A 134476-nucleotide genomic window follows, 5' to 3' on the forward strand; every position below is an offset into this window, starting at 1 on the left:
TAGAAAATAGGCCAGCACACAGAACCAGGTCTACACACGCTTGACATTTACATTGGGGTCATGGTGCAACAAACCATTGGTGGCGTTCTGTGTCAGGGTAGGAGTTGCAGAGGTCTTCCATCACCTGCCATTTCACTCTTAGCCCACTGGCCATGGTTGCCAAGCCAAGAGGTCAAATGTGATATTTTATAGATAATTTCCTCCCCTACCATAAACACTGAATTTACTTCTCTTGTCCCCTTCAAGTTTATTACATTTCACAAGGCCCAGCATCGACGTCAGTCACCCTTCCCCAGTCCCTACGGGATGGGGTGCATTGAATTCGGGGAGAGCGTTCGTGCACTGGTGCTCCAGCGCGCGACCTGCTACCCTGCACGAAACAGCTCCCCGCTTGCATAACTTTTTGACACATCGCATCCGCCAAGCACTGAAGTTCTACGAAAGTAACACAATGGGTAGGTGCAATTATTCCCAAATACTTTCCTTTTCTTCAACTGGAAAAGACATGCCTACACAAGTTGTCTTTTTTTTTTTACTTCTTCATGCTTGGGTACGTTTTTAATGTCATAGCAATAGTGTTCAACAGGTTAGAGTGCTTGATTTAGTGGGCACGTAGACGTAGCCTACAAGCACGATTAATTGACAAGATTAAGGCGATGTTAAATGGATTTTCTTTATGGTGTCAAGTATAAATTATATCTGAACTGCGCTCTCATAGTTCATTTGCCTAATCCAGTCTACAGGCTAATGCATGGATGCTGAGCACGTTCTGTGATTTGACTGATTTTACGCACAACAATAAAAAATAATAATCCAATAAACTAATAGGTTTACAGAATGTAGTGGCCTACAGTTACTAAATAGTTTTTTTTATAGTTTTGTATTCTGTATTATATTTGATATTATATCAGCTTTTTCTGTTTACACTAATAAATGAAGTGCATGCGGTGACAGATCGTGTCTGTGTGAATCTGGGTGCACGTCCTCTGGAGTGTCCTGGCCTCTGTTGTAGCCCAAATGGATGGGACAGAATTCAAGTGATCTGTCTCAGCTGTGGCCTTGGAATAATTAATTGAATACTGTACATTCTCCACCGTGTATCCATGGAGTCTGATGGCAGACTACTCTCTGCCCCAACAGAGCCTGGGGATATTCTCGTTGCTGTGTGAGCGCTGAGTTATAAATGCAATGAATGAGTTTGACTTGTGACACGGGACTGAATAATCAAAAGGGAACTATCGCGCTCTACACTGACTGACCACCCATGAGGATCTCACTTATTTGTCTCTCTGTTGAATGGAACCCAGATAGCTTTGTTTCTAACCATGTCGTGTCATTGTTTCAGCCTTGGTCTGTTGTTATGGCTGACCGTGACAGATTTGCATGACACTGGCTGTGCTCTCTAGCAACAGCAGCCTTTAACACTCTGACCCAGGGAGGCTGTGACGTCAGCCAACCTCTCCAACAAGACACCATCTCCCTCTCCTCTCTCTTTGCTCTCCTCTCTGGTTGGTTAGGAAGCTGTTGAGTTACTGCTTCATGAAGCGCTTCACAGGCAGAGATGGCCCCAATTGGCTCATTTCTCTCCCCTGAAACTATTCCACAGGTACTGTGGAAATGAGAATGTGTTCTCAGTCAACTTACCTGGTAAAATAAATGGCCATTGTTTATTTAACTAGGCAAGTAATTTAAGAACAAATTCTTATTTACAATGACAGCCTAAGAACAGTGGGTTAACTGCCTTGTTCAGGGGCAGAACGACAGATATGTACCTTGTCACCTCAGGGATTCGATCTAGCAACCGTTACTGGCCCAACGCTCTAACCACTAGGCTGCCTGCTGTTGATTGTGAGTTGAGCAGCGAAGAGCCTCTTAAACACACACATTGACGAACAAAAGCAGATACACACACACCCTAGGTGAACTAACGTAGGATATTTGGGTAATCAGAGGACTGGAGCGGAGGTCTTACTCCTCTCTCTTTCCTCTTTTACTCCACTTCTCACTGTAAAGAAATCTCCATGACTGCCATAGGCTGTCTGGCTACTGTAGTCAATCCCGTGGTAGGAGTCATTTCTGAGACTTTTATGCAACCATTGCTTTCTCTCGTCTCTGAGATGGAAGATGGAGGGATCGTTGAGATGACTTGTTGCCATAGCGACACCTATGTATGCTGGGAGTTTAAAGGCACCATCTCAATCCTGTTACGTGTGATCTGGGAACACTCATGTGCGCGAACATACACAGGCCGAGCATGCCCATTTGTAGCCCTGTCAATCTTTCTTTCCATCTACATGGGAACCATAATGATGACAATACTAACCTCCGAGGCCTGTACGTTCTCTCTCCTGCAACATTACTTATTATTGGCCTCTGAGTGATCGCTGTAAAGGATTCCATTGGAGCGACAGGCTAGGTGCAACATTTTAACATTTTCCTGGGTGGTGGGGGGGCGGGTTGTTTTGAAGCAGAGGCCCTGGTCATGTGACCCTGGCTTCCTGGCGGATATATGAAATGGGGAAGGGGGGGGTACCTGCTGTGGGGATGTGATGTGACATCATGTTGAGCTGCCTGCAGTATCTGGGCCAGAGGGATTACGGGGCTAGTCAGATAAAACAGTGGGGTGCGGGGTAGGAGGGCTGGGTTAAGCATGTCAGCAAAGACAGTGGTGAGATATTGTGAGTTGTTACGGGAGACCCCACGGTCCCGCCTCAATTTCCATCCTCAGCTCCTTGGCTTTTGAGCTCTCTGACTAGAAGATGTTGTAAGAGATAGACGGAAAGCAAAATGCATTAATGATCTGTTTTATCAAACAAATCAAATTTATTTATATAGCCCTTCGTACATCAGCTGATATCTCAAAGTGCTGTACAGAAACCCAGCCTAAAACCCCAAACAGCAAGCAATGCAGGTGTAGAAGCACGGTGGCTAGGAAAAACTCCCTAGAAAGGCCAAAACCTAGGAAGAAACCTAGAGAGGAACCAGGCTATGTGGGGTGGCCAGTCCTCTTCTGGCTGTTCCGGGTGGAGATTATAACAGAACATGGCCAAGATGTTCAAATGTTCATAAATGACCAGCATGGTCGAAATAATAATAAGGCAGAACAGTTGAAACTGGAGCAGCAGCACGGCCAGGTGGACTGGGGACAGCAAGGAGTCATCATGTCAGGTAGTCCTGGGGCATGGTCCTAGGGCTCAGGTCCTCCGAGAGAGAGAAAGAAAGAGAGAAGGAGAGAATTAGAGAACGCACACTTCGATTCACACAGGACACCGAATAGGACAGGAGAAGTACTCCAGATATAACAAACTGACCCTAGCCCCCAGACACAAACTACTGCAGCATAAATACTGGAGGCTCAGACAGGAGGGGTCAGGAGACCTGTGGCCCCATCCGAGGACACCCCTGGACAGGGCCAAACAGGAAGGATATAACCCCACCCACTTTGCCAAAGCACAGCCCCCACACCACTAGAGGGATATCTTCAACCACCAACTTACCATCCTGAGACAAGGCTGAGTATAGCCCACAAAGATCTCCGCCATGGCACAACCCAAGGGGGGGGCGCCAACCCAGACAGGATGACCACATCAGTGAATCAACCCACTCAGGTGACGCACCCCCTCCAGGGACGGCATGAGAGAGCCCCAGCAAGCCAGTGACTCAGCCCCTGTAATAGGGTTAGAGGCAGAGAATCCCAGTGGAAAGAGGGGAACCGGCCAGGCAGAGACAGCAAGGGCGGTTCGTTGCTCCAGAGCCTTTCCGTTCACCTTCCCACTCCTGGGCCAGACTACACTCAATCATATGACCCACTGAAGAGATAAGTCTTCAGTAAAGACTTAAAGGTTGAGACCGAGTTTGCGTCTCTGACATGGGTAGGCAGACCGTTCCATAAAAATTGAGCTCTATAGGAGAAAGCCCTGCCTCCAGCTGTTTGCTTAGAAATTCTAGGGACAATTAGGAGGCCTGAGTCTTGTGACCGTAGCGTACGTGTAGGTATGTACGGCAGGACCAAATCAGAGAGATAGGTAGGAGCAAGCCCATGTAATGCTTTGTAGGTTAGCAGTAAAACCTTGAAATCAGCCCTTGCTTTGACAGGAAGCCAGTGTAGAGAGGCTAGCACTCGAGTAATATGATCACATTTTTTGGTTCTAGTCAGGATTCTAGCAGCCGTATTTAGCACTAACTGAAGTTTATTTAGTGCTTTATCCGGGTAGCCGGAAAGTAGAGCATTGCAGTAGTCTAACCTAGAAGTGACAAAAGCATGAATTAATTTTTCTGCATCATTTTTGGACAGAAAGTTTCTGATTTTTGCAATGTTACGTAAATGGAAAAAAGCTGTCCTTGAAATGGTCTTGATATGTTCTTCAAAAGAGAGATCAGGGTCCAGAGTAAGGCCGAGGTCCTTCACAGTTTTATTTGTGACGACTGTACAACCATTAAGATTAATTGTCAGATTCAACAGAAGATCTCTTTGTTTCTTGGGACCTAGAACAAGCATCTCTGTTTTGTCCGAGTTTAAAAGTAGAAAGTTTGCAGCCATCCACTTCCTTATGTCTGAAACACATGCTTCTAGCAAGGGCAATTTTGGGGCTTCACCATGTTTCATTGAAATGTACAGCTGTGTGTCATCCGCATAGCAGTGAAAGTTAACATTAGGTTTTCGAATAACATCCCCAAGAGGTAAAATATATAGTGAAAACAATAGTGGTCCTAAAACGGAACCTTGAGGAACACCGAAATTTACAGTTGATTTGTCAGAGGACAAACCATTCACAGAGACAAACTGATATCTTTCCGACAGATAAGAAAGATCTAAACCAGGCCAGAACTTGTCCGTGTAGACCAATTTGGGTTTCCAATCTCTCCAAAAGAATGTGGTGATCGATGGTATCAAAAGCAGCACTAAGGTCTAGGAGCACGAGGACAGATGCAGAGCCTCGGTCCGATGCCAGTAAAATGTCATTTACCACCTTCACAAGTGCCGTCTCAGTGCTATGATGGGGTCTAAAACCAGACTGAAGCATTTCGTATACGTTGTTTGTCTTCAGGAAGGCAGTGAGTTGCTGCGCAACAGCCTTTTCTAAAATGTTTGAGAGGAATGGAAGATTCGATATAGGCCGATAGTTTTTTATATTTTCTGGGTCAAGGTTTGGCTTTTTCAAGAGAGGCTTTATTACTGCCACTTTTAGTGAGTTTGGTACACATCCGGTGGATAGAGAGCCGTTTATTATGTTCAACATAGGAGGGCCAAGCACAGGAAGCAGCTCTTTCAGTAGTTTAGTTGGAATAGGGTCCAGTATGCAGCTTGAAGGTTTAGAGGCCATGATTATTTTCATCATTGTGTCAAGAGATATAGTACTAAAACACTTGAGCGTCTCTCTTGATCCTAGGTCCTGGGAGAGTTGTGCAGACTCAGGACAACTGAGCTTTGAATGAATACGCAGATTTAAAGAGGAGTCCGTAATTTGCTTTCTAATAATCATAATCTTTTCCTCAAAGAAGTTCATGAATTTATCACTGCTAAAGTGAAAGTCATCCTCTCTTGGGGAATGCTGCTTTTTAGTTAGCTTTGCGACAGTATCAAAAAGGAATTTCGGATTGTTCTTATTTTCCTCAATTAGGTTAGAAAAATAGGATGATCGAGCAGCAGTAAGGGCTCTTTGGTACTGCACGGTACTGTCTTTCCAAGCTAGTCGGAAGACTTCCAGTTTGGTGTGGCGCCATTTCCGTTCCAATTTTCTGGAAGCTTGCTTCAGATCTCGGGTATTTTCTGTGTACCAGGGAGCTAGTTTCTTATGAGAAATGTTTTTAGTTTTTAGGGGTGCAACTGCATCTAGGGTATTGCGCAAGGTTAAAATGAGTTCCTCAGTTAGGTGGTTAACTGATTTTTGTCCTCTGGCGTTCTTGGGTAGACAGAGCGAATCTGGAAGGCCATCAAGGAATCTTTGTGTTGTCTGTGAATTTATAGCACGACTTTTGATGTTCCTTGGTTGGGGTCTGAGCAGATTATTTGTTGCAATTGCAAACGTAATAAAATGGTGGTCCGATAGTCCAGGATTATGAGGAAAAACATTAAGATCCACAACATTTATTCCATGGGACAAAACTAGGTCCAGAGTATGACTGTGACAGTGAGTAGGTCCAGAGACATGTTGGACAAAACCCACTGAGTCGATGATGGCTCCGAAAGCCTTTTGGAGTGGGTCTGTGGACTTTTCCATGTAAATATTAAAGTCACCAAAGATTATAATATTATCTGCTATGACTACAAGGTCCAATAGGAATTCAGGGAACTCAGTGAGGAACGCTGTATATGGCCCAGGAGGCCTGTAAACAGTAGCTATAAAAAGTGATTGAGTAGGCTGCATAGATTTTATGACTAGAAGCTCAAAAGACGAAAACGTCATTTTTTTGTCCCAGTGGTTGCTTCTCGAGAGGAGAGTTGTCCCCTGAGTTATTCAGACACTTTTATCCCAATGTGTATGTAACTCCCCTCCCCTCCCTATATGACTCCCCTACGTATGTACCTCCCCTCCCTATATGACTCCCCTTCCCTATGTAACTCCCCTCACCTCCCTATATGACTCCCTTCCCTATGTAACTCCCCTCCCCTCCCTATATGACTCCCCTACGTATGTACCTCTGATAGAGGAAAATATGGTTGAAATGACTAATTATGTATACATTCCAATCAGAAACTGATTAGTCCAAATGTTATAATGTACGGTACATGTGAGTTATCCCTCTTGCTCCCTTTCCCAATTGTATATAATGTAGTCAGGAGTTAGTAACAATAATAGGTCTGTTCCTTAGTTCATTCAGTTGTACAAATCTCCAGGTGGTGGGATGGGCCATCTCCAAATGGTCGGGAATGTTGATTTATGCTGACTGGCCTTGACTTCGTGCTGATAACGCGGAGGCTTGAAAGTTAGAGGGGCCCTCTGTTTGTGAAACGGAACGTTTGGAAAACGCTGACGTCATTTTCAGTTTATAATCTGTGGAAATGTGTGTAAGCATTCAGTACTCTCTGGAATTAAACGCTCTTTACCTGGCTTTTAAGACTGGTCTCGATCTACTTCATGCATAATTAATGAACTTACACCTCATTAATGAATAGAAACGAGTGTGAAATTGGTTTTGGCAATTAAAGCATAGAGTAATTTAGAATTTCTCTATCAATTTGGTCCTTCGAGACGGATCTAAAATATCCCTCTCTGTGCCTGTAGGTAGTACGCTGGAAAATCGTGCACGGACACGTTTTGACTCGTTTTACTAAAGACCTGACCTCTGAATTGAGGTAAAAATTGAAACAGGCCTGCGTATTATCACAGAGGACAGAGAGGGTGACTAGATTCAAACGAACAATGTTTTCCCAGCCGGCAGCAGGTAAAATAGCCTTATTCTCGATTCTGGGGGGATTTGAGCTCTTTAATTGATGTTCTGAAATTTTCAGAAATCATCAATAATGGGGGCCTTGCTATTCCCACAGGGTATGTATGACCATCATACACTGGGTTTTGTATAACAGATATACACTGAAGCAGGTTCGAAAATAACCTGTGGTAATGTGCACTACCGAAAATAAACTAAAACTTAGTCATGAGTGGCACACCAGCCCAAGATTAAGACGGGATATTAAATAGGTACTGGGAGATAGGAAGGTGAGTTTGTACAAATACTGGGCGTAGAGAGACGGCAAGCGCAAGATAACTGGATTGGTCATGTGAATAGTGGCAGTATTGATCACCGTCCCGATTCAACTAATACTACGGAAAATATCCAAATGAGGAGGAGAGGGAAACTTAAATCTAAAGAAATGAGATAAAAACCATTCTTTAGACATGACAGTTCCAGGCGAGAGGGAAGTTTAACAAATAGTGGCGTGAGATAATGATTATTAGCGTTCTTTAAAAGCCCTCTGACGCAACCGGAAAATACTAGGGCTTTACAAACCCTGGGCTTATGGTTGTAAGGTTAGACCTAATGTTTGTTTCAAAAGTCAAAGCTATTGGTAAGATTTCCATAAAAGAGCTAAACTTAATCATGAGAGATTACGACAAAAAAGGATTGTTTAGCCGAATAAGGGGGAGAGGGTAACTTAAATCTAATGCGAGAGGGAAATATAACAATTAGTGGCGTGAGATAACGATTATTAGCGTTCTTTAAAAGCCCTCTGACACAACCGGAAAATACTAGGACTTTACAAACCCTGGGCTTATGGTTGTAAGGTTAGACCTAATGTTTGTTTCAAAAGTCAAAGCTATTGGTAAGATTTCCATAAAAGAGATATGGGCGTTTAAATTTGGGCTATTTTCTGTTGTCTAGATGTCGGAGTAACAACTTCAGATAACTGTAAAAATGGGTATATTTGCGGAGAGTCTCGGTCAAATTCAGAGCGCTGGTAGTATAGTGGCGAGAGCAACAGTCTCGCCAACGGGAATCCACGGTTCGGTTCCCGGCCGAGGGTTTAACTAAAATTGATTTTAGATCGTAATCGACCTACTTGCATGTTTTGCCTGAAAAATACGGTCGCCAGTGTTTGCAAAAGATATAACTGAACGGATATTATGTGTTCCAGATAGAATTGATAAAAGAAGTCATTAAAAATAACGACGAAACAATTTCGATGTAAAACGCTATTTAAGCCCAAAATGATCTGGTGGAATAATGTATTGAGATAGGAGTCGTAATTAAATAGATGTATCATAGAAGAGAGAGTTACCTAAAGTTAAATGGGGGGAACTCAATCTGAATAGGGAATATATATTTTACAAAGGCAGGCAGATTTGTGGCTATGGCCAGCAACGGAATTGCTAGACACTCAATGGGGCTATATAGTGCAACGCTTTGGACTATAAATTAGGTAAGAATAGTTGAATCGTAAGAAGTTGTGATTGTTTTTCTGATTATTGATTTTTGGTTAAGGTAACACCAGTGAATTTGAACAAAAAGTAACGTATTCTAAAAATGATCTGATTTCCGTTCTCGTTAAACAAATGAAAAGTCTTATCTTAAAGGGACAGTGCACGGTAATCACAGTGGTTTGAGTGTATGACAGTGGAAAAAAATATTGTGGGACGACAATTCGAAGAGAGAAAAATAAGTTACATGATACATCAAGAGATTTAAAACGAACGACGTGAAGGGATCATAAGAATTATTGGGTGTCATTGTAGGAGTAAATGTTTGGGTTAAGGTGATTTCCCTGTTCCCAGAGACAAGGCATTTAACCCTTTCACACGTACCATCACACGGGTGTGATCGTTCTACAGTGGTCCCTGAAGCGTACGATCACACCCGTGTGTTTAGAACACTCGTTTAGAATGTTCCTTTAGAACGGCAGTTTCGAATGACGCAACAATCAGCGTTTGAGCTGGCCACACTTTTTTCAGAAACTATTTACACAAACACAGTCCTTACAAAGTTATGTCCAGAATGTCAGCAGTTTATTTTTGGATGCATTGTTCAGATATTCACAGAAGTAAATATAGCATAAAACAATCATCCTAACCGGAAAAATGTAGGCTACATTTGTCCTAGCGCTGACGAAAGATTGACCCAACACAAGCAGTCATATTTTCTAACTCTCGGCTGACGTAAACTACAATATGAATGAGCTAATAGCAATTACTATATATAATTAATCACATCACGGGTGAGCTCACCATTGATCGAAATAACTAGGTAAAACACTTCATAGAAATCGAAAGTAATCCGACGATTAGTTTCAGCGTGCAGCCATGCATTTTTTCCTCACAGAAACCGAAGATAATAAGAGAAGACGAGATGAGTTTGGTCTGTTTGTAGTATGCATGTTGAAGGGGTGTGTCATCTACCGTCGTTCACATCCCACCATTAACTTCCGGAAGTCCTCAAAAAATTTGTGAACTCTTACTCACCTCATTTTGTTGTAACATCTTTGGTCAAACAGACGTGAATCCCAGAATGCATTGTATGTCAACAAACATGGCTACACAGCTGGAATTAGCTTAGCTCATCATAATCAGTACAACCTTCAAAAAGTATTTTACACACAATATGTGCCCATTACAATCTGTGCAAGAATCGGAATGCATGAGTTGTCACCTAGAATTGAAAACACGTGAATAAAATCGTAAATACACAAATAATTACCACACAAAACATTTTCTGATAGTGATTTATTGATACAAGTGGCGCGTGCCGGCAGTCAACCACGTAACCTCCCACTCTGCGCCATTCAGTGTTGTTGTTTATGTATGTAGCTAGTGAGCTAAACTGTAGCATTTAACAATGTCTTTCAAAAGGAGACAACTCACAAATGTGGAAATTCTGGAGATTTTTTAAATTCTGACAATGAGTCTGAGTATGAAAGTCAGGAATCAGATTCTGACAGTGACAGTGAGGAGCTGCCCCTCAACCTTGTAGCCATTGAGAACCCTGAATCTAAATTTCCCTTGTCAACTGAGGAAGTACCAGGTCCCTTTGAAGATGCTGGTGGTGATGGAGGCAGGCCGACAGTGGATGAAGTACAGGAGTTCTGTGGTAGCTGGAAGGCCACCAGTCATTTCACCCCACCTGGCCCTGCTGTCTGCTTTGACGAGTCCCAGTCTGGAGTGCAACGCCCCTTGCCATTTCCAACTGAGGCAGAGTGCTTCAAGTTGTTTCTCACAGAGGAGCTGGTGGGAGAGATAGTTGAGGAGACCAATCGCTATGCCTTAGAGCTACAGGAGAAGAGAGAGCCAGGAGTGAGGGGAAACTTGGGTGACAACCACAATTAGTGAAATGTATACCTTCCTGGTGACAGTCCTTCTCATGGGAATAGTAAAGAAGAACTCCCTAAGAGAATACTGGAGCACAGATCCTATGTTTGCAACTCCCTTCTTTGCCTCCCTCTTTTCCCAAGATCGCTTCCTAGTTCTTCTGCGATGCCTGCATTTTGTCAACAATGCTACTGCCATCCTAAGTGACCCGTTATACAAAATAAGAAATGTTCTTATCAGCCTGACATCAGCATTTGGTCGGGTCTTTGTGCCATACAAGGACCTATGCATTGATGAGTCCCTGATGTTATGGAAAGGTAGGCTGGCGTTCCGTCAATATATTCCCTCCAAAAGGCACAGGTTTGGAGTCAAGTTCTTTGTCATGTGCGACGTGAAGACAGGATTTGTCCAGGATATTATAGTTTACACAGGGTCCACCACTGACATCAAACATTATGATGGGCTTGGGGTGTCAGGGTCCGTGGTGATGACCATGCTGGCTCCTCATCTCGGCAAGGGACACACTTTGTACGTGGACAATTGGTACAGCAGTCCCACACTCTTCCAGCATCTGCTCTCCAACAGCACAGGGGCATGTGGCACAGTCAGGTCGAACAGGAAGGGGATGCCGGCATTCGGATGCAGGAAGATGCAGAGAGGGGAGGTGGAGTTCAAGAGAACGGTCAACAGCTGGCAGTAAAGTGGCATGACAAGCGAGACGTCCATGTCCTCTCCACTGTCCATACAGCAACCATGTCGGCCACAGGGAAGGTGGACCACCTGACCGGAGAGAGAAAGATCAAACCAGATTGTGTGCTTGATTATAACCTCAAAATGGGGGCCGTGGATAAGGCAGACATGATAAACAGCTTTGTGGAATGCACACGGAAAACGAACAAGTGGTATAAGAAGATATTTTTCCATCTGATCGACACTGCTGTCCTCAACGGCAGCATAGTTCACCGCCAACTAACAGGTGAGATGATTACTGAACAAGGTATTTTTGTAATTGGATGTACAGTTCACATACAAATCCATTATGCAATTATAGTGACAATATCTCACCCACCTCCCCACTGCCTCATCATCCTCTAACTTTCCTCATCCTCCCCACTCCCTCATAGGTAAAGTAATTACCTACCAAAAATACAGAGAGAACCTCATGAGAGAGCTGCTGGAGGAGCACCACACCCCTCGGCGCCCATCCACTGGGGGTCGTCCTGCTGTAGACAATCCCCCTACGCCTCACTGCACGACATTTTCCCTGCAAAGTCCCTCAAACTGCTTCTCAAGGTAGTCGCACACGGAGGCATTGCAAAGTCTGCCTGTCTGGCGCCAGGAGAAGTAAGCAGAGGAAGATGACAAAATACATGTGTCTAGCTTGTGATACACCTCTATGTATTTCACCATGCTTTGAGGAGTATCACATACTCAAGCATTATTGAGCACATCTGCAGCAATAGGTGACTGACTGACCTGACATGTGACTTGACAGGTGACCAGCCATGATACTATGCCTTAGAGATGGGGGTGGAAATGCAGTTGTTGTTCAGTCACTGCATGGATATTAAATATGGGTTACGCATATTCAGTTTTTTGTCCTCTAGTAAAACAAGTTGTTGAAATAACTACCAGTACTGCAATAAAATAGATGAATATTACATATTGGCATGCGTTTTCTTGCTGTGTTTTCATCCAGTACAACTGTTAAGGAGTGTACGTTAGCATACAAAAGCTGTCCTCATTCTTATGCTCCAAAGATGTCCAGCTTCAGTTATGATATTGGCAAATAATGTTTCTGAAAGTACAGAATAAAGAGGAATTATTCATTAGAATACAATATAAGGATATAGCAATAAAACAATACTACAAAGAAGTAACATAATAAACACTGCTATAAAAAAAATAGTTTATTGCATTGACAAAATCACAGATTTGAGTTATAACAGTAAGAAACTAACTTTTGAGCTCCACAAGGGGGCAAGGCAGGGCAGAACAGAGCTATGCTGAATAGACCAAATAAACAAACCATGGTCATATTTTTTATTTATTTAACTAGGCAAGTAATGTAAGAACAAATTATTATTTACAATGATGGCCTACACCGGCCAAACTCGGACAACGCTGGGCCAATTGTGCGCTGCACTATGGGACTCCCAATCACAGCCAGGTGTGATACAGCCTGGATTTGAACCAGGGTGTCTGTAGTGCCATAGACCGCTGCGCCACTTGGGAGTCATAAGGCCAGGGTAGCTTCAAAATACAACACAAGCTAATAGTTTTCTGACGCAACTAGCATTGTTTTACAGAGCTAATAGAATAATGTAGCTAGGTAAGCATGATTGACAATAACACCATAAAGGTTATAAAATGTGTAACGTTACCTCACGTGTCCGCAGTTATAAGGAATATATTATGATCTACAGCTACAGCAGAAACGGCATACGGAAACTATTATTATAACTATTATAACGTAATAAGGCACTTACTTTGATGGAAACGCAGCCTGGATTTGAACCAGGGAGTCTGTAGTGACACCTCTAGTACTGATGTGCTGTGCCTTTGACCGCTGCACCACTTGAGAGTCATAAGGCCATGGTAGCTTCAAAAATGCAACACAAGATAATACTTCTCTGACGCATTTAGCATTGTTTTACAGAGCTAATAGAAGAATGTGGCTACATAAGCACGATTGACTATAACATCATAAAGGTTATAAAATGAGTAACGTTACCTCACGTTTCCGGGTGATAAAGAATATACACAAATATATTATGCTCTATACATACAGTACGCTACAATAGAAATGTGGAATAGAAAATGTGAACACGTGTGCAGATCCTGTTCTGACGGGAGATGAGCAAATGTCTGCAGACGTGAACTGCACAAACAATTGGGAAGTGCTTGGGGAATTTTGTCCCTGTCAGAAATGTCCCAAAAATGTAATTATCCGCAAAAGTAAAAATGACTATTTTTATGTGAATGAATGAGGAGGCGGAACACACCTAAATTCAAACTGTTTTTAGAAAATAAAAACTTGTTTGAAAATCATTTTAAATTGAAGTTAAAACAACTTATAAATATAAACAGGCTGCGTGCTTTAGTTTGAGGGCAGCGCGGATAAAATGTACTGTTACGTATCAATCACATTCTGGAATGGAGAGAACATTCTAACATCACGTGCATAAAAAAACTCACGCTGGGGCGACCGTTAGAGATATTTGGAACTCACGCATGAAAGGGTTAAGTAAATTAAAAGAGCCATGAGGGAATGCAAATGCATATTTATTAAATATCGGGGATTAAATTACGGATTCCTTACACTGCGAAATGTACGACATTTGCGGCAGAGAGAAAAAGTAATGCATTGGATAATAATGTTATCGGGTTAATTGTATCTAAAGGTAGCATGGTCATTTAAGTAAACATATCCGTAGACGATGTTTAAAATGTACGATTATTGATTTGAGTCAAAGGGGAATTATCATTAGGTTTTAGTTATAGTTCACTTATTGAGTTTCTGATTCGAGGTAGCATTAGTGAATGATAGTTAGGGATGTGGTGGCTCACTTTTAGAGGCCTCCTGGGATTATAATTTTGGGGGAGAGTGCAGCTTTAAACGACCAAATTGAAAAAGGTCTGCAAATTATATATATATATAAAACAACTGTTAGAACGATTTGTTTTAGTGCAAGGAGATTTTAAAGAGGCACGCTCACATATGGAACCTTATGAGATGTTTTTTTATGGGTTTGAATCATACAGGTGACTATTTCTATTGTAAGGATAAAGGGATCTTTATGTCTAATATGGTATGGCCTTTTGACCTTGTCATGACTGGCTTCTGAGGTCTGATCAGCCTCAGGGGAGAGTCATTTGTATAATGAATGGAGTCATATTGAGTTACTAGTTTTAAGGTAAATTCATTAGAAATGAAGCAGTTTTGGTTGAGGGTTTAGAATTACTGTTTGAACCGCAAATGAGAAAGTGGTTCAGGATTCTGTCTTATAACATTAGCTGTGAAGTTTTTTTTTTGGATGGGCTATTAGGGAATTGGTATTGTAACAGAGAGAAAGTCATATTCATCATTGAGAATAAATAGGGGAAGATAACATATTTTGAGCCAACAGGGCAGGGAAGGAATTGAGGTATTTTTGTTTGATTTTAACACCCGTGTACAGGAGTGTCAAAAGACGGGGGACATTACCTGTGTAATGGGGGAGGGTGTCCGTATGGGGATTACATGATAACCAACTTGGGACAGTTCTGGGACTGGAGAAGAGGATATCCTTATGGCATAGGGAATCCCACAAAGGTGGATAGGTTTTCCATGAGATGGGGGAAACCTGGGAGTACTGTTGAACTTTGTAAAGGTGATGAAATCCTACTAACCATCAAAACTATTAAGCTCTCTGATGCAGGCACTTACACCCCCGGACTACAAAGGACCGGGACAGACACGGTGGGTGTGTTTTCTATTAAGGTACTGCCAAAAACACAGGTCTCAGACGAGCCAGGGGGCCAGACACACTCCTCTATCACCCCTGGACCGAACCTGCCACCACTGTGCTAAAAATCCCATTCAGGTAATTAATGTTAGACTATTCAGCTATTGATCAATTAGACACGGAGACTGGTTTTGATGGTAGGGACAATTTGTGGCTGTCTTATACAGAATAGACTTGCTTAGAATATGCTTCTTGCTAGTCAGGGGGGAGTCTGCAAGATGTTCGGTGAACAATGTTGTACGTATATCCCTAATAACACCAGTCCAGATGGTAGTATATCTAAGGGCCTTAAATGGGCTCGATGCACTATCTGCTGAGATGAGGACCATGGCGGGGGTAGAGGAGTCTGACTGTCCACCTGGTTGGGAGACTGGTTTGGTAAGTATACTGGTATGGTGGTTACTGGATTTCTGACCCTAATTCTTGTATTATTTGTTATTGATGTGATGTGCTGCGCTGCTTGCATCATACCGTGTTTTAAGAAGTCTGTTACAGATGTGGTGAAGGCTTCAGGCATGATGCCTTTGCTTGATGCTCCAGTTGGAGAGGCTGAGGTGAAGCATGCTTTGAGGGGAGGATAAGACTGACTGAGGATGACCTCAGTCGTGAAGGGTGGCATGGTGCCCACCTGGTGCTGGATAAGAATAGCTGAGAGGACCAGATGGGTTATAAGAATGCTTTGTTCTGCTTTACTCTGTTTTACAGGACCAAAGTTTTATTCCACACTTTGCAACACATTAAATCCATGTTATTGTCAGATAGAATACTGAGGGTCCCCAAGGAGAGGGCTTGTTAGTGTAGGAAGGATTTTTAATATGGTTAGCATTTATTAGATTATAAGTTTTTAAATAGTATTATATTTAACAGGAATATAGGACATCTATGAGGAGTTAGGATTATTGTTAGGATTAAGATAGATTGATTAAGGAATTTGGAGAAAAGCCGCTCATAGATATGTTTTTTTTTTCTAAAAGAGGGTCCATGGGTTTGGATGGAGCCAAACAGTGAGACATATAGTTCAAATTTGGAAAACATGAGAAACATAGCTTTAGGCAGACAGAGGAGCCCCCCCCGCACTGCAGAGACCTTGAAGGTTGGAGAACAGAGAAGCTTTAGAAGGGGGGCCAGGACGAGCAAAGATAACATAGTGGGTAGATAAGTTACTGAGTGGAGACAAAAGTGAGAATTGGACATGTGGAAAATGAAAGGGACACTCCTAAGTCATTGTATAAGAATAAGGCAAGGTTGTTACCTGGGCAGAGCCAGGTAACAAAAGGGGGATGGGTAAATAGTGTTCTAGAATAGGATGTGACCTACGGGATAATTAACTAATAATTTTTTTTTTTTTGTTAATTGGTTTGACGAATAAGAAACTGTTTTATTAACCAAACCTGAATGTCCAAGAGTTTATGCACTACAGGTCCCGTGGGCCACCCGGATTCATATCGCACTGCGGGGGGGTAAGATACATATCACTGTCGAACAAATAAACAGTGTTCGGGAGGAGAACTGGAATTAACAGAATTCCGGGGGCCATCTCTCGAATGAAGTAACCCTCCCTGTCCTGTCACCCCTGTTTTTGTTCATAGAAGTGAAGATGTATCTGGCTCTTGCTAAGTTATGTGTTTTCGGGGAAAGGGTGGGGTTTCACATGGAAGCTGTTCGTCTGAGCTGTCTTATCGTGGGTGACATATTCCTGATACAGCACGTCCTACTAGATATGCGGAGAGTGGTAATTTGACCCATGGTTTAGACGGTGAGGATTTTGTTCCAAAATAGAAGAGATATCAGTGCAGGTTCCCATATTGATCGTGGACAGGTCATAGCTCACACTGAAAGGGATGGCTACGTAAACCCATACACTCAATTTGGGACCAGGTGGAGTATAGTAAGGGTTGGCGTTTTGGACTGTGTTCCTGAACAGAGGAAGTATTGTATAAAGGTACGAATAGTTCAGACCAAAGACCTCAAAGAAGTTATAGAAGTGGAGACTGGGTTTGGGGAGTCCAACTTATGGTTGGAATGGATTCAATATACGGCCAGATCAGTGGCTAAAGAAGAATGTTATGCCTGTGCGAACGCTAAACCCCAGTTAACAACTATCCCTTTTCCACTGAACGGAATTAATTCCCCTAAGGGAATGGCATGTATGGTAAAGCTGTTCATGAAAGCAGGAATGCCAAATAATGACAGTTGTATTGAATTGCACTATTTATATCCCCAGGAACCAAGTTGGCACAGAGAATATGACCACTGACGAGACCATGTCTGAATTGACAGGCTGGTTGAACTCTGGGGACTTCAATAAAATAAAATGGGCCAGTGTCGACATCTGGTGGTTGTGCGGGGGAATGAGTTTGTGCGGTATTGCCGACTGATTGGACTGGACTATGTGCTTTAGTACATTTAGGAATGCCTTTTACACTCATACAACACCAAGACATGAAGTTAGCCAAAACGAGAGAGAAGAGATGCTCCATCTAGGTCTTTTGGCGAAAGAGTATATATTGATAACATTGGGGTTCCACGAGGTGTGCCGGATGAGTTCAAGGCAAGAAATCCGATACTGGCAGGATTAGAGTGGTCTACTCTCAATAAGAATGTAGACTGGATTAATTATAGTTACCAGAAGGGTTATTAAAGGGTTTGTAGAACAGACTGAAGCAATCAGCTGGAAGACCTGACAGAATAGAATTGCATTAGATAAAAGGAGGAAGTGGGCGTGGTAATCAGGACCGTGTCTTACATCCCAGGTAGCACAGCTCCGGACGAATCAGTGCCCGAAGCCTCAGCTGGTTTGACCACCCTGGCTCACGGGTTGACAGAAACTCTGGGGTGGATAATTCTCTGAACTAAATTGGGTAGACAGTATTTATGGAAAAATGTGGTGTTATGGGCCACCTTAACCGGTGTGACTGTGTTAGTCTTGTACGTACGTGGTTGATTGCGTGTATGTATGAAAGTTATTGTTTCCAGGACTCTGGAAAGATCAATGACACTACAGATGGTGCGTTATGGGCCGATTCCAGGTTCTGACCCATGGAGGACTGAAGGCATGTCTACAGAGGAAGTGGACGAATCCGGATCTGTCATTTGTGGGGAATTTATGTTTGATGAGAATAGTGTTGAGATGAAGGGGAATTAGATTGTAATTTGTTTCAATGATTAAACTGTTTTTTAATAAAGATTGTAAAAAGAAAAAAAAAAAATCCTGAAAGAGGAGTTATGATTCTGATGTAGGTTTAAAAACAGTTGGAGTTAAGGTTAGAATTGATTAATGATGGGTGAAAAGTCGGGTAAATATTTATAATAATATTTTTATTTTGTAGATTTGAATGTATAATATTTGATCAAAGGGAGGATTGATAGAGGAAAATATGGTTGAAATGACTAATTATGTATACATTCCAATCAGAAACTGACTAGTCCAAATGCTATAATGTACGGTACATGTGAGTTATCCCTCTTGCTCCCTTTCCCAATTGTATATAATGTAGTCAGGAGTTAGTAACAATAATAGGTCTGTTCCTTAGTTCATTCAGTTGTACAAATCTCCAGGTGGTGGGAACGGGCCATCTCCAAATGGTCGGGAATGTTGATTTATGCTGACTGGCCTTGACTTCGTGCTGATAACGCGGAGGCTTGAAAGTTAGAGGGGCCCTCTGTTTGTGAAACGGAACGTTTGGAAAACGCTGACGTCATTTTCAGTTTATAACCTGTGGAAATGTGTGTAAGCATTCAGTACTCTCTGGAATTAAATGCTCTTTACCTGGCTTTTAACACTGGTCTTGATCTACTTCATGCATAATTAATGAACTTACACCTCATTAATCATCTCATCTCCCGCTATCTCTCTCAGAATGACCTTCTTGATCCAAATCAGTCAGGTTTCAAGACTAGTCATTCAACTGAGTCTGCTCTTCTCTGTATCACGGAGGCCCTCCGCACTGCTAAAGCTAACTCTCTCTCCTCTGCTCTCATCCTTCTAGACCTATCGGCTGCCTTCGATACTGTGAACCATCAGATCCTCCTCTCCACCCTCTCCGAGTTGGGCATCTCCGGCGCGGCCCACGCTTGGATTGCGTCCTACCTGACAGGTCGCTCCTACCAGGTGGCGTGGCGAGAATCTGTCTCCTCACCACGCGCTCTCACCACTGGCGTCCCCCAGGGCTCTGTTCTAGGCCCTCTCCTATTCTCGCTATACACCAAGTCACTTGGCTCTGTCATAACCTCACATGGTCTCTCCTATCATTGCTATGCAGACGACACACAATTAATCTTCTCCTTTCCCCCTTCTGATGACCAGGTGGCGAATCGCATCTCTGCATGTCTGGCAGACATATCAGTGTGGATGACGGATCACCACCTCAAGCTGAACCTCGGCAAGACGGAGCTGCTCTTCCTCCCGGGGAAGGACTGCCCGTTCCATGATCTCGCCATCACGGTTACTCACCCCTACAACTCATCCAGAACGCCGCAGCCCGTCTGGTGTTCAACCTTCCCAAGTTCTCTCACGTCACCCCGCTCCTCCGCTCTCTCCACTGGCTTCCAGTTGAAGCTCGCATCCACTACAAGACCATGGTGCTTGCCTACGGAGCTGTGAGGGGAACGGCACCTCAGTACCTCCAGGCTCTGATCAGGCCCTACACCCAAACAAGGGCACTGCGTTCATCCACCTCTGGCCTGCTCGCCTCCCTACCACTGAGGAAGTACAGTTCCCGCGCAGCCCAGTCAAAACTGTTCGCTGCTCTGGCCCCCCAATGGTGGAACAAACTCCCTCACGACGCCAGGACAGCGGAGTCAATCACCACCTTCCGGAGACACCTGAAACCCCACCTCTTTCAGGAATACCTAGGATAGGATAAAGTAATCCTTCTCACCCCCTCAAAAGATTTAGATGCACTATTGTAAAGTGGCTGTTCCACTGGATGTCTTAAGGTGAACGCACCAATTTGTAAGTCGCTCTGGATAAGAGCGTCTGCTAAATGACTTAAATGTAAATGTAAAATTAATGAATAGAAACGAGTGTGAAATTGGTTTTGGCAATTAAAGCATAGAGTAATTTAGAATTTCTCTATCAACCTCCCCTCCCTATATGACTCCCCTTCCCTATGTAACTCCCCTCCCTATATGACTCCCTTCCCTATGTAACTCCCCTCACATCCCTATATGACTCCCCTTCCCTATGTAACTCCCCTCCCCTCCCTATATGACTCCCCTTCCCTATGTAACTCCCCTCCCTATATGACTCCCCTACGTATGTAACTCCCCTCCCTATATGACTCCCCTTCCCTATGTAACTCCCCTCCCCTCCCTATATGACTCCCCTTCCCTATGTAACTCCCCTCACATCCCTATATGACTCCCCTACGTATGTAACTCCCCTCCCCTCCCTATGACTCCCTTCCCTATGTAACTCCCCTCCCCTTCCCTATGTAACTCCCCTCCTCTCCTTATATGAATCGCCTTCCCTATGTAACTCCCCTCCCCTCCCTATATGTCTAGGGATGGCCCACACAGTATAGTTTAGCCAGAGTTAAGGTTAGGAAACTAGAGTTGCAGGAGTTTTCAGTTAGGCAGCGTCTGAGAGCCAAGTCAGACGCGACCGGCAGAGTTTGCATGGATGTACATGTGTGAGTGGATCTGTATGTGTGTGAGTGGATCTGTATGTGTGTGCTCTAGTTAATCTGTGTGGGGGAGTGAGTATGAGCAGGTAAGGTTGTCAGCAGGATTGGGAAAGGTGCCGCCAGAACCTACAATATTTAGTTACTAAGGATGAACTCTCTCCAGCATCCATGTTCAGAGTCCCTGATGAGAGGGAGCTAGGCGTCTCCTTAGCGATCGCCAGCGTAGGGGCGGGGCGAGAGCGTGCAGAGAATGGCCTGGTGGGAAAGTGGGTCATCCTGCCAGATTACGTCCCGTGTGCCCGGCCCTGTCCTCTCTGCCCCGTCTAACCAGGGGAGCAGAATTAGGAGTCGCTGCTGTGTTACAGCCCTCCATGTCCCCCTAGTCCCAGCTGTGGTTGACTTAATCAGAACACCCACAGGCACTCTCCCAGCCAACGTTTCCCTTTTACAGGGAGCAAAGTCAATTAAAACGGCCAGGATTAGATGAAGCTTCAGCAGGAGGCTTCTAATGCCCACTCCCAGATAATGTGCATTGTGTATGTGTGTTTATATGTGTGTGTGTGTGTGTGTGTCTGTGTGTGTCTGTATTAGTTAGTTTTTTTGGTTGCTGGTGTTTGTGATCAGTCGTATGTGTATCGATGAAACTCCGTCCCCACCCGATAGGCAGTAGACACGCATATCATCACTGGACAGGTTGCTGCTATCCCAGGTGAGTAGGATACGAGACTCAGACGACGGTTCAGAGAGGGTTCAGGGGTCAGACAAGGGCAGCCCATTGGTGGAAACGCAGTAGGCTGGAGTAGGGTGACCTAATGGGGGTCATGAGAATCATGGGAACTTGTTCAAGAACATGGGTGTGTCTCAAATTGCACCCTATTCCCAATATACAGTAGTTCACTACTTTTAGAGAACCATTAAATAGGGAATAGGGTGCCATTTGGGATGATGCAGATGCATGCAGACTGCCTCTAGGGGTGGTATGCTTGGTGTTCTTGGTGCATTGAGAAAATCCTGTTTTCTCTCCTTCTTTTCTCTAATGGATGGAGAGCCCCGCAAGCAGTGGAGGGGAGCAGGTCCCCGGGGGCTTTAAATAACTCTGAAGAGGGAAGGAGACGGAGACAGCTTGAGGCGTAAACAAAAAAACATGACCGTGCGTTCCAAAGCCTCTGTCAGGGTGGCCATCCACTAACTCTGGGGAGAAGGTCTGTAGATGATGCCATAAGTTGACCTGCTGATGACCAAGACAGAACATCCACCCACAGGGCTGATTATATCTGCTGCTGTTTCTTTTCCAAACTTGACCAGGCGCTCTTTACAGCCATCCGTATTTAGCTCGGGATTTCAAAGATTTGCATTTCATTGACTTCAGCTGTCGGAGAGAACACCGAAGACGTGTCCTAGGAACCGATCGCATCATTAGATTAATAGATTTCAACCAGCTATGACTGTCGTCATGTTGACATGTCACCATAGCAACAGCGATTGACATCCCCCTTGGGCTGACATAATCTCTCTGTTGAGTCGATATTTGAATCGACTCACATGTTGACTTGTAGAAGATCGGACCGATCCATTTTGCCAAGTCAGACACACATACATATCCTTTAACGGAATTCGTTAAGTTTTGTAAACCGATTTCCAAAATGGAGGTGCTTTGGGAGTGGGACAGAATTAGAGGACATAACTGCAGTGTTGTTTCCAGGGACATCAAAGGGAGGCCAGGCTGTTCCTTTCTCCCCATTAACTCCACATCGGAGGGCATAATGGAGCCGTAATGGCCTCATTACTGGGAGAGTGACGACCCCATTGTGGCTCCAGCGGCTCTAGGTCCTCTTTGTTCCACAGTAATGAGGAAGGAGAGGCGTCCCGGTCCCGCTCCTTAATTCATATTCAGAGTTTTTTTTAAACTATTATTTTGTGGTCATAAGAAAGTAAGTAGTCATTTCCTCTGAGGAATTAAAGGCACGGTTCCATTGTTGAGCTCTTTTATAAAGGGAAGCCATGTGGCTGACATCTTTGGTTCAGTGCATTTTCTGGGACATAGAATGAGTCAGCAAAGACTAGTGATCAGGGTGGCCTGATCTAAAGAAGAGCGACAGAGAGAGTTAGTTATTGGCCTGTCTAGACCGCATTTGTTAGTCCTTAGTGGATAATTCAGTCAGTATACAGGATGCAGTCATATGGCTACAGAGGATTAATATACAGGGATATTAAATCCCTACATTCCCCAATGACCCTCCCAACCACAGACTAACCATAGAAATATAATAACTAGAACAGCTGTTTTTGTTGTGACACTATGGTCAAGGATTCTATGATTGGGGCTGATATCTACTCTACTTGACCAAAGCCCAATGTCTAACTCTTCAGGAGATTTCCAGAGAGGATATACAGTATTGGCTTGACCTGTTATATCTCCTAAATTGGAACAGATTGGATCCGAACCTCAGAGTGTGTGTTGTGTGTGTGTGTGTGTATTATGTGTGCGGAAGGAGAGAGTGCCAGGGCCCACTGTATCTCATCTTCTGGACAAGTGCTTAATCTGTGACCCAGCATAAGGGATTATTGGATGTGGGGGGAAATGGACCCTGAGGTTCACCCAGGAGGTTTGCTGTTTGCTCCCCCTCTATGACCATTGGATTGGATGGTGTGTGTGTGTGGGGGGGGGGGGGGGGTCTATGTGTGCATGTGTGTGTGACGATATTCAACCTTCAGGAGCTATAGTGTTGAACTGCACTGCCCAGTGCTCAGCTCAGCCTGAGCCTCCATGTGAAGATTTTTCCACCACATATTGGACCCTCAGAGTCTGACTCCTGATGACATTCTGTAAAACACCTGTTTGTGCTCTGAAAGCCCCTTTCCTGGACAGTTGTGTGGCTCTGCTACAACAGACAGAGCACGAGGCTTTGTCCAGCTAGACAGCAAGCGTTTGAGCTGCATTAGGCCACGTGCATCAAAATTAATACCTTATTTAAGAGGATTCGGGGCAGATGGTGTCCCTTTGTTTGAGGATGTGTGTGTATTAGAAAACGAGCTGAACAATAGTACACAGAGAAAATGAATTCAAATTAAATATGAATATGTAGTTTTCTTTGTAATTTTATTGTCCAGCATGAATTATCTTATATTTTGTTAGGATGGGGAAGTCTGTAACCATCCCCCAAACTGTAGGCCTATACACCAGAACTACAGACCAAATAAAGCCTAGACTATTCTGTATTATATTCTCTCTCTCTCTCTCTCTCTCAGTATCTCCCTCTCTCCTCATCTCCCTCTTCTCACTCTCTCTTCTTCTCCCACATCTCCCTTTCTCCTCTTCTCCAGCATCTCCCTCTCTCCTCATCTCCCTCTTCACCCTCTCCTCATCTCCCTCTTCACCCTCTCTCCTCATCTCCCTCTTCTCCCTCTCTCCTCATCTCCCTCTCTCCTCTTCTCCCTCTCTCCTCATCTCATCTTTTCCCACAACTCCCTCTTCTCACTCTCCCCTCTCCTCTTCTCCCTCTCCTCCCGCATCTCCCTCATCGCCCTCTCTCCTCTTTTCCCACAACTACCTCTTCTCACTCTCTTCTCTTCTCCCTCTCTCCTCATCTCCCTCTCTCCTCTTCTCCCTCTTCTCCCACATCTCCCTTTCTCCTCTTCTCCAGCATCTCCCTCTTCTCCCTCTCTCCTCTTTTCTCTCTTCTCCCACAACTACCTTTCTCCTCTTCTCCCTCTTCTCCCACATCTCCCTTTCTCCTCTTCTCCAGCATCTCCTCTTCTCCTCTCTCCTCTCTCCCTCTTCTTTTCCCTCACCCTCTCTCCTCATCTTTCCCTCTCTCCCTCTTCTCCCTCTCTCCTCATCTCCCTCTTCTCACTCTCTCCTCTTTTCCCACTCTCCTCTTCTCACTCTCTCCTCATCTCCCTCTTCTCCCTCTCTCATATTCTCTACTCTCTGTAGATCACCCACTCTCTCTTTCTAGCCCTCTAGTCACCAGATGGAGTGGGCTCTTCTCTCCCTCTTCTCACTCTCTTCTCCCGCATCTCCTCATCTCCCTCTTCTCCCTCTTTTCCCACATCTCCCTCTTCTCACTCTCTCCTCTCCTCCCACATCTCCCTTTCTCCTCTTCTCCCACATCTCCCTTTCTCCTCATCTCCCTCTTTCCTCATCTCCCTCTCTCCTCATCTCCCACATCTCCCCATCTCTCCACATCTCCCTCTCTCCTCATCTCCCTCTTCTCCCTCTCTCCTCATCTCCCTCTTCTCCCTCTCTCCTCTTCTCATCTCCCACATCTCCCTCTCTCCTCATCTCCCTCTCTCCTCATCTCCCTCTTCTCCCTCTCTCCTCTTTTCCCTCTCTCCTCTTTTCCCTCTCTCCTCTTCTCCCTCTCTCCTATTCTATACTCTCTGTAGATCACCCACTCTCTCTTTCTAGCCCTCTAGTCACCAGATGGAGAGTGGGCGGTGTGTGTGCGTGTGTTTTTGTGTGATAGCTTTTGTGCGTTAGTGCAAGTGCATATGTGAGCGTTGACGTGTGTGTATTTTTGTGTGTCAGTACTGTGAGTTTGCACATTGGTGCATGTGTGTGCTAACATATACAGCCTGCGGTGCAGTAACCTATAACCCCGATTTAAGGGGGGTGACCACCTCACTATCTGTATATCTCTCCTTTTTTCTCTCTCTTTCTCTTGTTTTCTTTCTCTCACCTGTGTGATATAGCTGTACACTCTTAGAAACAAATGTGCTATATAGAACCTTGAAGGGTTCTTCGGCTGTCCGGAAAACCCTTTGAATAACCCTTTTTGGTTGCAGGTAGAACCCTTTTGGATTCCATTTACAGAGGGGTCTACATGGAACCCAAAGGTTTATACCTGGAACCAAAGAGGGTTCTACCTGGAATAAAAAAACGATTTATCATATGGGGACAGCTAAAGAACCCTGTTGGAACCGTTTTTTCCACAAGTGTAGGGATGCTATGTGCCTGGAGGCAGGGATGGGTCATGTGGTTGAGTTCATTCTATACTATAAAATAGGGTGGGCGCTCAAAAATCTACCGTGATCAACGTTTTTATCCATCGCCGAATTGGGATTGCAAGTGACATACAGCCAAAGCGTTCGCTGGCATCGTTTAGGGACCACTAATCTGTGCAAAATCGGACAAGACCTTTGAATCTTGAAATGGGATTGTAGCCTAGTATATACAGAGGAGCTAAGCTTGCAAGGGAGAGAGGGAGGGAGGGAGGGAGAGAGAAAGAGAGAGCAAAGTCAGAATCCAAAAGACAGGGAGAAAAAGTATTCAAAGGAAAACATTCCAAAATGGATGGGACGAAGCCAGTCATGGAGTCTACCACAGAGGAAAACCAAGAGGAGAGGGAAGAAAGCAAAGGTACGGAATGGTCGTAGTTGTAATACGTAGCATTTTTTGCGCGTTTCTACCGCACTGTTAGACTACTGTGCGATTTAACCTACTTGCAATGGCTTCGCTTCACGTGACCCAAAAGCGCTGTTTTCTCCTCCGGCACCGTGGGACATCTGTTTTGTTAATTAAGAGCCTTTTGCAAATAACAAAGAATATTAAATAACATTCATGTTTTTTGTGTCCCATCGACGTTGGTTTTTATTTGGACATGTTTTGCGCGACCAAGATAGAGGGGAGGGCGGAAGGCGCGCGCTCGGTTTTATGGAGCAGAGTTAATGCCAATTTGCTTTGCTTTGCTGCAGCCATGTAGAATCACCATTACCCTGCTTTTCAATAATGTGAAAATTATAAATGAGTCGGGTGGCCCATCAAAGGCGGGGTTGTCTCCTTTGTATTTTTTTTTGTCTCAGGTGAGCGTATTGGTGTGGGCTAATGGGCAGGTGCATGGACCACTGCTGTCATCATTGCGAAATAACCGTTTCACAAAGGGATTTTGCCATAGACGTGGTCCTCAATGTGACTGTCATTGTTATCTTTGGTTTATGGAATAGAGAAATTAGGATTTGGGTCTTTTGTTCGAGTATAAGAGGATGGATGCAGCGCAGGGCGCCCGTGTGTTGACGACCCGTGTGTGATGTTGATAAAAAATACAAATAAAACACATCCCTCTGTGAACAAGGGATCAGCGACACATAAACTGGGGTCCCGATCCACTTGACACATGCCGAGCTCGGTCCTCTCGTTTCACATGATAACACTCGTAAAAACAGCAGCTTTTGCCCACCATTGTTCATGGAATGACAAATTATAAATGGTAGCCTTTAGGCAAGACATAATATTGTTTCCGATATATGTTGGGTTGTCGTTGCCTTTGTCCAGCTACAAAGCAGGGGGTGGGGCCGACTCAATTTGCCCAATGTATAGGAATGTACATAGGGATTACATTTGTTTTTGATATAGGCTACTGGGGCAAAATAACACCCCTGCCCAGTCATTACCTCTCGGTAATCAGATAACAGGCTGAATTGTCCATCACCTCAATTAGGCTACACTATTTTACAATCACTATTTCAATCAATGTGTTTTATACAGGCTATCCCTTGGTGCTACAGCCTACTAAATCTAATAGCAGCTGGTTATATTACCTCCCTGTGGCTGAGGTCAGGAGTTGAATGCACAAATCTGATCCTAAATCAGTTCTTAGGGGGCAGTGTTATGTAGCAGCTAAAGCTGTGTCCTCAGGGCTGCTCCTTTACCCCGCCACCCCATCCATCCACCCTTCTGTCCCTACACTCTTCGGGGGGAAACGTGTTCCAAAAGCGTTCTTAGGGTGTCCCCATAGGAGAACCCTTTTAGGTTCCAGGTAAAAACCATTTTTGGTTCCAGGTAGAAATGGACTTATTTGGAACCAATTAACCAGAAGGGTTATACCTGGAACCAACAAGGGTTCTTCAAAGGGTTATCTTATGGGGACAGCCGAAGAACACGTTTAGGTTCTAGATGGCACCTTTTTTTTTCTAAGAGTGTACAACATACACCAAGGCTTTCACTCCATCCCCCATCCATTCAATGCATTGTTCAGATGTGGTTACGTTTGAATATGTTTTACATAGAGATTTACATTCAGTAGGCATAAATACTACATACTGTATGTCATAGGGCTTTCCATAGCCAACAAAAAGCCTACATGGACCTAACCATAATTACTAACACTAACAAAATCTGTGTTTGGGAGTAATGAACTATACATATAGATTTTGCAGCAGCTTGGTGGTAGTTGAACTAAATTCAGATCTTGACAGTGTTTTCAGTAGTTAATTACTGTTTTGCCATGTATATAGCAGTGTAGCTAACTACTGGAACTACACACTACTGTTTTTGCTAAATGAAAATATGGGTGAAGTAGGCTATAGCATCCTTGCTTTTTCAGCATCAGACCTGCCTAATTCTCACTTAAAAGGGTTTTTGTGTGTAATAGGCCACATCACACATGATGTTAACATCTGACTCCACAGTGGTCTGTTTTTGCATCTTCTAGTCTATGACATTTCAGATTTAGATATTATAATTGATCAAAAAGTAGTTTGGAGGTAGTGAACTACAATTTCAACGTAACTTTAGTTAAGTCAACTGTTTTTCTTAAAGGGTAGCTTTAGTGTCATTTAACTTCAGTTTGAAGTAGTTGGTAGCTTGGTAAATTGTATTTTCAGAGTAGCTTCCCCAACATTGTATAACATCTCCTTATGAAGTTCTCCTGTGGTGAATCATCTTGCATGACACTTGCAGAACTAACGTTCTACAGGATATGTAGCTAATCTCTACAAAAGTCATGTAACATGATATCCTATGGTTTGGTTTGGGGTATGGCTGTGGATGTCATTCACAGTGAGGGAAGGGGCTGTGTGTCTGGCAATCTTTTCACGATCTACAACTGGAGTATATTCTACAACTGTTGACATTCCACCATAATCCTCAGCATCTCTAAAATGGAAGAGATTTATAAGGACAAGGGCAAGCAGTTGAAGCTCTGCCATGTCTTGTAGGTTTCAAGTGCCTCGCCTCCATTGGGGATCCAACAACATCAGTTGCACAGTAACAGCTGTAGATTCAGGCAACCAGACAGCCTCGAGGTATCCAACCAAAGCGTTCTTGTAGGCCTAACACCTCAGTTGAGGTATCCGTCACAATTTCTAATGTAATCCGATCAAAGATGTGACCTGACATCCCAGCCCCTTGCAATGGAGTCTATAAATCATATCTGCTGACATCTGTCACGCCCACCTTTCAGGCTGAAGACAAACTCAACCACACACATTGGCTGTGATTTCGAACACCCATTTGGCATCCCTCCCTGTGTTTCTGCCAAACCCCTTGGAGTTTCAGTTGGGCTTCATTGTACTCCAATATAGTAGAGGCTGTGAGAGAGAGTTTAAATTATTATAGGCTATATCCCTACTATCTGGACCTGTGGTGCCTCAGTACAGGGACTCCTCTCTGACCCTTTTGTAAAATACAGGATAGTTAGTTATTCTCTCTCTCTCTCTCTCTCTCGCTCTCTCTCTCTCTCTCTCTCTTTGGCCTTTCCTATTCCCTCCTCTTCCACTCACTCTCTGCCACCATTTGCCGCTCGGTCAGTTCACCTCCGTCTCTCCCTCCCCCTCTTCTTCTCTTTCTCTCTATGATGTCACACTGACTTAGCCAGGCATACACCTCCTATTCTCCCTGTAACGCACAGGAAAGTAGGGAGGGGGCAGGGGGTAGTATGTTCTCTCTTACGTAACGCTTCGCTGCGTTGCCATCCACATCTTCAGATCACAACCGTGAGGGATTACATCATCATCACCACGGCGAAAGGGCGTAACAGTGGAGAGCTGATGGGTTCTGTATAATATATGAGTCGTAGAGCATTTTTCTCACTACCGTTCAAGCTTAACGCAGGCAGAACACACGCAGCGCTATGCTCCCTTGTACTAGTCCCTCTACTGTACTGAACCTCTGTGTAAAGATTCTCAATGCAATGTATCCAATTGCAGGATAAGTGGATGCCATCAAATCAAATTATATTGGTCACATACACATGGTTAGCAGATGTTAATGTGAGTGTACGGAATGCCATTGGAATGTAGCACTGTAGGTGTGTGTTTGTGAAATTCCCTGGTTACATTTGAGTGCTCTTACATGCACACAATAATGCAATTTTTGTGGAAAGTCAGATTAATATAATAGTTTGATTTAAATGTTTACAGGCTTTGGAAGAAGAATGATTTCCCTAATAATCCTGTTTACATGGATACATCTGAAACCAGACTACCTGATGGGACTGATGGGATAAATGCAGAACATCGCCAATCAAAATAAACGTTCTACCACAGCGACCATTTCTTTTTTTTATTTGGACATATAAAGTTTGTATGTGAAAACTAAACTGAACAAAAATATAAATGCAACATGTAAAGTGTTGGTCCCATGTTTAATGAATAAAAGAGAGGGGGGGGTGTTGATGCTGAGAAGTATTTCTGTCTGTAATAAAGCCTTTTTGTGGGGAAAAACTAATTCTGACTGGCTGGGCCTAGCTCTCCAGTGGGTGAGCCTGGCTCCCAAGTGGGTGGGCCTATGCCCCCCCCCTGGCTGCACACCTGCCCAGTCATGTGATATCCATAGATGAGGGCCTAATTAATTTATTTCATTTAACTGTTACTCAGTAAAATCTTTGAAATTGTTGAACGTTCCGATTTATATTTTTGTTCAGTATACTTTAAGACGCATACATTCAGTTGTCCTGAATTCACTTCACTCGAGTTAAAGAGAGAGGCTCGCTCGGCTGATTCTAGCACATGCACAGATCAAATACACAGCTGGAACGCCGATTTTTAAGTTGTTTACATATCCTAATAATTAGCAAAATTGCTCAGAAAACCATCGCCGTATGCTTACTTCGATTTTGACCTTACCCCAATTAAGATAAGCAGAGGAAGGTGTTTGAATGACTATTGCCTAATCTGCCTACTGCCATAATCAGTTTAATATACAATTATTACTATGCATGTAAAAGTACTGATTGAGACACTTCAATGGTGATGACAGTGTTGAGAGTGGGCCTATGTGAAATATTGTGACCAATGTTGATAATGAGTCTCATTAAGATTATCAATGGAGAACTTCTTAGGTGTCTTTGTTTTCTTGATGAGACTCTGCCTCTATCGGCGTGAGCGGGGCGCGATGTCACAGTGTCTAGGGTGGTGTTCTGCTATCTCCATGACAACATACTGTATGTAGCCAAGGAGGTGCTATAAGGGCATGTTCAAGACAAACACTCACCCACACAGTCATTCAGCTCACAGAAGGGTCCGGAAAGGTCCAGCTGAGGCCCTGTGTATATAAAGGTCCCTAACCCTTCAGGCCTGTTTGATGAATGTGGGGGAGGTGGGAGTGAGAAGGGGTGAGGAAGGTGTGAGCAGGCTTCCAAGTTCTTCGTGTGTTGGCTTGGTATCTCTCTCATGTCACGGTTGTCATCAGCAGGTCTCTCAGGAAAAAAAGGTGCTATCTAGAAGGGTTCTATCTGGAACCAAAAAGGGTTCTCCTATGAGTGATGCTTTCACTTGGTAGGATTTTCATGCTGCTGGCCAAATGTTTTTTCTCTCTCTCTCTCTCTCTCTCTCTCTCTCTCTCTCTCTCTCTCTCCCCATCTTTCCCTTTCTATCTTTTTCTCTGTTCATTTATTCTACCCAGTCTCTTCTAATTTCTCTCTCTGTCGCTCTCTCTTTCGTCTCCTATTGCTCTTTCATTCAGCTTGCTACATCCCTCCGTCACCCCCACACTGTCATCTCTCTCTCATCTCCACTATCTTAATTAATCTCCAAGCCCTTCAGCCGTTTCTCTCTTGCTCTCTCTGACACACACACACACGCTGTCAGCCTCCACCTGGGGAGTGTGTGTGTGTGTTTGCGTTTGCGTGTGTGTGTGTGTGTGTGTGTGTTCATGCATGCATAATATGTGTATTTTAGTGGGAGTGTATCCACATGCAGCTCCTTAGTCTGTGTGAATTAAATGATGTATGTTTTAGTCCTTTGTATGTGTCTGTGTGGATGTTAGTATGTTTATGCTGTGTGTTCATTTTGTCTACAGTATGCTCTATGTGGGTATATGAATAGCATTGGGTGACAGGTTGGCGCAGCATGCATTGTTCTTATGCAATGCCAGTCTCCCTGGCCCTCTTCCATCGCCTACTGATGCCCAATCTGCTCGCTCTACTCACATCCCATAAACCTCAGTGTGCCCGATTTAACTCTCGTCATCGTTAACGATGACATCAATACATCCAGGATCATAAAGAGAGACAGCTAATGTGATTTTGCCCAGCGACTACAAAGATTTGGGAAATGGAGCGAAAGACAAAGAGGACTATGGTGTATTAATGGAAACATTGAATGGAAATCTATTCTATGGAAATGGGCTGCATGATACTATGTGTTATTCCCAAATTGTTAGTAAAACCATTCTCTTTAGACTCTGGTTCACTTGTATCTGTATAGTAGGGAGATAAGGCAATAAATAGACCATAGAGGCGATGATCTGTGAGCTGCTCTGACAGCTGATGCTTAAAGTTGGTGAGGGAGATATGAGTCTCCAGCTTCAGTGATTTAAAACTTTTTAAATTTAATTGTTTTAAATTTTTGCAATTCGTTCCGTCATTGGCAGCAGAGAACTGTAAGGAAAGGCGGCCAAAGGAACAATTGGCTTTGGGGATGACCAGTGAAATATACCTGCTGTGAGCTGAGATAAGGCGGGGCTTTACCTAGCAAAGACTTAAAGATGACCTAGAGCCAGTGGGTTTGGTGACAAATATGAAGCGAGGGCCAGCCAACGAGAGCATAGAGGTCGCAGTGGTGGGTAGTATATGGGGATTTGCTCATAAAACGGATGGCACTGTGATAGACTACATCCAGTTTGCTGAGTAGAGTGTTGGGGGCTATTTTGTAAATGACATCGCCTAAGTCAAGGATCGGTAGGATAGTCCGTTTTACGAGGGTATGTTTGGCAGCATGAGTGAAGGAGGCTTTGTTGCGAAATAGGAAGCCAATTCTAGATTTAATTTTGGTTTGGAGATGCTTAATGTGAGTCTGGAAGGAGAGTTTACAGTCTAACCAGACACATAGGTATTTGTAGTTGTCCTCATACTCTAGATTAGAACCATCCAGAGTAGTGATGCTAGTCGGGCGGGAGGGTGCGGGCAGCAATTGGTTGAAGAGCATGCATTTAGTTTTACTAGCATTTTAAAAGGAGTTGGAGGTTACGGAAGGAGTGTTGTATTGCATTGAAGCTCGTTTGGAGGTTTGTTAGCACAGTGAAAGAAGGCCCAGATGTATACAGAATGGTGTCGTCTGCGTAGAGGTGGATCAGAGAATCACCAGCAGCAAGAGCGACATTGATATATACAGAGAAAAGAGTCGGCCCAAGAATTGAACCCTGTGGCACCCCCATAGAGACTGCCAGAGGTCCGGACAACAGGCCCTCCGATTTGACACACTGAACTCTATCTGAGAAGTAGTTGGTGAACCAGGCAAGGCAGTTATTTGAGAAGCCAAGGCTATTGAGTCTGCCGATAAGTATGCGGTGATTGACAGAGTTGAAAGCCTTAGCCAGGTTGATGAAGACGGCTGCACAGTACTGTCTTTCTTCGATGTCGTTATGATATCGTTTAGGACCTTGAGCGTGGCTGATGTTCACCCATGACCAGCTCGGTAACCAGATTGCATAGTGGAGAAGGTTCAGTGAGATTCGAAATGGTCGGTGATCTGTTTATTAACTTGCCTTTCGAAAGAGAGGTTGAATAGGCTAGTAATAGGGGTTGCAACAATTTTGCCGGATAATTTTAGAAAGAGAGGGTCCAGATTGTCTAGCCCAGCTGATTTGTAGGGATCCAGATTTTGTAGTTCTTTCAGAACATCAGTTGTCTGGTTTTGGGCGAAGGAGAAGTGGGGGGGGGTGTTGGAGAAGTTGCAGCAGGGGGTGCTGAGATGTTGGCCAGGGTAGGGGTAGCCAGGTGGAAGCGTGGCCAGCCGTGGAAAGATGCTTATTGGAATGATCGATTATTGTAGATTTATTGGTGGTGACAGTGTTTCCTAGCCTCAGTGCAGTGGGCTGCTGGGAGGAGGTAATCTTATTCTCCATGGACTTTACAGTGTCCCTAATTTTTGGGGAATTAGTGCTACAGGAAGCAAATTTCTGTTTGAAAAAGCTAGCCTTAGCTTTCCTAACTGACTGTGTACATTGGTTCCTGACTTCTCTGAAAAGTTGCATGCCGCTGGGGCTATTCGATGCTAATGCAGAACGCCACAGGATGTTTTTGTGCTGGTCAAGGGCAGTCAAGTCAAATCAAATCAAATTTTATTTGTCACATACACATGGTTAGCAGATGTTAATGCGAGTGTAGCGAAGTTCCAATTCTAGTTCCGACAATGCAGTAATAACCAACAAGTAATCTAGCTAACAATTCCAAAACTACTACCTTATAGACACAAGTGTAAGGGAATAAGAATATGTACATAAAGATATATGAATGAGTGATGGTACAGAACGGCATAGGCAAGATACAGTAGATGGTATTGAGTGCAGTATATACATATGAGATGAGTATGTAAACAAAGTGGCATAGTTAAAGTGGCTAGTGATACATGTATTACATAAAGATGCAGTAGATGATATAGAGTACAGTATATACATATGAGATGAATAATGTAGGGTATGTAAACATTATATTAGGTAGCATTGTTTAAAGTGGCTAGTGATATATTTTACATAATTTCCCATCAATTCCCATTATTAAAGTGGCTGGAGTTGAGTCAGTGTGTTGGCAGCAGCCACTCAATGTTAGTGGTGGCTGTTTAACAGTCTGATGGCCTTGAGATAGAAGCTGTTTTTCAGTCTCTCGGTCCCAGCTGTGATGCACCTGTACTGACCTCGCCTTCTGGATGATAGCGGGGTGAACAGACAGAGGCTCGGATGGTTGTTGTCCTTGATGATCTTTATGGCCTTCCTGTGACATCGGGTGGTGTAGGTGTCCTGGAGGGCAGGTAGTTTGCCCCCGGTGATGCGTTGTGCAGACCTCACTACCCTCTGGAGAGCCTTACGGTTGTGGGCGGAGCAGTTGCCGTACCAGGCGGTGATACAGCCCGACAGGATGCTCTCGATTGTGCATCTGTAGAAGTTTGTGAGTGCTTTTGGTGACAAGCCAAATTTCTTCAGCCTCCTGAGGTTGAAGAGGCGCTGCTGCGCCTTCTTCACGATGCTGTCTGTGTGGGTGGACCAATTCAGTTTGTCTGTGATGTGTACGCCGAGGAACTTAAAACTTACTACCCTCTCCACTACTGTTCCATCAATGTGGATAGGGGGGTGTTCCCTCTGCTGTTTCCTGAAGTCCACAATCATCTCCTTAGTTTTGTTGACGTTGAGTGTGAGGTTATTTTCCTGACACCACACTCCTCCCTGTAGGCCGTCTCGTCGTTGTTGGTAATCAAGCCTACCACTGTTGTGTCGTCCGCAAACTTGATGATTGAGTTGGAGGCGTGCGTGGCCACGCAGTCGTGGGTGAACAGGGAGTACAGGAGAGGGCTCAGAACGCACCCTTGTGGGGCCCCAGTGTTGAGGATCAGCGGGGTGGAAATGTTGTTGCCTACCCTCACCACCTGGGGGCGGCCCGTCAGGAAGTCCAGTACCCAGTTGCACAGGGCGGGGTCGAGACCCAGGGTCTCGAGCTTGATGACGAGCTTGGAGGGCACTATGGTGTTAAATGCCGAGCTGTAGTCGATGAACAGCATTCTCACATAGGTATTCCTCTTGTCCAGATGGGTTAGGGCAGTGTGCAGTGTGGTTGAGATTGCATCGTCTGTGGACCTATTTGGGTGGTAAGCAAATTGGAGTGGGTCTAGGGTGTCAGGTAGGGTGGAGGTGATATGGTCCTTGACTAGTCTCTCAAAGCACTTCATGATGACGGAAGTGAGTGCTACGGGGCGGTAGTCGTTTAGCTCAGTTACCTTAGCTTTCTTGGGAACAGGAACCATGGTGGCCCTCTTGAAGCATGTGGGAACAACAGACTGGGATAGGGATTGATTGAATATGTCCGTAAACACACCAGCCAACTGGTCTGCGCATGCTCTGAGGGCGCGGCTGGGGATGCCATCTGGGCCTGCAGCATTGCGAGGGTTGACATGTTTAAATGTTTTCCTCACGTCGGTTGCAGTGAAGGAGAGTCCGCATGTTTTAGTTGCGGGCCGTGTCAGTGGCACTGTATTGTCCTCAAAGCGGGCAAAAAAGTTATTTAGTCTGCCTGGGAGCAAGACATCCTGGTCCGTGACTGGGCTGGTTTTCTTTTTGTAATCCGTGATTGACTGTAGACCCTGCCACATACATCTTGTGTCTGAGCCGTTGAATTGAGATTCTACTTTGTCTCTATACTGACGCTTAGCTTGTTTGATTGCCTTGCGGAGGGAATAGTTACACTGTTTGTATTCAGTCATGTTTCCGGTCACCTTGCCCTGATTAAAAGCAGTGGTTCAGGCTTTCAGTTTCACGCGAATGCTGCCATCAATCCACGGTTTCTGGTTTGGGAATGTTTTAATCGTTGCTATGGGAACGACATCTTCAACGCACGTTCTAATGAACTCGCTCACCGAATCAGCGTATTCGTCAATGTTGTTGTCTGACGCAATACGAAACATATCCCAGTCCACGTGATGGAAGCAGTCTTGGAGTGTGGAATCAGATTGGTCGGACCAGCGTTGAACAGACCTCAGCGCGGGAGCTTCTTGTTTTAGTTTCTGTCTGTAGGCAGGGATCAACAAAATGGAGTCGTCGTCAGCTTTTCCGAAAGGAGGGCGGGGCAGGGCCTTATATGCGTTGCGGAAGTTAGAATAGCAGTGATCCAAGGTTTTTCCAGCCCTGGTTGCGCAATCGATATGCTGATAAAATTTAGGGAGTTGTTTTCAGATTAGCCTTGTTAAAATCCCCAGCTACAATGAATGCAGCCTCTGGATAAATGGATTCCAGTTTGCAAAGAGTCAAATAAAGTTTGTTCAGAGCCATTGATGTGTCTGCTTGGGGGGGAATATATACGGCTGTGATTATAATCGAAGAGTCTGGGGTGAAACAAGGGCTATATCTGTTCTTAGTTCTACATTTTTTGATTGAGGCGTGCTTTTTTAAGATGGAGAGGAAAGCACTTTTGAAGAGCAACCAGGCATCCTCTACTGATGGGATGAGGTCAATATACTTCCAGGATACCCGGACCAGGTTGATTAGAAAGGTCTGCTCACTGAAGTGTTTTAGGGAACGTTTGACAGTGATGACGGGTGGTCGTTTGACCCCGGACCCATTACGCACGCAGGCAATGAGGCAGTGAAGCTGAGATCCTGGTTGAAGACAGCAGAGGTGTATTTAGAGGGCAAGTTGGTCAAGATGGTATCAAAGAGGGTGCCCGTGGTTACGGATTTAGGGTTGTACCTGGTAGGTTCCTTGATCATTTGTGTGAGATTGAGGGCATCTAGCTTAGATTGTAGGATGACGGGGTGTTAAGCATGTCCCAGTTTAGGTCACCTAATACTGAAGATAGATGGGGAGCGATCAATTCACATATGGTGTCCAGGGCACAAGTGGGGGCTGAGGGGGGTCTATAACAAGCGGCAACGTTGAGATACTTGTTTCTGGAAAGGTGGATTTTTAAAAGTAGAAGCTCAAATTGTTTGGGCACAGCCTGCATAGTTCTGCCATACTATCCAGGTCTATCTCTGCAGTAGATTGCAACTCTGCCCCCTTTGGCAGTTCTATCTTGTCAGAAAATGTTATAGTTAGGAATAGAAATTTCAGGACTTTTTGGCTGCCTTCCTAAGCCAGGATTCAGACATGACTAGGACATCCGGGTTGGTGGAGTGTGCTAAAGCAGTGACTAAAATAAACTTAGGGAGGAGGCTTCTAATGTTAACATGCATGAAACCAATGCTTTTACGGTTGCAGAAGTCAACAAATGAGAGCGCCTGGGGAATGGGAGTGATGCTGGGTGCTGCAGGGCCTGGGTTAACCTCTACATCACCAGAGGAACAGAGGCGGAGTAGGATAAGAGTACGGCTAAAGGCTATAAGAACTGGCCGTCTAGCATGTTCAGAACAGAGAGTAAAAGGAGCAGGTTTCTGGGTGCGGAAGAATAGATTCAAGGCATAATATACAGACAAGGGTATAGTAGGATGTGAGTACAATGGAGGTAAGCCTAGGCATTGAGTGACGATGAGAGAGGTTTTGTCTCTAGAGACACCATTTATACCAGGTGTGGTCACAGCATGTGTGTGGGGGGGTGGAATATAAGGGCGAGCTAAGGCATATTGAGCAGGGCTGGAGGCTCTACAGTGAAATAAGACAAGAATTACTAGGCATATTGACATTAGGGAGAGGCATGTGTAACTTGGCGTTCTTGAGCACAGGGACGATGGTGGTTTGCTTGAAACATGTGGGTATAACAGACTGGGACAGGCAAAGTTGGTAATATCAGAGAAGACACTTGCTCCAATACGTCTGGCCCTGCGATCTTGTGAATGTTAACCTGTTTAAAATACATACTCACATCAGCTACGGAGAGTGTGATCATACAGTTGTCCGGAACTGCTTGTGCTCTCATGCATGGTTCAGTGTTGCTTGTGTGTGTGTTTACGTGATTCCCCAGCTATCACATAACATTCTGAGAACCATATGTTTCTTAGAGCTTGGCGAGAGCATGGTTGTCCTATGGTTATTTTGCATACAACCTTTCCATAATGTTCTGGGAATGGTGCAGGATACCCAGCTAGCACATAATGTTCTAAGAACCATGTGTTTCTTAGGTGAGAATATCAGTCTAACGTTTCCTGCAGGTTTCCTCAGGGTTCTATTTAAAGTAACGTTCTCAAATTGTTCCAAGAACGCTAAGAAACAAGACTTTTTGTACTTTAGCATAACATTTTCTGCAGGTTTCCTCATGGTTCTACTTAAAGCTATGTTCTCAGAACATTAGGAAAACGTTCCATAAAAACCGCAAGAAAATGCTAGTAACGTTCAAAGAATATTATAAAACAAATATGAACATTCTATTCTCAGCCTCTACAAAACTCTCTCTATCCTCTGTCTTATTAAGTATTTTCAGGTGTGTTGGCCGCACCCACTAATTGGCCACATCTGATCTTAACGAGTGCATGTTTCCTTTGAAATGGGGTCTGTTTGAATAGACTAAAATGAACAGCTTTGAGTAAAAAAAAAATAATAACATGGCATGCTAGCTCCATCCTGGTGGCGCAGTGGACTAATTCCATGGATAGAGAACAGAAGAACTCAAATCTCACTGGTGCCGTGCCACAATAAACAATAAATGTGTTTGCATGATTAATGCCTAAGCAAATGAATTAATACAACTTTCAGGTAACAATAGTCAAATGTTCTCAACCTCCCTGTAATGTAAAAATGTATGTTCCCAGAATAGACTGAATGTTCTCAGCTTTACCGGCCAGGAAACATATGGATTTGTTCCCAGAATCAATGGGAAACCAAAAATGTACATTCCCACAACTTCCAATGAACTTAATATGCAAGCTAGCTATATTGTACATGATGTACACTGTATGTCATGTATATGTGCCTGACTGAATAGAGCTAGTTCTCTGTGTGCATAAGTGTATGATGGGAGTCCCCTGCACAGCTGGCTAGGTTTATCCCAGATTTCCCATACCAGTACACTGGCTGATGGGGGTGGACAGGCAGGCAGGGAGTCAGGCAGGAAGACAGACAGCTAAAGAGCGAAGGTTACAGTAAGTCCACACGGTTAGGGATCACTGCTGGGGTGAAGGATTGATCAAATTATAGGAGTGTAGTAGACAAGTGCTGAGGGGGGATTTAAAAGCTGTACACTTAATTATGCGTGAGCAGATACTGACCTTGTTACCCGGTGTCCTTCATATTAATGCTGGACCAGGGTAAAACTTGGCTATAGGATGTAGACCAGTTTAGTAGGTTCAGAGGGAAAGGTTCTATGGATATGGCAGAAGTTTGATGAAGGTCACTTTTCACATGTGATCCTCTAACTGTACCATCCTTTGATATCCGACAGAAATAGCCCGAAACATGCTGTCACGTGTCGCTAAAACCGTTGGAATTCACAATATTTATTTGGTCTATATTATTGTGACTGGCAGTTGTAGAATAAGGATATAACATACATGAGAAACACAGAGTAGCCTAAAATATCAGAACATGCTGAAAGTATTAGTCATAATTGACCAAAATTCTAATCATCTCAAATCATGACACGTGTCGTGTACCTGTTTTCTATCCCAAGCCTGTTCACTTTTTAAACAGATGGGGTTTCTCTTTCATCAACGCCTCATTGAAGCGGACATTTTCCCCCCTGCTGTAGAGAGGAGATGTGTCTCTCTTCGTGATCCACAGATCTCTGTTAGGAATCTTCCCACAATGCAATGCAAGCGGAAGCTGTCCTGTAATGAATACGGAGCTTCTAAACTGGAATAGTTCCTGAGGCAAGAGAACCGACTTTATTAGACGCTAAAACTAGTCAATGTAGAGTTGAAAATTATGTTGTACATTTGCTGTGTCACTGTAACGTCTCATAATATTTAGTCGTGTCATAATGTGACTCATAATTTGGAGGAGGAAAAGCCTTCGGAAAAGTATCAAGTACAGTAGCTATTTTAAATAGATATGTCCTTTTGCAGGACTTTAGTTTTTTTACCCATCAACATATGAACGTTAAAGTGGCGTTTCCTCTGGCTGGGGATGGCCCATTTTCCAAATGGGATAAAACCAAAACCAATCACCTGGCTACTGAATAATGGATGTAGGTGTAGTCACACAGCCACAATTCTCTCTGTCTGTTGTCGCTCTAAACGCGGTCACAACAGCTTTAGTGTACTCTCACAGCTGGTCCCATTACGCTCCCTCACCATCCTTACCTGTTTGATGTTTGCAGATCTGAAGGGTCTGGATAGGTATAAGCAAATATTGCTTCCATCTTACAGATCTGCATTGAAGTGCCAAAGGAAAGGGGTAGAGAGTGAATTGGGACCGGCTGACAAGAGTGCTCAGACCACTTTTGGACCACGCACATTCATACCTGTTCAGTCTCACTTTGCTTGAAACGTGGTCAGACCAGGTTGAGGTTGAGAGTCATGTCCTCATCCCTGAACCCTCTACTCTGAACCCCGAGGGGGAGTTCACGTCCTTTTGCTGTGTACGCGTGGGAAGGAAAGCGAGGAGCCGCGGAGGGATGTAAGTCAGCTAGCTTCAGGCCCTGCTCAACTGGGTCGTGAGTAACATGCTGTCATGGCAACCACTATTCACTGGCCCCCGGGCCAAAAAATGCTCTTTGCTTACTCTCTCTCTCGTTCTCACTTCATCTTACATGTTCTCTCTCTCTCTCCCATTTGCTTCCTCTCTCTCTATCTGTTTTTCTCTCTCCATCTTGCTTTCTCTCTCTCTGCCCCATTTGCTATCTCTCTGATTTTTTTTCTCTCTCTCTCTCTGGCGGTTTGTCTCTCTCTTTCTCTGGCATCACAAAGCAGTGGGCTGAACTTCTTGACAGCAAAACCACTGTACTGAAAGAGGTTGGTCAGAGAGCCCTTGGAGGGCCTTGCTATTCTCTCGCTGCTGGCAGAAAAATAGGCAAACGGACCTCTGAGACTATCACAGGTGGATTGTATTTATCATCATTAGTCATTTAGGTCAACATTGGATCATTCAGAGATCCTCACTGAACTTCTGGAGAGAGTTTGCTGCACTGAAAGTAAAGGGGCTGAATAATTTTGCACGCCCAATTTTTCAGTTTTTGATTTGTTAAAAAAGTTTGAAATATCCAATAAATGTCGTTCCACTTCATGATTGTGTCCCACTTGTTGTTGATTCTTCACAGAAAAATACAGTTTTATATCTTTATGTTTGAAGCCTGAAATGTGGCAAAAGGTCACAAAGTTCAAGGGGGCCGAATACTTTCGCAAGGCACTGTATATGGCCAAGGGCTGTTCTTATGCAGAACGCAACATGGAGTGCCTGGATACAGCCCTTAGCCGTGGTATATTGGCCATATATCACAAACCCCTGAGGTGTCTTATTACTATTATAAACTGGTTACCAACGTAATTACAGAAGTAAAAATAAATGTTTTGTTATACCCGGCAGTCAGCCAATCAGCATTCATGCCTCGAACCATCCAGTTTATAATTGTAAATATACCCATAGTATTTCATACTCTGTCATTCTGAATGGGTTTAAGGTTGGTTTTATTATAGTGTCAGATTCCACCCAAACAACATGGGAATAATTGAAGGTGGAGAACTAGACAGCCTTGTGTCTGGTATGAGGCATCTGTCCTTAGATCTACTGGGCATATAGATATATAGCCTTGTGTCTGGTCTGAGGCCTCTGTCTATATTTCTACTGGGCATACAGACATATAGCCTTGTGTCTATATGTCCATATAGCTTTGTGCCAGCTCTACTGGGGCCCTGTAGTTCTCATATTTCACCCCAGAGAGAGCAGGGCAGAGTGAGAGAGATGGACTCGACCTCGCTCTGTCACCTAAATTCTCCTCTAATGAATAGCCCATCGATTTCCGTTCTGCTCCGCCGCGGCCGTCCGCTCATGCCTTTCTGTTTCCCATTAGTGCACTTTAACTGTGATGATAAACGCTCAGCTCAGCTGGCATCGCCACAAGCAGCCTAGCCCCGGATGAGGCCCCTCGTTTAAAGCAGGAAGTGGAGTAGTAGTGGAACATTCCATTTGACAAGGGGGCACAAGACTCAGGGGGGGCCCGACCTGTTTGTCCAATGTCGACAAACCCGCTTTGAGTTCTGGTCGTTTAGCCAGTTTCTCTGCTGAGATGGTAGGGTAGTTAGTGCCCCATTCACATCCATCCATGCCTTGCCTTGGTACTTCATTAACATTAATGGTATAGAGATCCGTTACGCAACGCTTTCTCCGTCTTCGTACTATGCAACCAACTAACGCCTCATCTTTCAGCTTCCCCCTCAGCAGCAGCTGCCTGCTAGGTTTAACCCTTTGTGTTTTCTGGATAAGCCAACCTTAGTGCTGTCTGGAAGTATTACCATTAGGCATAGCATGCAGACAAGATTCTGTAGCACTCTTATCTCAATGCCTGTAACAAGCTGTTCATATCCAGTTGACGTTGTAGTCCATAGTCCTGTGAATCGTCAGTTGGAAGCAACACTAATGAGGGCGACTAAATGCTTTGCCGGATATTATGGGATTCCATTGATGTTGGCATGTGGATGTCATTAACAGTCAACTCTGTCACCCGTCACTATAGAAACGGTCACCCGTCACTATAGAAATAGCCTATAGGCCCCTTCTTTTCAGCCGGGGTCTGTCCCGACATTCATTTCAGCCTCATAAATTGAATTTAAAAAATAAACAATGGGTACATCCTCCAAAATTGAAAATAGAAAATCACAATTGATTTGTTCATTTGGAGGAATAATTGTAAAAGAAAGAGCCATAACACTCCTGAAGCAATTTGCCGGTCTGTAATTAGTGTGAGAGATGCCAATTGGAGCAGGTTGTCATGGAAACAGTGGCACATGTAAGGGAGTGCAAAATCTTCCCAGAGTAACTTCCCACGTTTGCAATGCGGAGCTATTTATAATGCGTAGTTACATAAGCCTGAACACTTGTCTTCAGTGCAATGTTTTTTTTCTTCTCATTTTTGGTTCCTTCGTTCTCTCTTTTCCCCTCTAACAACACTGCTGTTGCCACCTTCTCCGAGGTACCAGCAACCATAGCACTGTCAAACCCGCTCCACTGCCTCCCAGAATGGTCCTTCATTCCAACCCTGCCCGTAACTCTTTGTGAGCTTATCACTGTGCACTGCCAATGCGACGTCAGATTTAAGATAGAAGTCATGGTTACACTGTAGAGTTTTGGTTTTGTAGCTGCCGTAGGCAAAGCATTGTACCGTTGACTCACCATATGACACAGTATCATTTAATATAGCATAACCCTCATAACTCTCTCATCCTGCCTTTGTTGAACTAGTAGTGTCCATTAGATGGTATGACTGGGTGCTGTGCACAGAGGACTGGTCAGGGATCTAATCTAGCAATATGTGAAGTCAAAGGTTAATGATAGAATCTCGTGTTGCTACCACTGGTTAGCATTGGTTCTGTATACGTTCTATGAACAACCAATAGGAGATCTTGGGGAGGATTTGACCTATCGGCAGTTCCACACATCTGGGTGGTGTTCATTAGGGCACACCATAGGAAAACACGTTGCAAAGGAAAACGAAAACAAGCTGAAAATGAAAACAAGTTCAGGTAGTTCCTCCCTGTTTGTCTGTTTTCTTCCGTTTGGTGCCGAATGAACACAGCCCAGGTCTGTTTGCCTGTGGCCCAGAAACCACTGCTCTGACAATAAGTAGCAATCATTTATTTAGAATTAGACGGTGCATTATTTATGCCTTTGGTTAAAAGGGATTCATTTAGAATTAGACGGTGCATTATTCATGCCATTGGTCAAAAGTGCTTTGTGTATGTTTCTCTATGAAGTCAAAGGAAAGGGATCTTTTGGGGGGAGTAGATTGGAAGATAGGAGCTTGTACAACGGAGCACATGTAATATTTAACACTCCTGGGTGCCAGAGCGTGTCAATTCTAACTGGTAAAGTTGCAATGATGAAGTGAAAATGGTTCCGATATGGTTGAGATGAATGAAGAGAAGACATGTTGTGGCTCTTGGTTGGAGACAGTGACACTACTGTATCTGTCAACTTTACTGTAAATGTGACTTGGTTGTTTCTGTACTCCACACAGGTTAGCAGGAATGCGTATTCTCAAGGCTTTCAGGCTACAGCATACAGTGAATCCCTTTCTCAGTCAAATATGACATGGGCAGCTAAATCGGATCACATTTAGCATTTATGAATTCACTAATTCATGATTAATTAAGCAGTGACGGTTGCTCTCCAGGACAAAAAACCTACATAGTATAGTTCCAATGTATGCCTACATTATAATGTAGCAAGTTATAGGCTAATGTAGCTCAACAACAAAAAACATTGACCAACTGTGTAGCTAAGCAAGGTGCTCTCTGTCTCCCCCTGCAGGTTGCTTCGAATGCTGCATCAAGTGTCTGGGCGGCGTGCCCTACGCCTCGCTGGTGGCCACCATCCTCTGTTTCTCGGGCGTGGCTCTGTTCTGCGGGTGTGGTCACGTGGCGCTGACCGGCACACTGACCATGCTGGAGAATCACTTCTCTCAGATCACCACTGACCACGCCACCCTCACCATTGTGTAAGTTGTGTGTTGTGTGTACCGTTTGTTAAGGTATATGTCTTTGAACAAGTCTTATCCAGGTTATTCAATATGAATGTGCCTGTCTTCACATTGTTTACTGTATGGACTGTATCCGTCCGAGCAGGATCCAGACCATGCAGTACGTCATCTACGGCATCGCCTCCTTCTTCTTTGTTTATGGGATCATCCTGCTGGCTGAGGGCTTCTACACCACCAGCGCCGTCAAGAAGGAGCTGCAGAGCCAGTTCAAGACCACCGTATGTGGCCGCTGCATCACAGCTACGGTGAGACATGTATACACACGTTGCAGTCATGAATACATACACACACACACAAGTACAGTCACGTGCATGCATATATGCGCACACACGTACAACCGCACACATGACGTTCATGACGTGCATGCGTTTACACACATACAGCTGTACACACACACCCTGGAGGGCAACTGGCACAGTTTGTACTCTCTAGCCTGATGAGTGTAATCGCTGCAGATGTTCAGTAACATCAGCCTTTAAGGCTGCTATGAGGACGGTTGTATCCTCCTGAGTGTCGTCAAGCTAACGTCGGATGAAACTTTTTTATCTTCCCACCCTTCTAACCAGTATTGTGTCATGTATCAGGGAAATGTGGATGACGATATGGTGATGAAGATGATGACAAGCTTGGTTATAAATATCCTCTGTCATTAGGTGATGTCGTACTGATGGATACTTATACATAGTACAGTGTTATGTTAGGCATAGCAGTAGATTTCAATGTCAAGGTTGATGATGATCAAGACAACGAGGATGATGATGATGATGACGATGACGATGACGAGGATGATGATGATAACTGACGATGATGATCAAATTGCATTGGTCACGTACACATTTTTAGCAGATGTTATTGTGGGTGTTGCGAAATGCTTATATGATGATGATGACGACAACGATGGGGATTACGACGAGGGTGATTATGTCACTAGCTCCTCTCCCTCTTCATCAGTTTGTGTTCCTTACGTATATCCTGGGCCTGGCCTTCCTGGGGATCTTTGGCTTCTCAGCCATTCCCGTCTTCCTCTTCTACAACATGTGGACTACCTGTGCTGCCATGAAGTCCCCCATGGCCAACATCACCGATCCCGACTCCATCTGTGTGGACGTCAGGCAGTACGGTGAGTGTCACTCAGTAACACACACACTGGTCCGTGTAGTAACATTTCAACCTGGTTGGAGTATGGAGTTCTGCCTATAGCATCCAGCAGAACACGCCCATGTATAGATTTGTCACATCCCGATATAGCCCTGCATAAGGGCCTAATGTGTGACATACATCCTACCACTGCCAAGTGGATGTATCCTATTAACATTATGCCTTCGCTACGGGTGCTGATAACACTTAGCCTTTACATGTCAATATCTATAGGGTGTTTAAGTCATTTACGGCATCGATAACTATGTCATGTTTATAACTATTACCATCACCCTGAAGCAGTGCGCCATCACCATCTGTCCACTTAAATGGCAGATGGTATAAACAGTTAACATTTACTATCACATGAGGTCAACTCAACTGTTTTTTCCAACAAATGTTGTACACGTGAAGTGATCTGCGCTGAATAGGGCCTGTCTGTTGGTCCTAACCGATATCTCTTGTTCCTGATTGTCTAGGTATTATTCCATGGAATGCGACACCCGGCAAAGCCTGCGGATCTACACTAGGAGACATCTGTAGCACCAGCGAGGTGAGAACGGCAACCCCCTCCTCCTCCTGTAAATCTTTATGCACATCATATGAACCTTCATGAACCTCATATTATAGGAATATCATATAAACCTTCCTATTCACTACCTTTTTTTTTTTTTTTTTAAAACCCATGTTTTATACATTTGTCAAAAGCGCAAAAATAGAACATTCTTCATCACTGTATTGTAATTATACAGAGGCTGATTGTGGAAAGGACATATTTTTATGAGTGTCAATCAAAGTATCATCACTAACCAGAGATCGGTCTCCATGTTTTCCAGTTCTACCTGTCTTTCCACCTGTACATTGTTGCGTGTGCTGGGGCAGGCACCACCCTCATTGCATTGGTAAGCTTTGGATGCCCTATATCCCGAATTCCCCATGTTTGAATCATTTGCATGCATTGCCATGGTACACTGATCTGTTGACATGGTAATCCCTCCTCCCCGCTTCATGGTTCTGACTCAGTTTTTCTGAGGGTGTAAGTCTGCCCTATAGCTTCTGGCTGGACACACACTGACATAGCCAGGAGCTCTTTCATCTGGCCTAACACACATTGAAGAGGAATGCCTCACAAGACTCTGACCATACAGTATTTTGTACCAGAGATGATAGAACAAGAACTGCATGTCTTCATAGGTGGAGCTAATGATTTGTACATAAACATTTTTTTGCAAAGAATTAAGTTGTTTTATCCCATCGGTGTGGTTGTCATTATGTGATGGCTAGTTGAACTCAGTAATGGGGTCATGAGGCCATGCTCTCCACTGAGGCAACAGGGCTTAATAAGGTCTTTCAGCTACTCTACCAAACTTGGATTGCTCATTAGTGCGTGTGAGAAGATTCAGCACATAGACGGCCATCTGAAATTGTGTGCGCTGTGGCAGTCTAACTTTGTTTGTCGATGTAGATCCATGCAATATGAAGGTACAGTACTGCACAATCTAGCCAGATGCCACCCAAGAACAGCACTGGCCTCCCAAAGGCCTCCTGGTCATTGACTTTGTTTCTCACCCCAGTCTGTCTTCTCATCTCTCCCTCCCAGCTGATCTACGTGATGGCCACCACGTATAACTACGCTGTTCTCAAGTTTATGAGCCACGGCAACCGCCGCTCTGCAAAGTTCTCCGAGCCGTATTAGAGAGCGCGAGAATGAGAGAAGAGAGAGAAATGATAGAAAGTGAGAGAGCAAAAAAAAAAGAAAGATAGTTAAAAAAAGGAAGAAAGAAAGATGAAGAGAAAGAAAGAGCGAGAGGGTGGGGAGGAGAGTATGTACTGCAGCACGTAGAGAAAATGTGTGCGACTGTTAATAACGTAATACAGATAGATCTATGTGCCTTTGCGTCCAAGCCTATTGCCACACACGCCTTTTGAACCACACTGAGGGACTAGTGAGTGCATGATTAGCAAACATGGCTGAGGTCCCTCACATTCTCTCTCCAAACAGGATATGTGCCTAGAAGTACTGATCCAGTACAGTAGGAGTACAATACCATGTGGGACCACCAGTCAAGGCTATGGCTAGGCTGACCCGTTCATTCAAGTAGAGCAGGCACAGAGCATTGAGGACGGATAGATTATCAATACAAAGGGACAACGCCAGTGTAAGAAGAAGGGAATATTTTTGTTGCTGTAATCTAGCTTCAGATTACTACAATATTCTGTAGTTATTCTAATCGAAGGATATAGTTTTCTTTTCAATGAGACTTCAATATCTTTCCGCCAAATTCCAACTGTATAGCTTGAAGTTAGTCTTTTTTATCCTGTTTAGGCTAGTCTCTTTTTGTGATATTTGTTATGAAAGACGTTGTGCCTTTTTAGTTTATGCAAAATAAACATAAAATGTGAAGGAAAACCAAGACCATTGTCCTCTCTTTTTAGGATAGTGACTGTTTGGAGAAAATGAATCCCCACTGACTTGGTGTTTTGTCATTTAGTAATACTAACCTAGCCAACCTAACCATAAAATACTGACATTGTACAGTAGCAATGCTAATGTGTCTCATTTGACATCTGGTAGACTGGTCAACATGATATGTATCTTCTACTTATATAGTTCGCTTTGGCTAACTAACCCTCTCACTGGCCACCACCCTGTGCACTTTCCATTCCCTCACTCCCTCCCTCCCTCCCTATTTCTGTTCTCCCTTCCTCTCTCCTCTCTGTTCCCCCCCTCTCCACACAGATCCACTATCTGATGATCCTGTCGGCAAACTGGGCCTACCTGAGGAGCTCCTGCAACCAGAACGAGTACCAGGACATCAAGACAAAGGACGACGACGTGGAGGAAGGTGGCTCCAAGGAGGGTCTCAACTCCTCTTACTCATAAGAACCGGCCAACCACCCCTTCACACACTTCCTCACACCTAACCTCCAACCCCCCTCTGGGTAAAACCAACACCTGGGTCTCCTTCACTATGGGCGGTGTTCTGACTTGAGATATGTTCACTCAACTCAAATTTTCACACGTTTGCTACGTTTACACAGGGAGCACAATTCTGTTATTTTTTCCCACTAATTGGTCCTATGACCAATCATATCTTTTCACATCAACTCTTTTTCGGAGCTTATCTGATTGGTCAAAAGACCAATTAGTGAACAAAATATCAGAATTGGACTGCCTGTGTAAATGAAATGCAGCCCATGTCTTCCATTAACATCAATGGACAATTTAAGCTAAGGTCTGAGTTGAGCACACTTTTCTCAAATCTGAATCATGTCCTTTGTCCAAACAGGAGCAAACGTTTTCAAACGGAACAGGTATATGAGAAGTTCCTATTGGATGAGCTCAGGTTAGGTGGTACCTCTTCCTGTTTGCTCTCGATTGGACCGTTACTGAGAGCAACCCTGCTGCCATAGCCTAACTGCTCTGAGCCAATCACAGCACAGCACTAACACAGCGAATAACCGCCTAACAATAAGGTCACTGTCTGCACAACTCCTGAGGAAGCGTGCCACAAAATGTCCTGTTTCTTTGGTGTTTTATATATATGAATATATTGTGCGAGTGTGTATGTATGAATGTTTTTTTTTTTATACTACTTCAAAAAATGACAGGTTTACTATTATATTTATCTGATCTTCTCTTATTTCTGGTATTTTTCTCCTTTGGTTATCTTATCCCTGTGCAAACGTTTTACCTGATTTAGTTTTTTGCTTTTTTTATGGTAATGCTTGTATCAAAAATATAAAGAAGTAAAGTAGACTTCCAAAACCCATGTAAACATTACATACACAGCATCTCAGGGTGCCTCTCATAGAATATAGTCCTACTATTACGTTAACTTTCCCAATCCTTTGTTGACATCCAGCAATTTCTGTTAAGTAATTCTTCATTTTGGCCTGAGGAGAAAAACGTGTGCTGTACCCTAACCGGATTGGACACATTCACTAATGTGACTGTTGGCCCAAAGCAGCAGTTCTGTCAGCAGCTGTCTGCAGTGTTAACGCATTACCTTGACCCGCAAGGGAAACATCTAGCCTGGTCCCAGATCTGATTGTGCTGTCTTGCCAACTCCTATGGTCATTGTCGTGTTATTATGACCATAGGAGTTGGCAAAACAGCACGATCAGATCTGGGACCAGGCTAGATGTTTCCCTTGCGGGTCAAGGTAATGGGTTAACACTGCAGACAGCTGCTGACTGGCAAGACAGCACAGACTGATCTTGGACCAGGCTAGTGAACCTCCACCTAGCCCTCTGTATGGCAGTTTTTCTCTGGAAACGGCATTGCTTCTAAACCCACAGGACTAACCAACACTCAAGGTCAGATTGCCTTGTTCTGTTTGTAAGTGATACATTATACATACCTCAGGTACTAAACCAAAATAAAAACTCCACTAGCCTGGTCCCAGATCTGTTTGTGCTTTATAGCTCCTATGTTTGGCATGATAATGACCATAGGAGTTGGCAAGACAGCGCAAATAGCTCTGGGACCAGGCTAACACTTCACTGATTAAGCACACACTTGTTACAAGGCAAGGCCACAGCTGAAGTAAACATAACAAAAGGCCCAATGTTTGTTCATTGTTTTCATTGTACACAACTGTGAAGGGTGGATTTCTTTCTCCTCCCGGTTTTTGGAATCATACATTCACTTTCCTCAAGACAAGTCCACCCTTAAAGGGGTGAAGTTCACCTGTATATATATATGGACCGCCCCAAAGGAAGTTCTATTGACTGACACGTCCTGAATGTGGAGAGCACGGTCAATGTTTTACCATGCTATTTTACCTTTGATTATCAATATGTAAATGTTTCCTTTTGGAGTATATGTTTAGCATCCAATTGTTCTACATTAAATATAATAGTAATGTGACATCTTTTAAAACGGTATGTTGTGAGAAGGAAGCAAATACAGAGTCATGATGGCGGTGGTGCTTGTATTGTATACATTTTGAAATGTGAAGAAAAAAAAATGTACAAAATGGTTTTCAATGTTTTTTTAATCAGTTTTAGGCAGCTGAATCTTTCCCTGTGCTAAAGTAATGAATAACTTGTCTTTGACATTATTTGTAATTATTTTACAATGGCAAGCCAAATGAAAGTGACTCATCTGTCATACTTTTAGGCCTGTTATATGAACAGATGCCGTTTGGATGTTTACAATATAACAAGTCATGAATTTTCTTTTTTCCCCCCAGATATCATTTGATTATCATGACCTATTCTATAATAATGATCACTGAGTAGTTCAAGTGCTTCGGGCTATAAGTTATCTGCATTTTAGTCTAAATTGAGTTCGTGACACAGCCTTGTTCTGTTCAATGTTCTCTACCTACATACAGTATACTCTAAATAACATGAATTGGGGTAAGTTCAAACTAATTCAAAAGAATACAAGATAAAAATGGCTGACCCCATTCAAACCAACGAGGGCTCGAAACTGTAAAGCCAATTATCTCAGAATCATCTTTTTGCAAGTAGAACCTTATAGTCCCAAGTTATCTTCCTCACACCAGTGAAACGATGATTTCTTTAACTTTCATATGAAAAGGCATGTCGGTATTGTCCACGTGTGCAAACGTCTAAATACTGAAAAAAGGACTATATTCCCATGCGTGTTATGTTTGATATAATACAGTGTGCTTTGCCACCAGGCCGACGTAGGCAAGGGCATGTGCCGTTTCATATAAGATGCGTATGTTGTCGTTTCCTCGTTATTGCATGAAGGCGACATGACTGTGTCTTTGCAGTTTTTCAGGTGATGTGTAGTCAATTGTACTGACAACTATGGTAGGCAGCGTTTGCCCCCACTCAACTCTTTTTTTAAAGATATCCATTGTACCTTGATGACATTGTAGACCCTGTAGTTGTTTCATTGTTTTTCTTTTTAAAGTTTTAAATAGTTATATGACTCCTGTATAGTGATGATTTTTGTAACCTTCTCTAGTAAAACCGATATTTTATCGTGAAAGAGCTGCTTTCTGTCGCTTTCTTACAAGTTTGGACTTCCTGTTAAACACACACACAATGGGATGAATGACATATATGCTTTGAACAGTTCAGTTGCCAAACGTTGTAGAATGTTGCAGATAGAAATGCCATTTATATAGCTGATGTGATTCCTTATTCTATGTATCAGAGAGGCGTGTTTGTTCTACATAGCCTATTTCTATCTGAACATTCCAAAATGTTGTGCCCCAGCGCTCACCCTCAACCACAGTGATGGGACAACCTTGGGGTGTTGCCTTTGTAGAGTTTTGTGAGATGCTGAGTCCACCTGGTGGAAAAATGTAGCATTGTTCCATTCCTAAAATGGTAGTCCAAAGCTATTGATTAAGACCAAGGAAAGGTGAAGTTTCCCCTAGGTACAGATCTAGGATCCACTCCCCCTCCCCAAATCATAAACATAACCATTAGTGGGGGAAATACATACCTGACCCTAGATCTGCATCTAGGGGCAACTTTCCACTACACCCCAAGAAGGGGGTCCGCACAAATTAGGATAGCAGTGTATTTGGCCTACAGTTGACCGACAGTAGTGGTCAGTGGAAGAACAAACGCACTCCACAGATGGAGCACATTACTTCAACATAGGTTAAAAAATGGCCTACTTTTTATTTCAACACACACACACAAACATACATTTTAAGTGTTTCAGGGTGGTTCATGTTTTAATGCAAGACACTGGAACAGGACAATTTTTGTTCTTGAGCAGATGTGGTCAGGGGGCCAGAAAATTATTTTTAGACTGCAAATTGACCACAAAGTCCAAAGATCGAATATTGGACGAAAACATACATTTCAAACCTTGCTTACATTTGTATAGGATTACATGCATCTTTCTATAATGTGTGGGAATACTTTGGAAGACTTACAACATAAAAATCACTTGGAGCTGATTTGCCAGTGTTTTTACAGTCTTACATGCAACAATAAAATAATAACTATACATATATTATACACCGTATCGGTCAAAAGTTGAGACACCTACTCGTTCAAAGTTTTTTCATTATTTTTTACTATTTTCTACATCCTAGAATAATAGTGAAGACACCAAACTATGAAATATCACATGGAATCATGTAAACAAAAAAAGTGTTAAACAAATCCAAATATATTTTAGATTGTTCAAAGTAGCCACCCTTTGCCTCTGACAGCTTTGCACACTCTTGGCATTCTCTCAACCAGCTTCATGAGGTAGTCACACGGAATGCAATTCAATTAAGACTTGTGAAAAGTTAATTTGTGGAATTTCTTTCCTTAATACATTTGAGCCAGTCAGTTGTGTTTTGACAAGGTAGGGATGGTATACAGAAGATAACCCTATTTAGTAAAAGACCCACTGGCTCTCATGAGGACTGCCACAGGAAAGGAAGACCCAGAGTTACCTCTGCTGCAGAGGATAAGTTCATTAGAGTTACCAGCCTCAGAAATTGCAGCCCAAATAAATGCTTCAAAGTTCAAATAACAGACACATCTCAACATCAACTGTTCAGAGGAGATGGTGTGAATCAGGCCTTCATGGTCAAATTGCTGTAAAGAAACCACTACTAAAGGACAATCAGAAGAGACTTGCATGGGCCAAGAAACATGAGCAATGGACATTAGACCGGTGGAAATATGTCTGATGAGTCCAAATTTTAGGTTCCAAACACTGTCTTTGTGAGACGCAGAGTAGGTGAACGGATGATCTAGTTGGACTACAGAGTGAAGGAAAAGCAGCCAACATGTGCTCAGCATGTGGGAACTCCTTCAAGACTGTTGGAAAGGTGGTTGAGAGAATGCCAAGTGTCCAAAGTTGTCATCGAGGCAAAGGGTGCCTACTTTGAAGAACCTCAAATATATTTTGATTTATTAAACACTTTTTTGGTTACTGCATGATTCCATATGTGTTATTTCATCGTTCTGATGTCTTCACTATTATTCTACAATGTAGAAAATAAAGAGAAACCCTTGAATGAGTAGGTGTCTCCAAACCTTTGACTGGTACTGTATATGCTCAGAAAACTTGGTGTGCCGTGGGCTACCAATTGGGGAAACCTGCTATAGAAATTACTGGTTCGCATTTGAATACTGGTAACATCACTGTTATTGGGGGTCTTTTGACAAATAACCAACAATATTTTTTTTACATTAAAAAAAAAGTACAATAGGCCTACAGTTTTTAGTGTGTCATGGTTGGTCTTGTTTTACAGCAAAACATAGAAACAACTGGTATGCATTTACGACTGGTTTCCTTGGGGCTATAGTACACAGAACTCATGATGGCACAAGTCAGCCTATAGTCTACTATAATAAATTGTGGCGCAATGGCCCGGGATTTGCTGCTCAATTCCTAAATGGTTAGTCCAGGTCCAGGCAACATAACATTAAAAAGCCTCTCATTTCCAAACTCTCCGAAAACAGTTAGGCTAGCTAATGCACTTACGTCCTGTGGCATCAGGTGCACTAGTTTGCGTAGTGAGTGACTGTAAATACATTTAAATAAATTAAAGCTAATGTTTTTGTAGCTAAAAGACCAATCTACATGCTTCAGTGCCCTGACATTCCTAACGAACACACATTAACATGGCTATAAAAAGGCTTTTTTTGACAGTTTATCTGGAAATTGGATGAGATTAAACATGTTAAAGCTATTTTGGTCATTATGAAGGCTGGACATACGTTGGTCTCTACAGAGCACGCAATCCAGCCAATGAACGGCTTCAAATTCACACAGCCAAAATTTGCATGGCTGGGTTGAATGGGTTTAAAATCTAAAATCAGCCCATCAAGTGAGAATAATCAGAGAAATGGGTTTGACTGAAATTTTCTTTCCATTTGTACAATGATGTAGACTGGACAGAACCCTCTGGTTTTCCCCCACAACACATACTGTAGTTCAGTCAGTCTGTGTGATGACTACCACCACTAACGTTAATACAAAATACGATTATTTTAAACAATCAACAATATTAATATACATTTGGCACATTCAGCCCATTTTAATAGATGGGATGACAATGTAGTATTTCCCATGTGGCTCAATTGGTAGAGCAGGGCGCTTGCAAAGGCAGTGTTGTGAATTTGATTCCCACGGGGGATCACTATGAAAAAGTACATAAAATGTAAGCACTCACTACTGTAAGTTTCTCTGGATAAGGGTGTCTGCTATGACTAAAAATGTAAATATTTAGTCATTACTTGATTGCTGGAGGACAAGCGCAGAACAAAGTAATCTCTTGATCGTAGTAGTCACTGATAAAACACTCGCCAGCGCAAAGGAATGTCAAATAGCAGGCCCAACTATGAGCACTCCTGTGTATGATAAAACTTATATAGCCTAAGTGGGTTGGGTGTGTATAATGCCATGAACAGGCTGTGCGTCTGCGTGCACATGCAGTCAGGTAAACCAAGGGAGGAGCACAGAGCAGAAGGAAAGCATTAACCACAGTTAAAAAAGGAGAACTTGAACCAAGTGGCCGTTGGTATCATCAGAACTCACAAGTTACGGCCAGAGTTGGGCAGCAGAAGTTCAAATATGCCCCTACTGTCTCTTTGAAGGCCCAGTGCAAGTCAAAATTCAGATTTTCCTGTGTTTCATACCATATTGTATAAACAGCTGATGAAACAAACACTGTAAAATTGTGAAAAAATGTGATCAGTTTATTTCCTGATAGTTGGTGGTTGAAAATACAATCTACACAGGACATTATAATCAGCAGGTTTGCATGGACGGGAGTTTCAGCTTTCAATGGTGACATCACTGTTCGGTAGACTGGTTAATATACCAATAACAAAAACTGTTCCAAACCTCTTCCAATAAACAGCTAGTTTTCCCAGTCTTAGCAAAATTCTTGCTTGAGAAATAGTTTTTTTGCTAAAAAGCTATTTTTGCCCATTTCAAAATGAGATAAACAGCTGCATTGGGCCTTTAAGAGTCAAATAAAGGTAATCAACCCTACATCTCATCAGCAGCAGGAGGCGCCAGAGCGCGGCTTCCTGTGCAGGTCCACTGTGTCCGTCGGGATGAGGTGCTCCCCCCGTTCCTCCTGCGCCAGCACTCTCCTCACCGCCTCCTCAAACGCGGCCGCCACGTTGGTCGAGTCCTTGGCGCTCGTCTCAAAGTACGGGTGGCCGCCGTTGTCGCGGCACCACTGGCGGGCGTCCTCACCCGAAACCTGCCTCTCTGGCACATCCAACTTATTACCCAGGATCACAAATGGGAACTTCTCAGGTTCCTTGACATCAGCGTAGTAGGCAAACTCCTTCTTCCAGTTGTTGAGATTGTGGAAGCTCTGGTTGTCATCCACGCTGAAGGTCAGGAGACAACAGTCGGAGCCACGGTAGAAAGGTGTCCGGAGTGAGCGGAAGCGCTCCTGGCCCGCAGTGTCCCAGATTTGGAGCGTCACGGTGTGCCCGTCCACCTCCAGCTCCTTGTTTAGGAACTCCACGCCAATGGTGTGGAAGAGATGCGTGTCAAACTTGTTGGTGACGTAGCGGTTCATGAGGGAGGACTTGCCCACGCCTCCGTCCCCAAGGAGGATCACCTTGAGCAGGGACGACTTGGCTGTCATGGCTGGGCCTGGGCTGAAGGGTTGGTGGAGTAGCTGGCTGGGGGGGGGTCTGGGAAGAGCTGCTGTTACCTGACAAATAGATGACATAGTCATTCAGTTTAATCAATCAACTGATTGATTGCTCTGTTAACAGTCAGAAAAGAAAATAACATGTGACACAGATTAACAAACATAGATTAACAACCTCATCTGTAGTCAGCTAAAGTCAAATCAGTCACAATGTTATACAGTCTAGTAGTTGATATCTTAACCAATGAAGACGTAACATTTTCCTGCCGACATTAACTGTTGTAGGAGCTGTAATATTCTCAGCATGTGTCACATGGACAATGATCAGGTGACCATCTCTTAGAGAATCACATGAGCAAAGCTGTGGCCACAGGCCACACACCACAAGAACGTTTTGTCTGCATAATGCTTGGCTTCAGTGCAGACATGATGCATTAAACACGTGGGGTGAGTTTGGCCGACTGTACAGTACAGCAGACCTAGGCCTAAAACTTAGCTTAGTCTACTACAATACAGCAGCACAGTAGAGTATAGAAAGCATTGTGTAAGGACACAAGAAGAGACAGTGACAGTAATACATTCTTAACACGTCATTTCTTACCGTTATGTATCAGGGCAAACCATAGCCTAATTCAGCACCTGTTAGAAAAAACAGAAGGTATGATGTCAGTTCATCATCGTCATGATATTAACCTATGTGAACATGTCAAAGGTTTCCATGGCGTGCATTTAATGAGGACTTTAAATTCCTGTAATTAGAGTGAATGTCGTTCATTTCAACTCTATTAGTCTGACGGATGTCTGGTATGGGTATTACAATTCCAGGTTGTTGTAGGCCTTGGTTGTTAATACAGTAACACACTGAAGGGTTAAGCAATGACTAACATTGCAGGCTGCTGAGAAAGTAAATACGAATGTTATCCTTTAACAAACAAAGACCCCAATTCGTCCAAGAGACCAGGTGGGTCAACCCACTTGCAATTCTATAAATTATATTTCAAGTTTTTTTTTAAAAAGAGAAGAAATAGAAAATCCGATCATCCAATTCCTAACATCCCTGTGAGACCAGAGTGACGATTTTAAATGGGGCTCCGACTGTTATCTGGTTGGTGATGAAGGGGTTAGAATGAGTAGAGAAATATGAGCTTATCACCACCTCAATGCCTCTCCATCACATAATCGATCAATGCCTTGTCTCTGATTGAGGTAGTGTTCAGCAGCCACAAATACTGTGACAAACAATGTGCCGTTAAATTGAAATGACTTTCACCACTGACCTTTAGTCAATGGAGTTAACTACTTAAGAAATCTTCTCTAGCCCTCTAGCCATTTCCATAATGATATAATAACATCCAAAAGGGTAGTGAAATGGGCTAATCAGCCCAAATAGGTCAGAGACATAGGTAACAGACGCACATCTTGTTAGTCAAATTGGTTAAAGACTCTGCCTATTGTTAGCTGCCTCAGCCAACTACAGTGAAATTAATGTGCTGGAATATATCTGGACAAGGGAGGACACTGACTGACTGCACCTTTGTTATGCTGCCTTTCTGCAGCTGTGGTTCACAGAAAAACACACACACACACACACAGAGAGAGAGAGAGTCATGTGCCCATATCAGCACTGGCTCTCACCAGTCACAAGATTTAAAGGGGAAGTAGGCCTACTGTTCAGGTTCGAATTAAATAAATAAAAAAATTGAGCATTATCAGCATTGTAATCAATGGTGTTTTTTTTTTTACCTTTATGTAACTATGGTAATGCTCTATCTATTAAACAAAGAGCCCTATTCAAATATCCTACCATAGATGTGTAGAACAAGACACTCTGGTCCTATCCCCAGCATAACTTCCATCACTAGCCAACAGAGAACTTGGTTGGATAGAACATGCGCAGAAGCTTGGAATGTTTGTTTGATGACACACTTAGATAAAAGTGAACACATATCCATCGCGAGGATGATCTGAAAAGGGACGTAGGCTATAGCTCTGTGACGGTATAGGCTATTGGAAACAAACTTGCTTTGGTAGTAGGCTGATTAGCAGGTACACAACAAGACTGTCATATGGAGTAAGTATAGCGGGACTCCCACGGTCTAAATAACAAACAAACATTAGGAATAAAGACTGCTAATGAATATACGCGTTCAAAAACAACTGGGAACTCGGACATCCTTGACTTCAATGCGTTCAAGACAACTAGGCAAAAACGAGCTCTGACTGGAGAACAAACTCGTTTGAACGGTCATCCAACTCGGAATTACAATTCGGAGACTTTCTTAGAGCTCCGACATTCCGACCTGAAGATCACTGACTGATTTGACCTCGTTCTTTTTCCAGTTCCCAGTTGTCTCGAACTGCTCGCTTGCCATGAACCACGTAGTCTGTGAGATCATGCGCGAAGCCTAAACATCAGCTGGCTTCATGTAGCTGGCTAGGCTAACTGGTAAAAAAAAATAGAATTTCCGTTAAATGTGAAAGTCTGAAATATCTAGCTACGAAAAGTATCAATTGGTTGCAACTGTACCTTGATGTTTATAATGTACGTCGGCGTCGCCATACCGCTCCATCCCCTTGCAAAATCCTCACGAGCGGCCAAGGTTTCCCGGTGACTTGGCGCTACTGGGCAGGACTGCTCGAGCGCTACTGACGCTCATATGACCGATCGTTTGTCACGCCTACTGTGGGCTAAATGGATAAAGGAAGCTATTAATGTGTGTGTGTAATGGTGCTTTTACTACTGAAAAAGTATCGCAGAAAATTGACATTCTAAACACTGATGCGTCATGGCATTTGAATGTGGCCATTGCAATGTCCCTACAAAACATCTCTGGCAATATTGTAATGACGTTACTGTAACGTTCTATACAATGGGCGCTTTCCTCTGCCCAGGAGTTGCATACACATGTCCGATCTTACAATGCAATGGAAAGTTTTTTAATTACAACATATGTTATAGCAATATTTTAGTCGATGACATAGTCAATCACTCAAACACTGCACTTCGTCAAGGATAGCCAAGCCCCGTTGTGACAAGAATACGGTTTACACTAGAAAGCACAACCACAAAGTCAGAATTGGCCACAAAAGTCTAAACATTAATTTAGGTTAAGCATAACGTTAGCGGTGTAGTTAAGGTTAGGTTTAAAATCAGATTTTAAGAAGATAAATTGTAGTATGGGGTAAGTTGAGCCCCGGGAGAAGGTAAATTAAGCCGCATACAAATGTTTAAAACCATGTCTATATTTATTTCCCAAACACAATTCAACAGAATCACAATATTTTTTTTTATTTTAAGCAAATTTTAACACAGGCTTAACACCTAACAAACAATTATTATTATTTTACACTTTTAACAGACCAGGCCCTGTTGTTATCTCATATGCCAGCGATAATGCCTTGCATTACGCCTGGGAACAAAACACTTCAATTTACTCAACTTGCCATTGGCTCAACTTACCCCACGGCAAACATTTGACCATTTTAGCCCACACAGCTACAAGGATGCAATTTCATGCTAGGTTTAGGACCTCATATTGACCCCAACTGATGTATAGAACAATCTTAAAATGATCTACTTTGCTTTAGATACAAGAATCATGAAACCTCTAACACAAATTCCTATAACTTGGTGAAAATCTGTTTTTTTTTGTTGCAAATAACTTGCCTGCCACTTTTTCCATGTGGTTTCTTCCTTAACAGACTCCATGAAAGGATGGCCTATCCCTAAATATTTGGTAAAAATATACATTTTGTGTATGGTTTGCCTAGAAACAAGGGTGGCTCAACTTACCCCACTTTCCATTCTGCTGTACCTCAATGTACAGTATCAGCAATAGTATGCTCTTTGAAAGATATGAGAATGTGGACTTTCCACTTGATAACGTTTATCTATTGTAATATTATCAGTGTGGGAGTGGGCAGAAAAGCCTGCACACACAATGTATTAAACAGTGTGAATGTGAATGATTGTAAAGGTGTGTCTATGATTGTAAGTACCACCATGTGCATTACACACATACTGCCTGAGCATGCATGTGTGTGTCTCTCAAAGAAAGTCGCCAGACAATGATTGAAAAGTTAAAGGCTATAAACAGGGAGACTATCAATAAGATAGGGAACTGCATGGACTTTGGAAAAGACACTCCTTGAAAATACACATGACATACTGATAGTGAAACACAAACTTAATTCAGTTGATAAAACAGAATGTTATCTCCAATGACTCCGATACAGATATCTCTAATGTACAGACACATTACAAAAACACTGATGAGAACAAATCATATACAATAATTCCTACTGTTCAATGGCCATTTCAATGAAATATATACCCATTTAATATAACTTTAACATTAATTAATATAATGGGTATATTAATTGATGGAAAAATGTATCACTAGCACTTTAAACAATGCCACTTTATGTTTATATACCCTACATTACTCATCTCATATGTATATACTGTACTCTATACCATCTACTGCATCTTGCCTATGCCGTTCTGTACCATCACTCATTCATATATCTTTATGTACATATTCTTTATCCCTGTACACTTGTGTGTATAAGGTAGTAGTTGTGGAATTGTTAGGTTAGATTACTTGTTGGTTATTACTGCATTGTCGGAACTAGAAGCACAAGCATTTCTCTACACTCGCATTAACATCTGCTAACCATGTGTATGTGACAAATACATTTTTATTTTTTTTGATTCCTTAACAATATAACCATTTATTATAATCTTATGTAAAACAAAATACTGCTACCATTCCATATATTCTCGAACCACTATCCCTGCCTACAGAGAATAGCTCATTTAGCCAACTTTGTCCAACTAGCATGGATCTTTCTGGAATTCTAAGACTTCACTGTCATCACAATGATGGGATCCTGAGTCATTAGCACTGGCTGTGGGCTAGAAAGTGAGGGATCATGGGAGATCAGCAAACCTCCGGCCGGAGGGTTTTGTCTAGATGGGATAAAGCTTATCTCAAAATTGACTTTTCGTAGGTTAGGCGAATTTACGCAGCAGGTTAGGAGAATTAACATAGCAGGTTAGGATAATTAAGTTTAGGTCAGGAAAAGGGTTAGCTAAAGTAAAAATCTACTTTTGACATAAACTGTATCTCTTCTAGACATGACCCTGCCAGAGCTGTATCTTGGGCTGATTAATGGGTCACATGCTCCTTGTGCTGCTCACAGGGTCACGTGGCCACAGGAAGGCCACATGGGTCTTAATCTGCAGCTCAACAGAAATGTCAACATCTTCTGTTCTCACACACAGAAAGACCCCATGCTAAACACACAGTACCTATTAATGTCAGATTGAGAAATAAATAGTCAAAGAAAGAGAACCACATTTGTATTACAAAATGTAGCGCAGAAAGTTTAATGACAATGTAATGCATAATCATGTGGTAAAATGTACCTTTATTTCTGTGATTAAAACATGACATTATTCAGTTTGATAGGGTAAAGCCATTTCAACAGAATCTCGACAAAAACAAAGCAGGCATTTTACATGTAGTGTGGTGAGGATGGCCTATCAGAGGCACACCCAGCCGCTGTGGTACCACTGCTCCCCACACCTGCTACAGGTCACAAAGGTCATGGCATCCTGGTCTGCGGTGGCCTGGCGGACCCACGCCGGCAGAAACAGAGTGCCCCGGGACACCTGCGTCACTCTGCAGTCCGACCCATCGCACCGCCTGCACTGCAGCTTCTGGGTGGGCGTCCCCTCCACCCCCTGGGGTAGCTGCCTCTCACTCACCCCCTGCGATGAGTACTCCTCCCTCAGACGCTGGAGCTCCTCGTTGGCCATCTCCTCCAAAGACATCCCGGCGAAGACTTCCGGCCCCAGGCTGCCGCCCAGGAGACCACACCGAAGGTGGCCGTTTTTGGGGTTCCTTAGGTTGGCCACCTTACTCCTGATGCAGGCCTTGTATTTGGCCTGGTTTGCACGGTGCAGCGCGTGGATGTGCACCTCTATGACGCGGGCCAGATCTGCAGTCTTCCCCTCTGCTTCCTTGGAAGTTTCTGGATCGAGGGCACCATGGAGAAGCTGGATGCACTTTGTCCTCAAACCCGAATCAGAGGAATCCTTACAGAGGGGAGGGGTATCCAGGGAAGTGGTGGCAGGAGGTTCTGACTGCTTTGAGAGGGTGGGCAAAATTGACCCCGAAGACGAATCACCAGCTGCCTGCCACGATGACAACCCTTCTCCCTTAGCTCTCCCACACTTGGTCCCATTTTTGAATGTTCTGTCCACATGTTCACAAGACACACCCAACTCCACTGGCTTACTAGCATCACCAGCAGCTAGGCCACCTCTGCCTGCCAGACACGCTTTATCAGCCAGCATACTCTCTCCAATGACAGTGAATTCTTCTTCACTTCCATTCTCCTTTGAGATATGACAGGGGTGACTGTAGAGTTTCTTCCATTTTGACAACAGGTGCTTGGCTGTTTTTTTCACTGAATTGTCTGAGCAGGTTTTGAGGAGTCTGTAAAGGACCCTGACAATGTCTGTGCCTTGCAGCTGCTCACAAGTCACACAGGCATTATCAAGGGCGGTCAGGAGAGGCATAATGTTGCCATAGTTACCTGCCCTGTTAAATTTGTCCATTTGAAGAGCATGATGAGTGATCTGTTTTGTGTCCATGGTGGTCATATTCTTAGAGACTGGCGGGAGAAAGACATTGATATGTAAATGTCATTTAGGCTACATCTTTTGTAGGGTCATGACATTTTGTTTGATATTGTCACCCGAAACCCTTGGGCCTACAAACATTTCTGCAGTTAATACATCTTTTTATGCAATGCTTTGAAGTGTGGCAGACACATTTGAACATAATTTTGAAACCAGATTCTAAAATGCAGCTAATGCACTTCAGGGCGGGCTACACTAAAATGTATGTTGGGAAACGGAAGCTTTGATGCAATATGTTAGCTAAATTCTATCACACCAAATATAATTTAAAAGCACTAAACGTTATTCATACCCCTTTTCGGTTCGAAAATTACAGCGCAGCCTACCACTCTCGAATCGAATTGGAGTTCTTGAGCCGTCAGCCGCCATATTTGTTTTGTTTTGCGGTGTCCAACTGTCACTTGTTGCAACATTGTAGCACAGAGGAAGAGGCGACGCGAGAGGATTTACTCCGCCCAAAATTTGTCTACGAAAATAATACGTGAAGTGAGACATTTTTGTATGGAGGTCAATGAGAGTGTTGAATTTGCTAAAACAAAAATAATTCATATATAATTTGCTACGTGAATCTTAATTGATCGAATATAAGTTTCGTAATTGTTATTTTGTTACGAATGTATTGATATAAGTGGACGCACATGGAATTTCGGCAAAAAAACAATTTTATTTTGGAGTTTTGCCTGGTCACACGCGTGTATCTGCCCTCTCATTGGCTAGAATGGTCCCACCTGATCGTTACTCCTCCCGCCCCCTTCCATGTCTGACGAACATTTCCATTGTTAGAGCGTTCACTCGACTATCTTGTCAATATAATAGAACATCTTTGATTGTAATAATGTCCATGTGACATTTTGCCATGTACGTTTACATTTCCATTATAGGAAATATATTGTAGGCTAGGTTGAAAAATGTATTAGGTAGAAAATAAATAATAATAAATCATATTATATAAATAAAGTCATATCTACCCATATCACATTGTTTTAAAAAGTATTATTTTGAGGTCACACCTTGGTCAGCCATAATAGTGTTTGTTGCTTTGTTGTGGAGTTGTTCATGGACAGTAGATGACATGTTGGAGCATGCTCTCAAGCAATAGTGCTAAAACCAGTTACTTTTTCTGCAATGCAGCCAATGGATGAAAGCTAAGAAAAGGAAGTTTACAAGCAAGAGGAGGCAAGTCTGTCAGTTGTGAAATGGAATAACTTCATGTTATGTAATAAAGTTAGCAAGTTGAGGGAGAACTGTGGAAATGGGCACATGCCATCTGGGTTGTGAAATTGTAGCTAGCAAGTTTGCCGCTAAGCAAATGGCTAAAGTAGAATAGGCATGAGGATCGGTGATAGATGAATAGGATTTGAGCTATACTCTGTTTGGTATGACATAAAGAAGGAATGTAAATGTTTGTGTGGCATCGTAGAGGTTTAAGTAAACCTGTACGATGTCACACCTTAGTAAGGCCTACTGCTCTAACTATAGACCTACCAGTTTTTGTCTGCCAATACAAATGCAACACAAACATTTATTTTGTTAAGTTATCCAGGATAAAGTTTAACACACTGACTGTGTGAATGTGGCATATATTATATTATTCAAATGTTATAATTTGTATTTATTTTATTTAACCTTTATTATCGCATGGGCAGTGTGTTTAATGGTATAACTTACCTGGTCTATATTACATAAGCAGCTGTGCACAATGCATTTAGTCCATTAACAGAGAATGGGTTGTATATAAACACTGACTTCAAAAAAATTTAAAAGAACAAAAACGAAAATAGTATAATAAATCAATAAAAATAACAAAAACAAACTGACTTCAACATTTAGCATTGTTTTGCCATGACATCATCGTTTGCATTGAAGAAAAATATATATTTTTATATTCATGCAGTTATGCTCTAGAGCAGGGATTCCCAAACTCGGTCCTGGTGCCCTCCCTGGGTGCACGTTTTGGTTTTGGCCATAGCACTACACAGTTAATTCAAATATTAAAAGCTTGATGATGAGTTGGTTATTTGAATCAACTGTGTAGTGCTAGGGCAAAACCAAAAGGTGCCCCAAGGGGGTGCACCAGGACCAAATTTGGGAATCCCTGCTCTAGCGCTACACCCATTGGCCATAGAAGGTAAGCAGGTATTGGGAACATGTCATTGGTATAGTGAGCTCTTGTGTTGTGGGGATTTAGCTCTATTTTTAATTTGATGAATACAAGGTGACCTTTTCAATAGAGTTTCACCTTTTCTCTGAAAGCCTACTTGCAGGTGATAGTTACAATACTCATAATCTTCTCACAAAATCTTGCCACTCCTATATGTTTAGGCCTTTTGTACTGTTTACAGCAGGTAGACAGGTATACAGAGGTTGTGTATGAATATATATATATTTAAATACAAAGGATCAGTGGGGAATAAAAGGTATTTCTCAGAACACTTTAAACTCACCCTTATCATGCTACAATATGGGGAAGGAGATGGGTGGAGTCAGGTTGGTCTGTTGATTAGTCAAGGGGAAAACCAGCTGTAGGTCTACCACAACAATGACTGGCCCGTGTGCTGATCTAACTGCAACCAGGAATGACAGGACTTCCTAAAAACTCGCACCAGGCTCCTTTGGATCTTATTGAATGATTTGCTTGGCCCGCTGCCGCAGTCCGTCCTCCCTGCACTCGGTGCGTTCCTTGTACATGGGAATGGAATTTTACCAGATCGTAGTGATGATGATGATGATGATGACGCTCAGATGTGTTATGGCCACAAGGAGGCGCTCTCTGCCTTCTGATTTGATCAGATAGACGTGATGGCGTAATCTGCTTTGTCACGTTGTCTCCTCCTCCATCGCACACAACCACATCCAATGTCTCTGCTTGACACCTCATAAGGAGGGAACTTGTTTTAAAGTATGAAGATTCTCATACAGAATGAGCAGGTAGAAAAGGAATGTGGCCAGTCCCCAAGCCCCCATCCCTTACACCCAAATATTACCATTGCCTGCACCAAGGTACCTCCCACAAATGTTTCATTTTCCCCCTGATGCCATCTTGCTAAGTACTCTTACAGTAGTCATACTTTTTTTTTTTAAATGCCACTTATTCTGAAAAGGATTTATGTTATTTGTTAATCACATTTAGTGAAAGGATTGTGTCTATGTTGAATGTGTCACGATGTCTGTTAAGCCAGTTCACATTAGACTCACTTACAGCAGTGCTATAACTGCATCATCTCTGCATCAGTCTGTTAGGGGAGACTGGAGAGATGGATCCAGTCAGTATTGCAGACAACACAGTGTACCGGAAGGGAGAGGGAGGCTGACTATCCCGGCCAACACACACAAGCACGCGCACAAACGCACGCACAGTGACCTTGAGAGCAGACAGACAACAGGGATGGGGAGGGGGTGGGTTAGTGTGTGTGACAGATTTTGTTATCCCACGGGATTCACCCCTGCTCGCCGAGCCTGAACTCTACGCATCTGTGTGTTTACTAACAAAGAGTCTCAAGAGACATGAGTACATCACCTCAGGATACTATTGGACCGCCTGTCAGTTACTGTATGTTTGACCCCCACCCCCAAACTCCCATGCCTCAGTATATGAGACTCCACAAACAGCCAGAGAGACTAAACTATGGACTGTTATGTCTGAGCTGGGGTGACGTTTCAGTTAGTCTGATAAGAGACATTATTGTTTTTAATCTAGAAGTATCTGAGAAGAGATGTCTCCTGTCCTACTTTGTTGTTATTAAATCAAATCAAATTTCGTTGGTCACATACACATGGTTAGCAGATGTTAATGTGAGTGTAGCGAAATAATTGTGCTTCTAGTTCCGACCGTGCAGTAACTGGTACAGTGTGTTGTGTTTTATTTATTTATTACTACTGTGTCTGCTTTCCGCTTGTATTAAGCTTCATTGAGGCTCTTACAGCCCTCAAACTCAACTCTGGAACTCAAAGCCAGTTCCACTGCATTGTTTCATTGTTCCCCTCTAATCAGTGACTGATTTGTACCTGTGACACCAGGTGTGTGCAATTCATTACCAGGTAGAACAGAAAACCAGCAGGCTCTGGACCTCGTAGTGTAAGTGTTGAGTACCCCTGCTCTACAGCATGTTCCATATTTCAGATGACGATATCGAAACAGTCCATGGGAAATCTGGGTAAAAGTATGACTCATTTCAAGTGTGATGCACACTTGATTAATTAACATATTCCATTACTGTGCTTACTGCCTTTCCATTGTCAAGTGAATGGGAATGATTGCACTTACTAGCGAAAGTATTTATCTCTGCCACTCTCACATTGTTTGAATTACGTATTTTGATCCATCCTGCTCACCGTAGGCCTCGGATCACAGTAAGGTATTTTCTGGGAAGGAAAAATTGATGATGTTTCTGCTCAGCCACTGCTGTGGTTTTTAACACATGCCCACCGGATCGGCTGTACAGTGTATTTACGATTTGCCACTGTGGTGACTCATCACATTGTTTTCCCATGAACTCACATCGGAGAGATGATTGGTCTCACGGGAAGCCGCAGCCCACCAGGGTCCTTGTAGACACAATCGCCCACGTCCTCCCACAATGCCTAGAGATATCTATCTACATATAAGTCCAAAAGGGCCTGCAAATGAAGTTAGTAATGACTCCAATGCCTGAGGGCTTGGATAATACTTTTCTCGTCAATCGTCTTGAAAAAACGTATATTTAAAAATTGGAAATCAATCAAATCCTTCATCGTTAATAAAATGGAAAGGTTCAAATGCTTTATCATCTAAATGTTGAAAGTGCGTGGGCGTTAGAGAGAAACAAAATGGCGCAGTTTCAGACCATGTGGCAGAGGTTGATGTGGGTGCTGGAGATGGGGGGTTTGTGTGTCAGTAGGTGTGATGTCGTTGATGTTCGTATGCGTCTGTATGCTGTTGTTTGCGTGTGTTTGTTTTATATTGTTTGAAGAAATGTATAAAATATCGTACAAAAATTAGGTCATGCCTCAAATGTCTGACCCTGCTCGTCATATGATGTATCTGGAGGTTTACGGTTGATTCATGGTCACTGTGATGTGGTATGAATGAAATGCTTTAGGGGCGGAATCTGACTGGTACTGTGTGTATTGTGTTCACCAACACTATCAGGCATATGTTTATTTTGCATACTCCAACCGTAGTGAGACCACAGGCACCCTTATTGTTTCAACAGACACCCAGTCTACTGTTGCTGCAAATTGCATCAATACTTTTCCCACACTCAATCGCTTACATTCATTACATTTTAGTCATATAGCAGACACTCTTATAGGAGCAATTAGGGCTAAGTGCCTTGCTCAAGGGCACATTGACATATTTTTTTTCACCTAGTAGACTCTGGGATTCGAATCAGCGACCTTTCGGTTACTGGTCCAACGCTCTAAACCGTTACTCTTACTACACAACCTTCACTTCTCCTAACTTGAAGAGAACAGGAAGTCTAGCCTCATATGTATTCCAAGGGAAGGGTGTGACATAGAAGGAACTTTATCAGTTGTGGTAACACATTTACTTAACTGTGTGTACACAGGTGTGATGGATAACCATGGTCTGATAAGAGGTCTGACAGTGGCACTTTGTGTTGTACGGTCACACCCTGTGTGTCATAAACTATTCCACTAGAAGTAACATGGTTGTTGTATTATGGTTTGAATTGGCCCGTTACTCTAGTCACTTTAGAATGCATGCACATTTTATCGTCATGATATGTATAGGTAGGGGGTGTGTTTTTTGGACTTCAAATACTTTTTGTGGGCAGTGTACTTGAACATATCAGAATTTGCACATAAAGGTGTTACAAAATTCATATTCTGCAGGAGCTCTTGGATAATATTATATTTGCATTCGATGCATGAAGCTGTTTATGACGACGGTGGAAAATATACCGATTGAAAAGTAGCTGTCTGTATACACAGTACCAGTCAAAAGTTTGGACACACCTACTCATTCAAGGGATTTTCTTTATTTTTACATTGTTGAGTAATAGTGAAGACATCAACACTATGAAATAACACATATGGCATCATGTAAGTAACCAAAAAAAGTGTTAAACAAATCAAAATATATATTTTATTTTAGATTGTTTAAAGTAGCCGCCCTTTGCTTTGATGACAGCTTTGCACACACTTGCCATTCCTTCAACCAGCTTCATGAGGTAGTCACCTGGAATGCATTTCAATTAACAGGTGTGTTAAAAGTTCATTTGTGGAATTTCTTTCCTTCTTAATGCGTTTGAGCCAATCAGTTGTGTTGTGACAAAGGAAGGGTTGGTATACAGAAGATAGCCCTATTTGGTAAAAGACCAAGTTCAAATTATGGCAAGAACAGCTCAAATGAGCAAAGAGAAACAACAGTCCATCATTACTTTAAGACATGAAGGTCAGTCAATTTGGAAAATGTCAAGAACTTTGAACGTTTCCTCAAGTGCAGTCGCAAAAACTATCAAGTGCAGGCCTCCCGGGTGGCGCAGTGGGAAAGGGTGCTGTACTGCAGCGTTTGGCCGGTAGGGAAATCCTTGTCTCATCACGCACCAGCGACTCCTGTGGCAGGCCGGGCGCAGTGCGCGCTAACCAAAGTTACCAGGTGCACAGTGTTTCCTCCGACACATTGGTGGGGCTGGCTTCCGGGTTGGATGGCGCTGTGTTAAGAAGCAGTGCGGCTTGGTTGGGTTGTGTATCGGAGGACGCATGACTTTCAACCTTCGTCTCTCCCGAGCCCGTACGGGAGTTGTAGCGATGAGACAAGATAGTAGTTACTAAACAATTGGATACCACGAAATTGGGGAGAAAAAGGGGTAAAATGTTTTTATTTTTATTTTAAAAATTAAAACTATCAAGGGCTAAGATGAAACTGGCTCTCATGAGGACCGCCACAGGAAAGGAAGACCCAGAGTTCCCTCTGCTGCAGAGGATAAGTTAATTAGTTACCAGCCTCAGAAATTGCAGCCTAAATAAATGCTTCAGAGTTCAGCGTTCATCTCAACATCAACTGTTCAGAGGAGACTGCGTGAATCAGGCCTTCATGGTCGAATTGCTGCAAAGAAACCACTATTAAAGGATACCAATAAGAAGAAGAGACTTGTTTGGGCCAAGAAACACAAGCAAACTGTCCTTTGATCTGATGAGTTCAAATGTGACATTTTTAGTGTCTTCGTGATTCGCAGAGTAGGTGAACGTATGACCTCCGCATGTGTGGTTCCCACCATGAAGCATGGAGGAGAAGGTGGTTTGGGGGTGCTTTGCTGGTGACACTGTCTGTGATTTATTTAGAATTTAAGGCACAGCATGGCTACTACAGCATTCTGCATCGATTTGCCATCCCATCTGTTTTGCGCTTAGTGGGACTATCGTGTGTTTTTTCAACAGGACAATGACCCAACACACCTCCAGGCTGTGTAAGGACTATTTGACCATGAAGGAGAGTGATGTAGTGCTTCATCAGATGACCAGGCCTCCACAATCACCCGATCTTAACCCAATTGAGATGGTTTGGGATAAGTTGGACCGCAGAGTGAAGGAAAAGCAGCCAACAAGTGCTCAGCATATGTGGGAACTCCTTCAAGACTGTTGGAAAAGCATTCCAGGTGAAGCTATTTGAAAGAATGCCAAGAGTGTGCAAAGCTGTCAAAGGGTGGCTACTTCGAAGAATCTAAAATATATTTAGATTTGTTTAAAACTTTTTTGGTTGCTACATGATTCCATGTGTTATTCCATAGTTTTGATTCCTTCACTATTATTCTACAATGTAAAATAGTAAAAATAAAGAAAACCCCTTGAATGAGTAGATGTGTCCAAACTTTTGACTGGAACTATATATACAGTACATTACTTTTCCCAAGAGGACAGGACAAAGACTGAATGTACTGTACTGCTGTCTGTTTTGCCCACCCCCACCCCCACCCCTTGTCTTTTATGGTAATGATTTACATTGCCTGATTTCGCATGAAAAACAGATATCCCACAGTGAGGATTCTTTGGCCTGTGGTGTGTGTATGACGCTACTCAACTGCCCCCTCCCTCCATCTCTCAGCACCCCCAGCCCTCCCTCCTCCACTTCCTCCCCTGCAGATTTCCCAACTGTGCATTCCTTGGGCCCCTGTTATACTCACAGCGCCCCTCCTCTCCTCCTCTCCCCCTCTCCTCTCCTCCACAGGCAGATCCATGCATGATAGACAAACATGCAAGAAGAAGAAAGGAAAAAACAGTAGACAGTCACGTGACTTAACAGGGCGGGCACAGTGAAATAAGAGAAGAAAGATAGTGGATAGGGAGAGGGTAAAAGAGTGTTTTGAAAAACAAGGGGAGTGAGTATGAAGGGAGAGAAAAGGGAGAATGAGAGAGAGGGAGAAACAGAAGGTGGGGGGAGTGCGTTCAGTTGGACTGGTTCTTCAGTTTTTGATGTAGCTTCTTGGGTCAATCGTCAATTGGGCTATAGTATGTGTGTAGTAGGGAGGAGCTTTGTTTCGTGTGTATGTCGCGGGGAAGTTGTTTGGCTTGTCTTCAATGCAACTCCATCCGCACACACACCTCCTAGCCACTCTATGAGCACATTATATTCCTGCTTGCTCATGTGGCAAAGGCATAAACAAAGAGGAGAGCCCTCACACTCTCTCTTCCCTCAGTGTCTTGAGGAAAGACCCTCAAAGATGTTCTACTCCTGCAGGCCTACCAAACACAGCTGGTGTGTGTGTGTGTGGGGTAAGGGGAGTTTAGCCCTCTGGGGTTATAAAACAACTCAGGACATCCAAAGACACTTCACGTCTCACCCTCTACAACCAGTAACCTCTTCAAGCTCTTTCACAAATGTATAGATACTTAACCTCTGACCCAGTGTTAAGGCCATCTGTCTCCAAAAAGGACTAGTAAACAGAAAGAACACGTGTTCAACTTAGACAATCAGACATGTTGTTGGGGTTGGTTTTGAGTAGATGGGACAATTGGTTGAATGTACAGTATTGGTAGGATGTAGGCCCACTGTACCAATCCTCACTTCTCTTGCATATCTATGGACTGAGATCAGTGTCTGGAACTGTAAACACCAGAGCCAGTTATTAAGTTTTGTCTGATCTCTGATCTCTCTGTTCACTCCCCTCATTAGCACAACCATCAGTTGTCTGTCACTTTGCTAATTTCAAGGGAATCGTGTAGAAGTGACAAGTTTCATTTAGAGAAGCCTCTCTCACTCACTTCCCTGTGAACATTTCACATGCAACCTCACCTCATTGCCAAACAGGAACTGAGATGATCAAGTGAGAAATCAACATCTCATGTTGAAGGAGAAGTGTTAATGCAGGTCTATAGTAGCCTGCATATAAACTAGTTAGACGAGGCAGATCATATGAGCAGGGCCTGATTAATGCAGGGGCCAAAGCCCCAGGTCCAAGCCCGTGGGGCAGAGAAAAATGGAAATGTATGTATGTACATACAGTCGGAAGTTTACATACACCTAAGCCAAATACATTTAAACTCAGTTTTTCACAATTCCTGACATTTAATCCTAGTAAAAATGTGCTGTCTTAGGTCAGTTAGGATCGCCACTTTATTTTAAGAATGTGAAATGTCAGAATAATAGTGGAGAGAATGATTTATTTCATCTTCTATTTCTTTCATCACATTCCCAGTGGGTCAGAAGTTTACATACACTCAATTAGTACTTGGTAGCACTGCCTTTAAATTGTTTAACTTGGGTCAAACGTTTCGGGTAGCCTTCCACAAGCTTCCCACAATAAGTTGGGTGAATTTTGGCTCATTCCTCCTGACAGATCTGGTGTAACTGAGTCAGGTTTGTAGGCCTCCTTGCTCGCACACACTTTTTTAGTTCTGCCCACAAATTTTCTATAGGATTCTTATCAGGGCTTTGTGATGGCCACTCCAATACCTTGACTTTGTTGTCCTTAAGCCATTTTGCCACAACTTTGGAAGTATGCTTGGGGTCAATGTCCATTTGGAAGACTCATTTGCGACCAAGCTTTGACTTAAAGAAATGTCAAAGCTGATGTCTTGAGTTGCTTCAATTTCAATTTTCCTGCCTCATGATGCCATCTATTTTGTGAAGTGCACCAGTCCCTCCTGCAGCAACGCACCCCCACAACATGATGCTGCCACCCCCATGCTTCACGTTTGTGATGGTGTTCTTCGGCTTGCAAGCCTCCCCCTTTTCCTCCAAACATAGCAATGGTCATTATGGCCAAACAGTTCTATTTTTGTTTCGTCAGACCAGAGGACTTTTCTCCAAAAAATATGATCTTTGTCCCCATGTGCAGTTACAAACCGTAGTCTGGCTTTTTTTATGGCGGTTTTGGAGCAGTGGCTTCTTCCTTGCTGAGCGGCCTTTAAGGTTAGGTCGATATAGCAGGACTCGTTTTACTGTGGATATCGAAACTTTTGTACCGGTTTCCTCCAGCAGCTTCACAAGGTCTGTTGCTGTTGTTCTGCGATTGATTTGCACTTTTTGCACCAAAGTACGTTTATCTCTAGGAGACAGAACGTGTCTCCATCCTGAGTGGTATGATGGCTGCGTGGTCCCATGGTGTTTATACTATTGTGTCATGACGTTGGCCTGGGGGATAGGTTTATGACAGTCAAATACCTCTTACCCCTCTTTTCCTCTCTCTACCCTACTGAAGTTACATTTGCAAAACCCTTGGTTAACATAGAGATTCTGGGAACATCAGTAGAAGGGGGGAAATTAACTATATTCTGGTAATCCGAACAATTGAACATATGCGGTGGTACTTAATGAATATGATGTCAGTTAGGTTGTCATCTGAGACATTCTCATCAATGATAAGATGACAAACTCTACAGTGGAAAGTCTACACATCAGAGTTATCGGATTCACATGGAATTGTTGTTCAATTTAAATGTTTGAATATGAAATGATTTGTGATGGGATGAAATGTGATTTTAGCTTCTAAAATTAGAGATTTGGATTTTCATAAAATAGGGCTGCTCAATCAGTGGCCCGCCCTGTGAAGGGACATGGGCTATAAAACTTTTCAAACACGCCCTCCTCTCCCTTCCTATATAAGCCCTTGACGACAACATAACTTCCTGTTCCGATGATGTGAGGACGACGGTCCTACGTCAGAATGGTTCAGATAATAACTACAGAACGAAGCCAACATCAGCATGAGCTTTGGTTGAGAATGGTATGAACTTTGAACTCTTATTCACTATAGAAGTGATACCTCCTAGCCGTTGAGTTAGCAACAGCTGCTGCAAACGAGGGTTAGGAAGGAACAGAGAGTATCCCGTCTATCACACAACAATGTTACTACAACTTATCCAATTGACCACCAGAGACATTCTTCAAAGGACTTGGTTTGGCAACACGGCCTTCCATCTACCACCAACCTACTGCAGCACAGCTCAGAGTAAATATTTATTGCATTTTCCTTTTCCAAATGGGCAGTAAATTAGAATGCATAAGATACGGTATTTACGATAGCCCAGCTTCTTCCCTTTGTTCCTCAGTCTTCCCGCTCATTTACTCCAACCCAGCCCTTTTCTTTTGTGTAACCAGCTGTCATATCCGTTCCGCCCGCTAGGGATGTTGTCCTTTATGACGTAATTTGTAATCAAGTTATGATTAATTGTGTGTATGCGTAATTCTGTGTGATTAGTTAGGTATTTAGTAAATAAATAATTAAACCCAATTTTGTATTGCTGATTCAACTTGTCAGGGTTTGTGCAGATTAAATCATTTACAACTTTCAGATGAGACTGAATTAAGATGACGATTGATATTGACTGCTATTGATGTTAAATATTGCTAGGTCTTTAAGAGTTTATTCGGAAGATAACAGCTCTATAAATATTATTTTGTGGTGCCCGACTCTCTAGTTAATTACATTTACATGATTAGCTCAATCAGGTCATATTAATTACGGAGAAATTATTTTATAGAATAGCATGTCATATCAATTAATCCGGCATAGCCAAAGACACAACAATTGTTTGTACAGATGAATGTGGTACCTTCAGACGTTTGACAATTGCTCCCAAGGATGAACCAGACCTGTGGAAGTCTACACATTTTTTTTCTGAGGTCTTGGCTGATTTATTTTGATTTTCCCATGATGCCAAGCAAAGAGGCACTGAGTTTGAAGGTAGGCCTTAAAAAGCATCCACAGGTGCACCTCCAATTGACTCAAATGTTGTCAATTAGCCTATCAGAAGATTCTAAAGCCATGACATCATTTTCTGGAATTTTCCAAGCTGTTTAAAGGCACAGTCAACTTAGTGTATGTAAACTTCTGACCCACTGGAACTGTGATACAGTGAATTATAAGTGAAATAATCTGTCTGTAAACAATTGTTGGAAAAAGTACTTGTGTCATGCACAAAGTAGATGTCCTAACCGACTTGCCAAAACTATAGTTTGTTAACAAGAAATGTGTGGAGTAGATGAAAACAAGTTTTTATTACTCCAACCTAAGTGTATGTAAACTTCCGACTTCAACTATATATATATATACAGTGGGGCAAAAAAGTATTTAGTCAGCCACCAATTGTGCAAGTTCTCCCGCTTAAAAATATTAGAGAGGCCTGTAATTTTCATCATAGGTACACTTCAACTATGACAGACAAAATGAGAAAGAAAAATCCAGAAAATCACATTGTAGGATTTTTTAATGAAATTATTTGCAAATTATGGTGGAAAATAAGTATTTGGTCAATAACAAAAGTTTATCTCAATACTTTGTTATATACGCTTTGTTGGCAATGACAGAGGTCAAACATTTTCTGTAAGTCTTCACAAGGTTTTCACACACTGTTGCTGGTATTTTGGCCCATTCCTCCATGCAGATCTCCTCTAGAGCAGTGATGTTTTGGGGCTGTTGCTGGGCAACACGGACTTTCAACTCCCTCCAAAGATTGTCTATGGGGTTGAGATCTGGAGACTGGCTCGGCCACTCCAGGACCTTGAAATGCTTCTTACGAAGCCACTCCTTCGTTGCCCGGGCGGTGTGTTTGGGATCATTGTCATGCTGAAAGACCCAGCCACGTTTCATCGTCAATGCCCTTGCTGATGGAAGGAGGTTTTCACTCAAAATCTCACGATACATGGCCCCATTCATTCTTTCCTTTACACGGATCAGTCGTCCTGGTCCCTTTGCAGAAAAACAGCCCCAAAGCATGATGTTTCCACCCCCACGCTTCACAGTAGGTATGGTGTTCTTTGGATGCAACTCAGCATTCTTTGTCCTCCAAACACGACGAGTTGAGTTTTTACCAAAAAGTTATATTTTGGTTTCATCTGACCATATGACATTCTCCCAATCTTCTTCTGGATCATCCAAATACTCTCTAGCAAACTTCAGACGGGCCTGGACATGTACTGGCTTAAGCAGGGGGACACGTCTGGCACTGCAGGATTTGAGTCCCTGGTGGCGTAGTGTGTTACTGATGGTAGGCTTTGTTACTTTGGTCCCAGCTCTCTGCAGGTCATTCACTAGGTCCCCCCGTGTGGTTCTGGGATTTTTGCTCACCGTTCTTGTGATCATTTTGACCCCACGGGGTGAGATCTTGCGTGGAGCCCCAGATCGAGGGAGATTATCAGTGGTCTTGTATGTCTTCCATTTCCTAATAATTGCTCCCACAGTTGATTTCTTCAAACCAAGCTGCTTACCTATTGCAGATTCAGTCTTCCCAGCCTGGTGCAGGTCTACAATTTTGTTTCTGGTGTCCTATGACAGCTCTTTGGTCTTGGCCATAGTGGAGTTTGGAGTGTGACTGTTTGAAGTTGTGGACAGGTGTCTTTTTTACTGATGACAAGTTCAAACAGGTGCCATTAATACAGGTAACGAGTGGAGGACAGAGGAGCCTCTTAAAGAAGAAGTTACAGGTCTGTGAGAGCCAGGAATCTTGCTTGTTTGTAGGTGACCAAATACTTATTTTCCACCATCATTTGCAAATAAATTCATTAAAAATCCTACAATGTGATTTTCTGGATTTTTTTCCTCATTTTGTCTGTCATAGTTGAAGTGTACCTATGATGAAAATTACAGGCCTCTCTCATCTTTTTAAGTGGGAGAACTTGCACAATTGGTGGCTGACTAAATACTTTTCTGCCCCACTGTATATATTAATGCAACCACCAACCACATAAGCATGTTGCAGTTTTAAAGCAAGCTTTCTGACATTCTACACATTTTGCAATGGGGCAGAGTGTCATTTTAGCAGTTTTAAAAGCCAATTATCTGCAATTCGAAACATTTTACCACGACTTATGACATGTTAATGATATCTGAGTGACTAATAAAATCAATGTGGGCCTCCTGAAGGTAAAATCAATCAAATCAAATCATGCCATGCGGTTGGAATTTGGCCATGATTACTACTAAGTTTAGATAGCTGGCTAGACTAACTTACCAATCAAAAAATTGTTAGCTGACAAGGCTAATTGAGTGACTGTCAGTGACTGACATAACAAGAGAAAAACTGCTGATGCACAACCGAGTTTAGAAGTAGTATATTTCTAAATATCCTACGACAGACACACATTGTGCAATTCTAGTTGAAGGGCCCCTTTTCCCCAAACCCAGTCAACTCTCTCCATTTTCCTAATTTAGGCTTAGTTCTAAAATATTTTTTAAGTGTAAATGAAAACTCTGCCCAAAATAAAAACATGTCTATTTCTTGTTGACGTTCTTTACTCACACAATGAAAGCTAGTGAAACAGAGCAGCTGGCTGCAGAGTTGAAAAGGGAAAAAACAGAACATTTTTCTCTGAGCAGTGCAAAGGTTCACTATCTCCCTGGCCAGTATAACAGAGTTACATTATACAGAACGTGTAAAAATGCAGGATAGAGGTACAAAAAGGAGGGGGGAGAGAGAAAGAAATGATAATGTCATCCATTTCATAGTACGTGGCTGGGGTCATATCTCATAGTCAGCGGGGTAAACATAGTGAACACACACACACACACACACACACACATATTTCAGCATATGTGGCAAGCCCAGGCCATATTTAGCATAATGGCGGAGAGGAAGGAAGGAAGCTCCAGAGAGCCAAAATTCCACAGCAGGTTTTTATCAAACGAAGACGAACTTAGCATTAGTTAGCGTAGCATTAGTAGCCTATCAACCCAAGCCTTACCAAGGGGTGTCTGCCGAGCCTAGGACTTAAGAATGACATATCCTGCGCTATCCGGATCTGGCATCTTAAAGAGCACAAGAATTACAGTGTGTTTTATGTCATAACATGGCTTCGGGTTAGGTCACTGCATACCTAAGAAAGATTCTTGACCTCAGTTATCTCGGAGCCGTCAACTAGGTTAATAGCGACAGCTTTGAAGTTGTGTCTTTACTGGCAGACTGACCTAAGGGATAGGAGGGGGTAGGATGGTTTAAGGCAGGGGGGCACAACTTAAGTGCGCGAGTGCCAAAGTCCCGCTGGGTTTGGTTGCCCTCTGTTTCTTAATTGACCAATTAATGGCCCTGCTTAGCCAGAGAGCGCACACACCTGCTTTCCCAGGCCTGTTTTAACAGACTGTGGCTGTGTCTCGAGGACAAGAGTTTTGCACCGAAGTTTTAAGAGAGTGAAAATAAAAGCGATATGGTACAAGGTACAATGGGACACACACACACACTACACACTACTCCGCTGAGCTAGTCTGACACCATTTCCTGTGCGAACCCAAATTCTGGCAGTGCAATACACCAGCCAGCCTTTCTTCACATGACCATGTGAGAGAATCAGCCCGTCTGCACAGGACATACGAGAAACACTCCACTGTCTCCGTCTGCCATTTCCTCCTCTATTACCTTGCTGACTTGTCTGAGGGAGGGTTCTAACTTTGAAGCTGCACTAAGGGTTTATTAAATAGTGTTCATCACATGACTACTGGGTCCAGGCCTCAGAATATTGCAATCCTGCGATCCACTCTAACACAGCAAAACACCACCCTTTAACCTAACTCAAACTATGGTCCATTTGCTGACAATCATCAAACAGGAAACATGAAGGACACATCTCTGTGTACCCTGTGGTCAGTCCATCTGAAATGTTCACCCAGTATGACCCCCTAGCTCACACTTCCTGTAGCTCTACCGCCTGCTGTGACACAAGGGGTTCTGGGTAGTAGAGGACCCATGATGTTCATCACCGCGACAGGAGGCACAAGGGGTTCTGGGTAGTAGAGGACCCGTGGTGTTCATCGTTGTGAAAGGAGGTCATTGCTCCTACCTCCTCTGCAGTGGTGAATGCAGAAGTGGACAAGGGTCGGCCATGAGGGCTAGTGTTTTCAGTTCTCCCTCCATTCCTCCTCTTCTTCCTCCTCTTCTTCCTCCTCCTTCTCCCTTTTGTGTTTACTTTTCAGTCGTGTGCACGGAGAGGAGTTTGTGAATAAAGATAGGCTACTGCATAAAAGTGACTAGGATTGGTTGCACCTTCGTTAATATAACATGTTCATGAAATGCAAGAGAACATTTGTGATGGCCACAGTACACCATTTCAGTAATATTGTACCAGAGACCATCATCATTAACTGTTTAAACCCATCCAATCCTTTCAGGTATGAAATGCTTCCTCATGGTTTCAGTAAAATGCTCTCCCTCTAATCCAAACATGTTTTGGGGAAGCATGCTCTGCTGCTTACGACTGCACTACAAAATAACAGCTGCAGTGGCACACTTCGCACCAAGATTTTTCTCTAAGCTAGTATAGAGTGGGGTCACATGTCTAAACTTTAAACCAATCACTGTAGGTTTAAACAATGAAGTCAGAGCTAAAGAATGTGGGCTGTCCTTATTATTCTGAAAGTCGACAAATGGATCTGTACAACCTGTCCATTTTAGGGACAGTGGGCTACCATGGCGGTGTCCTCAAGAGTAGTGCACTATATAGGGAATAGGGTGCCATTTGTGACTCAGCCTACTTGTAACGATGTCAACAGAGGTTTTATCTCTGGGGCTGTGGGTTACAACACTGTTGATATGGTAAAAAGTGCATTATAGTAGGATTGTTGTTTGTTTGTACAATGACAAGAGAGTTTCCTCACTGTTTAGATCAACCTAATTTCGTCCATGTTGCTTTGACCTAACCTGTCTTATCAGATCTGTGAAGAGGAGGGAGGGAAGACGGAAGGAGACAAGGTTTTGGCATGAAATGCAGGCTCAGACCCCTCCCGTGATCTCTTTTCCTTGTGTGGCAAACCTCTTCAAGGTGGTAAACTGTCACCAAATCACCCAAGAATGAGAGTTATTTCGAACAGGACAGTACCTGTTCGTTTGTTTCTCCGTCCTGGTCCACCCAGGCCGTAGGCGAGGTCAAGGATAGCAGGGTTCGGTACACGAATCGGGTTCTCGGTAGGTCCAGGTCTTCTTTGCCACACTTGGTTTCTAATATTAGTGCCTAATGGAATAATATCTATCCATCTCGTTCACTCGCTCTCTCTTCTCTCTCTCTCTCTCTCTCTCTCTCTCTCTCTCACACTCTCTTTTCTTCCCCCCCCCCTCTCACTAAAACACAGCGCTGGCTCTTGTACCCAGCCAGAAGGATCTGTTATCATCTTCACTGAGTGCTGGGAGATAAGGAGCTGAATTGAGACATTTCTGTGCAGATAAAAGGTCATGTTCTTTCACATCCTAATATGGCTGTGTGTGCTAACACTCCAAATAACTAGACAGGGGAAGAGAGAGTAGAGAGAGGGGGGAAGAGAGAGAGTTATTTTTTTAAAATTTCACCTCTATTTAACCAGGTAGGCTAGTTGAGAACAACTTCTCATTTACAACTGCGACCTGGCCAAGATGAAGCAAAGCAGTGCAACACAAACAACAACACAGAGTTACACATGGAATAAACAAACATACAGTCAATAACACAATAGAGAAAAAAGGTTATATACAGTGTGTGCAAATGAGGTAAGATAAGGGAGGTAAGGCAATAAATAGGCCATAGTGGAAAAATAATTACAATTTAGCAATTAAACAGGTGTGCAGAAGATGAATGTTGGAGTTGATTGTTGGAGTGTTGGAGTTGGAAAGAGCAAAGCTCCAGCTAGCATATAACGTTCTGAGAACCATATGTTTCTTAGAGCTTGGTTGTCCTATAGTTATTTTGCATACAACCTTCCCATGACGTTTACTACAGGTTTCCTCATGGTTCTAAGAAACGTTAAGAAACAACATTATTCTGTGTGAATTTCAGTCCTTCAGCATAACGTTTTCTACAGGTTCCCTTGTGATTCTATTTAAACTCGTGTTCTCAGAACAATCGGAGAACATTAAGAAACAACGTTCTTCTGTGGGAATTCCAGTACTTAAGTATAACGTTTCCTGCAGGTTTCCTTGTGGTTCTGTTTAAAGGCATGTTCTTCGAACATTAAGAAAACACGAGTAGCGTTCAAAACACTTTCTAAGAATGTTATTCAAAAACATACATTCCATTCTTAGCATCAACAAAACTCCCTGTAAGGTTCTGCTTTTCTTTTTCTTAGTCAACCTTGTGTTCTTTTTCTTTGTGTTCTTGAACGTAGCCCTGTTTCTTTGTGTTCTGGAATATATTCCTGTCCTTCATTTTTGTTCATTGATTTCACCTGTTTGTTTCTCACCTGATCTCATCAGCTCCCTATTTAGTTGAGTTTGAGTTTATTTTTTATTTTTACAGGGACAGTGCACATTAATCAACGTTTCTGTAAAAGTGCCGGTTTTAGCCAGCCGGCTAATTTTCAACCGCAGTCCCTGGGCAGGTTATTAAAAACAATTACAATATAGACAATAGCAACATAGAACAAGCAAGACATAGCAACATAGGACAAGCAAGACGTAGCATACAGACAGAGCAACATAGAACAAAAAGCAGCAAGACAAAATTCATAAAAGCAACAAGGTGTTTCCACACCTCACAAGCTACAGACAACAGACAACATGGAAAGCGGCAACACACAGCTAGGGACCATGTTCACAAATCTGATTGACCTTTAGCCATGTCTTCAAGCATTTTTTGAAAGTGTGATATGTGGTGCAGTTATGTGTGTCTGATGGCAGTGTATTCCAGACATGGGAAGCTCTCACAGAGAATGCAGATTTACTAAAGGTGCTTTTCCTTAGGGGAACTATACAGTCACCTCTCATGGCAGACCTTGTGGATCTGCTGCCATATGTCTGGGTTTTCTGTTTAACAAAAATATTGAGTGGAGGGGGAGCCAGGCCATTAAGGATCTTGAATACAAGACATGCGTCGGTGTATTGCACAAGATTTTCCCAACTCAAGAGCTCATGCTTTCTAAGGATGTGACAATGATGATGGCTATTGGGCTTCCTATCAAGCACTTTAAGAGCCTGTTTGTAGACAGACTGAATAGGTTTTAATGTTGTACAGCAAGCTTGGGCCCAACTAGTCAAGCAGTATGTTAAGTGGGGGAGTATCATAGATTTGAAGTACAGTTTTGCTACCTCTGTAGTCAAACAATTTCGTATAAATCGGAAATTAGCTAGGTTGAATTTGGTTATTTGAATTACCTTTTTCACATGCTTTTTAAAAGAGAGGTTGGAATCAAGTATGATGCCAAGGTACTTAAAAGTTCAGTTCTTTCTCTTTGTCTGGTTGTGAGGTATTGTTTGTTTTTGACTTCCTACCTGTGTTTGACCATTGCCTGCCTGCGACCACAATTCCTGCCTTCTGTGAAGGCCTAATAAATATCTGTGCGTGAATCTACACCTTTTTCTCCCTGAGTATTCATTACACTCTCTCTATCCTCTATCTTGTGTTCAGGTTTGTTGATGTTTCCTTTGATATAGAGTCTGTTTAAAATGAACATGATTGTATGAGTTTAAAAAATAACATGTTATGCTAGCTCCATCCTGGTGGCGCAGTGGACTGATTAGAGAACAGAATATCATAGATTTGAGTCTCACAGACAACATGCTACAATAAAAAAAGAAATGTGTTCGCATGATTAATGCCTAATCGATATTGAATTTCTATCTGTGCTTGGAGTTCAAAACAGTTAACCCAAATTATGCTAGCAGTGTTATTAAAGGTCAAATAACCTATAATTTCCCAGGAAAACTTTCAGTGAACCATAGAAAAATGTTCTCAGAACCTACATGCAACCTAAAAATGTACGCTCCCAGAACAGGTGACATTTTCACTTCCGTTCTCAGAACGTTGAGGAAAAACATTTGAATGGTCAGGAAACTCATGGCTTAATTCCCACATCTTTCAAGGAACCAAATGTGCTACATGGGGTGAGAGAGGAAAAGAGCAAGAGAAAAGAGAGACCAAAAGTCAGAAGTGAGAAGAGAGAGAGAGAGATTGGAGCCCATGTAATGAATGTGTTCCACTCAGGCCTCCCAGAGGAAAAAGCCCATTTGAACGCCTACCCCTGAAAACAAGGGAACGAGCCTGTGGCCTCAGATGGCACTACAAAGAGTGATGAAAGAACACTGAAAGAGTGTTGAAAAGTGACATTTTTCACTGTGTTCATGCTCCATTATGTTGGAAAAACAAACTGTCTGCATCAATTTTCAATCGGTCAAATTCGCTATGCTTCCCCCTGACTCTTTCTCCATCTCTCTCTCTCTTTTTTACTTACACACACACACACACACACACACACACACACACACACACACACACACACACACACACACACAGAGAGAGAGAGTCATGATGAGCAGAAATGTCCTCAGTTCATTTGAATGACACGGCAGCTGTCCCTGCAGGGGGTCCTCTCGTTGGTTGGCTGTTTTCCTCGGCATTGGTGCCCCCAATCAGAAAATGGCATGCTGGACTTTCCCACCATGGGTATGCTAATACTGTACAAGGAGAGACAGAGAAAATAATATATTGATATATTTTCACTGTATTCTTTCCTTGAAGGGAGTAAGAATTGAAAGCATTAGATTTAGCTTTGAAGACTCCTAGAAATGTAAAGCAATTATACAGTAAAACGAGAGACTGGACTAACAGCATGACACATAATAGTTACTTGATAATTCCCACTGTACTGTACTTTGTGGTTATCTTATTGGACGATTGAAAAGGAACTATGCACATCAGTAATGCACATTTATAGTGGGGCAAAAAAGTATTTAGTCAGCCACCAATTGTCCAAGTTCTCCCACTTAAAAAGATGAGAGAGGCCTGTAATTTTCATCATAGGTACACTTCAACTATGACAGACAAAATGAGGGAAAAGAATCGAGAAAATCACATTGTAGGATTTTTAATGAATTTATTTGCAAATTATGGTGGAAAATAAGTATTTGGTCACCTACAAACAAGCAAGATTTCTGGCTCTCACAAACCTGTAACTTCTTCTTTAAGAGGCTCCTCTGTCCTCCACTCGTTACCTGTATTAATGGCACCTGTTTGAACTTGTTATCAGTATAAAAGACACCTGTCCACAACCTCAAACAGTCACACTCCAAAATCCACTATGGCCAAGACCAAAGAGCTGTCAAAGGACACAAGAAACAAAATTGTAGACCTGCACCAGGCTGGGAAGACTGAATCTGCAATAGGTAAGCAGCTTGGTTTGAAGAAATCAACTGTGGGAGTAATTATTAGGAAATGGAAGACATACAAGACCACTGATAATCTCCCTCGATCTGGGGCTCCACGCAAGATCTCACCCCGTGGGGTCAAAATGACCACAAGAACAGTGAGCAGAAATCCCAGAACCACACGGGGGGACCTAGTGAATGACCTACAGAGAGCTGGGACCAAAGTAACAAAGCCTACCATCAGTAACACACTATGCCGCCAGGGACTCAAATCCTGCAGTGCCAGACGTGTCCCCCTGCTTAAGCCAGTACATGTCCAGGCCCGTCTGAAGTTTGCTAGAGAGCATTTGGATGATCCAGAAGAAGATTGGGAGAATGTCATATGGTCAGATGAAACCAAAATAGAACTTTTTGGTAAAAACTCAACTCGTCGTGTTTGGAGGACAAAGAATGCTGAGTTGCATCCAAAGAACACCATACCTACTGTGAAGCATGGGGGTGGAAACATCATGCTTTGGGGCTGTTTTTCTGCAAAGGGACCAGGATGACTGATCCGTGTAAAGGAAAGAATGAACGAGGCCATGTATCGTGAGATTTTGAGTGAAAACCTCCTTCCATCAGCAAGGGCATTGAAGATGAAACGTGGCTGGGTCTTTCAGCATGACAATGATCCCAAACACACCGCCCTGGCAACAAAGGAGTGGCTTCATAAGAAGCATTTCAAGGTCCTGGAGTGGCCTAGACAGTCTCCAGATCTCAACCCCATAGAAAATCTTTGGAGGGAGTTGAAAGTCCGTGTTGCCCAGCAACAGCCCCAAAACATCATTGCTCTAGAGGAGATCTGCATGGAGGAATGGGCCAAAATACCAGCAACAGTGTGTGAAAACCTTGTGAAGACTTACAGAAAACGTTTGACCTCTGTCATTGCCAACAAAGGGTATATAACAAAGTATTGAGATAAACTTTTGTTATTGACCAAATACTTATTTTCCACCATAATTTGCAAATAAATTCATAAAAAATCCTACAATGTGATTTTCTGGATTTTTTTTCTCATTTTGTCTGTCATAGTTGAAGTGTACCTATGATGAAAATTACAGGCCTCTCTCATCTTTTTAAGAGGGAGGACTTGCACAATTGGTGGCTGACTAAATACTTTTTTGCCCCACTGTAGGTATTGTGCTGACCTAACTTTAATTGTACAAGTCTCCCACTTCCATATAGGGGACTATGAGGACGAATAGTGGAAGTCCTGCTGAAGCTTTAACCTGAGACGCAGGCCTGGATTTGGGGTGGAATGTTAGTAATTATATCTGGTATGTGTCCAGAGCCAGGCAAAAGTGTGTGTGTGGGGTGTGTGTATGTGTGTGTGTATTGAGGGGGCTGTACTATGGAAGTTTTGGGTACTGTACAAAAACAGTCATTCCCCATTCCTAGGCCCCCCACACCAACGTCCAGGGCCTCTTATTCACAGATATTTTCAATTGAAAACAATTGAAGTCAAATACTTTTAGGCAGGGGGAACAGAGCTAGGTAGTGGAAGGGAGAGCCCCGACTCTACAGTACAATGGTATGGGAAACACTGACCCAGCATGTCCAGCAAAATAACCTTGGTACAACTACTGTCTAATTATTTCCACTAAGTTAGGCCTAAAAAAAAGTACAAGTAATGCACTCCTGCAAGCTAGTGTGTTGAAAGGATGCCACTGATTTCACATGCCATCTGTTGTATGTTGGCTCAATATCAATTTCCATGACAACACCGGGTTGATACATATAAAGATATAGGCTACTAATTCAACCCCAATGAAATCTGTTCACTATTCGCTAAACAACTAAATCTCATTTCCATCACTTCCTTTGTAAAATATATTTTGTAATAAAATATTTGTAATTGATAATGGGATTGGTTATCCATTGTTTTTCTTAATAGAAGACATACATTGATCTGGTTGTACTCCCCCTCTTTCCCCTCCTGAGGAATTCACTATGATAATATATAGCTATTTAACCAACTCTTTGCATGATAAGATGCCAACGGGCCAATAAAAAATTGTAAGTAAAGCCTGCTACAAAGTGGACACTATCCCAGATTAGGCCAGAGGCAGCTAAAACAGAGGAGGGAAGCCAGAGGGAAGCTCCTCTTCGAAATTCCTCAACAGTTATTTGCATAAAAATCTGAATGCGTAAAGAGTTATACAGTATACACTGTATGTGGAACTTGAATAGAAACGGCACTCTCTCACACACTGTTCAGTCATAGAGGCTGCGTACACGTACAGTACAAGCATGAGAAAGTAAAAGGAAAGCTTATTATTGTACATTTTCTGTAATGATATAGAATGGAAACTCCTGAGCCCTGTGAATCCGGAACATTCTGCCGGCATACTGACTGACCAATATAGTTGATTTGCGTACCGTATGCTCATGTCATCAAAATGACATGCTCCCTCGTAGCAACTTATTTTAATTCAATTGCCCACTGAGGTTACCGTGGCAACGCCCAATGCCGTATACCCCATCCCCATTGAGTCTCTCGCTCAGCAGAGAGAGAGCACAATGTTTTCCACCACTGCCCTGACATCATCCATGACCGCTCCGCTATTTATAACCTAACCACTGTGATGTAGATCATTAGGCAAGGAGACCGCTCTCCTCTCCTCGCCACAGGCCAGAGTAAACACTGAGCAGAGAAAACACTGAGTAGATAAAACACTGAGCAGAGAAAGAAGATTAACCACACCTCCAATAGGGGGAAGAAAGTCACAGTGAGTTTCTGAGTCAGTGTTAGTCTCATGTCACCTGGTTAGTCTCCATCTCTCCTTTGTTACTTCTGTTTGGGTTTCCTGGTCCGGTCACATGGTCAGTGAAACCTCAGGGCCTCTAGTAACTTAGAACTGATATTGATGACAGGCTATCTGTTCTCCTTTATCACTGTAGAGGGAAAACTTGCACATCCATTGAATGACACTTTGAGGTGTAGTCTAACCTTAACTGCATTTTGATTCCTGTTTGCAATGGGATTATTTTCTCCAAGGACGTGCTATAAGTATCACCGCGCCAAGGGGGGTGGAAGGAGGATGTTTGTGTCACATTTGGCCTGGGAGGTAGGACATAAGATGGCAGAGACATAAAAGATTGGAACATTACCAGGGCAAACCAAAACATTACTACTTTCACAGCCGTTGGGGTGGGGGGTGGAAGGGGGGATGTTTGTGTCACATTTGGCCTGTGAGGTAGGAAATAAGATGGCAGAGACATAAAATATTGGAACTTTACCAGGGCAAACCAAAACAGTACTACTCTCACAGCAGTTCCCATGAAAACAGGCTTGTCCCCGTTATACCTAAAGAGATTACATCACTTCCTCTGACCTTTCCCTTCTTTTATCTCTTTACAACATTGTTTTCCTACAGGGTTCCTCCTCCACACCTTGTTTTCCTACAGGGTTCCTCCTCCACACCTTGTTTTCCTACAAGGTTCCTCCTCCACAGCTTGTTTTCCTACAGGGTTCCTTCTCCACACCTTGTTTTCCTACAGGGTTCCTCCTCCACACCTTGTTTTCCTACAGGGTTCCTCCTCCACACCTTGTTTTCCTACAGGGTTCCTCCTCCACACCTTGTTTTCCTACAGGGTTCCTCCTCCACACCTTGTTTTCCTACAGGGTTCCTCCTCCACACCTTGTTTTCCTACAAGGTTCCTCCTCCACAGCTTGTTTTCCTACAGGGTTCCTTCTCCACACCTTGTTTTCCTACAGGGTTCCTCATCCACACCTTGTTTTCCTACAGGGTTCCTCCTCCACACCTTGTTTTCCTACAGGGTTCCTCCTCCACACCTTGTTGTCCTACAGGGTTCCTCCTCCACACCTTGTTTTCCTACAGGGTTCCTCCTCCACACCTTGTTTTCCTACAGGGTTCCTTCTCCACACCTTGTTTTCCTACAGGGTTCCTCCTCCACACCTTGTTTTCCTACAGGGTTCCTCCTCCACACCTTGTTTTCCTACATGGTTCCTCCTCCACACCTTGTTTTCCTACAGGGTTCCTTCTCCACACCTTGTTTTCCTACAGGGTTCCTCCTCCACACCTTGTTTTCCTACAGGGTTCCTCCTCCGCACCTTGTTTTCCTACAGGGTTCCTCCTCCGCACCTTGTTTTCCTACAGGGTTTCTCCTCCGCACCTTGTTTTCCTACAGGGTTCCTCCTCCGCACCTTGTTTTCCTACAGGGTTCCTCCTCCGCACCTTGTTTTCCTACAGGGTTCCTCCTCCGCACCTTGTTTTCCTACAGGGTTCCTCCTCCACACCTTGTTTTCCTACAGGGTTCCTCCTCCACACCTTGTTTTCCTACAAGGTTCCTCCTCCACAGCTTGTTTTCCTACAGGGTTCCTTCTCTACACCTTGTTTTCCTACAGGGTTCCTCCTCCACACCTTGTTTTCCTACAGGGTTCCTCCTCCACACCTTGTTTTCCTACAGGGTTCCTCCTCCACACCTTGTTTTCCTACATGGTTCCTCCTCCACACCTTGTTTTCCTACAGGGTTCCTTCTCCACACCTTGTTTTCCTACAGGGTTCCTCCTCCACACCTTGTTTTCCTACAGGGTTCCTCCTCCACGCCTTGTTTTCCTACAGGGTTCCTCCTCCACACCTTGTTTTCCCACAGGGTTCCTCCTCCACACCTTGTTTTCCTACAGGGTTCCTCCTCCACACCTTGTTTTCCTACAGGGTTCCTCCTCCACACCTTGTTTTCCTACAGGGTTCCTCCTCCACACCTTGTTTTCCTACAGGGTTCCTCCTCCACACCTTGTTTTCCTACATGGTTCCTCCTCCACACCTTGTTTTCCTACAGGGTTCCTTCTCCACACCTTGTTTTCCTACAGGGTTCCTCCTCCACACCTTGTTTTCCTACAGCGTTCCTCCTCCACACCTTGTTTTCCTACAGGGTTCCTCCTTCACACCTTGTTTTCCTACAGGGTTCCTCCTCCACACCTTGTTTTCCTACATGGTTCCTCCTCCACAGCTTGTTTTCCGACAGGGTTCCTCCTCCACACCTTGTTTTCCTACAGGGTTCCTCCTCCGCACCTTGTTTTCCTACAGGGTTCCTCCTCCGCACCTTGTTTTCCTACAGGGTTCCTCCTCCACACCTTGTTTTCCTACATGGTTCCTCCTCCACAGCTTGTTTTCCGACAGGGTTCCTCCCCCACACCTTGTTTTCCTACAGGGTTCCTCCTCCACACCTTGTTTTCCTACAGGGTTCCTCCCCCACACCTTGTTTTCCTACAGGGTTCCTCCTCCACACCTTGTTTTCCTACAGGGTTCCTTCTCCACACCTTGTTTTCCTACAGGGTTCCTCCTCCACACCTTGTTTTCCTACAGGGTTCCTCCTCCACACCTTAGGGCGGCGCACAATTGGCCCAGCATTATTAGGGTATGGCTGGGGTAGGCTGTCATTGTAAACAAGAATTTGTTCTTAACTGACTTGCCTAGTTAAATATATATATATTTTAAATAGGGTCAGAAAAACACCAGGCCCTAGCCAGGCTATACTGTATAAGTAGGTATTCATATGATTTTGTTGAAAACTAAGGCCCATCAACTTGGGTTAACAGTTCATTCAAAAGGGTGACGATTTTCCACTTTGGTAACGCTTTACATTACAGCGTCCATGTTACGGTGTAATGTATTATATTGCTATTCACAGAATAGCTGAGTTGAAGGGGGGTATTTTGACTTTAGGGAGAGTTAACACACCATGCCTCAGGCTCTTGGATCCAGCCTGTCTGTTATGTAACCCGTCTGTTTCCACCCAATTCTAAACCCTCGGGACGTATGGAAGCTTGAGTGACATTTATGGTGTGTGAAGTGTGCCTCCCTGCATCCCACTGTAGGTCTATCTGTCATGGTACAGGATGAAACGCTTCACACTTCATAAAGGAATGCCATGTCAAAATAGAAGTGCTTGAACACCAGATCAGATGAGTGGAAGAGCGCAAAGTAATTAACACACAAGCCCGAATTCCCTTGATTAGATCTGAAATATTCATAAGAACCACTTGGCATTGTCTCGATATTTGATGATAATAACACACTGGGACATGTATATATAACCTCTTAGGGCAAGGTGAGACGTCTGCGTCTCACTTAGCCAACAGGAAATGCAAATGCGCAACGCCAAATGCTAATAGTACTCGCTAAAACTCAAACTTTCATTAAAACACACATGCAGGGTACTGAATTAAAGCTACACTCGTTGTGAATCTACTCTTGAGGAGCATATTAAAACTAAAGATAGTAAACCTCCAGACACCAACGTCCAAACTCCCAGACATGGTAGAAAACAAGGCTCTTAGCTTCAGTTTAAACATGGAATTGTTTCACTTATATTCAGACTGAAATGACATTGCTATTGTGGCTATAGCAACACCAGTTGCCCTATATTACTGAACCGAACACCCAACTGACTCAATGACCCCTCTGGGCTCTAGCAGCCTTCTAGCTGTACCCATCCACCCCAACACTGCCATCAACACCAGAATGTGACACTGAGTGGACACATTTAACAGGGCTCTTCCCGTCCCTGTGCAAATTGATTGGGTTCTTAATGGGTCTGAATGGATGGTCAGTGGGTCTATCTCCATCTATCTGACTGCACAATGCAGGAATGTCAGAGGCGACTGGCTACCAGCCAGCTAGCCCATAACATTAGACCATTGTTTCAGTATCTCACAGTGCCCATCTGATAGAGACAGATAGAGACTGTATTGTTTTGGCTCTTGTTGTGACTTGGCTAATCTCATCTATATATCTGCCATGGGACTGTTAGAAGAAATGGAGATCGGAGTCCTCATAAACATGTTGACGTCCACTCTTGGGCCCTGGGACGATAAAAGTGCCAATGCACGTCCACAGCTCTCATTCTATTCTATTCTATTCGGTTTTATTCTATTCTATTGGTTAGTGTTGGTCTAGCACCTCTCTGCTGTTTAAAGTACCCTCTTTGTGATGCTATTGGAATCTCGTGTCAACATACAGTAACTGAGGCCTTTTCAACCCCGTTACCAAAAAGCACTCAACTTCAAGGAGATTTGTTATACACAATCAATTTTTTTTATGGACATCTTGGATGAGGTCTTGCCCTGAAAGCTAGTTGTACCTCATAAAATCAGTATGTTATATTTTTATTTAATTTTTTATTTAACTAGGCATGTCAGTTAAGAACAAATTCGTATTTACAATGACGGCCTACCCCGGCCAAACCTGGACGACGCTGGGCCAATTGTGCACCGCCCTATGGGACTCCCAATCATGGCCGGATGTGATACAACCTGGATATACAACCTTACATTACTGGAACACCACACAAGGCTCTGTAAAATCACCTAAGGGAATTTTGGTATGACCCAGCCTGCCAAGAGGTTAACCATTACACACATTAGGTGAAAAGTGTGAATGGGAGGGACTTCCCTGAAGGGAAAAAGGCTTCCTGACTAACTGACCAGTCCAGCCCACAGGCTCAGAATGCTTGTGGCTCTAAAACAAACAAACAAACAAACCAATAAAAGCACACACACACACACACACACACACACACACACACACACACACACACAAAAACATGCACATATTAGCTGTTGCTAAAAACTAGCTCAATCACTCAAATGTATTTAGAAAGCCCTTCGTACATCAGCTGATGTCACAAAGTGCTATACAGAAACACAGCCTAAAACCCCAAACAGCAAGCAATGTAGATGTAGAAGCACGGTGGCTAGGAAAAACTCCCTAGAAAGGCCGGAACCTAGGAAGAAACCTAGAGAGGAACCAGGCTCTGAGGGGGCCAGTCCTCTTCTGGCTGTGCCGGGTGGAGGTTATAACAGAACATGGTCAAGATGTTCAAATGTTCATAGATGACCAGCAGGGTCAAATAATAATAATCACAGTGGTTGTAGAGGGTGCAACAGGTCAGCACCTCAGGAGTAAATGTCAGTTGTCAACTCTAGAGAGTTGAAAACAGCAGGTCTGGGACAAGGTAGCACGTCCGGTGAACAGGTCAGGGTTCCATAGCCGCAGGCAGAACAGTTTAAACTGGAGCAGCAGCACGACCAGGTGGACTAGGGACAGCAAGGAGGCCAGGTAGTCCTGAGGCATGGTCCTAGGGCTCAGGTCCTCAGACAGAGAGAGAGCAAGAGAGAGAGAGAGAGAGAGAGAGAGAGAACACTTAAATTCACACAAGACACCGGATAAGATAGGAGAAATACTCCAGATATAACAGACTGACCCTAGCCCCCTGACACAAACTTTTGCAGCATAAATACTGGAGGCTGAGACAGGAGGGGTCAGGAGTCACTGTGTCCCCGTCCGACGATACCCCCGGACAGGGCCAAACAGGCAGGATATAATCCCACCCACTTTGCCAAAGCACAGCCCCCACACCACTAGAGGGATATCTACGACCGACCACCAACTTACTATCCTGAGACAAGGCAGAGTATAGCTCTTGCTAAAGTACCTGCAAATGGCTACTGGGAATTCAAACAGACTAATAAACGCCCATAGGTGTGCACAAACATAGAAACACATTATGAAATCCACATGAAACACATGATGAAACCTTCATAATCAAGCCAGCTGAACTGGATTGAGTCGGGTGAAGACAGTCTAGTGCGGTAGCAACTACATGTTGCAAAATCACAAATCCTCACCAGATGGTTGAGATCACTGTCAGTGTAGAATGTTTGTTTTGATTTAACATTGGTCCACACTTCCTCTTTTCCACATAGTACACGTAGTGTGGTAATATAACCCAAATGTTTGTATGATCCTGTCCTTAAATACATTATAATTCAGTATTATCCTAATCAGTATTCCAGAGCTTTGTTATGGAGAGCTGTGGAGGGTGGGACCACTTCTGGGAAGGAACCCCATGTCTGACCTCTCTGAGAGAGAACCTGGGGGTTTGGAAGAATGCTGTTTGGAGGGAAGGAGGCCGTTCTTTCTTTATTCAAACTCTCTCTCTCTCTCTGTTGCTCTCTCTCAGATAATCCTCTTGTTTCCCCCCTCACATTTCCCGTATGAACTGGATGCAAATGAATGTTCATAACAAGGAGCGTATCCCCAGCCAGTCTACAGAGAAGTACACTCAGTTTAATTATAGAACCGAAGGGGGAAATCCGCAAAGGCTGTGCTCTCTGGGATTCACTCAAAGTTGACCTGAAACGCTTCAATTATGTTTGGCTCAATGAGTCGGTAGGCGGCAGACCACTCAAGTCGACTTCAGTCCTCAACTGATACGACCTCTAGAATATCAGAATAGCTTATTCGGATTGAAAATATATCTCCTGAAGTCATGGGGGGACTTGAAAGATGAAATAGTTCTAACACTGTCTGTGTAGCCTACGGCTGAGGCCTCCCAATACTCCACTCAACGGACTGCACATACAGGTGCAGCATCAGCTATCTTCAGGGGGACAGACAGGCCATCAGACCTGATCCTCCGTCTCATCTGTCTCCTTTGTGCTATGAGGTGCCTGGGTTGAAATATCTGTTGGGATGCTCCATGTCTGACATTCCCTCTCCTCCACTTTATTCCCTCTATTCCACCTCATTCTCTCTTCTTATTCTGTCTCTTCCACCTTATTCCCGGTTCCTCCCGTATTCCTATTATACTACTCCACTGAACCTTATCCGGATGCTTCCCTGTTCTCTCTGTCCACCTCCCCCCCCCCCCCCCCAAGCCAAATTGATTTAATATGAATGGATTGAAAAAGTAATTATACAAAAGACCCAATCAAGGAAACATTTTCTCAGTGCACGGACCCTTCATAACTCCACTGTGTCCGCTCTGCATTCTCCTTTCTCTATCTATGCTTGAGTGGGTAGCCTATTGTAGTTGGGGACAGTCTGGCACCGTGCCCACATTGGGATGGGGTTGATGGGGGGGCATGGGGGGAGCTGGGAAAAGGGAACAAGGGTTCGTGGGGGAGTTTGGAGCCCGGCCCGTGGGACCAGGTGCCAGACAGGGTCATGCGCCAGGCCGGCAAGCAAAGAGGGTGAGTTGGGCGTAGAGTTTGGCGAGAGGCCGGCCCCGGGGGTTGGGAGAATGCAGGCACGCGTCCATCCAAAGACCTCTCTGACGAAGAGGGAGATACATGTCCGTTTCACCCGCCAAAGCTCAATGTATCTGGATTCCTTTCCCCCAGGCAACCCTTGTTGACTTGCTTTTAAACTAATTAACACATGCTAAATGAATACATTAACAGATGCATGCTGGACGCTCGTTTGTAGTGGTACACACAGTACTGTCATCGGAAACCCTAGAGTGCACCATTTGTTTTGACCAACTCTTGTCCCTGCAAATCCATTTTTTTTAATCATGTGGGGCAATTGAGTATTTAATCTCTCGGCACCAACAACCAGCTACTTGATTATAATGTTGTAATGTTTGACCCATTCTGTCACAAGAGACTTAAGTATCTGAAGTTCCGAAGAGTGTTGGCCAATGCTCAGTCGACTACACAGCCGTTCAACAGTGTCTTCCTCCCAGCATGAGCCGACTGAGTCACCAAGCCACACCTCTGTAGTGGTTTTCCTTGTGATATTAACCATATGGACTCAATGGTTGTAAAGATGGGGAAAGGTCTGTCTGTAATAAAGAGATGCTCTGCCTTTTTGACACGTACTCTCCAAAAAGCAAGTCCCGCAGGCTCTAGTTTTGTCTAATCTTGATTATTGTCTAGTCGTGTGGTCCTGTGCTGTAAGGAAAGACCTAGTTAAGCTGCAGCTGGCACAGAACAGAGCAGCACATCTTGCTCTTCATTGTAATCAGAGGGCTGATATAAATACTATACATGCCAGTCTCTCTTGGCTAAGAGTTGAGGGGAGAAGGACTGCATCACTTCATCTTTTTTGTATGAAACAATGGGTTGAAAATCACAAATTGTTTGCATAGTCAATTTACACACAGCTCTGACACACATACTTACTCCACCAGACATGCCACCAAGGGTCTTTTCACAGTCCCCAAATCCAGAACAAATGCAAGAAAGTGTACAGTATTATATAGAGCCATTATTGCATGGAACTCCGTTCCATCTCATATTGCTCAAATAAACAGCAAATCTGGTTTAAAAAAAACAGATAAAGCAACACCTCAGGGCACAACGCCTCTCCCCTATTTGATCTAGATCATTTGTGTGTATGCATTGATATGTAGGCTCCATGTGCCTTTAAAAAAATGTAGCTGTTCTTTTCTAATAATGTTCTGTATTATGTCATGTTTCGTGTGGACCCGTGGAAGAGTAGCTGCTGATTTTGTAACAGCTAATGGGGATCCTAATAAAATACCAAATTCCAAACAAGGAGGAAACTGGTCCAAAAGGAGAACAGTAGGCTGCTAGGTGGCCAAAGAATCTCATCCAAAACAGGAAGTATAATCAGCTCCTTAAAGCCAACTTCCTTGTGCAGAGACAACAGAACTTCAGACACGTCACAGTGTGTATTGTTTTAAATTCACTCAGAGCGGAACCACAGGGGTTTCTCAAGCTCACAGTCACACAGACCTGAGCTCAGGATCCTCAAATCAACAAAACCTCTCAGAGAAACAAAGTACTCAATCACATTACTCGCTTTGTGTCCATGTAATCTTGAAGAGAAGGCAGGATTCAGATGATGTCCTGTTTTGTAGAAAATGGAGCCTACATATCAATGCAGGTTTTCCACATGGGAAAGATCCTATCTGATTCACCTTATGCATTATTCTAACTCAGTGGAGGCTGCTGAGGGGAGGACGGCTCATAGTAATGGCTGGAACGGAGTAAATGGAGTGGCATCAAACACATGGAAATCATGGGATTGATGTATTGGATACCATTACACCTATTCCTCCCCAATCATTACCAAGAACCCGTCCTCCCCAATTAAGGTGCCACCAACCTCCTGTGTTCAATCTTCATGAAGTTAAGCAATGCCTTATCAGTGCAGCACCAATAGTTGCAAATCTAAAGATTTCAGTATCAGCCACACCCTGACATCAAGTAAATCATTGGTTTCACAACTGTTCTGAATACGTGCATGGCAGAGGAGGCTGGTGGGACGAGCTATAGGAGGATGGGCTCCTTGTGATGGAATGGAATAAATGGAACGGAGTTAAACATGTAGTTTCCATATGTTTGATACCATTTCATACTGCTCCCACCAGCCTCCTCTGGTGCACGGAGTCAGGCACAGTCAACCAGTCTTATCTACATTGATATCAGATTGGCCTACATGGCTACTGTATCGTGGGAGAATGAGTTCCAGCCTAAAGTAGATTGCCTTATCAATGTCATAGTCAATGACTCATAGATAGGCCTAATGGTAATGTTGCTAACAAGGTGAATTAACATATTGCGATGGTGTACGGTGTATACACTGACTAGACCCACTTTTGCCCTCAGAACAAGCTTCAATTCTCCAGCGAATGGACTCTACAAAGTGGCAAAAGCATTCCACATGGATTATTTGGATTTACATTTTTGGATTTAACTAGGCAAGTCAGTTATGAACAAATTCTTATTTACAATGATGATCTACCCCGGCCAAACCCTAACCTGGACGACGCTGGGCCAATTGTGCGCCGCCCTAAGGGACTCCCAATCACAACCGTTTGTGATACAGCCTGGAATCAAACCAGGGACTTTAGTGACACATCTAGCACTGAGATGCAGTGCCTTAGACCGCTGTGCCACTCGGGATTGAAGCCCATGTTGACTCCAATGCTTTCCGCAGTTGTGTCAAGTTGGCTGGATGTCCTTTGGGTGGTGGACCATTCTTGACACACACAGGAAACTGTTGAGCGTGAAAAACCCAGCAGCGTTGCAGCTCTTGACACCATCAAACTGTTGCGCCTGGGACCTACTTCCATACCCTGTTCAAAGGCACATACATGTTCTGTTTGGCCCATTGAACCTCTGAATAACACACAGACACAATCCATGTCTCAATTGTCTCAAGGCTTAAACATCCTTCTTTAACTCTCCTCCCCTTCATCTACACGGATTGAAGTGGATTTAACAAGTGACATTGATAAGAGATCATAGCTTTCACCTGGATTCACCTGGTCAGTCTACAGTATGTCATGGAAAGAGCAGCTGTTCTTAATGTTTTGTATACTCGGTGTATATCAGAGATGGCAAATTCTTGAATTGTCCTATCAAATAACCCTATTACACTGATCTAACAATCATTTCATATTGAAGCGAATTCAGACAGTTTCACACCTGAAATGATTGCTCCACTAGGTCAGGCTAAATACATTACTGCCCCCAGGCCTATCACAGCTATCAGATTGAGATGTACATCATCAACACATCCTGAGGGGACTAACTGGTCTGTTGCCATGGAGACAGCACTGAGGCCCAGGCAATCACTCTACGGATCTGAGAGGAGATGGGCAGGGATAAGGGAAGAAAATAAAAGAGACACAAAGAGTCCATTTTGGAGCTCCACTGCTGTGTAACTTCCTGTTTCGCCTCATACGACACTGGCGTCTTTGAGGGTAGCTCCACCCCGTCACCCTGATGTGACCCCACATTTTATTTTCGAACTTGAGTGTCTTTTGCTTCTCGGTATTATTAAAACAAACAGCATTCAATGTGTTCATTTTCAGTGGAGGACAAAACATACATCATATAATGCAATTGCCAAACTATATTCGAATAGCTCCTGTTACTTTTAAACTGTTCAGCTGAAATACCCTGAGAGGAAGTGAAATCCTTGACTTCTTCCTTTTTGTTGTTTAGACAGAGCTGACAAAAGGCCTCATTCATCTGTGATGGAGGAAGAGAGAACATTCAGTCCTCTGGTGAGAACGGAGGAAGCTTAGCCAGACCTGGCTGTGATTGGTGCCCGGCCCATGCAGCAGAAGGATTGTCGAGAGAGTGAGAGAGTGAGAGAGAGAGTGCATTATTTCAGCCACACCATATACAGTGCCTTGCGAAAGTATTCGGCCCCCTTGAACTTTGCGACCTTTTGCCACATTTCAGGCTTCAAACATAAAGATATAAAACTGTATTTTTTTGTGAAGAATCAACAACAAGTGGGACACAATCATGAAGTGGAACGACATTTATTGGATATTTCAAACTTTTTTAACAAATCAAAAACTGAAAAATTGGGGGTGCAAAATTATTCAGCCCCCTTAAGTTAATACTTTGTAGCGCCACCTTTTGCTGCGATTACAGCTGTAAGTCGCTTGGGGTATGTCTCTATCAGTTTTGCACATCGAGAGACTGAAATTTTTTCCCATTCCTCCTTGCAAAACAGCTCGAGCTCAGTGAGGTTGGATGGAGAGCATTTGTGAACAGCAGTTTTCAGTTCTTTCCACAGATTCTCGATTGGATTCAGGTCTGGACTTTGACTTGGCCATTCTAACACCTGGATATGTTTATTTTAGAACCATTCCATTGTAGATTTTGCTTTATGTTTTGGATCATTGTCTTGTTGGAAGACAAATCTCCGTCCCAGTCTCAGGTCTTTTGCAGACTCCATCAGGTTTTCTTCCAGAATGGTCCTGTATTTGGCTCCATCCATCTTCCCATCAATTTTAACCATCTTCCCTGTCCCTGCTGAAGAAAAGCAGGCCCAAACCATGATGCTGCCACCACCATGTTTGACAGTGGGGATGGTGTGTTCAGGGTGATGAGCTGTGTTGCTTTAACGCCAAACATAACGTTTTGCATTGTTGCCAAAAAGTTCAATTTGGGTTTCATCTGACCAGAGCACCTTCTTCCACATGTTTGGTGTGTCTCCCAGGTGGCTTGTGGCAAACTTTAAACGACACTTTTTATGGATATCTTTAAGAAATGGCTTTCTTCTTGCCACTCTTCCATAAAGGCCAGATTTGTGCAATATACGACTGATTGTTGTCCTTTGGACAGAGTCTCCCACCTCAGCTGTAGATCTCTGCAGTTCATCCAGAGTGATCATGGGCCTCTTGGCTGCATCTCTGATCAGTCTTCTCCTTGTATGAGCTGAAAGTTTAGGCCAGGTCTTGGTAGATTTGCAGTGGTCTGATACTCCTTCCATTACAATATTATCGCTTGCACAGTGCTCCTTGGGATGTTTAAAGCTTGGGAAATCTTTTTGTATCCAAATCCGGCTTTAAACTTCTTCACAACAGTATCTCGGACCTGCCTGGTGTGTTCCTTGTTCTTCATGATGCTCTCTGCGCTTTTAACGGACCTCTGAGACTATCACAGTGCAGCTGCATTTATACGGAGACTTGATTACACACAGGTGGATTGTATTTATCATCATTAGTCATTTAGGTCAACATTGGATCATTCAAATATCCTCACTGAACTTCTGGAGAGAGTTTGCTGCACTGAAAGTAAAGGGGCTGAATAATTTTGCACGCCCAATTTTTCAGTTTTTGATTTGTTAAAAAAGTTTGAAATATCCAATAAATGTCGTTCCACTTCATGATTGTGTCCCACTTGTTGTTGATTCTTCACAAAAAAATACAGTTTTATATCTTTATGTTTGAAGCCTGAAATGTGGCAAAAGGTCGCAAAGTTCAAGGGGGCCGAATACTTTCGCAAGGCACTGTAGCAGCCTTGTGGATATATGCAGTTTTCAAATGCTGGTAAACATATTTCTTAGGTTCTTTTGAAAACATTAAAGTACACAATTAACTGGCCGGCCTTCTGACAGACAGGAGTGGACAATTCTTACTGATCCTCCTGATAAAAAGCATGATGAGGTCAGCAAACACCATTCATTATGGATTAAAGTTAACATACAGTGTGTTTCAAACAATTGCAAACTCCAACTTCATTTCAGCAACAGACACATTTCTAAGGAGAACATGTCCTTGAATGTCCTCTGTGATAAAGTCGGGTCCAGCTCTATGGCCAATTCCCACTAAGTCTGTGTGGATCAATAAGAGAATTCACTCGCCTAAGAAAAAACAGCATGTGGCTGAAAAAGATGCCTGCAAACTAGTACATAAAACGTTGTGTGTACGTTCTGTGTGCACATGCGCACGTACATGTCCTTAAGTGTAATAAGAGGCTGTCCTAGATAACAAAATATACCAATTATCAATTCGGTTTATGCTCATCAAAGCAGGATAAATATTGACTTAGCAGGACCCTACTGTAGATTAACATAGTCTAAGACAAATCCAACATCTTCGTTTGTGTTCCGGGGGGCCGGAACTGATTGAATCGGCCCGGAATCAGATGTCGGACTCGGCCTGGAATCCAAATGAATGACTGCCCAGAATCAGCCCAAGTACATCGGGCCGTTTCCGTCTACCAGAATTCAGCCACTTTACCGGTATCTTACCAGAATCCCCCCAGAAGCGGCCCAATGCAACTTTAATAAATGTAAACAAATGACCCAATTTACTCATTTTAAATATTACTATTATACATTGTGTACATACAAATTATACCCATTCACAAATAAAAAAAAACATTTTCAGTTGGAGGAAACACCATACACCTGTGTGACCGTGTCAGCATGCATGCACCTGGCCCGTCACGGGAGTCGCTACAGCGCGATGGGACAAGGCCATCCCAGCCGGCCAAACCCTCTAACTCAGACGACGCTGGGCCAATTATGCATCGCCTCATGGGTTTCCTGGGCACAGCCGACACTGGTCTCGAACCAGAAAAATATGGAAAAACAAATAATGAAATGTTAATTATATAAAGCAGCCCGTGTAATCATCTGCCAGAGACCAGTCCCAAGTAATATATTTGGGACAGATAACGAACACCGGAATCGGCCCGAACTCAATCGCCCCATCCTAGCCATAAGTAATACTGCTGAAGGTGGCCCAAACTCGGGCCACATGACATCGGCCGAGTCTGACTCTCAGCCGGAATCGGCCCAGATCCACTGTGCTAGCTGGGTCTGGAGGCCCATCCTTATTTGGGCGCCGAGGTTGGCGTACAGCCTACCGTTGGTGACTTAATTTGACGTAATGAGGACAATGGGCCCTCTTGGTCCCTTGCCATGGCATACCCTTGGCGTGTTGGTGCGTTTGTGTCCGTGCTTAAGTGCGTGTGTGCATGTGTTTGAAGAGTGGGCGGGGCTCTATAAATGTGTAAATATAATCATAAACATCCCCGTTATGTAGCTAGAGATGAGACACAGGAACTAGGAGATAAATAACATAATTATTTGTCTTCCAATGGCTCCCCTGTCTCCTGTTTCAAGACTTATGTGAAACTTCAATAAACCCCTACAACCTGACAATTAATGAGAAAAATATCTGCTAATGTCCCCTTTCAAAATATTTCATGCAACACAGCCTGTGTGTGTGTGTGTGTGTGTGTGTGTGTGTGTGTGTGTGTGTGTGTGTGTGTGTGTGTGTGTGTGTGTGTGTGTGTGTGTGTGTGTGTGTGTGAGACATTATGTACATGCTGCAATGCTTACAATCCTTCTCACAATTCTACTTGGTTTAGTCAGAAAGCAAAAAAAAACAGCTTCCTCACACCATATACACTAATCACCATATTCACAGCATAGCCGTGCTGTTCACCTTGACTCTGCATGCACTCCACTACAGCTAGTTCCCGCTCCTGTGATTATGGACCAACTTCCTGGATTGGTTACCTTGTGCTGGAGAAATGTGTGTCCGCTGTTGTAGATTCTGCGTTTGTACTGACCTTGACCTGTTTGCATAATCAACGTACCAGAAGACGCTATGCAGCCGTACCGGCCTTCGCGCTCAAAATGGAAGCTCAGAACAAACACATTCCCTATAAGGTGTTAGGGAGGAGTCATGCGTATTAACCAGACTGACAGTCATCTCATCATTAACCTTTGAACCCCCCACAAACACACACAGCCAAATGCATCCGGAGGTTTCTGTGGTTGACCCCTCCTTCTGGCAGAGAACCCCAGATTAATTTGGACACCGTGATGTCATTGTATACAGTTTTCTTAAGGGTTCCTATCTCAAATATAGAAAGGAAAATGTTTTCTTTCTCATGTGTGCGTGACTTACAGCTGGAATCCTTAATGGTGAAACAGCCAAGTCCGTTTACGATATTACAACAGCAAAGTACTCCTAGTTCTTGTAATGCAAACAACAAACACAGTTTTTTCCCCTCTGACATTATTGTACACTTGATAGAAGAGCACAATATGTACTGTATGTACTGCAAAAAAAAAAAGTACTATGATGTGCGACGCTCCTCAGCTCAGCAACAAAGCTATAACAACGGTGGTGGGGCAGTCAGTGGCACTGTTTCCCCCTCCTGTGGATTCCTGCCACATGACTCATGGATGGCCTCTGGCGTTGTAGTCCGTTGTATGTATACATTTCCGGTGACCAATAATATACAGTCCAATACATGTCTTTCAACACTTGTGTCATCCGAACAGCCCACACAAGTCTAGTTTTTTTGTGTCTTAGTCAACGAAACAAGATGCTGAGAACGATGACGTCAGACTTGACACGCGAATAAGAAAGCTATCAACCTTTTGGCTCAAGGGCTCTGGCAAGAGATGAATCATAGAAAATGAGCCAACAAAGAAAAGACTGTTTTATGTGTCCCTATTCGTCATCACTACACTATTGACCATCTCCAGAGGCAGCAGACAGAACCAGGCTGAAACATATTCGACCTAGATAGAGATCAACATGAACACATACCATTGAGCAATGTTTGGGCCAACCATGTAACATCACATTCACTCCTGGGTTCCACTGCTTTAGTTAAAGCTACAGTCTGGGATCTGGGAATCTGTTCAACCAAAACAAGTGGTTCGCTATTCTGCTATACAACAAATCCCAGACTGTAGCTTTAAGGGATAAGAAATAGCACATGGACCCAAACAGCAGATTCAGGCGGATTGATGCCTAATGCTTAATCCTAATACAGGAAGAGAGTTATAAGGGAACACATTAGCATTTTGTGGCAGATAGTTTGTGTTATAAATCACACAAACAGTGACTGAGTATCCTGTAAGATTGAATCACCAGTTAGCGCTATGGGCTCATGCTCCCACAAGGACACGGTAGCATTTGAGGTGAGCAATTCTACAATGAGTTGGCACAATATTTTCCATCACAGACAAAACACCCACCACACATTCATGTGCACAGACAGACACACATGCACTCATACAATGGAAAAAGGGCCCAGTTTTATCCATTGGAAATATTCACATGGAACGTTCCAGTTCCACTCACCTATTCCTTCACATATTCCCAAACCAGCATGATAATTCTGCTCATTTTATTATTGTCCCAATGACTAGTTGTTGAGGATCTCCACACTGTGTCGATCCGGTGGTCAAGAGATATTCTGGTAATCGTTTGTGCGATAAGCAATCACATGAGACTTTATGCACTGTTATATGTTAACTAAGGCATATATCAACTTCACTTCAGAAAGCATTCATACCCTTTGACTTCATCCACATTGTGTTACAGCCTGAATTCAAAATAGATTCAATATTTTTTTTCCTCAGTATTTAAGTAATAAGTATTTACACCCCCGAGTCAATACATGTTAGAAACACCTTTGGCAGTGATTACAGCTGTGAGTCTTTCTGGGTAAGTCTCTAAGAGCTTTGCACACCTGGATTGTGATTCTTAAAGCTCTGTCAAGTTGGTTGTTGATCCTTGCAAAACAGCCATTGTTAAGTCTTGCCAAAGATTTCCAAGCCAATTTAAGTCAAAACTGTAACTATGCCACAGGAAGATTCAATATCGTCTTGGTAAGCAACTCAAGTGTATATTTGGCCTTGTGTTTTAGGTTATTGTCCTACTGAAAGATTAATTGATCTCCCAGTGTCTGGTGGAAAACAGACTGAACCAGGTTTGACTCTAGGATTTTGGCTGTGCTCAGCTCTATTAAGTTTATTTTTATCCTAAAAAACTCCCTAGTCCTTGCCGATGACAAGCATACCCATAACATGATGCAGCCACCACCATGCTTTTAAATATGAAGAGTGGTACTCAGTGCTGTGTTGTGTTTGCTCCAAACATAACACTTTGCATTCAGGACATAATGTTTGTTTCTTTGCCGCATTTTTTGCAGTTTTACTTTACTGCCTCATACAGGATGCATGTTTAGGAATATATTTATTCTGTACAGGCTTCCTTCTTTTCACTCCATCATTTAGGTTAGTATTGTGGAGTAACTACAATGTTGTTGATCCATCCTCAGTTTTCTCCTATGACAGCCACTAAACTCTGTAACTGTTTTAAAATCACCATTGGCCTCATGGTGAAATCCCTGAGCGGTTTCCTTCCTCTCTGGCAACTGAGTTAGGAAGGACACCTGTATCTTTGTAGTGACTGGGTGTATTGATACACCATCTAAAGTGTAATTAATAACTTCACCATGCTCAAAGGGATATTCAATGTCAGCTTTTTTTTACCCATCTACCAATAGGTGCAATTATTTGCGAGGCATTGGAAAACCTCCCTGGTCTTTGTGGTTGTATCTGTGTTTAAAATTCACTGCTCGACTGAGGGTCCTAACAGATAATTGCATGTGTGGGGTACAGAGATGAGTTGGTCATTACAAAATCATGTTCAACACTATTGCACACAGAGAGAGTCCATGCAATGTATTATGTGACTCGTTAGACTTTTTTTTAAATTCCTGAACTTATTTAGGCTTGCTATAACAAAGGGGTTAAATACTTATTGACTCAGCTTTTAATTTTCTATTAAATTGTAAACATTTCTAAAAACTAAATTCCACTTTGACCATTTAGGGTATTGTGTGTAGGCCAGTGACACAACATCTACATTTAAACCATTTGAAATGCAGGCTGTAACATAACAGCATTTAGAAAAAGTCAAGGGGTTTGAATACTTTCTGAAGCCACTGTATATAATGTTGCTTTGATTAATGCATAACCAAAAGGTAGACATGACACGAGGGCTGGTAATTAACCAGAGCTCTCTCTCTCTCTATCCTTCTCAGGCCCTACTGTGACATCATCATTAATACTGTGACTCCACAGTCTCACTGCAAACCCAACACCAGACACACAGTCTCACTGCAAACCCAACACCAGACACACAGTCTCACTGCAAACCCAACACCAGACACACAGTCTCACTGCAAACCCAACACCAGACACACAGTCTCACTGCAAACCCAACACCAGACACACAGTCTCACTGCAAACCCAACACCAGACACACAGTCTCACTGCAAACCCAACACCAGACACACAGTCTCACTGCAAACCCAACACCAGACACACAGTCTCACAGAGACAGAGACAAATCTGAAAGTGAAGAGAGCTGCAATTGTCTCCGAGGAAGAAGAAGTTGAGAAATGGCTCAGATATCTCAGTGGTTTGACGCATCAACAGACACACACATGCATGGGGGCACACACAGGCACACACTTGTTTTTAGCGAGTCGAGCAGAGTTATACTGCAGTTATAAAGAGAGATTGTCCATGTTTACACCTCCCTCCTAGATGGAGGTGCTGCTAAAGGTGACTCACGCACACGTGAATGCGGAACATCAGATTGGATCATATACACACGTTTACATGCAGAGGCACAGACATACTGATAAAGAAGGACAGACAGACACGGGGGGGGGGTCAACATCTTTGAGTCAATAGCAACATCAAAGTCGATATCTTTGAGTCGATAACTACTGTCAGCAGCACCAGCTAGCCACTTCATCAAACCACCATGAGTCGATCTGCAATGGGTGGACTAATGCTGTGCTTAGCCGTGCTGTCCAAGCAGTGCCCATCGATTTCCCCTCTACTTCGGCTAATGCATTACAGTACAGACATGGAATGGAGAACAGTCAACACCACTAGCCATCATTGATCTCCAGCCTACTGAGGCTAGTCTAATAGAGTAGGGTGTAGACTACAGGAGTGCTGTCCATAGTTTGGCAGCAATCTCTTTACTTTAGCCAACTATGTAGTGCTACACCCTTTTCTCCTGCACACACAGCACATAGATATGAGGGCAGATCCATTTCTCCCCAACTTATTCTGCAGAGACAAGCATTGACACACCTTTCTTTCTTGGGGCAGAGCAGAGAAAACAGAGAATATGTCTTATCTACAGTATGATCTCAGAGCCAAGTCAAGATACAACTGATTGCAGAGATGAAGATGTTGTTCATGGCTCCTGCTTAAGGCCACGACATGGTTTTAGAAATGACATAACATTTGATGTGGAAGACACAGACAACCAATGACACGGTGACAGATGAGAGATTGATAAGAGATTGTTTCACGTATCTGTTTATTATACCTGTTGATACAGGGCTCATATGTGAAACTATTCTAACTGAACATTTTCTTTCACAGTGACACTGACTCCGAATGGGAGCCCCCAGTGCCAAGGTGTCCATCCCCCACTGAAGCTGATTCATCCAGCCGGACACCTGTTGTCTCAGCGCTACTGGGGCATGGACCACAAAAAATGTCCCCATTCCAACTGCAATAAAGGACAACAACAAGAGCATGGGAGGTGTGGACCTGTCAGATGCGCTGATAGGCTATTACAATGTTCTCCATAAGATGATGAAATGGTACAAGACTTTCTTCTATCATTTCATCGACATTGCTGTGGTGAATGCATTCATCCTACACAAGGAAATGGCTAAGAGCTGTGGAAAGCCCCCCATCTTACAGCTAGCCTTCAGAGAGCTGCTCATCAAGGAGCTTACTGGCTACAGCACCACAGCACCACGTTCTGGCCCCTCTACCTCTGTCCCTTCTGCTCCTGCCACAAGTGCTGTTCATCTGCCCAAATGTATTTCTGCAGGCATGGATGTGCCTCAGGGCCAAAAGGGCACAGCATGGAGGCGTCGCTGTGTTCTTTGCAAAATGAAGTCCCCCATCACCTGCACCACATGCTTGGTGACCCTCTGCTTTACAGCAGAAAGAGACCGCTATGGCACCTGGCATCAGCAGCACAATATTGTGCAGAGGACTGAGGGTCTTCCAAATATTGAAAGTGTTATTTTATAAATGTATATATTTTTTTCCTGTTTTTTCTCAATTTTTTGGGTGTGTGTGTTAGAATACCATTTTGGTATTTTGTATATAGTTATTCCATTCAAAATGTATAACTTCACCAATTTGGCCACTTGGGTACATTTGGGCTACTTGTGTGGGACACCTGGGTGACTTCATGATAATTGTCATGTAGCACACTCATTTTGGAAGTTATCATTCTGAAACTCTGCACAAGTACTGTTGCCCTCTTGTGTTTTTCACTGAAATTGTCCCCATCATCCTATCTGAATGTTTGTTTTGTCTTGTTCATTTTAAATATGATGATACAACAAAAAAATAAAAAACGTATGTTTTTTTTCATTGTATTATCTAAACCAGATCTATTGTGTTATATTCTCCCACATTCAATTCACATTTACACAAACCTTAGAGTGTTTTCTTTCAAATGAAACCAATAATATGCATATCCTTGGTTCTGGGCCTGAGCTACAGGCAGTTAGATTTGGGTATGTCTTCAGGCGGAAATGGAAAAAAGTAGGGGGGTAAGAGGTTAAAGAGCACTGACCCTGTGCAACCGGCTGTGAAGAGCTAACCGGCCTCCCGTTGGCCTCTGCAGGGTATGTCTGCAGCCAGGGAAGGAATGATTGTACAGGGACCATTAATCAATCTATCAATCCATCAATGAATGTGGCCATCGCTCTATCTGTGCCCAGTTTCAAACAATAGATGACTGTGGAATTGAACCCAAGGAGGCGGTCCACAGTGGAGAGGGGGATGAATTTAAGAGATGGAATGAGCTCGTTCTAGATGGGCGCCCGCCCTAAATGTTTGTCTATGTATTTCTTTCTCACAGAACTCTTTATATTAACAATATGGGATATTTCCTGCTGTTCAATGATCATTTTAATAAATGATATAGGACAACCCAACCCATTGACTGCAGTTGGAATGAAATGCAAAGTCCAGATTGTGGCTTTAAAATGAGTAGAAATAACAATAAAGGTTTTTCTATTAAGACTGCAAACCCAGGGAAAGTGCATGGTAGGACACTGCAATCATCCATGACAAGCATCAGGGTAATAAACCAGGAAGTGACTCAGCAGCAGTTCCATGCAGCTGTTACCACGGGTTACGGGGTAGGTCATCCCGGCCCCGGTGACACATCTGACCCGATGTACAGCCCTGTCCTCTTCCCACCCCCACCTCATTATGCACGCCCAAATGAACATAGGCATATCACATATGCACATACTAAGACATAAAATATGAGTCACCACACTATTGGATTGCTAATATTATTTAGAGATTATTATACAGTACATTCATCTTGGTAAATAAAGTCCTTCAGTAGGGTTGGTCAGTTGCTGACTACGAACAAGAGAGAGACACACAGAGAGAGAGTTAGTTAGTTATTAGGTTAATCCAGGGAGGTCACGGTGCCCATGCATGTGAGCAGCGTGAGAATGAGGCTGTGGCTCTGGCCTACTCTCTCTCTCTCAGACTGTCTCAAGAGTCCTCAGCCTTGTCCAGCCCGAGCAGCAGATTAATGCACTATTAAGAGTAACTGATTTAACATCAATCCACTTACACTGACGTGTGATTAACCTACTGTTAGGTTTTGGACATCTTTTGTGGACACTGCAGGCCGGAATGAGGACTGGATTGAAATCCTTATACAGTACTCAGTGTTCTTTTGTCTTTTCACCAGCACATGGCCGATGGACATAAATGTCAACAGAGTAGACTGCAGGATTCATCTTAAGACTTCATTATTTTCAGTCATTATAATTGATTGCTGTCGCAACATACAGTGTGAGCAGTGTCATCATTAAAGGCCCAATCCGCAACTTGTCTTTTTTATATTGATAAGGAAGTGAAGTGAAACAGTCCTGGCTTGTGTATGGTTTGTTTGTCATCTGTCTGTCTATTTCCAGGAAGTGGAGTGTCTGATGTCATGATAATACCATTAGGCTTTGCAGGTGAACACTAATTCAAGCTGAAGGGAGTTGGGCTGAATAAATCCCCAACTTAGAGGCAACACCCTATTGACCACACGGAGGACAAAGAACTGCTAACTCATACAAAATCTAATTGAGAGGTGAATCTTACTCATGTTTATTATGCGCTTACTTCATTTCTTTGAACATTTGAGATAAAGTCTTCTGTCAAGAGTTTATATCTACACTGTGCCATTGAAATGTGTACATCCGTACACTTGTTCACCTGGCTTGCAAACAAATACTCTGTGAATCAATGTGCATTTCATGAATAACAATAGATATGAACGCAGCCACTCCTTTTCCACTCAACTCTAAGTGCCTACAATGCCTGAGCTGATACTGAATGTGTGTGATAATCAATAAGGAGTCTGAGACATCTTACTCCCCAATAAACATGGGATAAAAGGCCTTAATCATCAACGTGCCCGTGGATCTTTCCGCAAATAGAGTACTGCATTGTTACCTGAAATGTCCTGGATATGCCTTTAAAAAGGGAACATCTACTCAAAATCTCTCTTAATTTTTTGTTTAACTAGTCCACTGTTGATACAGTCCCAAAATGTTTTGCATGTGAGCAGTCAAGTTTTCAAGATATAGGATTTTCAGTAAGCAAAGTGTCACCTGCCACATCATCATGATGTTGCGTTTTGAAAACATGACTTGCTGAAATGCAAAAAAATGTGGGACTGTATCGACAGTGGACTAATGAGTAAAATAACCAAAGATAGTCGTTTTTGAGTGGATTTTCCCAGTGCAAACAGCCTCATCGCCTCGCAGGTTCAAGGGTCATGGCCCATGTAGAGTACGAAATGTGGGTTACCGTCGGCAGACCAGAGAATTGGCCTTAGTTGACAAACACAGAACGTGGGTGGTCCACTAAGTACGCATCCCTCAATGTAAAAAAATGCATGGATAAAGAAAGCATGTCGCAATTCACTTCATAGAAACACATTTTTATTACAACATTTCACTGTTTCCATTCTTGGTAAAGGTTATGTGGCAGATTAACATGAGTTGGGACTTTAGAAAACTCCAAATAATTTGATCAATGCAGAACACATGGAATTCATTTCCAGTAATGATATGTTTTCCTTACAATATTAAACAATTCAGAGACCGGGTGCAACACAAAAAAGCTATCCCAAATCACATTGATAAAAAAGGTCATCGTACAATAACGTTTTGAAAACATCAATGTAAATAAAATCCACACGAGTATCTCCGAAGACTAGATGGGATTCCATTTTTTCATCCTTGGTTCGATAAAAAAATATGTGACAGAAAACTTGTATTAACCGATGGGTATGTTAATCATATTACCAGCGTAAAAACAAAAAAAGGTTGTGCATTTCCCCCGAAAATGAAATAAAAGAAGCCGGACACGATTGAGGCGTGTGTTACCAGGTCGACAAGAGGCCACACAGGAAATTGGATGTCGAACGAGGGATGTAACTTCCTAGATCCAAGACCACGCCCCCATCCTGTAGCCATCTCTACCCAGTATTGATGTTTGGACACCACAACCCACACCTTTGGGCCCGTCCACCGTACCGCCCCTGGTTGGTTGGTAGTACTTCCTCATTCCTGGCCTGGCGAGGGCCTGCTCCTCTATTGATGGAGGTGGTAGGAGGGGTGGGGTCAGCGCCTGGATATGGATGGTCATCCATCGCAGTGCAGCTTTGTGTTGTTGGTGTGGATTTTCTTGACAAGTTATACAGCTAAAAATGAGTGAAAAAAAGGCAATGCAGGAGGAGGGGGTTACAGTGCATGACGGAGGGATGGTCTTCACGATGACGCCTGCTTCTCCTGTTCAATGGCTGGGGACAGAGTGAGAGACAGAGAGAAAGAGAGACAAAAGAACAGTGATGAAAATCTCAACACCCTTGAGGCATAAATGGTCTTTCACTTAGCCTAGGCCTATCATGTCTAATGTAACATAGCCTAGACCCAAAATGTTAACGTTGAAAAGGTAGGATTATATTCTATAGGAGTACCAGTAGGCCTACAGTACAGTAGTCTTCTTATGATGCATCCCACTGGGCACTGATGTCAACTCAACTTCTATTCCACATTGGTTCACGGAATTTCATTGAAATTACGTGGAATCAACGTTGATTCAACCAGTGTGTGCCCAGTGGGTTAAGTCTATTCAAAAATGCAAATGAAGTTTAAAATATAGTATTCATGTGTCATATCATAACGTCAGACTGTCTGCATCCTTACTTTCTTTAGTTGGCAGCGGATTCTTCTCCTGCGTCTCGGTCTTTTTCAGCTTGGTCTTGTCGAAGCTGGCGACCTCCTCGAGATTTGGCTTGTCAGACATGATTGCGAAGTGTCTGTCAAAACGAGAAGCATTATTTGTAATTAAACATATGCGCAGACAGCACTGCAGCCACAATAGCTGTTCCTCAAGTGCGCAACGAGACCAAAACGTGTAAGTGGTGCGCCTGCATTCTTTTGTTCGCCTCAAGCAGAGCCTGGTGCAATTTGCCTCACATCCCGTTACCCAATTCAGGGACCATGTCACACACAGGGGCACAAAACCGCACCCCACAATGAATGGCGCCTAATATTCCCCAAAATGCACATTTACATAACAATACGCGTTCCCATGCTGAGAACGCCGAAGAGGGAAAAGCGGTTGGCCACACATAACCAACCATGCGTTCACATCAACGGCTAAAGTATAAAGATACAGTATATTAAATGTATTACATTTTTTTTGTCTTCAATGCTGATCAGACTTTAATTCCACGTGTATGGTCTAAGACTCGCCTCTCCCTTGGGCAGCGCAATCTGGAGAACCACCGCCCAGATCCGCTTTATCTTCGAAGATCGGCTCCCAAATTGTACACCAATTCCCTCAAATAGGCCCATTCATGTCACAACATACTATCTAAAAGGCACATTTCAAATGTTATTACGCATGATTTAGACAATTGACCGTAGCCTATCACCACTACAACTAATCTGAACAAAGGATGTGGATTCATATGGCTAGTGTTACACAGCGAAACTGAAATAGAACACATATCCATTCGTTTCTATGTACTAGTTAGATGTTTCTTTAAAAACATTTATTTTATTTTAAAGATGTTGTATCCATCCAAACATATTTATAGTCGCATCTTTTGTCCTTGGCATGGTACAGGTTAGAATGTTCTCTCGCAAGGATCAATTCAGGTTAGTTACACTATTCTGGCAGCATTTCAGCAGATATCAGGTATCCTACTTTTATATGACCAATACCTTAAAGTTAATATGAATATCAGTGCTTACCAAAGTTGGACTGATTGACTAGTGGTACTTCTCCAGGCTTTGCGTTGCAGCAATGTGTCGCGCCTTTGCGCAAGCATAGGAGATATACTGAGCAATATGCAAATGACAGAGTCTGACGTCACGATACAGCTCCCATCCAAGAACGATTTGGAAATTAAACACTCGGTATTTTAAAATTAGATTACACTTGAACCTCATTTTTCAACGGCGGGAATTTGAACAAATTATGGAGACGTGATATATGTGTCCAAAATCTCACAAATGTGTTTTTAAAATCACTTTATTCACCGAGTTTCAGGCACCGCTGAGAGATGTATGCACAAGACGCCACCTGTCGGAAAACGGAGGTATGTACCATACCACATATTGTATTTATCATGTTACTTTTTCTTGCACTCATTTCTAAGAGAGCAAAGAACATGTCCCTTCTATTAACTCGGTGTTGGCAAGTAGTCATATGGTCTCTATAAAACAGACGCATATGGTTATTACCACTGGCAAAGATAATCTATAGTTATAACTCACATTTCTTAATAAATATCTAATAGCACTTGTCTTTATTTTCTCGATGATCCTCTTTGTGAAGTATGTTATGGTTACGTGACAGTTTGGCCTGGTTCAGATGAAACACCTAGTAAGCACGTGGATGCCAGCTATGGATCTTTTCAGCCACTATCCATCACCAAGAAATCAAAACTGACATCACGGTCCTCATGCCTACTGATGCCCCTCAGGGCAGCATATATATATATAAGGAAGACAGTCAGCAGTATGTAGATGTCACTGTCATATATATATATATATATATGAAATATTATATATGGCTGTAGCCATCAACCACACCATCCCGCATCCCCCTTGTTGGCAGGTGTCTCGGCCTGAGCCTAAACAAGGATATTCACCCTGGTTGGTCCTTGGATGGGAGTCCAGGGCAAAGCGTCTCAGACCAGGAGTGCTGATCTAGGACCAGTTCTGCATTTTAGATCACAATTAATAAGATTACATAGTCAAGGAGGACCTGATCCTAGATGGTGGTTGGGCGGTGGTGTTGCATGGCTAGTTTGGTGAACTCACCCTTTTAAGACGTGTGACTGACAAACGTTCAACCAAGGTCCTTTACTTTCCCATGGCACTGCCACAAGATTCTGGTGCCGTAAGTAGCAACACGTTCCTCATATGGCCACCCAATTACTCCCATCTTCCAATGGGATCACACAGCTCCTGCCCATAGGGAAAATAACAGTGTACTGTCTATAACAATTCATCTGAGGATCCTCAAAGAAAGGAAGACAGTCAGCAGTATGTAGATGTCACTGTCAAAGTTTATTGTCAATGAAAACCCTGGAGGCGTAAAAAACAAAACTAAAGTGTGGCTGCCTGTCCACCAGTTTTCAACCAATCCGCAAAATCATTCTGAACACAGCCTTTGGAGCACACTCAGCATACAACAGGGGAAAATGAACCCTGAGGAGTTACCCTCCTACATTAGAACTTACGCTACAAGTAAATGGGTGGGTGGGGGGATAACACTTAAGACACGGGGAAAGTAGAACTTTGAAATTCGTGACCTTTTGGGTGAGGGTTGTTTTGACCAATCACCCTTTGAAAAGATGGATAAACCTGATGGAGAAACTGGGGACAGTCCCTCTAAGTTATCGGATGGAATTAAATGTATATAAATAGAGCGATTATCATTGACTTGAATGTGGATACCCCTTCTATTCATTTAATCCTATCCGATTGCCGAAATCCTATCAGATATCTCTTGCTGCCCAGTTTTTCAAAAGTTTAGAAGTGGTGTTGGAGTTTTAGTAAATGAGCAATTTCAAGATTGTAATGGAGCAAATGTGATCAGAAATACAAAGGTGAGCATGAGGCCCTGCAATGACACCAGTCCGTCACTAGAGTGCACCACCAGGTGCATACTAAATTAAGGAAACTAAAATGGCAAATCAGATTTGGCCTTGTTACGTGGCACTAAAGTAGAGTGTTTTAACTAGAACATGTGGAAATGCTTACAATTCTCGCTCATATCGCAAGTTGAATTCCATGATACAATTTTGGAACTTTAAAGGGAGACAATTCTAGACGCTTATAGACATTACATAGGTCCGGTTGGTTGAACAAATACAGCCTCTACTCTGGATCTTTCGGAGAAAAAAAACTGAACTCCAACACTGACCAAATGTTGCTGGTTAAAGGAATTAAAAATCAGCTGTTGATGACTAAACAACCCTGGGTGGCATTGATTAGCACACACCGTAGCAAAACATCGGATAGATAGTCCCTCCCCGTTTGCTACCGCTTTGAGTCTAGTGAATAGGACCCTGGTATTTCGTAATCGGCGTCTATTGATGAAACAAATGTGCCTCTTAAACCAGCAGCGTTGCAGATTCCCCACGGAGCTGGTTAGAACAGTCAGATGACTCAAGAAGTGACATCACACAATGGAATGCTTTCATTTATAGTGAAATGGACAAAGAAATGAGGTACAACAAACAGGAACATCGTTAGGCAATGGACCTTTGGTTAAAATGACAGCCAGATCCTTTGGCTGGCAAAGCATGATAATGAAAACAAACACAATAAGGAAATCTTAACATGGTATTATGCATAAATAGAAACTTGCTGGTCTCAAAGAGGTGATACTCTTTCTTGGGTCTCCACACGGAACAACGGAGCTGGGAAAGTGGGCGTGGCCTTTAGGAACCGTTCACGTGTAATTGGCCCAAACCGTCAGGGTTTAAGGACTTCCGGGAGGGAGTGGCCACTGAAGGTGCGAGCTGATTGGACCACGAGGAGAGAAACGGCCTAAATTGGCCATTGTGACCTCTTCCTTGTGACCATCCTTTATAAGGGCACGTGGCTGAAGAGGTAGGACACCGACTCGCCATTGTGGGTTCTCCTGATCGCCTCGGCCAGGATCATGGCTATATCTATGATCTGGTGGAGACCACAAAAATACAACATCATATACATCTCTATGGCAGACCGCCATATACCAGTGCCTCAGGTCAGGCAACCTACAGGGCAGCCAATCAATCCTGGTTGGAATGGTTAGCTTTAACAACAGCAGCAAGCTACAGGTGCTTCAAGACATGGGAGAGGCAAAATGCTGCATGTATCAACAAATGGATTCCTCATTGGCTAAAAGGTAGAAGGACATGTGAGAAAACAGGAAGTGCCTATCTGGACTGGGGGTACCTGTATCTTTGGGCATGACTTCATCTTCTCCTCCTGGGGGATGGTGTTGGTGACCACCACGGCCTCGAAGGGGGCGTCGTTGATGCGCGCGATGGCCGGACCGGAAAATATGCCGTGCGTGAGGATAGCGTAGACCTTGATCGCACCGGCATCAATCAATCTAGAAAGAGAAATATGAGTTGTGTAATAAAACATTTTTAAAAAAGTGACAGTAATTTGGAAACTGCGTTTGCAAATAATGCATATGAGCAAAGTAGAAAAATTAAAAAGGCACAAGCATCAAATAGAAGAGTGAAAGGTTGAGGATTTTCAGAGACCGTGAAACGGGAGCTATGGTTGAGACTGGAACAAACGAAAACGATAATGATTTTTATTCCCCCCCCCCCGGGGCCAACTATGTCCAAACAGTAAAATAAAAACGGCAGAGAAAAACTTGCTTTAAAACAGCTACATTTTGTCACTGCAGCAAACAGGAGGGCCCTACATGTTTAGGTCAGCGACAGTACCATTGGCCACACCCACGGCCAAGCCCCCATTTTGACAAAAAAAAAAAAAAACCCTGAGTTGATTTTGAATCCCCACATCACTTCTCACCCTCTACACAATCTCTCTCATTAGGTTCAATAGAATGGGTTCAGGTCAATAAACCATACGGTGATTTGAGATCAACAGATGAGCCTACATAGCAACCATCTATAAATACAGACTTTTATTGACAGCACAAGCCAAACACAAATAACCTAGAGCAAGGCCATGGTAGAATAACTTTGGGGATATTAGGAGCTGTGTGAGGGGTCGCTGTGGCTCACTTCACAGCAGCTTTGCAGATGGTACCGCAGGTGTCGGCCATGTCGTCGACCAGGATGGCCACGCGGTCCTTCACGTCTCCGACCAGGACCATGCGGTCCACCTCGTTGGCCTTCTTCCTCTCTTTGTGGATGAGGGCAAACTCCACATTCAGACGGTCAGCGATGGAGGTCACTCTGGATACAAGGAAATTAAAACAAAGAAGAAATATGAGATGTGCATGTCAGCGCTCAGCAGAAATATCACCGCAATCTCATGACCCCCGGAAGTCGGGCATAAGTCATCTCGAAGATGGACAGGTACAAAGAAACACCCAATGAAAACGGTTAAACGAGAGAGAGAAGAACGGGTCCAAACACTTCTTCCCCGTCGCTTTGCCACATTGTTGAAGACCTCAGGACCAGCCGTATCCGGTTCATGTGACCCTGCCACATTGTTGAAGACCTCAGGACCAGCCGTATCCGGTTCATGTGACCCTGCCACATTGTTGAAGACCTCAGGACCAGCCGTATCCGGTTCATGTGACCCTGCCACATTGTTGAAGACCTCAGGACCAGCCGTATCTGGTTCATGTGACCCTGCCACATGGAATTGGTTATTACCGTTTGGCTCCTCCAGCGTCAGGGGACACAATGCAGCTGTTCTTCCACTCTGGAATGTTCTCCCGGATCCACTGGAGGACCGCGGGCTCCGCATACAGGTTGTCCACAGCGATGTCGAAGAATCCCTACAGACAGAGATAAAAAAAAAAGTTAAGATTTTCCATGATAATATACCGCCTTCTTCGACTAGCCTAATATTGAGCAAAAACATAGCGACAACTTTAGACTTCACTGCATTAACTAGGAATGAAACAAATCTAGCAACTACTACTAGTCGTTTCAATTGAATATAACTTCATTTATTGGCAGGTGAAACTGCACCCTGCAATTGCATTGCTGTGACGGTGAGGTGTTGGATGCTGCCTACCTGGATCTGCGAGGCGTGGAGGTCCATTGTGATGATGTGGTCGGCGCCGGCTACAGACAGCATGTTGGCCACCAGCTTGGCTGAGATAGGAGCACGACTCTGGGACACAGAGGGAGTTACAGGCTCTTTCAAATGAAGCACACAATTCAATTATTCAGTGTGACAACAATTGTTGTAATACAGTAAAATGCCCTGGATTTAAAGAACTAGTGAAGTCTAAATGGTTTGCTCCTCCACAAGGAACACAATCCAGGTCAGGCGACAGACAACAGATGGTGATTGGCTACAGGTTGTCGCGTGTTCAACACAGACATCTCGGTCTTCTGCGGTTAATGCACACAGACATCTTCTGCGGTTAATGCACACATACATCTTCTGCGGTTAATGCACACAGACATCTTCTGCGGTTAATGCACACAGACATCTTCTGCGGTTAATGCACACAGACATCTTCTGTGGTTAATGCACACAGCCCCCTGTAGCAAAATAGCAGCACAAGGTGACCGTAGAGACTCTGGTTTCAGGGGACAAATCACAACTCACAGGTTACTTTATTTACACACACAAGTTCAACTCTGGCAGGACGCTTGTTTCAACATCTATTTTGTACTAGGTCACATTCCACAGTGCCATGTATTGATTTAACATGCCTCGGGGAAAAGAAAACAGTGATGGGCCAACGTGTGGAATTAAACAGCCACCATTTGTTACAAGCAAACATACCCCGTCTAAATCCTTCTTGTATTAAACTTGATTTACAAACATAAGTAAACCCTCTGTCGGAAATCTGTAATGTCCTGTTCTAGAACTTGTAGTTCCGAGTGTTTGTATAGGCTACAGATGTATTTCCCAACTCCAGACCTCTAGTAACCCCTGCAGCACACATTTTTGTTGTAGGCTCAGACAAGTACACCCGATGCAACTTGTCAACTAATTATCAAGCCCTCAACGAGTTGAATCAGGGTTGACTAGATGGGATGACTCTGATGTCAGAAGTGACCTTTTCAAAGCAGGTTAGGTACGTTAAATTAAGGTTAGGAAAAGGGTTAGGGTTAGCTAAATTGCAAAGATTCTCCAACATGACCTCGAATATGTAAGTTATGACGTCAATTTGACATTAGCAAGATCCCTGCTAGACATGACCTTGAAACCTGTTACACTGGAGGACAAGAGTAGTGAGACACTGGGCTACAGTATGCCACTACGTTAGAGGGGCCTTTGATATCTGGCATGTTACACCTCGTTACAAAACATAATAGGGCTCCCGAGTGACGCAGGGGTCTACGGCACTGCATCTCAGTGCAATAGGCGTCATTATAGTACCTGGTTCAAATCCAGGCTGTATCATATCCGGCCATGATTGGGAGTCCCATAGGGCGGCGCACAATTGGCCCGGCGTCGTCCGAGTTTGGCCGGAGTAGGCGGTCATTGTAAATAAGAATTTGTTCTCTCAACGGACTTGCCTAGTTAAATAAAGGTTAAATATGCTCCACAACAGAGATTGCGTGCTTAGGGTCTCATGATAGTAACTGGTGCTTGATACACTGTCTTTGGGTTGATAGAGAAAGAGGGAGAAAAGGTGGAATATAGGTTAGGCCTCAGAACAACTGTGGGTTGCTACATGAGGAAACTTGTTTGTTACTTTATTAACTGGAAGTGTGTGAATCATTTACCAGATAAGCGGTGGTCTGAACCTTTTCTCCCCTCTAGGAAAGTCTGACGTCACCTCAGGTGATGAACCATGCTCTAATTCAAACCGACAGCTTTATTTGGCCGAGGCTGTATTTTTCGTATGTCTTTTGTGTTATAACACAGAAGTTATTGGATGACATGCCAATCAACTGTGTCTGGGGAAAACATTCAATAGGAGGAGATGTGTGTGTTTATATACACAGTACCAGTCTAAAGTTTGGACAACTACATGGGTTTTCCTTTTTTAAAACCATTTTCTACATTGTAGAATAATAGTGAAGACATTAAAACGATGAAGAAATGGCAATCAATAAAGTGTAAAACAAATTCAGAGATACTTCAAAGTAACCACTCTTGCCTTGACAGCTTTGCACACTCTAGGCATTCTCTCAACCAGCTTGACCTGGAATGCTTTTCCAACAGTCTTGAAGGAGTTGCCACATATGCTGAGCACTTGTTGGCTGCTTTTCCTTCACTCTGCGGTCCAATTCACCCTAAACCATCTCAATTGGGTTGAGGTCGGGTGACTGTGGAGGCCGGGTCATCTGAAGCAGCACTCCATTACTCTCCTTATTGGTAAAATAGCACTTACACAGCCTGGAGGTGTGTTGGGTCATTGTCCTGTTGAAAAACAAATGATAGTTCCACTAAGCGCAAACCAGATGGGATGGCGTATTACTGCCGAATGCTGTGATAGCCATGCTGGTTAAGTGTGCCTTGAATTCGAAATAAATCACGAGTGTCACCAGCAAAGCCTCCACACACCATCACACCTCCATGCTTCACGGTGGGAACAACACATGCAGAGTTCATCCGTTCACCTACTCGGTGTCTCACAAAGACGGTGGTAGGAACCAAAAATCTAAAATTTGGACTCCTCAGACCAAAGTATAGATTTCCACCGGTCTAATGTCCATTGCTTGTGTTTCTTGGCCCAAGAAAGTATCTTCTTATTAGTGTCCTTTATTAGTGGTTTCTTTACAGCAATTCGACCATGAAGGCCTGATTCACACAGTCTCCTCTGAACAGTTGATGTTGAGATCTGTGTTACTTGAACTCTGAAGCTTTTATTTGGGCTGCAATTTCTAAGGCAGGTAACTCAAATGAACTTATCCTCTGCAGCAGAGATAACTTCAGGTCTTCCCTGTCTATGGCAGTCCTCATGAAAGCCCGTGTCATTATAGCGCTTGACGGTTTTTGCGACTGCACTTGAAGAAACTGTCAAGGTTATTGATATTTTCCAGATTGACTGACCTTCATGTCTTAAAGTAATGGACTGTCATTGTTCTTTGTTTATTTGAGATGTTATTGCCATAATAAGGACTTGGTCTTTTACCAAATATATACCTTTTACTCCTATATACCACCCCTACCGTGTCACAACAACGCACGAATAAGAAATTCCACCAATTAACTTTTATCAAGGCACACCTGTTAATTGAAATGCATTCCAGGTGACCACATGAAGCAGGTTGAGAGAATGCCAAGAGTGTGCAAACCTGTCATCAAGGCAAAGGGTGGCTACTTTGAAGAACCTCAAAACACTTTTTTTGGTTACTACATGATTCCATATGTGTTATTTCATAGTTTTGATGTCTTCAATATTATTCTACAATGTAGAAAATAGTACAAAATGTAGAAAAACACTTGCACGAGTAGGTGTGTCCAAACTATTGACTGGTACTGTATATATGCTACGTTTTGCACTACATACTGGACACCACACATGGTGAATCATTGTAGTAGACTTCTTTGGGCCTGCGAGCAGCCCGGCAGGCAACAGGCTTACCTTGTCTTTTTTGTCCTGCCGGGCGTAGGGGAAGCAGGGGATGACGGCGGTGACGCGGGACGACGAGGCGATCTTGCACGCGTTGATCATGATCAGCAGCTCCATCAGGTTGTCATTGATCTCACCGCAGCCGCTCTGCACAATGTAGACGTCCTCGCCGCGCACGCTCTCCCCGATCTCCACGCTGACAAAGACAAGCAGCAGCATCATTTAGTGCCACCTTAAGGAAAAGGATAGCTCTTACCACCACGGAACCACTCACTCATCTCCACACTGAGGTAGAGAAGATCATCCTCATCACCCTGCTCTTATCACTCCACGCTAGGCATATAGCTCGTATACCCTGACGGAGAAGGCTGATCGTAAACTTCTCGCCATGGACATTTATTAACTAGGCCAAATCCCTCGCTACAAGTTATGCTTAGGGAAAAAAGGGCAACTGCTACTCACTCATGAACGATACAGCACCACAAATCACTTTCCAACAACACAGTATCATAACTGCACGCCAACAGAGGACTGATGGAGGTCTGGTGCAGTAAATTGGAATGACCAGAACGAGCTTAACGTTGACAAACTAACTCTCATTTGAAAGTGCGTGTGGAAAAGCAGACTTCTGGGAATCAGTGCACACACACACCATCTCTCCACAAGTTGCAGGCTTCAAAACAAGTCAACAACTGAAACATTCCAGACAGGACAACCCCCTTTCCCTGCCTCCGCTGGAGTCATGTGCTCACATCTGACCAAGAGAGGCAATTAATGCAACAGCCGGTCTACCCATCTGAACCACCCAGAAGAGGCACGACGTGAGGAGACACGAGACCCACAGCTACTGTATAGACTAGGACTGTCGTAGAGTATATTTTAAAAATGTGGTCGACCGTGTTCTTTCAACCAATCGATTAGGCGAAAATTTTAAAACTTGTATTCTTCCCATATATTGGCACACCCTAAGTTAATAAATCAACAATATGCACCGAGCTTGTCTGATGCTTTAAGCACACTGATGAAATAATTATGACAGAACTATTCCTGACCCTCCTCCCGCTGCTGGCCATCGCAGATTCTTCCGCAACGCTCCTGGAGTTCACGGCAATAGGCCTGATTGTAACTATATTTGAAAAGGCTAAGTAAAAATGAAGTAGTACGTTGTTTAACCGTTTTCCAGAACTTCTTGGGGTTAGACCCACAGAGAGAGAACTGCTCCTTAAAGTAACTAACTTTGGCCTTCCGGATTGCCCGAGTACACTTATTTTTCATTTGCCTGAAAGACAGCCAGTCAGCCTGAGTATGCGTGTGCAAAGCCTTTCGCCAAATGCAATTCCTGAGGTGGAGTAACTCTGCAAGATCCAAGGTCAAACCAGGGTCTGAATCCGTTTTTAATTGTCATTTTCTTTATGGGGGCGTGTTTGTTAACAATATCAAAAAAGAAGGTTCAAGTGTCTTCGAAAGGGGATCAAGCTGATTTCTATACCATTTTACAGGCCAGTTCATGAAAGAAGGCTTGCTTAGCAAGCGTCTGACAAATCAGGACAGGTCGTTTCACTGAGCAGCCAATACGAACACAGGCTGTAAAACAGTGATCACTAAGGTCATTACAGAAAATACCAGACTGATACCTATCAGGATTATTTGTGAGGATAACAGAGGAGAGTAGCATTTTCTGGGTGTTTGGAGTCATACCTTGAGGGATTTGTGATAATATAAGAAAGATTTAGGGAGTCCCATAAGCTTTAGGACTTGGTCAGGTGGTTTAAGCATGTCCTTGTTTAGGTCACCTAGCAGGACAAATTCCGTCCAGGAGAGATCTTAGGGCAGGTAGGGTACAGGCCGGTGCTGATGGGAGGACGATAGCACCCAGCAACAGTCAACAAAGAGCTATTTGAAAGCTTAATGCTTAAAACCAGCAAATCAAATTGTTTAGGGAAAGACATGGTGGAGACAACCGAGCACTGAAAGTGATCCTTGGTAAAGATTGCCACATCCCCGTCTTTGGAAGATCTGTCTAGCCAAAAAAGGTTATAACCAGAAAGTTGAACATCAGTATGCTAAACTCTTCCTTAACCACATCTTAGTAATGACCAACAGATCTGGATTGGATCTGTGAACACACTTTCAATTTATCCATTTTAGGTCATGAGCTTCTAGTGTTAACATGTGAAAAACCCAGGCTTTCACGAGTTCAGCAACCAGTGAAGCAAATATCAGAGCACAAGTCAGAATTGGGGCTAGCAACAGTAGGTGGGCCAGGGTGTACATGCACATTTCCAAATATCATCAACAGCAATACAATCAAGGCCTGGCATAGCACAGGGAGAGCCCTGCAGTGCTGATTTATGACATCTGAATGTGTATCAGATGGCAACAAGATCATATTGTACAGCAATTCTATCAGGAAACATGAATACAAAGCCGACGAGAGGTGGTTAGAATAGGATGGGAGGCCAAAAGTCAGTGTAACCAATAGAGAGTCAGAGTCCTGAGTGTGGGAACAAACACGGTCTGTCCCACGGTTGGGTAAAGAAAGTTTGTAGTCAACAAAGTACACATGAGTCAAATAGCAAAGTGCACAAAAAAAATGTTTTTAATATAACGAGGGGGGTAGCCATTGTAAGTTCAGAGTCACTCGCCCAAACAGTGAGTGTGTGCTGAGGCGAGTGAAAGCTCGGGAGAAAGGGGTGAGTGTGGTGAAACTGCCTGTACCAGACAGGGGGGCGACAGGCCAGGGGGAGAGGGGTGAGTGTGGTGAAACTGCCTGTACCAGACAGGGGGAGACAGGCCAGGGAGAGAGGGGTGAGTGTGGTGAAACTGCCTGTACCAGACAGGGGAGACAGGCCAGGGAGAGAGGGGTGAGTGTGGTGAAACTGCCTGTACCAGACAGGGGGAGACAGGCCAGGGAGAGAGGGGTGAGTGTGGTGAAACTGCCTGTACCAGACAGGGGGAGACAGGCCAGGGAGAGAGGGGTGAGTGTGGTGAAACTGCCTGTACCAGACAGGGGGGCGACAGGCCAGGGAGAGAGGGGTGAGTGTGGTGAAACTGCCTGTACCAGACAGGGGAGACAGGCCAGGAGAGAGGGGTGAGTGTGGTGAAACTGCCTGTACCAGACAGGGGAGACAGGCCAGGGAGAGAGGGCTCCAGTGAGTGTGGTGAAACTGCCTGTACCAGACAGGGAGAGACAGGCCAGGGAGAGAGGGGTTTGCTGAGTGTGGTGAAACTGCCTGTACCAGACAGGGGGAGACAGGCCAGGGAGAGAGGGGTGAGTGTGGTGAAACTGCCTGTACCAGACAGGGGGAGACAGGCCAGGGAGAGAGGGGTGAGTGTGGTGAAACTGCCTGTACCAGACAGGGGGAGACAGGCCAGGGAGAGAGGGGTGAGTGTGGTGAAACTGCCTGTACCAGACAGGGGGAGACAGGCCAGGGAGAGAGGGGTGAGTGTGGTGAAACTGCCTGTACCAGACAGGGGGAGACAGGCCAGGGAGAGAGGGGTGAGTGTGGTGAAACTGCCTGTACCAGACAGGGGGAGACAGGCCCACGCAGACGGTGAACAGATCTCCAGGTGGAATCCAAGCAGCAGTGCAGCAGGCAACGGGGGTAGGTGTCACACCACCTTGGGAGAAGCTTTTATTTCTGGAGGCAGATTTCTTGTAGAAAATGCCAGTGAATGGACTGAACAGCAGGAGGGGGCTTCAGAGGACGCTTCAAAGACTCCTGACATTTGTTGGGTCAAAAGCCCTCTTACGTCACACCTTCGAGTTAATTGAATTTGTATCTGGTCTGTCCTTTCAAGTCTGGGAGCGCGGTTCCAGGTTGGATGGTGTCCTCAGGTCTCTGCTCTTTGTTTGCTAGACTTGGAAAAAGAAAACACTGGAAGCAGTAATCTATCCGGTTAATTTAGGTCAAAATGAAGTTGTAGGTTAGGAGTTTTGATCTGGAACAAAGGCCATGCATGCTGTGGAGAGTAGCATCCTGCATATGTACCTGCCAAAAAATCACACTCTAAATCTATCCTTTTGTAAAAAAAAAAAAAAACTTAAAAAAACATGTGAGCTCTCACATCTTTCAACATTAATCTGTGTGTGTGTCTCTCTCACTCTCTCTCTCTCTGAGGGGGGTGTGTTTCACAATCTTTGTTTTGGAGGTGTTCAGAACAAGGTTAAGGGCAGAGAAAGCTTTGTTGTTGAGCGTTTAACACAAAATCCAGGGAGGGGCCAGCTGAGTATAAGACTATCATATCAGATCATCTACTCAATACTATGTACTTGCTCCCACTTTTCATCCTTGCAAGGAGGACATCCCACAATAATATCTAATGTATCTGTGTCCTTGTACTCACTCCCACTATCAGGCCAAACTGTATCCAAAAGCACCCACACATTTTAAAGCAGATCATTGTATTAATATAGCTGACAAAGACCCACTATGGCACATAGGGGACAAGTAATGAAGCTAGGCTAAAAATCAATAGGAGACCGTAGCTCACCTTGGTTCATGGGGCAATGCAGTGTACTCGCTCACACCCATTGCATCATATTGCGAGTATTGTAAAGTCTACATGCACCAGAGCAGGTTTATGTAGTTACCATCGCTACTGAACAATTAGGTCAGCTTGCTTACCCGGCTGGAAATGAACCTAGATTACGTGCATGACATCATTTAGGCTAAAATGGAACCAGGGGTGGCAGCATGGCAAAACAATATTGGAACAATACAGATGAGGAAAATTAAATATGTATATGTATTTCTTATACAGAGCGACAGGTGCAATTAGGTTTAAGTGCATGACATTATTTAGGCAGAGATTGAATCTGGGGTTGCAGCAGGGCGAATAATTATAGGAACAATTTGGATAACACACATGTATACATTTTATCAGAGCGACTTACTGGTACAATTAGGGCACATCGAGCGATTTTCCACCTAGTCGGTGCAGGGGGTTCAAACCGGCGGGTTTTTGGTTACTGGCAGAAACCTCTTACCCACTAGGCTACCTGCAGTTATCACTCTTCTTTTCATTCTGTTCATTACACTTTATCTGCAACGTTTCAAGACGTTTGCCTACTGAACGTGGCCTCGGTTCTCTTTTGCTGCAGTAGTTGGTTCTGTTTACCTGAACTATGTTGGCTATTATTAAGTCACGTGAGTCTTTTCGCAAACTAGCTAGCATGGTGTATCTTGCAAAGTTACGACTCAACAATGAACACCAGCACGCGTGACCATGGGATTACATAACTAACTTTCCAATTTAGGTGTTGATGTAATAACGGCAGCACGCTAACGTTATTCAGTGCCGTTAGCATAGCAAACTTACTACTCCTGCGCACACGTGTATGCATGACCCAGGCTGCAGTAAGTTAACGTCCAGCACCAGATAGCTTGATAGGCTAGCTCAGCAGATCAATTAGAGAATCATGCACGTATCTAAATGCAGACGATAAATGCGTAAAAAACGAAACCTACCATGTTTCTTGGTTGGAGAATTTCTTCGTTATCACTTTCCCCAATTCCAGTCCGAGGCGATCAGCCACTTTTTGTGACAGGTCTTGGTGGGAGCTCCCGCTGAAAAGCACGATGTTTGGCATGTCCTAAATATTTATGTGCAATTTGGTAATGTGAGTAGGGGATTTTGGATGCAACAATTATCCCTCAAGGGGCAAGTTAGCTAACAAGTTAACTTATTATCGCTGTAGCCCACGCATAGCATATCAGCACGACAGGACACCTAAAACTGAAAAGGAAGTGAGAACAGTGTTTGCATGGTATAGCGGAAGTTTCGCGTTCTTATTCTTATTCTTTGGGATTGTTTTGGCGGATCGCGTCCGATTTCAGGTTCATGCACTGCCACCTACTGTATTGGAGTGTGAGGCGGTTGGCATTAAACGTTATGGTCCATGCTATTTGGAAGGCCAAAACTCCATCCCACCAAAACAGGCTGACATTTCAGTCAGTGTTTTCCAAAAGCTTTTACACTAATATGGCATTATAGTAATTAAAAACATTTCACAGTATTATTCCAACCTCATATTGTGGAAATATATATAAAGAAAATCTTAATTTTGACTGCGCTGGGCCTTAAAAAAAACAACGATGTATTTGTTTGTCCTGCCACACATACATCAGGCCTACTATGACTGACTAACGCCCCAATCACACGGACAGCGTGATTGCATTTTGGTACATCACAAGTACATTAGTTTCCAATGTAATGCTGCGTTTGCCTTGCAGCCTTGCGTTGCAGAGGCATTTGCAGTGTGTTCTGTGTGGGGCATACGTTGGATTTATTGAACGTATGTGCCAAACTGTATGCGTAGACAGCTTGACAGACATGGTAGCAGAAGTTGAATGTTGAACTTTTGTTGCACGCATATCCAGATGATGCCGCATACTATTTTGAGCAATGACACTATTGGTGTGATCAAGGCATAATAGTTACATGTACTGTTGGTTTGAAAAGCACATTGGCCAGAGATTCAGAAAGGAATGGTCTCTTACAGGGGGTCCCCCCCTTTACCCTTTAAGGCCTTTGGATCTGTGTGTTTTAACTTGATTTAACTCTGAGAGAGATTGATACCTCAAGTGCTTATTTTATCCACACACAGAAACCTTTGTCAAACCCTTGGTGATACACTCCCTCTTTACTATGCTCACATGAGAAGCATCACGCTAGGAAAGAAGGGCCTCCTGTTCACTTGAAATGAATAGATGGTTTTATGTCCAAATGAATAAGACGTAGTTTGGAATTAAACATTTTCATGTTCAAAATGGCATTAGCATTTTTTTTTTTGTAGATAGAGAAAGCTACTAGGCCTAGGGTGTAGAAAAATGAGACAGTGTACAAGAAATCTTTTTTTACGGAATGGAGTTCTTCTACAAGATATTAGTGGAGCAAATTAAATAGCAAGTGAAGACACACCATGACCCACAGATATGTAAAACGTTTTAATGGGTCAGAGAAGCTGAAATGTGTTTATGGTCTGAGAAATAAAATGTAATCTGATACATACAGCTGAAGTCAGAAGTTTACATACACCTTAGCCAAGTACATTTAAACTCAGTTTTTCCACAATTCCTGACATTTAATCCTAGTAAAAATGCCCTCTTAGGTCAGTTAGGATCACCACTTTATTTTAAGAATGTGAAATGTCAGAATAATAGTGGAGAGAAGGATTTATTTCAGCTTTTATTCCTTTCATCACATTCTCAGTGGGTCAAAAGTTTACATACACTCCATTCGTACTTGGTAGCAAACGTTTTGGGTAGCCTTCGACAAGTTTCCCACAATAAGTTGGGTGAATTTTGTCCCATTCCTCCTGACAGAGCTGGTGGAACTTAATCAGATTTATAGGCCTCCTTGCTTTTTCAGTTCAGCCCACCATTTTTTTATAGGATTGAGGTCAGGACTATGTAGTGGCCACTCCAATACCTTGACTTTGTTGTCCTTAAGCCATTTTGCCACAACTTTGGAAGTATGCTTGGGGTCATTGTCCATTTGGGAGACCCATTTGCGACCAAGCTTTAACTTCCTGACTGATGTCTTGAGATGTTGCTTCAATATATACACATAATTTTCCTGCCTCATAATGTCATCTATTTTGTGAAGTGCACCAGTCCCTCCTGCAGAAAAGCAGTTGGGATGGTGTTCTTCGGCTTGCAAGCCTCCCCCTTTTTCCTCCAAACATAACGATGGTCATTATGGCCAAACAGTTCCATTTTTGTTTCATCAGAACAGAGGATATTTCTCCAAAAAGTACGATCTTTGTCCCCATGTGCAGTTGCAAACCGTAGTCTGGCTTTTTTTTATGGAGGTTTTGGAGCAGTGGCTTCTTCCTTGCTGAGTGGCCTTTCAGGTATCGAGTGGCCTTTCAATATCGGACAATATCTGATATCAATATCGGACAATATCAGATATCAATATCTGAGTGGCCTTTCAATATCGGACTCGTTTTACTGTGGATGTTAGATACTTTTGTACGTGTTTCCTCCAGCATCTTCACAAGGTCCTTTGCTGTTGTTTTGGGATTTATTTGCACTTTTTGCACCAAAGTACGTTCATTTCTAGGAGACAGAACACGTCTCCTTCCTGAGCGGTATGATGGCTGCGTGGTCCCATGGTGTTTATACTTGCAGACTATTGTTTGGACAGATGAACATGGTACCTTTTGGAAATTGCTCCCAAGAATGAACCAGACTTTTTGTGAGGTCTTGGCTGATTTATTTTGATTTTCCCATGATGTCAAGCAAAGAGGCACTGAGTTTGAAGGTAGGCCTTGAAATACATCCACAGGTACACCTCCAATTGATTCAAATTGGAGCCAGCAGCATACCACCCTGCATACCACTGCTGGCTTGCTTCCGAAGCTAAGCAGGGTTGGGCCTGGTCAGTCCCTCGATGGGAGACCAGATGCTGCTGGAAGTGGTGTTGGAGGGCCAGTAGGAGGCACTCTTTCCTCTGGTCTAAAAAATATCCCAATGCCCCAGGGCAGTGATTGGGGACACTGCCCTGTGTAGGGTGCCGTCTTTTGGATGGGATCTTAAACGGGTGTCCTCTCTGAGGTCATTAAAGATCCCATGGCACTTATTGTAAGAGTAGGGCTGTTAACCCTGGTGTCCTGGCTAAATTCCCAATCTGGCCATCACGGTCACCTAATAATCCCCAGTTTACAATTGGCTCATTCATCCCCTGTAACTATTCCCCAGGTCGTTGCTGTAAACGAGAACGTGTTCTCAGTCAATTTACCTGGTAAAACAACACAATAAAAGTCAATTAGGCTATCAGAAGCTTCTAAAGCTATAATGTCATTTTCTGGAATTTTCCAAGCTGTTTAAAGGCACAGTCAATTTAGTGTCTGACCCACTGGAATTGTGATACAGTGAATTATAAGTGAAATAATCTGTCTGTAAACAATTGTTGGAAAAATTACTTGTGTCATGCACAAAGTAGATGTCCTAACCGACTTGCCAAAACTATAGTTCGTTAACAAGAAATATTGTGGCTGAAAAACGAGTTTTAATGACTCCAACCTAAGTGTATGTAAACTTCCGACTTCAACTATAGCTGTTGAAGGACACCATTGAGTCCAGAGAGGATCATATTAAAATGAATACAATGAAAGAACTTTAAAAAAATTATTAAACATTACACACTGACTTAAAAGCGCTTTAATAAGATACTTGCTTACATATTTTATGTCTTTTCATTATAAGTTTTTGCCCTCTGTATTTAAAAAAAAAACATGTCAAAATAATTTAGAAATTACACTAAGGACTGTTAAATGCAGTGCAATTTCAGTGCTACGGTACATCAATCCTCTCCACATTGCAACCTATAACTGCATCGTCAATATCACATTAAAGAGTACATGTCTTCCCAATGACCACTCAAAATATCTTTAGTAATTTATATATTCATATAGTGTATCATATGTACTGTATGTACATTATATACATGGGGAAAAAATGTACACAGGAAGAAGGGTGTCTATAATAACATCAGTTCTTATTACAAAGTTCTGGACTTGTATGGCTTCGTATAATGTACATAACACTAAAAGATGGTGCCGCCGGCTGGGCGTCCTACTACTTGCTAAGCAGCGTTTTGAGGGAGCGGGTGAGTGCGTTGGCGATGGCTGACATGGTGCTGGAGTGGCGGACCAGGGCATTGACGCTGTGGTCGCTGGGCGCTCCGATGGACGCCGCCTCGGCTGCGCGCAGCAGGCAGATGTAGTTCATAACCAGCTCGTCCACCTTGGCCACCACCTCCCTCTGCTGTTGGGCGGCTGATGCCCCCAGGCCCCTCACCAGGCACATGCAGGCCTCAGACAGGCAGCACAGCACCTGGAAACTGCAGGTGATGGCCAGCAGCATCTCCTCTGGGCTGCCGTGGGCCTGGGCCATCCTGCGACATGCCCGCCCCAGCTCTTTAGACTCGATGGATAGTAGCTGCTTGTATTGGGACAGGTCTGCTGTGATCTGTGGCACCTGGCCGCTGCGGTCCCCCCTGCCTACGCTTGAGCGCACTAGAGCGATGAGCTCGCTGGCGTCGCGGTGTACGTCCGAGAAGCCAACGGGGAAGACGTACATGCGGTCTTTGAGTGTGTTGATGCGCGACAGCCGGTCGCTGAAGCTCATGTTGGTCAGGACCTCGCTGTAGAGCTGGTCGCCTGCTGCATCCATGGTCGGGCCGTAGGTAGACGCTGCTTCTTCCATTTCCCCGCCACGGCTGCGCCTGGACCTCTCGCCCCTCTCGTCTCCCTCTACCTCATCCTCCTCCGCCTGGCTCTTCCTCTTGAAGAAGCAGTAGCTGAAGGGACCATGGCACCTCCAGGGGCTGCCCGAGTCCAGCTTCTGCGAGCCCTTCATGTGCTTGGTGTCCTTCTGCAGGGGGAACATCACTGAGGCCCTCCGGCTGTCTCTGCCCCCAGCCGACCAGCAGGTGGACGCTACCGAGCCCTGCGAGTAGCTCTTCGACAGCCTCTTCCTCGTCGGTCTCCTCTGTAGTTTGGGGTCAACTGGTCTTTGCTGCTGCTGGCACTTAGTTCTGCCTTTGTCGAAGAGCACCTCCACACTCCCGCAGCCCGCAGTTACATTACTGGTGCTCCGCCTGAGCTCCCTGCCCCGCTGCAGGCTGTTGGTGCTGGGCTCCCTGCCCAGGTGGAGGCTGTTGGTGCTGGGCTCCCTGCCCAGGTGGAGGCTGTTGGTGCTGGGCTCCCTACCCAGGTGGAGGCTGTTCACACTGGAATCCCTGCCCCGCTGGAGGCTGTTCATATTGGGCTCGCACTCGTGGTGGAGGCTGGCTGTGACTGACTGGATGTGGTTTTGTCTGTATGTGACGGTGGACTCCTGCTTTGGCACAGTGGAGTTGATGGTGCTCATGTTGGCTGGTAGGGGAGGTGGAGGAGGTGGTGGAGGAGGAGGAGGAGCCGTGGCACAGGCTCGGGCCTGCTTAGTGAAAGCTGATGGGTGATCTCCTGCTTCCGCTCCCAGTGACGTCCCCAGCTGCTCTGTGCGAGCTACACTAGGGGCAGTAGAGAAACAGAGAGAATCGTTAAGAGCCTGCTTTGTCCTGCAGTCAGACCTGAGCCAGTCCTCTGGGCCACAGATGCTGGCACCGCTTTGGAACATCACACTCCGCGCCCTGGAGGGGGGCCTGTGGACCATTCCCCCACCCCCTCCATGGATGCTGTCCCTCAGGGACAGGAACCGCTCGACCTCAGGGTCGATGGCGCCCCTCTCTAACTCACTCTCAAGGCCCGAAAAGGAGCTCCTCCTCTCTGTGCCACTGGGCCTTACTTCAAGACTGTCAGCAGGTCTCTGAGCATGCAAGTCAGGATAGCTCTTCAACTTAGTGGGCAGCGTGGCGGAGTGATACAATCGGGAGCCTTTGTCACCCCGTGAGGTGGCTGCATTGGGGTTCACTAGACTCGGGCTGAGGAAGGACGAGGAGGGCATGCAGGGATAGCGGTGAATGGTGTTCCCTTTACTCCTAACCATCTCTATCAGTTGGGGATTACTGGTAATATATCTCCTAGTGTCCTTCCTGACTCCCCCTCCCAGGCCTGCACTGTGCAACCTGCCTCCCTGGTGCATCTGGCTCACTGTCAGGTAGTTAATGAGCTGCCTATAGGACTCATTCCCCTCCTTGGAGTTAGCACCCCTTATACAGGCTGTCTTGGCATGCAGATCATTTTGAAGGTTACTCCTTCTAGCTGTACTACCTGTGGTTTCTTTCATCTTGGCCGACCGGATGGAACCCTCTCTGCTGGTGTCTGACCCAGGAGGGTGTATGTTGGGCAGCATCTTCCGCAGGAGTGTGGGGTCTGCTTGGGGGTGGAGGTCCCTGCCCCCAGGGATCTGGCCCGGGGTGCAATGGGGAGCCTTGTCCTCGTAGGTGAAAACCCTGAGGGACGTGGAAGATTCGGAGAGCGGGTGGTGGTTGCCGTCAGGGGCACAGAGGGGTGAATCCGTTGGGGTACCACAGGCGCTGCTCCCCGTGCTGCAGCCCGCGTCCAGTGATGAGCACTGGGAGCCCTGCAGGGAGTTGTGAGCCTCGCTCTGGAGGGACGAGATCCGTTTGGCTAGGTGGTACTCACACAGCCGGGCAACTCCTTGCCTCACTTGCTGCAGCTGCTCCCCTGGGGCATCTCCCTGCCCACCGGGGGGGTCCCGGGGTTTCTTGGTTGGGGAAGAGGGGAAAGGACCTGCCGCTCCCCCCAGGTACCCTTCCTCCCGGCCGCCCATCGCCCCAGTGTCCCCCCCTGCAGCCTCCCCAAGTTCCTCCACAGGCTCTGTCCGTTCAGGGTGTGGGGGAGGGGGGCACGGCAGCCTGCGGTGACTCCTCGGCAGGCTGTTCACCGGCAGGTTCTCCGCCATGATGGAGATGGAATTCTCTGGTAGAGGAAGAGGCGGCCTTCTCTGCAACCTCTCGCAGAACGAGGTACGCTCCACATCCAGCTGGCTCCCCCTGTGGCCGTCTCTGGTACTGAACGTGTTGAGCTTCCCGTTGGTGTCGGCCAACTTTTTTAGCTGTTTCCCTCCAACAACTACGGAGTTGGGTCGCTTGCTGAAGCCGGAGGAGAGGTTAGTCAGAGAATCAGTGGTTTCTGGATCCAGCTCTATGCCATCTGGATGGAGGGTCTGTTTAGGGAGCGTGGCGGACGACGGCGGCCCGCCGTCTCGATGGTGGGAGGGGCTGTGGGCTTTCTTTTGGGTGGCCACTCTGGGCGAGACAGGGAAGTCTGTCTTTTCCTCCGTCAGA

The 134476-nt window shown here is 43.7% G+C and overlaps 5 protein-coding genes and 1 long non-coding RNA gene across 9 annotated transcripts in view; 1 reads left to right on the plus strand and 5 right to left on the minus strand.

Annotated features, from left to right (window-relative positions):
• Positions 1 to 379: 379 nt before the first annotated feature.
• On the plus strand, positions 380 to 50356 carry LOC115132966 (neuronal membrane glycoprotein M6-b-like). Of its 3 annotated transcripts, none has more exons than XM_065025060.1 (7): positions 380 to 455; positions 44915 to 45101; positions 45229 to 45388; positions 46095 to 46263; positions 46760 to 46833; positions 47117 to 47182; positions 49021 to 50356. In XM_065025060.1, exons 1-7 carry the CDS (start codon positions 452 to 454, stop codon positions 49162 to 49164), a joined length of 804 nt encoding a protein of 267 aa, XP_064881132.1. In that variant the 5' UTR covers positions 380 to 451; the 3' UTR covers positions 49165 to 50356. The 3 variants fall into 3 exon arrangements, with proteins under 3 accessions (XP_064881132.1, XP_029521584.1, XP_029521593.1); XM_029665724.2 differs by lacking the exon at positions 380 to 455 and adding an exon at positions 26101 to 26239; XM_029665733.2 differs by lacking the exons at positions 380 to 455; positions 49021 to 50356 and adding exons at positions 26101 to 26239; positions 47881 to 48971.
• LOC135574149 (uncharacterized) lies at positions 11987 to 13346 on the minus strand. Its single transcript, XR_010465182.1, has 3 exons — positions 13232 to 13346; positions 12219 to 12540; positions 11987 to 12067 (listed from the first exon to the last, which is right to left on the minus strand). It is a non-coding gene; the product is annotated as an uncharacterized LOC135574149 (long non-coding RNA).
• Positions 50357 to 52871: 2515 nt separating the features above from the next.
• On the minus strand, positions 52872 to 62168 carry LOC115132976 (ras-related protein Rab-9A-like). The gene is made up of 4 exons (XM_029665748.2): positions 60639 to 62168; positions 59373 to 59533; positions 57447 to 57484; positions 52872 to 56905 (listed from the first exon to the last, which is right to left on the minus strand). The coding sequence occupies exon 4, from the start codon at positions 56834 to 56836 to the stop codon at positions 56231 to 56233; it is 606 nt and encodes a 201-aa protein (XP_029521608.1). The 5' UTR covers positions 56837 to 56905; positions 57447 to 57484; positions 59373 to 59533; positions 60639 to 62168; the 3' UTR covers positions 52872 to 56230.
• Positions 62169 to 62258: 90 nt separating this feature from the next.
• LOC115132982 (transcription elongation factor A N-terminal and central domain-containing protein) lies at positions 62259 to 63988 on the minus strand. 2 transcript variants are annotated; one of them, XM_029665761.2, is made up of 2 exons: positions 63884 to 63988; positions 62259 to 63529 (listed from the first exon to the last, which is right to left on the minus strand). In XM_029665761.2, exons 1-2 carry the CDS (start codon positions 63924 to 63926, stop codon positions 62394 to 62396), a joined length of 1179 nt encoding a protein of 392 aa, XP_029521621.1. In that variant the 5' UTR covers positions 63927 to 63988; the 3' UTR covers positions 62259 to 62393. The 2 variants fall into 2 exon arrangements, with proteins under 2 accessions (XP_029521621.1, XP_029521629.1); XM_029665769.2 differs by having other exon boundaries at positions 63850 to 63988.
• A 50578-nt stretch (positions 63989 to 114566) lies between these two features.
• On the minus strand, positions 114567 to 127466 carry LOC115132995 (ribose-phosphate pyrophosphokinase 2-like). The gene is made up of 7 exons (XM_029665781.2): positions 127183 to 127466; positions 121724 to 121907; positions 118243 to 118341; positions 117876 to 118000; positions 117276 to 117449; positions 116467 to 116626; positions 114567 to 116205 (listed from the first exon to the last, which is right to left on the minus strand). Exons 1-7 carry the CDS (start codon positions 127302 to 127304, stop codon positions 116113 to 116115), a joined length of 957 nt encoding a protein of 318 aa, XP_029521641.1. The 5' UTR covers positions 127305 to 127466; the 3' UTR covers positions 114567 to 116112.
• Positions 127467 to 129655: 2189 nt separating this feature from the next.
• The window catches only part of LOC115144585 (FERM and PDZ domain-containing protein 4-like), a 22700-nt gene continuing 17879 nt past the window's right edge, over positions 129656 to 134476 (minus strand). Inside the window, 1 exon segment of the mRNA XM_065025072.1 lies at positions 129656 to 134476. This exon segment is cut by the window's right edge and continues 163 nt beyond it. Coding sequence (XP_064881144.1) covers positions 131299 to 134476 — 3178 coding nt within the window. The 3' untranslated portion in view covers positions 129656 to 131298.

The sequence above is a fragment of the Oncorhynchus nerka genome, linkage group LG2 (genome assembly GCF_034236695.1).
Source record: "Oncorhynchus nerka isolate Pitt River linkage group LG2, Oner_Uvic_2.0, whole genome shotgun sequence".
In the NCBI taxonomy this organism is placed as follows: domain Eukaryota; kingdom Metazoa; phylum Chordata; class Actinopteri; order Salmoniformes; family Salmonidae; genus Oncorhynchus; species Oncorhynchus nerka.

Excerpts from the sequence above, each read along its gene's own strand:
- LOC115132966 (XM_029665724.2), top strand. The coding sequence starts at position 26,170 with ATGGATGGGACGAAGCCAGTCATGGAGTCTACCACAGAGGAAAACCAA. Across the intron at positions 26,240-44,914 it reads GGAGAGGGAAGAAAGCAAAG|GTTGCTTCGAATGCTGCATC; the intron begins GTACGGAATGGT and ends CTCCCCCTGCAG. Across the intron at positions 45,102-45,228 it reads CACGCCACCCTCACCATTGT|GATCCAGACCATGCAGTACG; the intron begins GTAAGTTGTGTG and ends CCGTCCGAGCAG.
- LOC115132976 (XM_029665748.2), bottom strand. The coding sequence starts at position 56,836 with ATGACAGCCAAGTCGTCCCTGCTCAAGGTGATCCTCCTTGGGGACGGA.
- LOC115132982 (XM_029665769.2), bottom strand. The coding sequence starts at position 63,970 with ATGTTGCAACAAGTGACAGTTGGACACCGCAAAACAAAACAAATATGG. Across the intron at positions 63,530-63,849 it reads AATTTTCGAACCGAAAAGGG|TCTCTAAGAATATGACCACC; the intron begins GTATGAATAACG and ends TTCTCCCGCCAG.
- LOC115132995 (XM_029665781.2), bottom strand. The coding sequence starts at position 127,304 with ATGCCAAACATCGTGCTTTTCAGCGGGAGCTCCCACCAAGACCTGTCA. Across the intron at positions 118,001-118,242 it reads TCCACGCCTCGCAGATCCAG|GGATTCTTCGACATCGCTGT; the intron begins GTAGGCAGCATC and ends CTCTGTCTGTAG. Across the intron at positions 117,450-117,875 it reads GACGCTGGAGGAGCCAAACG|AGTGACCTCCATCGCTGACC; the intron begins GTAATAACCAAT and ends CCTTGTATCCAG.